This window comes from Choloepus didactylus, chromosome 6 (assembly GCF_015220235.1).
Source record: "Choloepus didactylus isolate mChoDid1 chromosome 6, mChoDid1.pri, whole genome shotgun sequence".
NCBI classification, from domain to species: Eukaryota; Metazoa; Chordata; class Mammalia; order Pilosa; family Megalonychidae; genus Choloepus; species Choloepus didactylus.
The window spans coordinates 22,036,994-22,181,172 of NC_051312.1; the positions used below are offsets into that span (position 1 = coordinate 22,036,994).

General features: G+C 36.1%; 2 protein-coding genes and 4 pseudogenes across 2 annotated transcripts; 2 read left to right on the plus strand and 4 right to left on the minus strand.

Annotated features, from left to right (window-relative positions):
• Positions 1-23,234: 23,234 nt before the first annotated feature.
• LOC119537941 (olfactory receptor 8H1-like) lies at positions 23,235-24,182 on the minus strand. The gene has a single exon (XM_037840580.1). It carries the CDS (start codon positions 24,180-24,182, stop codon positions 23,235-23,237), a length of 948 nt encoding a protein of 315 aa, XP_037696508.1.
• A 30,150-nt stretch (positions 24,183-54,332) lies between these two features.
• LOC119536675 lies at positions 54,333-55,344 on the plus strand (annotated as a pseudogene).
• A 5,905-nt stretch (positions 55,345-61,249) lies between these two features.
• Positions 61,250-62,197, minus strand: LOC119536676 (olfactory receptor 8H1-like). The gene has a single exon (XM_037839500.1). It carries the CDS (start codon positions 62,195-62,197, stop codon positions 61,250-61,252), a length of 948 nt encoding a protein of 315 aa, XP_037695428.1.
• A 5,956-nt stretch (positions 62,198-68,153) lies between these two features.
• LOC119536677 lies at positions 68,154-69,847 on the minus strand (annotated as a pseudogene).
• A 22,879-nt stretch (positions 69,848-92,726) lies between these two features.
• LOC119535763 lies at positions 92,727-93,664 on the minus strand (annotated as a pseudogene).
• Positions 93,665-132,626: 38,962 nt separating this feature from the next.
• On the plus strand, positions 132,627-133,562 carry LOC119536679 (annotated as a pseudogene).
• Positions 133,563-144,179: the final 10,617 nt, after the last annotated feature.

Below are 144,179 nucleotides of genomic sequence, written 5' to 3' on the forward strand. Positions count from 1 at the left end.
TAGCATAGAATATTGGTATTCACTGGATTTATAATCAATAGGATGTTATTTAATATATATTTCTTGTCATATGACAAGCATATACATAACTTAAAGAATAAATACTGAGCTTCTGGTTTAGAACCCATTCATTGCTCAATGCTTCAGTGAAAAAATAATTGATTTTATGACTCACTATATTTTTATTTTAGGTAAATAAAATTTGGTTCATGATATTTCGATTTTATGCATCCTTCACATATAATCAAAAGATGAATTTAATACAAATGTTTCAAAGCGTCTTAGAAATAAGCACTCTGCAATTCAAGAAGTTCATGTAGTTGAATAGGTTATGTCAGAAAATTTTTGTCAATTTTAGTTATTCTTGGTTTTGGAAAGAGGGAGTCACTTTTCAAAATTCACACTGCCATTAGGTGCTAAATTTGTGATTTTAATGCACGGTTAAAGAGATTTTTAATCCTCCAAAATTATTGTCTTTTCTCAGACCTACCAGTGAATTGAATGTTAGAGTTTCAAAATTACTGAAATTTCTCCAGTGTGTTGAGTGTGATGTATTAGGTAATAAATTCCTGTGGTAGACTATGTATTGCTAGATTTTTCAGAATTTTCTCTCATGAATTTATTTCCTTTCACTGTGCTTCTATCTTCCTAATTCTTGTTTTATCCCTAACACCCCTCAGTACATATTTCTGTATATAGTCCAAGGATTGTTGGAAGAAAAAGAAAGACACAGGGAGAAAAATGTGAGGGAGAGAAAGAGAGTGAGGATTTTTTAACAAAAATGTGTTTTTTGTTATGCTCAAACAAAGCATTAATACATAATTATATTATTATAATGTTTGTATTATATATTTAAAATATATTATAAATACTAATATTTATAAATATTATAATATTATTATAATAATTATATTATTAATTGATGCCTTTGTAAATTATTTTATTAACAGCACAAACTAAATTAAAAATTATTACAAGATTTCTTTGTGTATATGTGAGACAATATAAGTTGCCTGAATTTACACAGAAATCAGAATTTAACTTAATTGTATATTTCTAATCTAGAATTCTCAGTCAAATGAGCATATTTTTTCCATAACCACAAAATTATGAGGATACTTAGTTTATGTATTAGAAACATCTTTCTCCTAAATCTCTGAGATCCTTTCTAAGAAAATAAAGATGTGATTTTCTTTGCATTTCAGTAATTTTAAGCTGATTTACACACTCTCTTCTTGATATATGAACATCTCACTACGGCAAAGCCTTAACATTTTTTCATGCCATGAATACAAATCTTTTGCAGTGAATGCAGCCTGGCCCACTGCATGGCACATGTTTTACTCTGTAAATCCTGGGAGGTAAAGGGACCAATGAATTGTGAATGGTTCCAACACTTTGGAATATGACACACTGAAGGAAAAACAAAAGTTTCCACACTGAAATATTGCTCCTAAATATGGTTCCTGGATTTGATTGCATCCAATCTCTAAGGGTTTCAGGTCACATGCCAGTACATCTTCATTTTATTTTGTCATGCACTTTTCTTCACACACTCTGAATGAGGAACAGTCTGATGGCATAGGAAAGAATATCAGAATTAAAATACTACTTGTGGCAAATTTCATGATTTGCTTCTTTTAGCCATAGCTTTTATAAACCATTTTATTAGTGATCATTGATACTATTAATCATAGCTATTTTAGAGACTACATAAACCACTATATTTATTATATGGCAATTATTTCTTATTGACAGAAATATGTCTCAAAAATCCATCCAAGAATTTTGCAAGATTAGTGAGCATATGAATAGAGAAAGACTGAATATTTTCAATAAGTTAAAATTTGAACAAAAGTAATAAAGGTAAAATATGCTGCAAAGCCCAAAATGGGCAGTTCATTGACATGAATTTCAAGAAAGGAAACTGAAAAAGAAAAAAGACATTTCACTGCTTTTGTTTGCAAAAAAAGGCACATCTACCACAGAATCCTTTCTGCTACCTGTTCACCACTATTCCTGTACTAATGGAAACATCACTGACAGGAAAGAGCGCAAAATCATTTGGTTGAAGTGCTTTCCTGTAAAATGAGTACAAATGTGAATCTAATTTACCTCAATTTGAAATCATCTAGAAACATTTTAAAATTATGTAATTTTCACACTTGTTTCTTATTTAAATTTAATACAATCTAGTGAAATGGTTGTGGTTCCACCCAGTTAATAATTATGACCATTAAAGAAAGGCATTTCATGTACATTGTAGCAAATATGGGACTAATTCTCAGATGGATGTTTTCCACTATAACATTTTTGGATTAAAAAACCCCAATACTCATTTGTGTTTCTAAGTTTTAAGATGATGTAATATGAGAACAGGATATAGTAAATTTATCAGAAATGAACTAGAAAATAAATACCTAATATCACAGGTTTTTATTTTAGTTTTCTTTTTTATACTCATTTAGTCAACAAATGAATGATGCAAATTCTTCCTTTATTTAACATAGGGAAATTCATTCACTTGAGCCAAACTTCCTTGTGACTGCATCTCCCATTACTAGGTTATCATTTTCCATTCCAAAAATAAACTTGAGTATATAATTGGGTGGACTGTGGACTTATAAATATAAATTAAAATATCAGGGCTTCCATCAGATTTGTAGCCAAAACAGTGTTCAGTTAAAGAATGTGAGTGGTCACCTTTTTTATATTGATGGGTTTCATGAATAATATTCAGCTAGAAGTTTCCCTGTTTTTCATATTTCTAGCAATCTATCTTTCTACTCTGATAATAAATTTCAGACTGGTTGTATTGGTCATGGGGATTTCATGCTCTACAATTCCATGTACTAATTAATGAGTGTGTTATCATTCTTGGGTGCCAGGTATTCTTCACTTGTCATGCATAAATGTTGGTTAATTTCTTGACGGGGAATAAAGTCATTTCATTTCATGGATGTGCCTTCCAGGTTTCTTTTGGTTACTTTTGGGACTACAGAATGTTTTAGGTTGGCTGCAGTAGCTTATGATGGCTATGTAGAAATCCACACCCACTTTTGTATTCAGTTAACATGTCATCCCAAGTCTATATGCCACTTACCATTATTTCCTATGTTAGCATCATTTTACATGAATAGAAAAATTGCATCATTTATATGCCTATATCTAGGTTCAAACTCATTCATATAAAATATTAATTGAAGAGCTTATTCTGAGATATAATACTTATTGAGTGTATAACTAAAGCCCAAAGAAAGCAAAATGTAGTTCAAAACATAACTTTCAACTGGCTACTATACTCATTTGGACCAAAATCTGAAAAGCAATCCTAAATTTGGGAGTACCTATAATACCAGTATGTTGGTCATTTTCCAAACTCTGTCTTTATCATACATCTTTAAGAAATGGATACGTATTTCTCATCATTCCTCAGTGTTTACATCCAATGAGCAAAGCTGTAAAGAAATCTCCTATTACCTCCACACACCTGCCTGATTTATTCTCCTTTGTTTACTTTTTGTTCTAGCATATGTTTATTTGAAGGGATATTAGGAGTGGAAATTTACTTTTCCTTCAATAAAATTCACTGTTTTCCCAGCATGGATGATTGTCCTGTGAGTCCACCATAATGATCTCATGAAAACAAAGTAATCAAAGAGTTAATCCTCAACTCTGAATTTGAGATCCAGTATAATAATTTTCAGGACCTAAGTTATGCAAAGAGAATCAATCTTTCTCTATTGGAACAAGTGCAAGTTATATAGCAGCATGTGGTTTAACTCTATATTCAAAAGTCCCCTTAAAAAAACAAATTTTCAAAGGCACTACACCAACACTGACTATGCTTTGGATATCAGGTTGCCTTATTTTTTAAAAAAATAGCTATTTGGAACCCAGCATCTTAAATTTTATTTTCTTTATTATGATCTTTTGAGGTGATTTTTCTCTACTAAAGGAATAAACTGCTTCAAAAGTGTTGCAAAAATCCATCTCTTACAAAAAAAAATAGTGTTTGCAGCATTCTAGGATCACTTTATGGCTTCTGCAATTCATGTCAATTTTTCCAGTGGTATAGAATCAATTTTACTGATGGTTGTCCCCTGGTTTATCAGTGTAGGTATTCTTTCAAATTAACAACAACAACAAAAAATTATTTGAGAAAGGAAGAGTTTATCATTAGGACCAAAGATGGTCTCACTTATGCCTATCAATATTTGACCAATAATTTAGTTCATGAATTAGAGAAATTTAATAAACCAAGTATTAGCAGGGGATTGAATCAGTAATCAAAACCATCCCAAAAAGAAAAGTACAGGAACAATGGCTTCAGAGGAGAATTCTATCAAATATTCCAAGAAGAATTAAAACCAACTTAGATTGTATATATGGTAACAGAATAAAATTTTTAGTAAAACCTAGCAGGGGAAATTTCCCCAACTGTTTTGAAATTATGGATATTTTTCAAATTATGAAAAATTACAGTGTATAGAAAAAAACATGTTTAACTTTCACTCATATCAGCCAAAGTAATGTTTTTGTTATCTTGCTTCAGATTTTAAAATTAAAAAAATTATTGCATTAAAAAAAGATAGTGCATATATAAGATGAGATTTGTAAAAAATTATATTAATAAAAATAAATGCTTATCAATGACATCTCTAATTGCAAAAAACAAAGAGGAATTGCAATAAATAAGACAATATTGAGTTCAGAGCATAAACACATCATAATACAGTAATTTATATGGACATTATATGTGATAGGTTAAACTTTAAATATAAATTCAGGATGTAAAAAAATGCACATTTCAATATTTGAATAAATTAATGAAGAGTGATGAATCAGTGAAAGTTCATTAGAATTTTACTCCTACCACAGAGGTTCAACATTATTTTTACCTTTCAGAAATCATTTAAGAAAATGAACAAATATAATTCTACAAAGAAAACCTTAACATAAAGTAAAAGAATAAAAATCCCTTTAAAACAAAAGTATATATATTTCAAATAATCTTTGTTCAAGTTTCAAATAAAAAAAAAACAATACTTGAAAAATGAAGAAGTTATACCTTCTAAAGCATACATTGAACAGAAAAGAAAATTAAAAGTGTAAGTCCAGATTATGTAGAGGAATTTTATAAAGGAAATTTTATCAACTTACCTGACTAAAATTTATGGGATGAAATAAAATTTGTATTTATTGTCAATTGTTAGCTTTTCTCCATAAAAAAATTTAAAACAAAATAGCTAATAATTTAACCAAAAAATTTTTTTCTTTTTAAAGAAATTAACAAACTTATAGAAATCAGGAAAAAGGAAGTGAGTTCTTTAATCATGCAGAAATTGAACAACGAAACAGTAATTACCAAGGCTTCTTGACACACTACTAAATGGAAGGATTTTCAAATAATTAGCAGGTAAACAAAAGAGAGATATCACTACATGTAGATAGGTAACCACATGAATTTACAGAACTTCAGGTCTGAGAGCATTGCCAGATGAGATTGTTGATTTCACTCATCACCCATGAAAACATTCATCTACCAAGGTTAGATGGCATAGGAATTACCAAAGGTTACAGTGATGAGTAGAAACCAAAAGCTGCAAAAGATAAATAGAAAATGACAAAAATTGTGTATAGTTAAGTATATATATATATATATATATATATATATATATATATATATATATGTAAGATTAATCTAGAAGACCATGAACAAAACCATAAAAATGGTGAGGATGTTTCTATTAACTTCAATAATTTAAAATATTTTCCAAATTTTCATCTTTAACTTTTTTCCATAACTTAATTCCATCATAAAATTTTACTTTCTCCTCAGACCAAATATTGAAGTACTCTTTTGCCTGTTTAGCTATTTGTTTGTGAGTAAGATTAAACAAGAGCATTTTTAAGACACCAGTGAAGATTTTCATAGCAAAAGCTATTGTGCATTCAAAATTTTGCAAGAATGTAACTGTTCTGATGATAGAAGTCAAAATTCATTAGAGGGCATTAAATACTCTCTGTTCATCCTCTGATATATTTTTTTTTAAATTCAATTTTATTGAGATATATTCACATACCATACAATCATCTACAGTGTAAAATCAATTGTTCACAATATCATAGGATAGTTGTGCATTCATCACCACAATCAATTTTTGAACAATAACCCATGACTTTAGAATTATTATTAATCCAGTACATTTGAGAAAAAATATATTTAAAGTTTCAGTGTCTTACTAAGAGATATACTGCTCAAAAGTTGGAGATGTAGAATCTAAACTCTGAATTGTCAAGTCTAAAGCAGCATTATTTCTGACTGTGCAATATTCCTTCTCTAAAGAATAAAAACTCCTTCTGAAAGAACACTCCATAATAAAATTCTTTGAAATTAGAACAATAATGGAGATTTATATATTAACCTTTGAAGGATAACACCAAAATTTTTCCCAGTACTTTCCCCCAAAACCACATATATTTAAACCAAAGTTTTAACCCATATTTCATGTTTATCAATTACTATGTAAATTTCTAAAAATATATTCTTGGAAATGTTCCACAGCATATGTGCTCAAGTAGCAGATGGTTCAACAAATATTCACACTAATCATATGATGTGAGTGTATTTAGAAAGAGACTGAGTAAATACTCATATAAGAAAGAAAGAAAAGATGAATTTAAATATTCCTCACCCCTGTTATTTCAATTGCCTGGAGCCCTCTCTCTTCTGCATGACTCTAATGAGAGCATTTTTTGCTTCTTTGTTCCTAAGACTATAAATGAGTAGATTCAGCATGGAAACCACCAAAGCATAAACACAGAGACCACTTGATCTTTTCCCAAGGAGTAGGACTTCTTTGGTTTTAAATAAGTAAAAGTCAAAATGCCATAATAGATGGTGACTCCCAGGAGGTGAGAGGCACAAGGAAAGAAGGCTTCTCACTTTGAAGTGGAATTAATGTTCAGAATAGTAGACAGAATGGACCTATAGGACACAGAAATTATGATAAGAGAACCCATTATATTTAAGACAGCTACAATGAATCATGATTTCAGGGTTATGAGTGCCAGTGCAAGACAGAACAGGGCTAAAATTTGGGTTGTCACAGAAGAAGTGATAGATTACATTGGATTTTCAGAAATGAAAACTGTTCATGTAAATAAAACTAATGATTTGGTAAAGCCAATTACAGAGGACACAGTGATGAGGGCATGGCAGAGTTTTGTGGACATAACAACTTGGTAGTTCATGCGGATAGCTACATAGCAGTCATAGGCCATTGAGAAGAGAAGGAAAAATTCAGTGACAGCCAGGAAGAAAAAAAGACATCTGGGTGAAGCAGCCCACAAATGAAATTTACTTGTTGGAAGTCAGTAAATTCTTTAAGGTTTTAGGTGTAATGACCATTGAGTAACAGAGGTCAAGGAATGACAGTTGACTGAGTAAAAAATACACAAGGGTGTGAAGCTGGAGATCCAGGCAAACTATCAGTATCATCCCTGCATTCCCCAGACTGGTAAACATGTAAATCAGTAGAAACAGCATAGGACCAGCCAGGTATCTTCAGAGTCTGTCAATCCCATAAGGACGAAGTCAGGCACATTTGTGGAATTCCTACTTCCCATAGCATTCACTGTTGTAAACTGTTAAGAAATCAAAGATGATACTTAGTATAAATGACTTCAAAATTGTATTTTTTAATGAATGATCTGGCATTTTCAAAATTAGTTCAGTAATTCTAGAAATTCATAATAAATAATTGTTTGTAAAATACAACTGAATGAAATCTGTCTGACCTCCAAGTATAAATTACATACAAATCATTTGATATTATCTATCAAATAATAGCTCAGCTATACTTCATAAGTGAGATGAACTTGAAGCTTATAAATACTGCCTAGCATTTACCATTTATCCAGATGAAAATATTATACTCAAATATTTCTATTGTAAAAATTTTTTAGATAAAAAAGGGCACAGAAAGTTAACTAATCCAGATTCATAATTATTAAGTGTTGTTGGCTCTGTGATTCTACCAAGATTATTTGTATACAGATATCATGTCCATAACATTATATTCTTACTTACAATTAATTTCAGAGACATAAAAAAAGTACTTGTTACATAACACAAATGACAGATTAGAAATTAAAACCTCAAGCTACTTTACTGGGGAGTATTAATGTTATTGAACATATTTTCCTATCAATTTTTGAAGATATGCCGTTTAATTTTCCTTTTAAATTTTGAAGATATGCCATTTAATTGATGAGTCTGATTCCATTACTTCTATATTTCCATTTCTACAAATCCTGTCATTAAGGCTTACATGATATGCATATGTATATGCATATTTTTTCTATAAATATCCCAATTTTCTATTAGGTAAACTAAAACACTCTCACTTTAAAAATAATACTTACCATGAGACAAATTTGAAGAAACATTTCCAGTGTTATCTGTCTAGAAATAGGTCAACCTCAAATCTTCTCACAAATAAAATATATAAACTATTTAAGAAGCCTGAAATTTCAATGACATAATATTTGTAAAGGTTTGTGATATCTTATTTTTAAGTTTTTGTGCATGTATTTCTGATTTATTTTGAGGTAAAATATATCAACCTTTTTTTTTTTTTCAGGACTTGGTCAAATAGAAAGCTCACCTGGAAATTTTGTTTCACAAGTATGCAGGAAGCTACTATGAACAGATGCAAAGGAGAGAATCCCTTGTCTTTCATGCTGATAATGCCATGGCACTTCTTATACTGAATATTTTTATAATGCTATATTTGGTCATCTCTGGGACCAATTTCCAAGGTGACTTACCTGGCATTATTCCAATGATAAAAATGTTCAAGAACTAATGCATGTCTGTTAGGTTTGTAACAGAGTTGCCTTCCCCATAGGAACCCAAAATGTGGAGCATTATGTTTTGTTATTTATTTTCTGAGGCTTTAATTTATGACTGGTAAGGGAGAAGTTATTTCTAGAGATATATCTAATTAATCCATTCCACCAGGGATGGAATAGCACATTTTACATGATGAAATTTTTTTTTATATTTAAATTTTAACACTATCATGGGAGTACACATTGTTTATTGCACACAAAAATAGAACACAAGAAAATTCAAGAGGAAAATGAAATTTATTCAAAAGTGTCATAAATCTTTAGATGTATTCTCTTCCAATTATTTTCCCTTGTGCATATAATGCTTATTTTTTGTATATTTATGTATTTACATAATTTTTTTCATACCATATTTTCAACAGAATTCTGATTTTATTATTAAATATTTATAATACACTCTGATCTACGTTATATGAGACTTTTGTAAAGCACACCATTTCATATCTTCTTTGTACTTAAAGAAACATGCAGAAAGAAAGTAAAAATCAATGCTAAGTTGAATAAGCATTTCAAAACTACCTTAATGGCTAAAATATCACTTCCTCCCTGTATAACAAGGTGAAATGTCTTGTGAATCTTACCTTAATGAATGATAATCAAATCAACTTTTCTGTAGCTTTGTAAGCAACTTGTACAAGGAAAACTATTTACACTACAGAATTTTAGGAGAAAATTTGACAGTATGGATCAAGGTGTTAAAATATTATATAATATAATTGATGAATTTTAGAATTACAGTACTTTGCTTCATCAAAAATTCAGTAACACTGAGAATTATTTCCTTGGAGATCAAAAAGTCACCATCAAGTTATTTCACAATAGTTGGTCTCAGGGCTTAAGCCAAAGTAGACACCGATGGAGATTTTCTTTGTCAATTACATCCCAATAAGCCATGTGTACTCCTTGCAAAATAACTTTGTGGGAGTTTTCTGTTGCAGCATAGAAATAAAATTTTGGTGCCAATTCTTTTCTGGAAAGTTTGGTAAAATTCCCCTGTGAAGCCATCTGGCCCTGGGCATTTATTGTAGGTAGATTTTTGATAACTAATTGGATCTCATTGCCTGTGATTGGTTTGTTAAGGTCTTTTATTTCTTCTTGAGTCAGTCTACATTATTCATGTGTTTCCAGGAAATTGTCTATTTCCTTTAAATTTTCTAGCTTGTTGGCATACAGTTCTTCATAGTATCCCCTTATGATATTTTTTATTTATTTCTTCAGGATCTGTAGCAATTATCCCTTCTCATGTCTGATTCCATTAATTGGGTCTTCTCTCTTTTTGTCTTCATCAGTATAGCTAAGGGTCTATCAGTCTTGTTGATCTTCTCAAAGAACAAACTTTTGGTTTTATTTATTCTCAATATTTCTTTGATTTTGTTATCTAGCTCATTTATTTCTGCTGTAATCTTTGTTATTTCTTTTCATATATTTGCTTTAGAGTAAGTTTGCTGACCATTCTCTATCCTTTTCAGTTGTTAATTTAGGTCTTTAGTTTTAGCTCTTTCTTGCTTTTTGATATATGCATTTAGAGCTATAAATTTCCCTCTCAGCACTGCCTTCACTGCATCCCACAGGTTTTGGTATATTGTGTTCTCATTTTCATTCATTTCTAAATATTTACCAATTTCTCTTGCAATTTCTTCTTTGACCCACTGGTTGTTTAGGAGTGTGTTATTAATTGCAAGTTCAAATAATGTTAGTAAAAGTTGACAAAAGGATAGTTCTCAAAACTAAATTTATGAGTAGTCTTTTTTGCTGAATCTTTTTTGGTGGAATTCCATGATATATCTAGTAGTAAAATAATTTGGAGTAGGATCAGGATTAAGAAACAGAAAGGAAACATGACTCCATTGTCCTACATTTCAAGAAAATTAGAACTTCTTCCCTGACAATTATTTAGTGCCATTATTTAGAAAAATATTCCGTCATTTGATTCTGCAAAATTTTGTTTTATGTTTTGAAGCTGTTGAGGATTTTTATAATTTTCTGAAAAATTAGCTCCACTCTTATTTTATAATATCCTTCATGTCTTTGGAATACAGAAGTCTACTTTTTCTAATATACTAATTTTTACAGAAGTATTTATACACTTATATTTACAGTTATATATTTGTACAACATTTTCTCATTCACCTATTTCTTACATGTTGGAAAGAATGCTGTATCTAAAAAAGAATAAGTGCTTGCATGATTGTGGAGGAGAAAAGAATTTTTTCATGATCTTGCAAGAACAGGCACAAAACCAAAAATGTGGCAGGTGCACTAAAGAATACAACACAGAAATATTTATATCCTAAGCCTAACACACTAGTCCGTCCCCTGTTTCTTCATTGGCTGGATACTCCAGAGAGTACAGCCTATCTGAGAGAGCTAACTAGCCTGCCTTTGGGATTTTAAATTGTACAGCTTATTAAGAGAGCTAACTAGTCCACCTTTGGGAAGGAGCTAGCATCAACTCTGGGCTTACATCAGGGGCCCTCTGCTTCCCTTTAACTGCAGAGCCTGTTTGAGCCAGTATTGTCTAGCTTCCATTTTCCCTACTCCATGTTGCCTTTATGTGAAAGCTAAACTTAACCCTTTCTTACATTACAGACATCATATAATTGGGTCTTATGTTTTAAAAGATTCAATTTTTGTGACTTTTAATTGGAGTGTTTAGTCCACTTACATTGAAAATCAATATTTAGGTATCATTTTCTATTTATTTCATATATTTTTGAAATTCTGAATCTTATCTCCTGGCTTCCTTTTGGTTAATAAAATACTTAATATTAAATTTTATTCTTTATGTTGGAATTTTAACCATATCTAATTCCATTATATTGCTAGGATTTGTCTAAGGGTTAAAATTCACCTACTTAAAATTCTTTAGTGAACAATATTATTATGATTACTTCTAGGCAATCAAAACGGCATCTTAACACACTCCAGGATCTGTATCCCCGCAGAATCTTTTATGACTAGCAAAACTGGCAGTGCCACATTTTTCAAAACTTCAGGAATCAGATAAGTATTCCAGTGACTGGATGCGTGTTGAATCAAAGAATTCAACTTGAAACTGGTAGCAAAGGCTGGAGTATTTCCCACCCACCCCTCCCCTGTGCTCTCATTGTGGGTCACTGGCTGTTTTATAGTGTGCAGAGTAACCTTATGGTGTACAGTGGGGTGCATGTAGGCTGGAATCTATCCAGTGACAGCTTGAAACCCAGACCCAATACACTCAGCTCTCTCTACCTCTCCCAATATTTGCCTTGCAGAGAGAAACAGCTTGCAGACAGTAAAAGAAGTGTAATAATCAACAAAAAAGCCTGAAGCAAAGGATCCCTGGTTTTATGACTTACAATAGGGCACCCTGAAGGGATGTAAACTTTTATCATAACAGTAGAAGAGGCTTCCACTTCCCTTACAAAGGGGGATTTCTAAAGCCAGGACACAGGTTCACTATAAGGCAAAGGTTCAAAAAGAAGGAGAGGTCCCCACACTTTTGTTTCAGGATGATCATGTTGATCAAAGAGGTAAATTTTGAAGAAGAAAACCAGCCAACACAGAGACAATTTTCAAAGACAGTGAACTTTTTTTTTACACTGGTTTGTATGGTTTTTTTTCACTTGACACTCTAGGATATATTTGTCATATCACTACCTGAATGCAAACTTGAGAAAGATAAACCAGGGATTAAATCCCAAAGTTAAAATATTAAAATACACAGTGTGCAAAACTTTATAAGACAAAGACACAACAAATTTCAAACCATCAAAAAGAACAACATAAAGCTTAAGAAATCATCAAAAAGGAAGACCAGATGTCGGATAGATAGAAGAAAGAAGCAGTGAACTTGAAGAAAAGAAAATTGAAATGGTCAGGCTGAATACCAGAAAGACAGAAGATGAAAATAGTTAACAGAGCCTAAGACATGTGGGACACCTTAAAAATACAAATATAGGCATGGCAAGTGTCCTAGAAGATGGAAAAGAGAAAGAAACAAAATGAATATTCAAGGAAATATTAGAAAACTTCCCAAATTCTGTGAAAAATATGAATACACATTCATAAATCCCAATCAACACCAAAGAAGATAAACCTTAACAGAAATATGCACAGACATTACATAGTAAAGCTGTAGAATGCAAGGAAAAGAAAGAATTCTGAAAGCTGCAATAGAAAACAAACACACATAAAATTCTATAAAATTAAGTGCCAATTTCTCACCAGAAACCATGATGGCAACAAGGCAGTGAGATAAAATATTTTAGTGTAAAAGAAAACTATTTTAATTAGCAATTTTATATCCAGTGAGACTATTAAAAATGAGAGAGAGATTAAGACTTCTCCAGATGAACAAAGCAGAAGAAATTGTCACCACTAGAATTGCTGTACAGCCAGGGTAAATGGTGTTTCTCAGAGTAAAGTGGCATGATGCTAGACAGGGGATTGAAGCAGTATAAAGGAAGAAATTTTCTGGTAAAGGTAATGATATTGGTAATTATAAACCCAGTATTATTATTTTATTTTTATATGTAACACCTGTTCTTATTTGTATAGATCCTATGCCAGTTTGGATATATTATGTTCCCCACAAAAGCCTTGTTCTTTAATGCAATATTGTGAGGGTAGACTTCCTGGTCTTTTGGTTAGGGTGGAAACTTTTGATTTAGTGTTTCCATGGAGATGTGACTCACTCAGCTGTGGGTGAGAACTCTGATTAATTTATTTCCATGGAGATGTGGCTCTTCCCATTCAGAGTAGGTCTTCATTAGTTCACTTGCTTACTTAAGAGATTTCAAGAGCTGGCATAGACGCTGCTGCTTGTAGGCATTAGAGATGCAGACAGAAGGATGTTTTGAGATGAAGTCTAGAGTTTGTACAGAGACACTAAGAGAGGACCCCCAGATGCTTACAAAGAAATGCCCTTGAAAAAAGAAGCAAGGACACACAGGAGCTAAGAGAAAGGCCTGAATACATTTTGGAGGCAGCTATTTTGAAATGAAACTGGGGAGTAAAGGACCAGCAGATGCCAGCCACAAGACTTTCCAGCTGCCAGAGGTGTTCCGATCCCATCAGGCCAGAATCTCTTGTTGATGCCTTAGTTTGGGCACTTTTATAGCCTTATGACTATAAATTTGTAACCAAATAAACCCCCTTTATAGAAGCTAATCCATTCCTGACATCATGCATAACAGTAGCATTAGAAAACCAGAACAGATTCAAAAAAAGCAAATGCTTTAAGGTAACAACAAATCAATGGGTTAGGACATATAATGTGCAAGGATATAATAGGAAATAAGTAAAACACAGTGATGGGGAGATAGAGGAGTAAAGGATCAATGTTTTCCATGTGTTAGTGAAGTTATATTTTTATCAAATGAAACAAGATTTTTATAGATTTAGAATGTGGTATTTTATCATATGGTAAACATAAAGAAAATATCTGAAAAAATATATAGAAGAAAATGAAAAGGGACTCAAAAATGGTACACTACAAAAAATATGAAATAGACATTGTGAAGTGTTGAAAAAAAGGGTTAACACTTACAAAGTCCAAAGAGTAAAAGTAGAAGAAGAAAGTCCTGCAGTATCAGTAGCTCCTTTAAATATATATAAACTCCACTCTCCAATCAAAATGCAGAGATTGGACAAAACTTAAAAACATGACTGACTATATGGCATTAGAAGGCACTAACCTTAAATGCAGAGACACAAGGAGATTGTGAAATGATGGTGTTCCAGTTTGCTAATGATGCCATTATGCAAAATTTCATAAATGGATTGGTTTTTATGAAGGGGATTTATTAAGTTACAAATTTACAGTTCTAAGTCCATAAAAGTTTCTAAACTAAGTCATCAACAAGAGGATACCTTCACTGAAGAATGGCTGATGGCATCTGGAACACCTCTGCCAGCTAGGAAGGCATGTGGCTAGTGTTTGCTTTGCTCTTGGGTTGTGTTTCAGAATGGCTTTCTCCAAAATGTCTCTCTCAGCTGCTCTTAGCTTCTCTGAAGCAAACTCTGGGCTAGAATCTCAAAGTGTCAGCAAGTGTCTCTATCAGCTGCTCTGAGCTCCGTGTGTCTGTGAGCTCTTATAGGACTGTAGTGATTTAATTAAGACACACATCTCCATGGAAATAGTTTAATCAAATATTTCCACTCTAATCAACAGATTAATCAGCCTGCCCCCACAAGACCGCATTAAAGAATATAGCTTTTTGGGAGACAAAATATATCCAAACTGGCACAGATGGAAAATACATATATCATGCAAATTTTAACCCAAAGAGAGCTGAGGAAGCTATACAAATAATAGATAAAATAGAAGTCAAATCCAAAACTGTTTAAAGCGACAAAGGAGAATATTATATATCGATGAAGGAGTCAGTTCATAAAGAAGACATAGCAATTATAAATACATATGCACTGAACAATCAGTCCCACAATAGTATAGCAAATATTGACAAATTTGAAAGCAGACAGAGATGGATTTATGTTAATGGTAAGAGTCTCTGGAGCACCACACTAAATAAAGGATAGAGCATATAGATAGAAGATTGACAAGGAAATAGAAGACCTGAATGATACTACAACAAAATAGAACTAGCAGTCATATGTAGAATCCTTCACTAAACAAGGAGACAGTACATATTTTTCTCTATTGCACATAGGTCAATTTCTGATATAGTACGTCAAATAGGCCACAACACAAGCCTTCATAAATCTAAAAGATTGAAATCAGATAATAAATCTTCTCTGACCCTAGTGGAATGATGCTAGAAATAAATAACCTAAGGATAACCAGAAAATTCACTAATGTGAAAATTTTAAAAATTACACTTTTAACCAATTTCTGCCAGCCTCAAAAGTGTGTCAATAAATTCACATTGTTTACTCCAACTCACTGATGGTATTTTCTTTAGCAGCCAGGAAACTAATACAAACTTATAGAAAGAAACATTAGAAATTCAAAAGGCAATTAGGAAATATACTTATGTAAATGATGAAAAAAATGTATCAAAATTGTTCAAGAAAAGTGTTACCATTCCAGGGTTCCCACATGCCTGGGGGACTGCAGAGATTTAGCTGCCCTGTGGTTAAGAGAGTGCTGTGACCCCAGTGTTCAGAGGGGATGAGCATTCCCCAGGGAATGGGGAGAGTCTGGAAACCACCCTACTGTTCTAAAGGGTTGACCCTGTGCCCTGGTGATTATGGATAGTCCTGCTGCCACCAGATGCTTGAGGAAGACGAACCCTGGATTTGGGGAGTCACCTCAATGCTTGATGAGGGTGGAGCTTACAGTCCACCAATCACTCTAATGCTTGGAGATGTTCGAGTCTATACCCCAGTGTTTGGAGAGAGGAGGGCCACTGTGTAAGACCTTGAAAAGGGTGGGGCTCCCACTCTGTCAACCCCAGAGGACAGAAGAGCATTGTACAGATGACTCTCAGAACTTGAAATCTAATGGTATTTGCCCTGCAGGATTTTAGAACTGTTTGGGACTGATGGCTCCCATTTTGTTTCCAGATTTTTCCTATCGGAATGGGAATGTTCAGTCTGTAATTCTTCCTCTTTTGTATATTGGAAGCAGATAACTTGCTCTAAGTTTCACAGGGCCATAGCCAGACAAGAATTTGTCCCACAACAGCACACACCTATAACTGATTTTGATGAAACTTGGTACATATTATTGCTACTGAAAGGATTTCAAGCTTTTGTGATATTTTGATGGAATGACTTCATTTTGCATATGGAAAGAACATGTCTTTTTGGGCCTCAGAGTGTGGAATGTGATGGTTTGAAGCTCTCTGTACCCCAGAAAAGATCATGTTCTTAAACTTTTGGGAGTGGACCCATCATAGGTAGGATTTCTTGTATGCCTGAGAACTTGCAGAGGGTGGGCATTTTAAGTTGAGATGTGACCTACCTCATTTAGGCTGGGTCTTAATTCTCTTACTGGAGTCCTTTATAGGATAAAAGACAGAGAAGGCACAGAAAAAGTACCCAGAGAAGCTGAGAGACAACGACATATGGAAGCTCAGAAAGGAAGCCTCTGAAGTCCAGAGCTAGATGCAACAAAACCCGGAGAAAGGAGAGACCAGCAGACCTTGCCATGTGCCTGGCCATGAGACAGAGGAGTTGAGGATCACTGGAAGCTGGTGTTCAGTGAGAAGGTATTGTCCTGTTGATGTCTACATTTGGTTATTTTGTTGACCTCAGAACTGTAAGTTGTAAATTAATAAAGCCCCATTGTAAAAAGCAGTCTATTTCTGGGATATTGCATTTCATCAGTTTTAGCAAACTAAAACAGAGGAGGAGGGAGAAGAAAGATGATTGTAAAAGTAATGGGATGAGATGATTCTACAATGAGTTTGAGGTTCTATTACATTTTCAAGGATAATAGTAGAAGCTTTGATAGGTATTTTACTGGCAGGTGTGGAATTATATACAAAAGAGATATATGAAGCCAGAACAATGACTATAAGTTTTAAAATTTCCTTCAACAGTGTAATTGTAGAGTCAAAAAGAATTACATTTTTTAATATTATGATTTAGGATGTAGAAATCTGCAAAGAATGTTTCTTCAGACCTGATGGTTTTTAAAAAGCCAATAATCTTAAAAACCATAACTTTTCATGAGCCCACTTAAAAGGAAAGGTTGGAAACTTCTAAGAAATAAAATACCAAGGAGGTACATGCCCCTCAAAGAAGAGGTGATGGGACAAATGAACTGTATCAATTTTTCAGAAGATGGGAGACAGATGTGGCTACTGTGTGAGCAGATTTGAGAGAATACAAAAAAATTATAGAACTGTGAAAGCCAAGTATGGGCTACAGTGTCAACAGGGAAAAGCCCTGAGCTCTAGAATCAAGGGTTTTGCATTCACTCTCAATATTGTCTCTGCAGGTCTCTTCCCAATGCTCATGAGAGAAACTGGCCAAGTTGCAAGGAATTCAGACAAGGTCACTATGCATCCCACAAAATACCAAATATCCTCCTTTTCCATTCTTAATACATGAGGAATTGCTGTTACTTTACCACTTATAACTTTATACTTATTTTAGTCTGTCAAACAACAGAAAATATACTTTGAGGTACCCAGTCATGGAATTTGTTCTGCTCTCTGACAGCATCCAATTGAATAACAAGCCTTGGCTTCCTTATACACTCTTGCTAATTATCCATCCAGAGCCTAAATCCTATAATAGGTCATTTCCAAAATGCTTTGACTTAGAAACTGCACATTTTCCCATAGCTTGTGTTCGTCCTCACTGCAATGAGAAATAAAATCACATCTAGACTATTTGGTCTCAGAGCTGAACATCAATGATAAGTAGTAAATTACGAAGGCAGTCAGAAGATACTATGTATCACATACAGAAGAAAAGCCATGAGAATTAAACTAGACATGTATACATTAGAAAATGATCCATGCCAGAAAAAATGGAGAGACATGTTTAAAATGTTGAAAAATAATAACCACTTTTGCAGTATTCAATACTCACTGAAATAGCATTCAAAAATAAAAACAAAATAAAGACTTTTTCAGTTTAATTAATAAACATACACACAGAGAGAAATAATTTATAGCCAGCAGACTTATGCTTCAAAAATTTTCCAGGCAGGAGCAGTTTGATAACAAAAGGAAACTTGGGTGTACTCAAATAAATAATTTTAAAAGGTAAATCTGAAGGTAAATATATCAAATATTGGATTTTTAAAAATTTAATTGCTTTAATAATAACTGATTAAGGGAAAATTTCAGTGATGCATTACAGGGCTTGAATCACTTATAAAATTAAAATTTATGACAAAAATAGTGCAAAGAATGGGAAAGATAAATTGGATCTCTACTACTTGAAGGCAAATATTCCCTAGAACAATCATTGTGAAAATAAAAAGGACGGAATTGCCAAATAAGGCATGAATGAAGAGATAACAATACAGTTAACCACAATATTGAAAAGATAGTAATAAAATGTTATGAACATCCTTTTGCTGTTAAATTTCATAATTTAGATGAAATGTACCCTTCATTTCTATTAAAGATGTTCAAACCAGAAAAATGGGTAACCTGAGCAGCCCTGTATCTATTCATGAAATTGAATTTTTTCTTAAAACTCTTCCACATGACTAAAATGTGGGAATTCCTTTCACAACTTGAACACTGAATGTGGACAGAGTGCTATGTGAAGCCTCTTTAACCATGCAGAAAAGAACAAGCACTTGGGAGACAGTAGAGCAACAACATAGACGAAACTTGGGTCCCAGGATTACCTCATAGGCAAGAGTTGCCATAAACTCTATTCTGCAAAAGTCTGCACTGTTACATCCAAGGATAATACTTTCCCCTTTGTTGAGACACAGCGATTTTGAATCTCTCTCTCACACAGGGCAGCCTGTACTACACAGTTCTCTTTGCAGCCCAAACCCATCACCTAATAAATCTTTCCTTCCTTTACAAATTCTTCCTTTCTGTAAATAGGATGATACATTTATGTTTGGAAAGACTTGGCTGGTATTTCCAAAGTCACATGTCTTCTTTCAGCATGTTAATGAATGTCTGCCAGCAACGTAAACCTCTCAATGACCACATTGTTTTTATTTTTTAAAAATTTAGTAAATAATTCTATTTTTTTTCTCTAATAAAAGTAGTATAGTTTTGTAGAAGGGCAGGCATATCATACAGTGGCGATGAAATACATGGCTCTAAAGTCAGTCTGTATGGGTACAAATGTGAGCTTGCCCTTGATGCTGTTTCCTGACCATGAACACATTCTATAATCTCTCTGTGTCCCAGTTTCATTATCAGTAAAATTCAGCCAAGCCATCCAAATACATTTACTGAGGCACTCTTCAAGTGTAGGGGATAGAGCATTGAAAAACACATGTGCTCACAGAGCTTTCATTGCAGAGGAAAACCGAGAAGAAACAAAAGACACAAACAAAATAAATAGAACATTAGATGGGTTAACAGCGATGAAAAACAAATGCAGCAAGGACAAGGGATGGGGGCAGGTGTGATTTTAAATAGTGGTAAGGCATGGTCTTATGAGGAAGAGAATGAGAAAAAATCTATGCAGTTATCTGGGGGAAGGAAATTTCAGGAACAAGGAAAAAATGAAAAAAATCCAAGAAGCATCAGGAGTAATGGGTATAAGGATGTGTGAGGAGGCCTGTGTGGCCACTCCAAAGAGAGAGTGACAGACTCAGTGACAAAGGATGAGTTGTTAGGAGTAAGGGAGGGGGCAAGAACATTATGGATATAGTGGCTCTTGTAAAAATATTGAATTTTACTCTTAGTTTTATGGGAAATCTTGTAGGTTATTTGAACAAAATGACATGATCCAACTTACTTTATTATTAGTATCACTCTGGTTCTTAAATTAAGATTAAGCTCAGAGGGAACAAGGCAGAAAACAGAGAAACAAATTAGGAGGCTTCATCCAGCAATTTAAAGACTGAGATGGTAGGTTATTTGGGCAAGAGTGGTGGCAGAGGTGGTGTTATAAAATAGTCATGCTCCAAATTTATTCTGTACAGAGAATCAATATGATAAGCTGATGGACTGAATGTGAGACGTGTGACAAAGACATAATTCCAGAATTACTCTTAAGTCTTTGCCCAGACAAGAAGGAAGATGGCTTTCCATTATGTGATATTAAATTGTAGATATTGCAAGTACCTATCTGAGAGTTATCTTGTGAAGATAGCCAGTTTAATTACAGACTTCAAGCATGTTGAATACAGTCTGTCACTCAGTAGGTGGTCAGTAAATATAATTGATTTTTTCTGCCATTAATGTAGAAAATCAGACATTTGCTAACCAAAACTACTGCTCATAATTTGCCATATGGTATTCAAATCTTATTTTCTTCATTATTTAAATAGTTGGACTTTTGAAGTACATAGAATTGTTAGCACCATGAACAAAAGGATTTTGAATATGGTAAAAAGGGAAAAATTTAGGTTGTATATATATTACTAGAATAAAAAAGAAAGAGTGTACAATTCAATCATTGAATCCTAATGTAAACTATGGAGTATAATTAACAGCATAATTAAAATAATGTTACCACATTAATCACCACACAAATGCAAGATATTAATGAGAGGTGTATTTATTGGAGTTCTGCAGTTCATGTATGATTTTTCTCTAAACCATCTCTAAACCAAGCAAGCATATTTGAGGTTTTCTGAGCAAAAAAAAAAAAAAAGAAAACTTCAGACCACATTTTACATAAAATATGATCTACGTACTGATATAAATATGGATAAGAGGGAAAATGAGAATAATCTAGTGTTTTTATATTGCCCAAAGGTTATATTACATATATTTAGCAAAAATATAATTTCTCACTGGACTATACTATAAGAGGTTTGGGTATTCTCAATTTAATTAAAAAGTAAGCATTTACTGCATCTATTACTGTCTATAAAATTATAGAACCTGGTGACCATCATTGTCACTATCAATAGGATACACTTTCTAAATCAGTGAAGTTTACATAAATGAAAGAAAGGTCAGCAAAGTTCATAAAAAGACCAGAAAATATAGGGCCTAAAACATAAGAAGAGATACAATGCATATACAAGATGAGTGATCAATTTAAAAATTATATTATTAAAAAATAAATGCTTTTCAAAGACATCTCTCATTGTAAAAATGCAAAGAGGAATTGCAAAAAATAAAGATTCTGAACAATAGATTTCAAATTAAAATGCCATAATTAAATCATTTATTTATTATACTGGCTAAGTTAAAATTTTCACATAAATTTAGAGTATGAAGTAAAATAATGACTATTTTAATAATTTGAATCAATTAATGAATAGTGGTTAACCAATGAAGTCATTAAATAATTTTATGCCTAAAACAGGTTGAACTTTATTATAATCAAATACTTGGAAAATGGGGAAAACATTTCATTATATGAACTTTGAATAGCAGAGAAATTTAAAACTGTAATCCCTTATTTGTTGAGGATTTTAAAAGGAAATTTTAGCAACTTACCTGTAGAAATTTATGAGACATCACAAAATGAAGATTCATCATGAATTCTTACCTTTATAATCTTTACTAAAAAATTAAACAAATAAGCCAAACCTTTAAGTTGAAAATATATTTATTTTTAAATAACAAACAAACCTGTAAAAATCAGGAGCAAAACACCAATTTTAATCATACTGAATTTAAACAAAGAAATAATAATAACACAGCACAGAATGGTAGCATTTTCAAATGGTTAGCAGTTAGACATATGTGAGATATTACTGCTTGCAGAATTTAACCTGATGAATTTACAAAATCTCAGGTATTAAACATTGCAGGATGAGAATCTCAATCTCACCCATGCACCAAGAAAACATTTGTCTCCCAACTTTAAATGACAAAGCAATTACTAAGTGATACCCTGATAAGTGTAAAATGGAAAATGCAAAAAAAAATAGAAAGATAAAAATTTGGAATATATATGTAATATAAACATACACATACCTACATAGTAGTCTAAAAGACCATGAAAAAACTATCAAAAATGGTGTTGGGATGTTTCTACTTTCTTTAATATTTGAAAATATTTACAAATTTTTTCTACAATTGAATTCCACCACAATATTTTACTTTTCTACTTTGCTCTGACACCAAATGTTTGAAGTGCTGTTTTCCCTTTTTAGCAGTTTGTTTATCAATAAGATTAACCAAAAGTTACAAATCAAATGTCAGTGCAAGTGAATATTTTCATAACAAAACACACCATGTAATCAAAATTTTGCAAGACTATAATTAGCCTGATGAAATAACTCTATGGATTTGGAAATATTGTTTTTCTTTTATAGTTAAGGAAACTGATGCTTAAACTTTCAGAGACTGACCAAGGGAAAGTCTGCCTAAGAGCTGGCAGATCCATACATGTACAGCTGGATTGTCCAGTCCAAAGCAGCACTCTTTACAATGGTGCTGTTTCTTTTCTACAGAATAAATGGAATGAGTTTCAAACCTGATCTCCATAATGAAATTCTCCAAAATTGAAACATGCATGAGGATTTCTATGATACAGTTTGAAAGATGACACCACATTTTTTTCATAATAGTTGCCCTTAAAAACACATATATTTAGACCACAGGTATGGTATATATTTCATGGCTTCCAATTATTATGAAAATTTCTAAACATGTTCTTGGGAATATTCTAGATCATGTGTGGTGATGTAGTGGATGGCTCAACAGAAATGCAAATTAATTGAAGGGTGTTAATATTTTTAGAGAAAGATCAAGTAAATACCCAATGAGAAAGAAAGAAAAGAAAACCTTGAATATTCAGCATCACTCTCATTTCAATTTCCTGGAGCCCTCTTTCTTGTGCATGACTCTAATGAGAGCATTTTTCACTTCTTTGTTCCTAAGGCTATAAATGAGTGGATTCAGCATGGGGATCACTATAGTATAAAACACAGAGGCCACCTGATCCTTTCCAAAGGAGTAAGACTTAGTTGGTTTTAAATAAGTAAAAATTGTTGTGCCATAAAAGATGGTGACTCCCAGGAGGTGGGAGGCACAAGTAGAGAAGGCTTTGCACTTTCCTGTAGTGGAATTAATTTTCAGGATAGTGGACAGAATGGATACATAGGACAAAGAGACTGTGATAAGAGACACCATTATTGTGGAACCAGCAAGAATGAATATCATGATTTCAATGTCACGAATGTCAGTGCAAGACAGGGCTAAAATTGGGGCTGTGTCACAGAAAAAGTGGTGGATTACATTAGATTTGCAGAAAAGCAAACTGTTCATGCAAAGAACATTGACCAAGGAGTCAGTAAATCCAATCATGTAGGACCCCATGATGAGGCCACAGCAGAGCCTCTTGGACATAACAACAGGGTAATGAAGAGGGTTGCAGATAGCTACATAGCGGTCATAGGCCATTGAAGAGAGAAGGAAACACTCAGTGGCAGCCAAGAAGACAAAAAAATACAACTGAGTGAAGCAGCCCAAGAATGAAATATAACTGGTGGAAGTCAGTAAGTTCTCTAAGGTTTTAGGTGTGATGACTGTTGAATAACAGAGGTCAAGAAATGACAGGTGACTGAGGAAAAAATACATGGGGGTGTGAAGCTGGGGATCCAGGTGAATTATCAGTATCATCCCTGCATTCCCCAGCACAGTAATCATATATATGAGGAGAAATACCATAAAGAGGACCTGCTGGATCTCTTCAGATTCTGTCAATCCTTTAAGGATGAAGTCAGACACATTTGTGTTATTCCTGCTTTCCATAGCATTCAACTGTTATGAACTGTTGAGAAATCAAAGGTGATACTTGGCATGACTTCAAAAAGTTTTTATGTTTACATGAATGAGCCTGCATTTTAAAAATTTATAATAAAGAATAGTTTGCACAATGTGACTTAAAAATTCTTACTTTGATTGCCAAATGTAAATTGAGTATAAAACACTATTTACATTTTATACAGTAGAATCTCATATATATTGAATTACTAGATGAAATTAGAGTGTTATAAATTCTTCCCTTTATTAACACAATTCTCCAGATGAAAATGTCATTTCATACCTATTACTATTGTTTCCATTTTTTAGATGAGGAAAAGGGCACAGAAAGTTAAATAAACTTATCCAGGGTCATAACAATTAAGTGTTGGCTCTATGATTCTACAGAAATTGATTGAATTCAGAAAGCTTGTTCATCACATTATACCCTATTTACAATTAGTTTCAGAAAAAAGTAAACATATTTAATGTAAGTATGTAGTGAATATGAAAGTTTCAATGTATCATTTTCTGTTCTTTTGTATCCAATATTACGTAATGCCAATGACTGGTAAGAAATTAAATCCTAGGCCACTTTACTGATTGCATTAATATTACATACCTAATATTAATATTAATTTTCAAAAGATAACAATACATTTTTAACTTGATTATTTAAAATCAAATTTCTTCCAAATATTATATTTTCAATATATGTACATTGCTGGTACATTCTGATTCCACAAATTCTATATTGCCATTTCAACAAATCCTGGCATTATTTAGGTAAAACCTAAATTATTTGTCTATGGATATGGATATTCTTCTAATAGCCTCATTTTATTTGATCAAATCAAAAACCTTCTAACTTAGAGAATAATAACATACTTACCCTGAGTCAAAGGTAAAAGACTTCAAGTATGACATGTCTAAAAATGTGACATCAAGTTTTTTCCCACATATACAATATGTAAATCATTGAAGGAACTGCAAATTTCTATGACATAACATTTGTTTTCTTGGCGATAAGTAATTTTTAAATTTTTGTACAGGCATTTTTGTTTAAATCTGAGGTAAAATATATCAACCCCCAAATTTTGTTCAGATCCTGGTCAAATGGAAAGAGCCCTTGAAATTATGTCTCACAAACATACCAAGGACCCTCTGCGAACCAAAGCAGAGCAGAGTATTCCTGCCTTTCCCCCTGCTAATGCCAAGGCATCTCTTATACTGAGGATTGCTATGCCCCATGCAGCCATTTCTGGGACCAATTTCCAAAGAGATTATGTGGCATATTTCCAGAGAGTAATGCATCAATATTATGTTTGAATCAAAGAGTTTCTTCTGTCTTAGAAGACACATAATTTGACAATGATTTTTTGGTATTCTTTTGAGGTCTTGTAATATTTGACTGTGTAATAAAGAAGGTAGTTTTTTAGAGAAATACTTAATTATCCTGTGGCTGAAAGCCCAGCTCATTAACCACCAGGGATGAAATGGCACATTTTTCATCATGAAATATATTTATGTTTAAAAGTGTGACCATATCATGGGGTAAACTTTTGTTCATTACACATTTGTTCATAATACAGCAAAATTCAAAGAAGAAAATGAAAATTCTTCATAATTGTAAATCTTGACATGCTTTTTCTTGCAATTATTTTCCTTTATGCATAGCTAATTATTTATATGTATACTTATGGGTTCACATAATTTTTATCATGCTATATTTTCAGTAACATCTAGATTTTTCACTAAATATTCATAATGCTCCTTGACCTCAGTTATATTAGACTTTTTTAAAACTCATAATTTCATGTATTTTGCATTGGCTGGTGCAGCATAACAGTTCTTTAGGAGTATGAACCAGCTGATGAATGGGGATTTTTGAGGTATCACAAGGAAAATATTGTGTAATTTCTCCATTCGGCTTTGGCAGTTTCAACCAGTTCATTGACACAGCAGATTTATTGCTGTATTCATCCAAAAAAAAAATGTTTCTGCAACTTATTTTTTAGTGTTCTTTGCTAATATTTTATTATAATAAACAAGGAAGAAAAGAAGAAAGTAAAAATGATTGCTGAGATGTGAAAGAATTTGTAATTAATGGCAAAAAAATCGCTTCCTCTCTATATAAAATCAGCTCAAATGATTTCTTGTGAATCTTGCAAATATTAATGTATTGATATAAATTTTCATGTAGATTTGGAAGTAACTTTTACATGTAAAACTGTTTATACTCCAAAATTTCAGGAGGGAATTTGTTGGTATGGATTGAGGTCTCATAAAATAATGTATTTTATAATTGAGATAAGATTATATTTGAACTTTCAGGAGTATAATTCTTCTCTTCATCAAAAATTTAGTGATACTGTGCCACACTTAATTGGAGATGAAAAAGTTAGCATAATTTATTTCACAATTGGTGACCTTGGAATTTAAGCCAAATGAGAGACTAATGGAGATTTTACTTTTCAATGTCATACGAATAGGGACAGCTTATAACTTGCAAAATCACTAGGAGTGAGCTTTTTACTTGCTTTTTTTTTTTACCCAACATTGTAGCCAATTTTCATAGTCACTGAGTGAAATTTTGAGTAATGTAATAAAGGTTGAAGAGAGAATAATTTATAAAACTAATTTTATAACTAATCTATTTATCTGAATCTTTGTTGCTGGGATTTCAATAGATTATATTTACTAGTAACATGTTTTTTGCAGAATATTGGGAGTGAGAAACAGAAAGGAACTGACTTCCTTTTCTTAGATTTCAATGCAGTTAACTCTTTATCCCTGAAACTTATTCAATACCATTATTTATTTAAAAATCTATTGCTGTCTTTAATATTGTCAAAGTTTACTTTATGTGTTTTGAAGCTCTGTTAAGAATTTTTATATTTTACTGAAAAATTGTCTTTATAGTTATATTATACTTTTATATGTTCTCCTCATTTTTATATTTTATTGACTCAAATTATTCAAACTATGGGAACTCTTTGGTAAAAATAGAGACAATAAAATTTTCACAATAACTTTACATAAAGCACTGCACAACATTCATCAATACACACAGAATAATACAGGAATGCTCAGAATCCTCAGTGAGGAAATTAACTGTATGAATCTTCATAGTTCTTCATTTTAGAACAAAACTATGTTTATAAATATTTAAAATATTTCCTAGGTTCTTGCCACATATTAACATTTGTATTTCAGCATCTTGACACCAGTATACAAATGTGGAACTTTTATAACTTTATGTCTCCAGAATACAGAGGTCTACTTCTTCTAATACAGCTATATTTTCACAATAGCTTAGTATTTTTATATATTTGTATTCACAGGGTATATATTTATTTAATCAAACTAACCAGTTTCTTATAAACACCATATAGCTGAGTTTACATTTAATTGAATAAATTACTCTGTCTTTTAATTGTAGTGGCTCATGTATTTACTTTTAAAATAATTGTTGATGTGTGATTTTCAATTTATGTCATCCATTTTTGGACTTCTGATCTCTTTCCTGGCTTCCTTTGGGTTAATAAAATATTTATTATTAAATTTTATTCCCTTTATTGTATTGTTTCCACCATACCTCATTTTGTTGTATTTCCAGTGATTTCTCTAGGGGATAAAATTTGCATCCTTAAATTATTTCAGTTCATTTTAAATTATTTTGTAGCCTCCAGTCATTCAAGAAGGCAACATAGTCACTCCAAGTTTCTATTTGCCCACAGAATCTTTGCAAAACTAACCAAACCTGACAGAGCCGCTTCCTTAAACTCCAGAAAACAGTTAAAGGCTAACTGTAACTTGGAAAGTGCTGAATAAAGAAAATACAACTTGAAACTGGTAGGAGAAGCTTGCTTCTTGCCCACCCACTCTAAGGCACTGTTAGGAGCAGACTTACACTCTCATTGTTGGTCCCTGGCTCTGTTCTCGTGGAAGAAGCATATTCTCTAGGTACATCTGGGGTTCATGTATGTTGGTTCCCATCCATCCAGAAGCAATCTGCAAGACTGATCTAAAACATTCATCTCTGAATAGCTTTCCCAGAATTTTCACTGCACACTGAAGAAGCTCTTGGACAGCTGAAGTAAAGTAAGAAACAATCATGAAGGAGGCTTGGAGTAAAGGATCCCTGGTTTTAAGAAACACAATACAGGACTTTAGAACTTGGAGGACATTCATTTGCCAATCAACAGGGGAATTTCTAAGACCATAAGCACCTCCACGGGACAAAACACAGGCTCAGAAAAGAAGCAGAGGATCCTACACTTTTGCCTATGCCTGATGTTCTTGACCTTGCACATCCTATTTGACTTGGGCTAATGTGCTTGACTGGAGGGCTAAACTCTGAAGGACAGCATGGTACAAAAGAACCAAATTTTGAAGACAGTTGAAGTATGATTTGCAGTGATTTGTCTGTTTTTGTTAGCTCCTATCACTCAAAGAGACATATGTCATACCACTATCTGGATATAAACCTATGAAACAGCTCAGGGACTAAATCCCATATTTCAAACAAAAAATATTATTATTTACAGTGTGCAACAAAAGTTTTTTGTTTTTTTGTTTTTTGTTTTTTGTTTTTAAGAAAAACAAAGAAAAGGAAATAATGACCCATCCAAAGGAAAAGGATAAAAGTCAGAAACTATCAATGAAGGAAACAGACTTTTGACATACTGGTCAAAGACATAAATTGGAAAAAAAATCCTCAATATGCTCTTGGAGGAAAAGGAAAATAAAGAAGGAATTAAAATATATCATAAAACATTGAATGAACAATAAGAGAACCTCAATAAAGATATAAAAGTGTAAAAGAAACCAAACAAAAAAACCAAAGTTGAATTACACCCTAAGAAATAAGAAATACTTTAGTGGGTTTCAAGGGTAGATTGAAGCTGGCAGAATAAAGAATCAGTGAACTATAAGATAAGACAGATGAAATGATTCAATCTCAGGAGAAGAAGTAAAAACACTGAAAAGAAATGAATAAAGTCTAAGCTATGTTACTGTGGTACACCATCAAGCATACTAATATATATCCAATGGGTGTCTCAGAAGAGAGAGTGGGTAAGAAGGAATATTCAAAGATATAATGGCAGAAAACCTCCCAAATTTACTAAAGACATGAAAGCACACATTAAAAAAACCCAATAACCCCAGAAATACAAACTTAAAGATTGTGTCCAAATATATTGTAGTCAAACTGTCAAATAAGAGGACAAGGAGAGAACTCTGAAACCTGCAAGAAAGAAAAACATGTTATGTAAAATGAAGTGCAGATTTCTCATCAGAAAAAATTGAGGGAAAAAGTCACTGGGAGAATATAGTTTACATGCTGAAAGAAAACAAAATAAACTGTCTTTAAAATGAGGGAGAAATTAGGACATACATCAGAAAAAGAAAAGCTGAGGGTCTTTGCCACCACTAGACCTACCCTAATGATGAATGAAAATGAAAATCTTTTCCTTGTCTTAGTTGCCATTTGTATATCTTCTTGGTGAAGTGCCTGTTCAAGTTTTTGTACATTTTTAATTGTTTTCCTTTCCTTTTATCTTCATATTATTAAGTTTTGAGAGCTATTTTTAAATTAAGGGTACATATTCTTTGTCAGCTAGCTGTTTGGCAAGTATTTTCTCCAGTTCTATGACTTGTTTACTCATTCCCTCCACAGTGTCTTTCACAGAGCAGATTTTAATATGTTGAAGTAGAATGTATCCAGTTTTCTTCTATGGCTCATGCATATTGTGTCTTATTTAAAAAATGGGACTAAACCATGGTCATATAGATGTTCTCCTATGTTTCCTTTAGAATTTTTGTGGTATTTGGCTTCACATTAATGTCTCAAGTCTATTTTGAGAGAAGTTTTATGTATGTTGCAAATGATGAGTTAATGTCTCCTTTTTCTGTTAAATGGCTATTCAATTTTTCAGCACCTTTTTTTTTTTTTTTTTTTTTGAAAGACTATACTTCCTCCATGGATATTCCTTGGCATATTTTTCAAAAATCTATTGACCATATGTACATTTCTGAAGCCTTAATTGGTTCCACTGATCTAGGAATTTATCTAATGGTGAAAAGATAAATCAGATTATATGAGTTCTCTAATTTTATTCTTTTTCAAATTTGTGTTGACTACTTTAGTTCTTTGGTTTGTATCTAAATTGTAGAATCAGTTTCCCAATTTCTCAAAATAAATTAAATTTTAATGGATGCTCCCTTGAAGCTATAGATTCATTTCAGATAATATTTATTTAATATATTGCTCCCACTTGGGCTGCCTATCACCATCATATTTCTCCATTCCTTTTTTCATCTTAATTCATATTCAATGGCCAATATTCCATATCTAAGTTAGAATTATGGGTTTGGGATCCAGCATCCATATGTTTCTCAAAAATTTTCCAAGAGTTCCTTATTAACATTACAAGTACTTGTCTGACCTCTAATATTCTAATGTTCTACCATACAGAATATTACAGTTATAGGTGTACTGCCCCACCTCTCCTGTTAATATATTTTATTCATAAGTTTAAAAGATTCATATCTTATCTACTTTTTAAAAAATTCTTAATGAGCTTAAACTCTCTCACAGTACTTAGAAATGTATCACTTGACTATTTAAATAAGAGCACAGTAATATTTGTAAATAATTATGAATTGTGTCACAGGATATGTTTTCATATTATTTAATTACAAACATGTTTATGGGAATTTTGAGAGAATTAAACAGGTTATATTCTTAGGAAGAAAAAACTGGATTTCAGGATTTGAAGTTACTAACCTAGTGGCACATAGCTAATAAGTTTAGAGCTAGATCTATGCATTGTATGATTTTATTTCTTTTCCAATCCTATTACATATGGATTTCCACTGAGAGTTCTTTTTTACCAGACATAAAAGTGTATTCATGTAATCATTTTTATCAAGCAGCTCATTGTCCCAGAAACACTCACTTGTTTGCCATGGGAAGAAAAGAATAACATCTTGTTGCTCTCCTGTCCCAGAAGAGAGTGTGCTTTTTCTTTCTCTTTGGGGCATCCTCTGTGGACTTCAAGAAAAGTTTGATAAACTGGTGTAAGAATCCAAACACACAGTATTCTTAGTGTGCCTTAATTAAGTGAGCAATACAGCCCCACAGGTAAAAAGAATTTTTTTTAATCACTTACACAATATTTTAGAAACTATATGCCTGAATTTCAAACTAGAGTATATGCTTTAATATTTAAATTAGAGATTGGGTGTTCTACTTAGAGTTATATTAAAAATTGAACAACATGCCTTTCACTGAACATAGCAGGGAACATAGGAAGGTCTGTCAACATATTTAGTTCAACAGATGTAAATTAGAAATTTGCTTTAATATTATTGATGAAAAACAATAGTCAGAAATAGGGACCCTAGAAGAAAAAGGACTACATTTTTACATCAGTTAAAATTTTAACATGAGAGATTTTTAACTTTCCACTGCCCATGGGGTATATGTCAACTCAAGATCATAATATATTTTTTGGATGGAGTAATATAAACACATTTTTAGCTACATTATTAGTTAATTGGTATAGAGGACATGTTAGGTTTTTGTTTGATTGTTTTAATTTCATGGTCAATTTTAGCTTGATGGCTACAACAAATATTTCCAACACGTGATATATTATTTTGTATTGTTTCTTTAGGGTAACATTCCAGAATGTTGGCAGGTCACAAAAGTATAGCAATATGGTCTTGTGGAAGTAGCTTAGATTGTCGAGTCAGAGAAATCTTGTCTTGAATGCTAGTTCTTCTGGTAACTGTGTGACTTTGGTCAAGTTGTGTTTCCAACTGGGTATAAGTTTTCTCATCTATCAGCCCAAACTGAAATATTTAATTTGCATGTTTCTGTGTAGATTATGTAAGTGATGTACAAAGAAATTCCTTACTTCTATTAGGTACTTAACATGCTTAATATGCTGTTGCTGCTATCAGAGCTTTCCTTCATCATAAACAGTGTTTGTTTAACTGTTCTCATGGTTGCCTGCTATTTTGTTTCCTTACTATATGATTGGAGGAAACAATGTTATTTGAGTCTTATACATTTATTATACTTTTTTCCTAATTCAGGATCTTATATATTTTTCTCTTGGTAGCCTCTGCCTCTTCTTAAGGTGAAACCAGCTACTTATAAACACAATCATTTTAATAGTACTGAAATATTTGTTAACAGATCTACCCCCTGAAGAGCAAATTGGATAAAATGGCTACAACCCAAACATACTTTTTTAATGTTTTCAGATCCTTATACTGATAAAGTTAATTTCTGTAGTGAGACTGGATTATTATAAAATATACTTTCATTTGTAAAACAGCATTTTGCTCTACAAACTAGATCAGAAATACTAAGAGATGCCACATTATTTTATTGTCAGGAATATAAAATTATTTTTCTGAGATATCCAAAAACAGAATGTGGTAACAGACATGAATTTGTTTCATTCCTAATAGCATAGAATATTGGTATTCATTGTGTGTAATCTCATAGAATGATATTTCATTCACTATATATTTAATATCAGATGACAAACAAGTTTATATTTTTTATTTCAAATTTTTAATTTGAAATAATTTCACAGTGACATGGCAATTGCAAAAATAATACAAACTTGATGCAGAGAACTCCAACATACACCCTTCACTCAATAACCATATACAGCAATTTTAACATTTTCCCTCATTTGCCATGTCATCCTATCTATTCCTATATTCATCATTTGCTAAACATTTGAAAGTAGGGTTGTATACTTCATGCTCCTCAAACACAGTATTTCCATGTAAATTTCCTAAAAACAAGGCTATTTATATGTCTAATCACCTTTAAGTACAGTTGATTAAGTCCAAGAAATTTAATATTACTATAAAGCTTACTGTATATGTTCTAGTTTTTTCATATGTTCCATTAATATACTTTGGAGTATATTTCTTTTCATTGTTAGATCCCATCTATGCTCATGTATTGCATTTAATTTTCATTGACTCTTTAGATACTCTTCTTTTTTTAATTGTGGAAACATATATAAAATATACACTTTCCCCTGTCAACCACTCCCAAGCATATATGTCATTGCAAATAATCATATTCACAATTTGTGGCACCCTCACCACCACCCAATACCAGAATTTTCCCATCACCTTAAAAAGGAATCATAAACCTATCATGCATTATCCCCCATTATTCTTCTATCCCCACCCCTGGTAACTGGTACTCTACTTCTTGTCCTTTTGAGTTTGTTTAGTCTAGCTATTTTATGTAAGTAGAATCACATCTCACTTATTTCTTCATGTCTGGCTTATCGCATTGAACATGATGTCTTCAAAGTTCTTCAGTGTAGCTGCATATATCAGAACTTCATTCCTTTATTAAGATTGAATAATATTCCACTGTATATATTTTTCACATTTAATTTATCCATTCACCTACTGATGGACATTTAGGATGCTCCCAACTTTTGGCTATTGTCTTCATAATACTGCTATGAACACTGCAACTCAAATATCTGTTCAAGTCCCTGCTTTTAATTATTTGGGTTACATATCTAGAAGTGAGATTGCCAGGTTAAATGGTAGTTCTAACTTTAACTTTTGAAAAAAATTAAGGAAGTTGTGGGTTTACAGAACAATCATGCATAAAATACAGGACTCCTATACACCACCCCACTACCAACAGTTGCATTGGTGTGGAAAATTTGTTATAATAGATGATAACACTTTATTTAATTTTAACATTTTTGAACAGTAGTTATATTTATTACAATTAATGAAAGATTTTTAAAATGGTACCATAACTATTGTCAATAGTTTAAATAGGGGTATTTTTCCCCATATTCCCAACCTATTATTATTTTTTCTCACGCAAATATTTATTTTGTTACTCATTTACCCATACACTGGATACAGGGAGTGTCATTTATATGGTTTTTACAATCATAGTCACATGATAAAAGCTATATAATTATACAATTATTATCAAAGATCAAGGCTACTGGATTACAGTTCAACAATTTCAGGTATTTCCTTCTGCTATTCAGATACACTAGAAACTAAAAAGAAATATTTATATAATGAGCCAGTAGTTATATTCATTTGTTAAATAAATCCTAATTTCTCAGTTATACCTCCTCCCTTTCATTTAATCATTCTCTCAATCTTCAGGGATATGTGGGCAATGACTCTTTTAGCTTTTTGTGCTGGAAAAGGGTGTCAACCTAAGGGGGTAGAGGAATGAAACTGGTTGATGATCTTGGAGAGACTGGCACCTCTCTGGGTGTCAGGGCTTATCTGGCATAGGAATTTTCTGGAAGCTTAAGTTTCTGAAAAAATAAACTTGCTAGATAAAACATTTATAGAGTCTTAGAGACCGGGTTTTCTTTAGGGTTTTTAGGAACACTGTTTTTGGGGCTTGGCATACTGTGGCAATTTGCAATATCTGGCTGAAGTTTGAATAAGAGCAACCTTTAGAATGACCTCTCAACTCTACTTGAAATCTCTCAGCCACTGAAACTTTATTTTGTTTCATTTTTTTCCCATTTTTGGTCAAGAAAACATACTCAAAACATGATGCCAGGGCCAGGTACATCCCTGAGAGTCATGTCCCACATTGCTAGGGAGACTTAAACCCCTGGGAATCATGTTCTACATAGTGGGAGGGTAGTGAGATAATTTGCAGAGTTGGCTTAAAGAGAGAGACTACATTTGAGCAACAGAAGAGGTTCTCTGTGGGTGATTCTTTGGCAAAAATATAAACAGGCTCAGCTTTACCATTGGAGAAATGTTTCATATGGGCAAGCCTCAAGATCAAGGACTTGGCTTATTTAATTGGGGGTCCCTAATACTTGAGAGAATATCAGGAATTCCCCTGATGGATAGGTTTAATAGTTTCACATGTTTTCTCCAGTCCCTCAAGGAGACTTTGAAAATACTTTTCTTTTTTTTTTATTTTCTGCTCCAAACACTCAGGAATGTATCAGAATATTACATTAACCTGTACAGAGTAACAAGATCTTATTCCCTATTCCAGGTTCCACACAATTAGGCTTATTAAATATACTGATAAAAGAGGTTAAATTAGATATTGTGCTACAGAAAATTTAAATTTTGGACAAAATAAACATCTCTTCCTTTGGTATCACACAGAAATTGGAGTTTTAAAATACAGACAATATCATCCTTTACCCTGTATTCTGATTTACCTTAGTCCTAATGAGATCCGCATCATTCATATCTCTAATTGAAATCTGATCTCTTTTTAAGCTTTTGTACCAGTTGCTTTTTGGAGTAATGCTGACTTTCAGAGCTGCAGGACTCTAACTCTGAAACTCAGATGTCACACAGATACCTAAAGTTCCAGGGAACTACCAGGTTATACACAAAGAACTCAGCATCTCATAATTTATAAATGATAGCTATAACTCAGTAATAGATGTGATTGCTTTAAGGGCTTACAATCTAGGAACATTTACAATGAAACTTATTGAACACTCTGTACCACTTAATCATCAACTGCCCTTTCCCTGCACACTTTCTGTCTCCTGATAATCTATGCTTTTGAATTCAACTCTGAGTTTGCTCATTATAATTGGTTTACATTAGTGAGACCATAAAATATTTGTCCTTTTGCTTCTAGCTTATTGCACACAACATAATGTTCTCAAGAGTCACTCATCTAGTTTCATGCCTCATTACTATAGTCCATTATATATTGTCTTTGTTACACTTAATGAAAGAATATTATAATGTAAATGTTAACTATAGACCCTAGTTTGGATTAATTGTATATTTTTCCATGAACCATCCCATTTTAACACATTACAATATTGACATTCATTTGTTCTCCCTCATGTAAAAACTTTTTTTATATTTTTTTCATTTAATCACCATTATTGCATACTCTACATTTTGCTAGCTAAACTTTTTATCCTCTGTATTTCTGACTGGTGTCATAACTGCCCCAAGACTTCCTCTTTCAACCATACTCACATTCAGCTTAGTTCATTTTACTTACAATATTGTGCTACTATCACACATTACTGTGCTATCCACTTCTGAATCTTTACAATCAACCTTGTTAAGCCTATACTCCTTCAGAATCAAATGACCAATCTCTACCTTCTTTCTAGGTCCTGATAGCCTGTGTTCTCAACTTCAGCTCTCCGAATTTGCTCATTACAGTTAGTTCATATTAGTGAGACAATACAGTAATTGTCTTTTTGTTACTGGCTTGTTTTTCTCAACATAATGTCCTCAATGTTCATCCATGTTGTTGCAGGCATCATGTCATTATTCCATCTTACAGCAGTATAATATTGCATCATATGTATATACCACAGTTTACTTATCCTTTCATCAGTTGATGGATATTTGGGCTGTTTCCATCTATTGGCAAATGTGAATAATGGAACTGTAAAAGTCAATGTGCAAAATGTCTGTTCACCTCTCTGCTTTCAGTTATTCTGAGTATATACCTAGTAATGGGATTGTTGGATTATATGACAGTTTTATACATAGCTTCCTGAGGAACTGCTAAACTGCCTGCTGCACCATTCTACATTCCCACCAACAGTGAATAAGTATTCCTATTTCTCCACATCCTCTCCAGCAATTTGTAGATTTCTGTTGTTTGTTTGTTTTGTTTTCTTTTGTTTTTTTTTTTGTTGTTGTTTTGAAAATGGACATTCTACTAGGAGCGTGATGATATATCCTTGTGGTTTTTATTTGATTTCCTCTAATAGCTAGAGAAGTTGAGCATCTTTTCATTTGCTTTTGATTTATTTGAATTTCCTCTCTGGAAAGGTGTCTATACATGTCTTTTGCCCATTTTTTAAATAGGTTGTGTGTCTTCTTGTTGTTGAGCTGTAGGATATCTTTATATATTCTGGGTATTGTACCCTTATCTGATATGTGGTTTCCAAGTACTGTCTCCCATTGAGTTGGCTCCCTTTTTACTTTCCTGACCAAGTACTTTAATGTGCAAAAGTATTCAGTTTTGTGGAGATCCCATTTATCTATTTCTTCTTTCATTGCTTGTGCTTTGGGTGTAAAGTCTAGAAAACCACCTTCTACCACATAATCTCTAATATATTTCCCTATATTGTCTTCTAAAAGTTTTATGTTCTTAAATCTAATGTTTATGTCTTTGATCCATTTTGAGTTAATTTTTATACAAGGTGTGAGTTTGGGATGCTTTTCATTATTTTGGATGTGTAACCAGTTCTCAAAGAAACATTTGATGAAGAGGTGGCTCTGTCCCAGTTGAGTAGGTTTGGCGGTTTTCTCAAAAATCAATTGTCCATAGATGAGAGTAGATGAGAGGGTCTATTTCTGAACACTCAAGTTGATTCCATTGGTCAGTATATATATCTTTATTCCAGTACCATGCTGTTTTGACAAATGTAGCTTTGTAATATGCCTTAAAGTCAGGTGGCATGAGACCTCCCATTTAATTTTTCTTTCTCAAGATATATTTAGTTATTAATGATACCCTTCCAAATAAATGTTATTATTATTGTTTTTTCCATTTCTGCAAAGTAATTTATTGGGAATTTAATTATATTTTGTTGAATCTATACATCACTTTGCATAGAATTGGCATCTTAACTATATTCAGTCTTCTGATCCATGAATACAGTATTTCTTATATTTAGGTCTTCTTTGATTTCTTTTTTCACCATTTTGTAGTTTTCTGTGTATAAGTCTTTCATGTCCTTGGTTAAATTTATTCCTAAATATTTGATTCTTTGGTTTGCTGCTGCAAATGGTTTTTTTCCTTAATTTCCCCCTCAGATTACTCATTATTAATGTATAGAGAAACTACTGATTTTTGCATGTTGATCTTATATCCTGCCACTTTGCTGTACTCATTTATTAGCTTTAGAAGCTTTGTTGTAGATTTTAGGGGAGTTTCTACATAAAAGATCATGTCATTTGAAAATAGTGAATTTTTTTTTTCCTTTCTCATTTGGATGCCTTTTATTTCTTTTCCTTGTCTAATTGCTCTAGCTAAAAATTCTAGCACAATGTTGAACTACAATGGTGACAGTGGGCATCCTTGTCTTGTTCCTGACCATAGAGGGAAAGCTTTTAATATTTCCCCATTAAGTATGATGTTAGCTGTGGACTTTTCATATATGACCTTTATCATGTTGAGAAAGTTTCCTTGTAGTTCCATCCCTTGAAATCTTTTCATCAAGAAAGAATGCTGTTAAAGGGGTGTAAATCTGCCTTGCAATGCAGGATATGACTGCCAGGGATGAGCCTGGACCCAGCATCATGGGATTGAGAAAATCTTGTTGACCTAAAGGGGGAAGCAAAATAAAATAAAGTTTCAGTGACTGAGAGATTTCAAAAGAAATTGAGAAATCACTCTGGAGGACATTCTTATGCACTATAAAGATATCCTTTTTTAGATTTTAGTGTATTGGTATAGCTGGAAATAAACATCTGAAACTATCAAACTGCAACCCAGTAGCCGTGATTCTTGAAGACAATTGTATAACTATTTAACTTACATGATGTGACTGTGTGATAGGGAAAACCTTGTGGCTCACACTGCCTTTATCCAGTGTATGAATGGATGAGTAGAAAAAATGAGGAAAAAAGCTAAACAAAATTAGGGTGGGATGATGGGATGATTTGGGTGTTCATTTTTACTTTTATCTTTTTATTCTTATTTTTATTCTTTCTGGTGTAAGCAAAATGTGCAAAAATAGATTGGTGTGATGAATGCACAACTATATGATGGTACTGTGAACAGTTAATTGTACACCATGGATGATTGTATGGTATGTGAATTATATCAATGAAACTGAATTTAAAAAGAAAAAGAGAGGATGCTGAATTTTCTCAAATATGTTTTATGCATCAATTAAGATGATCATGTGGTTTTTCCCCTTTGATTTTTTCATGTGGTGTACTAAATTGATTTTCTTGTGTTGAACCATCCTTGGATACGTGGCATAAAACTTACTTTTTGTGATGTATAATTCCTTCAGTGTGCTTCTGGATTTGATTTGCAAGTAGTTTGTTGAGGATTTCTGCATCTATATTCATTTAAGAGATCGAACTGTAATTTTCTTTTATTGTAGTATCTTTGTCTGACATTGGTATTAGGGTGATGGTGGCTTCATAGAGTGAATTACGCAGCTTTCCTTCCCCTTCAATTTCTTTGAAGTGTTTGATAATGATTTTTACTAATTCTTTCTTGGATGGATGGTAGAATTCATGGGTTGCCATCTGGTCCTCAAATTTTCTTTCTGGGGAGGTTTTTGATGACTGATTCAATCTCTATCCTTGTGATTGGTTTGTTAAGATCTTCTATTTCTTCTGAAGTCAATGTTGGTTGTTCATGCTTTTCTAGGAAGTTGTCTATTTTGTCTTAATTCTCTAGTTTGTTAGCATATAGTTGCTCAGAGTCTTCTCTCATTATCTCCTCTATACTCAGGGCCAGTAATTATGTCTCCCCTCCCATTTCTGATTTATTTACATTCTTTCTCTTTTTTCCTTTGTCTTCTTACCTAGGCATTCATCAATTTTGTTGATTTTCTCAAAGAACGAACTTCTGGTTTTCTTGATTCTCTCTTGTTTTCATCTTCTCAATTTCACTTATTTATGCTCTAATTTTTGTTATTTCTTTCCTTCTGTTTGCTTTGGCTTTATTTTGCTCTTCTTTCTCTAGTTCCCCCAGGAGTGCAGTAAAGTCCTCAATTTTGCTCTTTCCTCTTTGTTAATACAGGCATTTAGGACAAAAAATTTCCTTCTCAGCACTGCCTTTTCTACATCCCATAAGTTTTGATATGTTTGTTCTCATTTTCATTTGCCTCAAGATATTAATGATTTCTCTTGTAATTTCTTCTTTGGCCCACTGATTGTTTAAGAGGGTGTTGCTTAGCCTCCATATATTTTTGAATTTTCCAGCCCTCCACATGTTATTATTTTCCAACTTCATTCCATTATGATCCAAGAAAGTGTTTTGTATAGTATCAGTATTTTTTAATTTAGTGAGACCTGCTTTGTGACCCAACATGTGGTCTATCCTGGAGAACAGTCCATGAGGACTTGGGAGAAATGTGTATCCAGCTGTTGCAGGCTGCTACTTTCTATAAATGTCTGTTAAGTCTAGTTCATTTATCATAGTATTCAAGATCTCTGTTTCCATATTGATCTTCATTCTAGATTCTCTGTCAATTGATGAGAGTGGTTTATTGAAGTCTACAACTATTATTATAGAGGTTTCTACTTCTCCCTTCAGTTCAGACAGTATTTGCCTCATGTAGTTTGGGGCACTCTGGACTGGTTCATAAATATTTATGATTATTTTTTCCTTGATCAATTGTCCCTTTCATTAATACATTGTGTCCTTTGTCTTTTTTTTTATTTGTTTTATATTTGAAGTCTACCTTGTCTGATATTATTATAACTACCCCCACCCTTTTTTGGGTGTTTTTTGCATGAAATATCTTTTTTCCAACCCTTCACTTTCATCATATATTTGTCCTTGAGTCTAAAGTGAGTCTCTTGTAGACAATCTATAGATGGATCTTGTTTTTTATACATTCTTCAAGTCTATGTCTTATGATTGGGGAGTTTAATCCATTAACTTATAATGTTATTACTCTAAAGACAGTATTTTCTTCCACTATTTTGTCCTTTGAATTTTAGCTCTCACATCTTATGTTTTTCTCTCTTTTACCCTTTTAGTTACCCTTACTGTTAACCTTCATTTCTACACTCTTCTCCAAACCTCTCTCTCTTGTCTTTTCCTATCTGCCTGTAGCCCTCCCTTTACAGAAGTAAAACAGGTTCCTTGTTCATGAACACTCTCAGTGTCTGTTTATGTGTGAATATTTTCAACTCTCCCTCAAGAAGAGAGTTTTGGAAGAAGAGTTTTGCTGGACATAGAATTCTTGGTTGGCTGTCTTTCAGTATCTTAAATATATCATACCACTACATTCTTGCCTTCCTGGCTTCTGCTGAGAAATCCACACTTAGTCTTATGAAGTTTTCCTCATATGTGACGAATCACATTTCTCATGCTGCTTTCAGAATTCTCTCTTTGTCTTTGGCAATTGACAATCTTACTACTAAGTGTCTTGGAGTAGGTCTATTTTGATCTATTCTGTTTAGGGTATGCTGTGCTTCTGGGACCTGTAATTTTCTGTCTTTCATAAGAATTGGGAAATGTTCATGAATATTTCCTCAATTATCCTTTCTGCTCCTTTTCCTTTCTCCTTTCCTTCTGGGACACCCATAATATGTATATTCCTGCCTTTCATCTTGCATTCTATTCCCTGAGGCCCAGCTCATAATTTAACATTCTCTTCCCTGTCCTTTTCTTTGTAGGATTTCAGATGTTTTTTCCTGTATTTCACTAATCCTTCCTTCTGCTACTTCAATTCTACTATTGGATTTCTCCATTGTGTTTTTCATCTCTTCTTGTGCCTTTCATTACCATAAGTACTGCCATTTGTTTTTGCAAGTCTTTGAGGTCTTCTTTATGGTCACCCAGTTTCTTCTATATATCCTTTACTCCTTTGCCATATTTTCTAGCAATTGTTGATTTGATTTAGAAGACTTGTTTGAGCATCTCTAATTAGTGATTTCAACTCTTGTATCTTATTTGAAGTGTTAAATTTTTGCTTTGCCTGGGCAATATCTTCATGCTTTCTAATATAATTCTTGAAATTTTTGATGGTGCCTGATTATTTTGGAGGTTTTTTTCTGTCTTTTCCTTAGGGTTTTCTGTTGACTGGCTTTGTTCTCTAATTATTCTTTGACACTTTATTCAACTTATTCTCAATCTCTATTATAACTTCTGTTTAACTGATCAGGATTTTTCAGTTCTTCCTTTTCTGATTCCTGCCCTGTATATATGGAAGTTTTTGAGATTGCCGTTTTTGTGTGTGCAGTTGTTTCACTCCCATGAAAAAGCTCTCTCATCCCTCTTTCTCCTCAGGGAAGTTGATCAGCAGTTTGTTTTGTTTTGAAACACTCAATTTGTTACCTCTTGTAAATTTTACCTGGAAGTTCTGTACTGGGAAGAAGGTCTCCCCAGATAGGATCAACTCCAGTCAGATTCTCTCAGACTAGACAGACCCAGGACTCATTAAGGGAGTAATCAGTATCAAGGTCCCCTGGGAATGAGACCCAACAGTGTGCCAGTCTTTCTGTGAATCCTCTTAATTCTATGGTTTTCCTGTTCTTTCCATCAGATGAAGCTTGCCAGCTCACTGCTCTGCCTAGCCATAAAGTGGCACTGTGCCTTTAAATCTCAGCAGACCCTGTCCCTGCTAGGGACATGATTGAGACAAAAGCTGAGGCTGAAAGTGGGCTTAAACTGTTCTGATTTCCAGCTCCTGGGGTCTGAATTCTCTAAGTGCCAGTCACTGCCTGTTCTGGAACTTGCCCTCCCTCTTTTTTGGACATGGAGAGGAGCTTTCTTCAGCCCCCTGCTCCCTGTATGCTGGAAAAGTTACAGGACTCACAAGAAAATCCCCTCCCTTCCTGTTGGGGACATGTATGAGACAGTATGGGTTCAATTTTTTGTAGGTTGAAATTGTTGTGTATTTGAGACAGAGGCTGGGCTCTCCTTTTTCTAGCTTGAAACTCCTGCTGATATCCCAAAACTTGGTGTCCAAATTCTATGAATCAGAGCATCCACTTGAGCTGGGCCCTGACACGTCTTTTTCCTGGGGAAGGTAAGCCCTTTATAGAACTATACTCTTCACCTGATTAGTTACTTTTCTCTCAGTCATTCCTTAATTCCACTCAGAGAGAAAGTTTGTTCCCAGACCCAGTCCCCTGCCCCCTGGATTTGCCAATCAAGAACTGGAGTTGGTAACTGGCTCTATGTGCCCCTTTTCTTGGTGCACAGCTCTTTTCCAGTATTCTGAGCTCAGCCAACTTGAGAAAACTCTGGTTTTTTTTTGTTTGTTTTTTGTTTGTTTTTGTTTGTCTTTTTTTCTTTTCTTGTCAGCCCTGCCTCCTCCACACTGAGAGTGGTGCTAATATAGATCTCTGGGTTTCTTGTTTGAGTTGTAGACTTATCTGCCCTCTGAGCTTACATTCAGCTGTCCAAATATTTAAATCAAATCCACATTTGGAAGTTGGATAACTTCTCCTTCTCCTTGCTCCTAGTAGAGAGATCTTCTGTTTCCACTGGGGAGAGACCTGAATCAGCCTGCTGTGCCAGTAGGGGAGGGGAATCAGCCTCCATAGTGTGGAAGAGTTTTCTTACAGGTCTGTGCAGTGTTTCATCAATCTTGGCCATTTCACTCATTCCAGGCTGGTGCACAATGTGTGCCTGGTCACAGAAGTCTCACAAAAAGTTGTTCCACACAGGGTTCCTGGCTATTTACTGGCTGCACTTGAAGACAAGCTAAATTCCACACCTCTCTGCACTGCCATCTTGCCCCACTTCTATGAAAATGCATCATTTAAAGAGGAAATATTTAGCTTCTGGTTTGAGTCCCATTCATTGCTCAATGCTTTGATGAATAAAACTGAGGTATAATTCTTTTTATATATCTAAAAATTAAATCAGAAATTATATTTCAATTACTTGCATCCTACATATATATTGTGTAAACAAAAATTTAAAACAATTGTGACATTTTAATGTATCTCATAAATAAGTGCTCTGCAATGGCACCATGTTCCTGAAGTTGAATATGATATGCCTGAAAATTTGGGGCTATCTTAGTTTATTCTTTGGTTTGGGAGTATGAAGTTACTTTTCAAAGCTCATCTGTCATTTAGGGATAAACTTAAGATTTAAAACAGATTTAGAGGTTGTTAATCTTCCAAAATTGTTGTTTCAGACAAGCTTATGAAGCATAGAATTGTAATATTGCTGAAATTTCCATGGTGTATATTAGTCAAGATGTATTATAATGTATTCCTTTAGTAGAATACCTTTTAATAACATTTTTTGAAATTTCCTTGCATATTTTTACTTTCTTTCTCTGTGCTTCTTCCTATCTTCTGAATTCCAATTTTGTCTCTGACCATCTCAATCAAATATTTCTGAATGCATTCCATGGACTCTTGTAAAAGAGAACGATGAAGAGGTGAATGACAGTGGACAGAATGACAGAGAAAATGTGATGGTAGAGAGAAAGACAATGTAGAATGTTTCCTAAGAGAAATATATTTATTGTTGTGACCAAAATATATTAATACATATTTAAATTATTAATTAATACCATTATAGCCAGCCAAAGGAAATTAAAAATTATTAGAAAATTTGTTAGCATGTGCTCTCAGGAGACATGAATTGTCTGAATTTATTCAGAAATTTGAATTTAGCTTAATTGTCTATTTTTATTCTAGAATTTTCTGAGGTTCAAATAGAGCATTTTTTTTTTGTAAGCACACATTTATGAAACAATTTATTTTATGAATTAAAAATCTTTCACCTCGAACTGGGAAAGTAAAGACATTTTCCTTAATTCTCAATCCAGTAATTTTAAGCTGATTTGGTTCTTCTCTCTTTGACGTATGAACATCTCAATATGACAAAACCTTAGCTATTTCACAGGGATAAATCCTTTTTGTCACTGAATGCAAAACAGCCTAATGCATGGCTTATGCTCTGCTCCTTAAAAGTGAAGAAAATACAACTGCCAACTAATTAAAAATAAACACTTTGGTCTATGACATGGTGAAGAAAACAAAAAGTTACTCCTAAATGCAGTAGATCCTGAATTTAATGGTGTTCAAACATTAGGGCTTTCATTTTACATACAGATGCCACATTAACATTTTTTTGGTTTGTTTGTTTTAGTCGTGAACTATTCTTACTTCACATTTCACTAAATGAGAAATAGTCTGATGGCATGGAGAAAAATAACAGAAATCAAACTCTAAATTGTGGCAAATATCGTCATTTAATTCTTTTGGAAATAGCTTTTATAAGTTATTTTATTAGTGAACTTTAGGTGATTTTTAATTCATAGTTATTTTAGAGTCTACTTAAGAAAGTATAATGTATTAATGAAATGAGCATGATTTCTTCTTGATAGAAATATTTCTCAAAATCCAGCAGACTTTGCAGGGATAGTGAGCATATAAACAGAGACAAAACAGTAATGTCATTAATTTAAAATCTGAACAAAAATAATAGCATTACAACAAGGCGCAAAGGCCAAAAATAAGCAATTTATTGATAGATTTCAAGAAATGAAACTAAGAAATACGTATTGTGTTATTTTTGATGGCACACAAGTTGCATCTACCTCCTGAAACCTTCTGCTGCTCTTTTGTCACTGCTCCTGCAGGACTAATGGAATGGGATCCTTTTCAGGAAAGAGCAGAAAATTCTTTAGTATGAAAAGAAAGCCCCGAAAGACAAGATGAAGTGTAAGTTTCACTTATCCATTATTTAATTCATCTGGAAACATATTAAAATTAAAAAATTTTCACATTGTTTCTCATTCATATTTAGTAAAATCTTGTAAATGTGGTTGCTCCCATTTTATGATTATGACTATTAAAGAAAGGCATTTCATGCAAATTATTGTGGAAAGCCGCCTCCCGAATCGGGCCTAGCGTATGCGCTGCAGCCTGCTCTAGAGTTACCCCCGCCCATCGAGTGAGCCAAGATGGCGCCTGCATCCTGTTTCCGCATAGTGACGCATGTATCCGCCACCCGCTCCTACCAATCGAAATCCTGTATACGCGATACTAGCCTAGAAGCTTATTGGTTGTTAATTGTGTATAAAAGGTCTTACCCGGACGGGGTAGGGTGAGACAGCCCACAAGGAGCCGTGCCTGACGGCCACATCGAGGCTGCTCTCCCACGAGGCGCCGTGCCCCGTGTGGGAACCAGTAACACAGAATGTTCATCTAGCTGTAGTAAAGGGCTTGCTTTCACAACTGCCGTGTGGTTCGAGTCGTGATTCATGACCAGGTTAGTTCGCGCAGTCTGCATCTCTCTCTCTCCTTCCCTGTTTCCCCTCGCCGGCCGGGAACCGGGGACCGAGCGGGGCAGCGCCGGACAAGTGGTGGCCCGTACGGGGCAGCTCCTCCTCCTGCCTCGCTCTCGACGGTCCCTCTGTGAGGAGAGCAGCGCTGCGCGTCGAGCTTACGGCGGACTTCCCGCGCCTGATCAACGCGAGAAGGTGAGTGCGTCTTATTACATGATAATTAGGGCCCGTGGGTTTTCAGGTGACCCCGGGGGACTCGGAAGAGCTCTCCGAGTGACTGAAGTATAGTGCCGACTGCAATCATGGGGCAGTCCGGAAGTTCACCTCTCTTAGCTCCCTTAAAGAACCTTTTGAAACAACGGGGTATCTCGGTCAGGAAAAGCTCCCTTCAGTGTTTTCTTGATGATGTTGATACTTTTGCCCCTTGGTTTGCCTGCACCGGCAGCCTTAGCCTACCCTCTTGGATGAAGCTCGGTCGCGACATAGACCGAGCGCGCCAGACGGGCGTGTGTATGGACCCGATTCTAGTACCCATATGGGAGACCGTCCGTGCGGTCCTTGAACTAGAATCGGCTACCGGCCTAAGCCCGTCCTCTGTCTTGCAAGAAGCACGGTGCGCGCTCCAAGAAACCCAGTCAGTTTCGTCAGCGGACGGCTCCTGTAAGGGCAAACCGCCGGAGTCCAGTGACTCTGACTCAGAGTCAGATAGCGATACTGACGAGAAGGCGGAAGCATCCCCGCTAATTGAGTGGGAGGAGCCTCCCGCCACACCCGTGCGGCCTTCCGCCCCGCCAATGTCTACCGCTGCACCCCCAGGGACACCCCAGCTCCCAACTGACGCCTTGGGCGGTCCCACCAAAGGACCTCGCCGAGAGCTCCCTCTAGTGGCCATGCCCAGTAAATGTAATTATCCTTTGCTGCCAGACCCGGAAACCCCGATGGGTCGGTCAGGGGAGGGGCAACCTTTGCCGTACCCCCCGCCCGAGTATACAGGCCCTCAGGACCCTTTGCCATTAGGTAGTGGTGGGAGACATTTCTGGAGATGGAACCCTTTCACAACATTTAGACCTTTTGGCATGCTGGGTGGCTACCAGCCACTTGAGCCGCAGCCAGTCTCAGAAATGTACCCGGTTATTATCAATCCCCAAGGTGGCAATCGGCACGAATCATATGATTACAAACTATTGAGGGAATTGAGGCAGGCCGTCCATCAGTATGGCCCCAATGCCCCTTATACCTTGAACATGATCGAGAACCTCTCTGCTCTAAATCATACACCCGCAGATATTTTTCAGCTAGCCCGTGCTTGCTTGCCGTCAGGCCGATTCATAGATTGGAAAGCATGGTTTGAGGAGTTAGCTGAAGAGCAGGCCGCAAGGAATGCGGCGGGGAGACGTGGCGGGTGGAATGCTGACATGCTGTTGGGGAGAGGCGCCCATGCCCAGAACCAAACGGGTTTCCCACAAGAGGTCTATGCCCAGATCTTCCGCTGTTTTGTGGGTGCCTGGAAAAAGCTAACAGGTGAGGGAGAGGCTCAGGCCTCACTCAGCAATATACACCAAGGCCCCACAGAACCATTTGCGGATTTTGTAGCCAGGATGCAAACCGCAGCTGAGAGAATCTTCTCAGATCCAGGAGTAGCAGAGACTGTGGTTAAGCAAATGATTTTTGAGCAGTGCAACAAGGAGTGCAAAGTTATCCTGGCACAAAACAGAGCAAAAAATTTGACAGAGTGGGTCAGGCTCTGTAGAGATGCTGGCAGCCCTTTAACTAATGCAGGTCTAGCTGCCATGCTAGCCAGCTCCCTTCAGGTGGCTACAAAAAGCCCGAGAACCTTAGGGGCAAAGTCTAACGGGTGCTATGGCTGTGGCCAATCAGGGCACTTTAAGAGAGATTGTCCCAATAGACGTCAACCCCCTGCCACTCAACGGTTTGGCGAACCAGGTGCAGCAACCAGGCCGTGTGGCCGTTGCCACAAAGGCCCCCACCGCGCAGAAGACTGTAAATCGGTTTTCGATGCGCAGGGTAGACGCCTCTCTGGCCGCCCCGAGCAGATTCCAAAAAACGGGAAGAGGGGGTCCGCCCTTTCGACGGACCCCCTTGCATGCCATTCGACAACACAAGATCCGATCAAATTCGTGCGTCCCCCGGCTCAGCAGGACTGGACCTCTGTGCCACCTCCAGACTCGTACTAACCCCCTCCATGGGTGTCCAGTTAGTAGGGACCTCCTTCAAGGGGCCCTTACCGGCTGGTACTGTAGGGCTCATATTGGGAAGAGCATCCACGGCCCTGAAAGGATTAACAGTTATACCAGGACTTGTAGATTCAGATTTCACAGGCCGTGCCCAAGTTATGGTTCAATCTCAGCGGGGCACCTTAGTCATTGCAGAAGGTGATAAGCTGGCGCAGCTCCTGCTCTTACCCAGCTTACATGCAGTCTTTCCAAGCAGAATCAGACAGAGAGGGGAAAAAGGGTTCGGATCCAGTGGAGCGATTTTTGAGGGACTCCATATGTCCCTGGAGTCTCGACCTATGCTAACCATTAAGGTGCAAGGCAGATCTTTCTTGGGCCTGCTCAATACAGGGGCCGATCGGTCTATCATAAGACAACAAGAATGGCCCCCCACCTGGCCAACGAGCAGGGCGGAAGAGCCCATTAGAGGAATAGGCCAAATTTCAGCGCCCATGCTCAGTGCAGCTGCCCTTCATTGGGCCGATGAAGAAGGACACCAAGGCAGTTTCCAGCCTTATGTATTAGCCCTGCCTGTGTCTTTGTGGGGAAGAGACATTCTGACCCAAATGGACGTTACTTTAATTAGCGGCTACTCCCCAACCTCTAAGCGACTGCTAAAAGAAATGGGGTATACCCCCGGCAAGGGTTTAGGAGCTTCACTGCACGGACGTGCGGAGCCTATACAAGCTGCCCCCAAGTCTGACAGACGAGGCTTGGGTTTTTCATAGGGGCCACTGAGGAGAGATTCCCACCCACACCTATAAAACTAAAATGGAAAACCGAGGCTCCGGTGTGGGTGCCTCAGTGGCCCTTGCCACAGGAAAAACTTGCAGCGTTGCACGCCCTAGTATCAGAACAACTAGAAAAGGGCCATATCGCCCCTTCCACGTCACCGTGGAACACCCCTATATTCGTAATAAAAAAGAAATCTGGTAAATGGAGACTGCTACATGATCTAAGAGCTATTAACGATTGCATGGAGCCTTTAGGGCCCGTTCAGATGGGACTGCCCCTCCTCTCGGCATTACCGGAGCACTGGTCGATTTTCATCATAGATCTGAAAGATTGCTTCTTTTCTATTCCGCTCCACCCTGAAGACACCCCTAAGTTTGCCTTTACTGTGCCCTCTAGTAATCAAGAGGAGCCCTGTCAACGCTTTGAATGGACAGTCCTGCCCCAAGGCATGGCTAATAGTCCTACCATGTGCCAGCTGTATGTCGCTGCGAAGCTAGCTAGCACTCGGCAGCAGTTCCCTCAAGTGAAAATCATCCATTATATGGATGACATTCTCTTAGCCCATAGAGACACAGATCTTCTTAAAACAGTTTTGTCACATTTAGTCCTTAGTCTTAGAGAAGCTAACCTAGAGATTGCCCCTGAAAAAATCCAAATGACTGACATTACCACTTTCCTGGGGGCGAAAGTCGCACCCACTCATGTTTCCCCCCAAAAGGTGTCTCTCAGGCTAGACAATATACACACTCTCAATGATCTACAAAAACTCATGGGGGATATCAATTGGATCCGTCCATACCTAAAAATACCCAATGTCAAACTAACACCTTTGTTCGACCTGTTGAAGGGGGATTCTAATATAAACTCACCTCGAAGCTTCACTCCAGAGGCAAGGCGAGCACTATGCCAGGTGGAACAGGCGCTCAGTGGCGCTGCATTGAAGAGAATAGACCCTGATGAGCCTTTTGAAGCCTGCGTGCTGCCGACAGAATTACAGCCCACTGCGGTACTGTGGCAGCGGGGGCCGCTGCTCTGGGTCCACCCTGGAGTTTCCCCCAAAAAAGTCCTAGAGCACTATCCTACAGCGGTTGCAGACTTGGCCCTAGAATGCATTAAAAGGGCTGTGCAGCATTTCGGTCAGCAGCCCAAAAATCTCAGGGTGCCTTATTCTTCCCAGCAGCTTGAGATACTCACCGGATGCATAGATCAATGGGCCATTCTCCGGTGTACATTTCTTGGTCCCATTAACAATCAGTTCCCTAAGGCTCCTCTCTTGCAGTTTGTCACCCGGCACCCAGTGATTTTTCCCAAAGTAACCTCTCCTAGGCCACTAGCAGGCGCCCCCACCGTATACACGGACGGCTCCAGCTCTGGAACAGGGGCGTATTGTGTGGAGGGGGACACTCCTAAAACAGTGCTCTTCCAACCACAAAAGCCTCAATGGGTAGAACTGCAGGTTATCATTGCAGTCCTGGAAAGCCTTTCCGAGCCCTTAAATGTCGTCTCGGATTCTGCTTATGTTGTGAACTCTGTACAAATTTTAGAAACGGTGGGCATTGTTAAACATTCCTCTACAGTAAGGACGTTCTTTGCCAAACTACAGGAGGTTATATGGACCAGGCAACACCCTTTTTACATAACCCATATTAGAGCCCACACAGGTTTGCCTGGCCCTATGGCCCAGGGGAACCATAGCGCAGATGTAGCCACTCGACAGCTGCACATCTTTCCGACGCTGGTACCGTATCAACAAGCCCGAGAATTCCATGCCAAGTTTCACATCAATGCAGGTACCCTAGCTAAGCGGTTCAGCATACCACGTGCAGCTGCTCGAGATATTGTCCGAGCCTGCAACAATTGTGCAGAGCAGAGAGCAGTCCCCTCGGTTGGGGTCAACCCTAGGGGTCTCACCCCAGGGGATACTTGGCAGATGGATGTCACTCATCATTCAGAGTATGGTAAGATCAAGTACTTACATGTGTCGGTGGACACATGCTCCCAAGTTTTATTTGCCTCTGCTGAACCAGGAGAAAGAGTCTCCCACGTCATTGCACACTGCCTTGCTGCATGGGCAGCTTGGGGTAAGCCAAAGACGTTAAAGACGGATAACGGGCCTGCCTACACTAGTAAATCCTTCCAAAAATTTTGTGACAACATGGATGTCCAATTAAAACATGGCATCCCCTATAACCCTCAGGGGCAAGGAATCATTGAAAGAGCGCACAGATCTCTCAAAGACTTGCTTAAAAAACAGAAAGAGGGTATAGGCCACGGCCTGTCCCCAAAAGCTCGACTGTCTGTAGCCTTGCTCACATATAATTTTTTAAACGAAAATTCACAAGGAATGACACCTGCCCTGCAACACACCACCCCGAGTCCTCCGCATAGAGGTCTAGTCCGTTGGAAGGATGTCCTGTCGGGGCAGTGGAAAGGCCCTGACCCGGTGCTCAGCTGGGCCAGAGGCTCTGTTTGTGTTTTTCCCCAGGAACCAGGACGTCAACCAGTGTGGGTTCCGGAAAGACTGGTGAGAACCGTGACATCACCTGAAGAAGCCAAGGAACAGCTGTCAGAAACGCCAACGAATATACAACCTGAACCATTAGACCAAGCCTCCGACCCTGCTGATGATGGCGACGACCGACAAGACGATAATAGTAGGACTGACCACCCCGCGGTTGCCCAAAAAGAGGATCGGTAACTCTGTTCTTTGCTCTCCTATAGCAATCCTTCTAATCTGCCTTTTTCTTTTTAGTGGAACTATATTTCCTCCACAAGCTTCAACGAGTCCTTCCCCCTCACCAATGACACACTGATCCTCTCTTTTGCTAACCTCTCTGTCAAGGTTGTCAACACCACAGTTGCGGCGAATGCTACTTGTGAAACTGGTAATGGCGAGTTAAGTAAGGGAGTCTTGCTTGAATTTCTTAACGTTACAGGGAAGAGCCGCCAGTCTTGTGAAGGGATCTTGAGTAAAAAGGAGACTCAAAGGTGCCTTTTCCTTCCAGGGCTTGCTCCTACAGTCTGCAACCGTTCCAAAGACCCGGATGCCTCGCCGCCCCGCTATCCTAGTGTATCGCCCAAGTTATGTCTGGCTCCCCGTCAAGGCAACCGACTGGGTTGGCCCTGTTTCTCAAGTTGTTTCACTTAACAATATCCCCTTCTCTAAGTCTAGGCGTCCAAGAGGCATAAAAGAATGGCTATCGAATGCTGCCAGTGTAGCTTCCTCTTTGTTTGTCCCAACGATCGGGCAGGCTGTGCTACAAGCATGGACAGATCGGCAGCTCGCCATAACGATGGAAACGGTAAATGGCTTGGTCAACCTTACCCGAGACGTGCTACGCCGCCACAATCAGATGCTGAACTTAAATTTCCAGGCCATTCAGAAACTCCAAGCGGAGATAGATGAACTTGGACTGGAAATAGATGGACTCTGGAGAGTGCTTCAGCAAACATGTGACACCCGGTGGCTTACGGTTAAACTCTGTGTCACTCCTGTCAGGGCCAACGTGACCGGAAGCATTTCCAGAGTCTCTGATTGGCTGAAAAGGTCATATTTTCCTGAATTTGTTAATCTCTCCCAACAGGTGGAATCTAGTTTAGACACAATTGGGGGGATCAAGTTAAAACCCGTTAAAGTCGATCTCTCCGGGTTAGGCGAGGTTCTACAGAAACTATTGCACAGTGTTTCTTCCTGGTTCTCTTGGCCCAATTTAACTAATTGGATCCTCATTGCAGTGGGATTATTGGTGGGATTAGTCGTTGTTAAATGTTTGCTAGAACGCCTGTTTCAAGCGCAGCAGCAATTGCGTGTTACCACTATGATGGCTATGACTCCCACCTCTGTTACCCCCGATAGTGACCGATTTATTAACCATACCCCTTCCTGGTCGCCTCAGGTGGGGCGCTTTGGAGCAAAATTTGTAGCGAATCGCATGGCTGTTTCTCGGGTGTAAAAGGCGACACCAGTAGTCATAATTTTGTCTCAGGTGGGTCTCTAGGGCAGAGTCCTAGTTGTGGCCAGACTGGACCCTAGCCATTGCACAGAGACACCTAGTGACACCCCCGACTCTGGTTACTGCTGTTCCTGCCCCCGTCGTTGTTCCCCAGTTGCCAGGCAAAGCACTGCAGGGAGAGTCACGTTGCTTCCAGCTTACGGACTCTCCGGTCTCCATATGACGTGAGCATTCTGGTTGGTGCTAGAGGCTCCGCCGCTGGATGGCTGAGGCCTAGTCCAGACTCCCCAAAGCACCAAAGAGGTTGTGAACCATTTGGGTTCACGGGAGCACGCTCATCACTGGAGACACTGGGTCAAAAATAAATAAGAAAGGGGGAGATGTGGAAAGCCGCCTCCCGAATCGGGCCTAGCGTATGCGCTGCAGCCTGCTCTAGAGTTACCCCCGCCCATCGAGTGAGCCAAGATGGCGCCTGCATCCTGTTTCCGCATAGTGACGCATGTATCCGCCACCCGCTCCTACCAATCGAAATCCTGTATACGCGATACTAGCCTAGAAGCTTATTGGTTGTTAATTGTGTATAAAAGGTCTTACCCGGACGGGGTAGGGTGAGACAGCCCACAAGGAGCCGTGCCTGACGGCCACATCGAGGCTGCTCTCCCACGAGGCGCCGTGCCCCGTGTGGGAACCAGTAACACAGAATGTTCATCTAGCTGTAGTAAAGGGCTTGCTTTCACAACTGCCGTGTGGTTCGAGTCGTGATTCATGACCAGGTTAGTTCGCGCAGTCTGCATCTCTCTCTCTCCTTCCCTGTTTCCCCTCGCCGGCCGGGAACCGGGGACCGAGCGGGGCAGCGCCGGACAAATTATGGCAAATTTAAATCTAGTATTCATGTGTTTACTTTTCATTAGAACATATCTGGATGTAAAAATCACAACATTCATTAGTCTGTGAATTTTAATATGATGAAACATGCAAACAGGTAGAAAATTTAACATAATATTAACTAGAAAATAAAATACATAAATTGGCAGGGTTTTTGTTGTTGTTGTTGTTGTCTGTTTATTTTAAATGACTCATTTAACTAAAATGGAAGGGGCATTTCTTCATTTATTTATACTGAAAAAGGCATTCACCTTGGCCCAAATTCATTACCATTCCCCATATCTTCACTGCCTAGGGTATTATTAATTCCTTCCTAGATCCAAACACAGCAATATAACTGGACAGACTCTATTTTATTGATATTGCCTAGATCACCTACAAATGTGTATTGGAATGTATGGGTTGCCATCATATTTGGAGCCATATAATATTCCTTTGGAGAATGTGACTGAAATAACCACGTTTATATTGATGAGCTTCACAGAAAATATTGAGCTGAAGGTCTCCCTGTTTTTATTATGTTTAGCAATCTACCTCTTTACTCTGATAGGAAATTTGGGAATGGTTATAATGGTCATTGGAGACTCCTGACTCCACAATCCCATGTGCTATTTTCTGAGTGTATTTTCAATCTTGGGTGCTTGCTATTCCTTAGATGTCACCCCCAAAATGTAGGTCAGTTTATTGGCAGTGAATAAAGCCATTTCATTTCTGGGATGCGCAACAAAGATTATTCTTCTTGTTACTTTTGGGACTACTGAATGTTTTCTTTTGGCTACAATGGCTTATAATCACTGCATAGAAATCTACAACCCACCAATGTATTCAGTTAACATGTCACCCAGAGTCTGTGTGCCACTCATCATTGCTTCCTGAGTTGGTGGCATCTTGCATGCTACTATACACACTGTAGCCACTTTCAGCCTATCCTTCTATGCATCCAATGAAGTTAGACATGTCATTTGAGACATCCCTCCACTCCTCACTATTTCTTGTTCTGACAATCACATCAACCAGCTTCTACTCTTCTACTTTGTTGGATCTATTGAGATAATTACAATACTGATAGTCCTGACCTCCTATGGCTTCATTCTATTGGCCATTCTGAAGATGCATTCTGCCAAAGGGAGGTGAAAAGTCTTTTCCACTTGTGGCTCCCACCTAACTGCAGTGTCAATTTATGGTGGGACAATCTTCTTCATGTATATGGGGCCAAGTTCCAGCTACATGTTGGACCATGAAATGATAGTGTCTCTATTTTATACTATAGTGATTCCCATGCTTAATACTGTTATATATTATTTGCTTTAAAGATGTTAAAGAGGCAATGAAAAATTTGATTGATGGAGATTGTTTCAAAAGTAAACAGAATTTTTTCATTGAGCAAAATAGAAAAGAATGTTGAAGGTAATTCCATATCTTTGTGGTCAGAAACCTGGGGTGAAAATGTCTTATTTTAGTTAATACTATTTACATATTTTAGATTATTTCCAAATAAAGCATTAATCAGTCCTCCAATGTAGAATTTTAGAAATGTAGATAAATTGTGTCAGCTATATGCCTATGGTTATGTTTAAATTGATCCATATTGAATATTCCTTGATAAACTTAGTAATATTAGTCTTTATTTAATTTGATTTACATTAGCTTTAGTGACAGGTCTTGCTGTCAGGATTTCACGACTTGATATAGCCTCACATTGTTTGTGGTAACTCCTCAGCTTTCACTATGAAGTGAATTGTTCTTCCTGAATCCTGTGAAGAAACTCTTAAATGTTATTTTTTTACCCCATGTGCACTCACACTCTCAGATCCATCCTCTGGAGATGTCTTTTGCAATATTTGGATCAACACTACAGATTTTTATTCCATTATTTCTTTTCCAGGGTCCAGTCACAGCAGTTGATAGCATCCATTCAGAATCTCCCCAAAATATATTGAGGTGATATTATAATATGTATTGAGTGTATAGTTAAGGTTCTGGAAACAAACAAATAAATATGTATTTATTTTAGCTTTATTTGGCTTTTTTTTTTTTTTTTTTTTTGGTTCTGAGATTTGTTTACTTGAAGAGATACTACAAGTGGAAATTTACTTTTATTTCAATGAAATTCATTGTTTTACTAGCAGGGATGTTTGTACTGTGACTCCACCAAATCAATCTAATGAGAAAAAAATTATAAAATAGTTAATTCCGAAGTATGAAGTTGAAATACAATCCAATAGTTATCAGGATCTCAATCTGTAATCAGTTATGTGAGGGGAATTCATACATCTCTACTGGAATCACCACATCTTTGGCAGCAGAGTGTGGTTTAAATAGATACTAAAAATTCCTCTAAAATACAACAATAAAATTTTCAGAGACACAGCACTGGCTATAATGTGGATAACAGGTTGTCTTATAAAGAAATTTATAAGTCACAGGATTTTAAATTTATTTCACTGAAAATGACCTTTTGAGATATATTTTTTCTGGAATAGTGGGCAAAACTACTTCAAAAGTGTTTCCAAATGTCCAACTTTTTCAATAATTAAATTATTTGCAACATTTTAGGGTCATTTGTAAGGCATCTACCACTATAATAAGTGTTTCAAAATTGTTAAGGTAAACTTTCAGCCAACTTGGCAGCTAGGTTTATCAATTTCTTTCAAATCATCAAAAATAATCTTTTTATGGGGAAGAGATGAGCATTAGGAGAAAAGATGCACTCATTTATGACTAAAAATATCTGGCCAACAACTCATTCAACAATAAGGAAAAAATGCAAATCATGTTAACATGCTTAAAATTCCATTACCCTCCCACACCCTTTTTTCCCTAAAAGTAGAATACAATTGGTGAGAAATAGCACTCTCCGATTATTTTCTCTCTCAAAGGTAAATATAAATAATGGCATATTTAACTCTAAAGTTAATAACTTTTCACTCTCCATATCTCAATTTAATTATCTTTCACTCAGGTATGAATTTGTTGATTTCCCTGACCTCATGAAACCTCTCTTTTGCATCATATAGCACTGGCATGATTTAATATTTTTTGTTCTGAATATTTGGTTACTATCTAGCTCTACCACCACACTGACCCTGTAATTTGCATAAAGACAAGAATTGTGTCTATTTATCCACACAGTTGTATCCTCAGGGCATAATATACTAACTGGAACATATATTTTACTCATAAAACATTTTTTTGAATGAATGGAAATTCAAGGAATAAGTAATAATAGCAATTATTAGCATTTGTATGCAGCTTTTTATTTGATCATCTTATATAAGTGAATTACAACATGAAGCCTCATGACAACTTTAAAAGGAGATTTTATAATCATCTATAATCATAGTTCAAAAAACAGAGGAGCATAAACTCTAAGGAGTAAGTCCACATAGCCTTTATGAGTGATTCACACCTAAATATCAAGGCTACAGAGTCCTTGCTTTTAAGTACTTCACTATTCAGGCCTGCATTATTAGGCCTCCAGAAAATTCTGTAAGAAGTGGCAAAGGTCTACATGTTTCCTATGGTAGAAAAACAGTGAGAAACAGGAAAGTATAGAAAACAATTTGGAAAATTGGTTTCCACTGGATTTGAGAAATCATTCCATTGGATGGCATGTGTAGCATTTGCAGTTTATGAGCCTGGGTGATCAATAATTTGAAGACATTAAAGGAAGTAGAAGTAGAATTAGCAGTAATACAAGAAGAAGGAGAAGAAAGAAGAAAAGAAGCAGAAGGAAGAGGAAGAGGTGTAGGAGAAAGAGAAGGGGAAGAAGGAGGATGGAGAGGAGGGGGAGGTGGTGTGGAGAATAAGGATGAGGAGGTGAGGATGGGAGAGGAGAAGATTTTAAAAATAAATTAATGATATAAGTTATACCTACAAAGATTCTAAGTTCCACTACATTTTCAAGGTGTGGAACTACAATCCCAGATAGATATTGTACTGACAAGGTGTAGTGATCCAGAAGGGAAGTATTTGAAGACAAGGCAGTGAATAATATTTAAAATGAAATATGGAACTTCCAATTCTACTTAGGATGTAGATCTGAAAGAACCTTTCATCAACCCTAGCAATTTTAAAGAACCATTAATATATTTAAAAAAACATAACTTTTCATGAGCCCACCAGAAAGATAAGGTTGGAAACATCCAAGAAATCAGAATACCAAAGGAAGACAAGCCCCTCAAAGAGGAGATGAGCAAATGTACTGTTTCTCCTTTGTCAGAGGATGAGAGAAAGATATAGCCACTGTACAAGCACATAGAAAGAATACATATAAATTATAAAGAATTGCTAATGCCAAGTATGGGCTAGAATATCAGTTGGGAAAAGCAAGCCCTAGAACTGAGGGGTTTGCATTCATTCTCAATATCTCCACTGCAGTCTTCCCTAAGTGCTTGTGAAAAAACACAAGGTTGGCTGGGAGTCCTTCAGACAAGGTCACTGCAAACAGAAATTCCAAATATCCTCCTCTTCCTCTCTTACTAAATGAGGAACTGCTACTATTTTACCAACAACAGCTTTATTTTTATTTTAGTGTTCCCTAAAGACAGATAGAATTTTTTGAGATGCTCACAGAATTGCTCCTGCTTTCTTACAACATTCAATTGAATGGTAAAATTTTGCTTCTTTATACTGTCTCAATAGTTACCCACCCAGAGCCTAAACCCTATAATAGATTCTTTCAAAAAACCCCTTATTAGAAACCACATATTTCTCCATAGCATGTGTTCTGTCTCACTGCAATGAGAAATAAAACCAAATTGTTCATCCACAGGTATTGCAGGTAGTCTATGGCTAAAGAATGTTGATAATTACTAGGTTAAGAGATCCAGTGCAGAGGACAAAAACAGGTATGGATACATAAGAAATTTCATTATAAAGATGGAATCTATTAGGTGGTGTCCAAAGAAATGGTAGAAATAGAAATTTTAGAGCACACACATAAAATATAAGAAACAAAGAATTCCAGTGACAAGATTATCAGTAGAGACAATATAGCTTACCAAAGAATTAGTGAACTTGAAGATAAGCAAACAGGAAATAACCAAATAGAAAGATAATAAAGAAGAACAGGCATGGGAATAATGCCCAGGTGCTGTGGGACAATATCAAACATTTAATATACATGTAGTTAGAATTCTACAAAAAGAATATAGAAAGAGTGCATCAGAAAGAACATTACAGGAAACAATGGTCAAAACATTTCTAAACATAAGGAAAGACATCAAATCACAGGCCCACAAATGTCAGAAGAAACTGGAAAAGATTACTACAAATAGAAAATCAATCAAAAAGCAATATGCATAATCATTTCTCTCACTGCTAACAAACAAACATAAGTAGAAGTTTATGGAGCAATTAGGGGAAAATGCATATCACATGCAGAAGAAAAACCATGAGAAGTTATCAGACTTTCTCCTCAAACTGATACAAGCTGGAAAATGATAAAGAGATATGTTTAAACTACTGAAAGATAATACCTGTCATTGCAGAATCCAACACCCACTGAAATATCTTTCAAACATAAAAACTGTTTCAGGAAAACTAACACACCCACACAAACCCACCCAGAGAAATAATTTATAATCTGCAGATGTGTGCTTCTAAAATTTTTCCAGGCAAAAGGATTAAGAAGATATCAGTTGAAACATTGTATTGTTTAAAATAAATGATAACAATAAAAATGTAAAATTGAAAGAAAATACATCAGGTAATGGAATTTTAAAAATTTATTTGCTCTAAAAATACTTGACTGAAGGAAAATTAGGTTGGTGCATTGTGGGGTTTGAGCCATATATAAAAGTAAAGTTTATGACAAAAATAGTGCAAAGACAGCATAGTTAATAAAAAAAGATCAGAAAGATAGAAAGAGAATGTAAATATAAGAAAAGATAAATGCATTTACAAGATGAGAAATAACTGAAAAGGCATATAATTAAAAAATAAATGCTTATGAAGGACAAATTTAATTGTAAATCAAAACAGAAGGAATAGAAATAAAAATATATAAATATATTTCATAGCAAAAGCATCATACTAACATAATTTTATTTGGTATTGATATATTATAAGGCACAGTTAGAATAAATTTAGAAAATATAAATATAATGCAGTTTTGAAATATTTTAATTAAATAGTTTTTAATTAGCAGAATATTATTAAACATTTTACTCCTGCAATAGAGGTTGAACTTTACACATTAAAAAACATTTAGGAAAAATAAGCAGATGCAATTTACAAAGAAAATCTTAATATAAATTTCAAAAAAACCAAATGTTGTAATCATATTGCTTGAAAGCAAACAATATGTCTAATTGCAATTACAAAAGTTTAAATAAACAAAATATCAAGTACTTGGAAACTGAAAAAGCACTGTCTTAAATAACCTTTGAATAGCAGTGACAAAATTGGATTTTCTTTTTTCATAGAGGATATTTTCTGTAAAAATGAACCTTTAGCACTCTATTTTACTAAAATTTGACATGATAGAAAATAATAATTTCTTGAAAATTCTCAACTTTACACCTTTTCTCTGTTAAAAATTTTAAAATAAATAAGCTAAGCATTAACTCAAGAATTCATTTATTGTTAAGGAACTTTAAAAACATTATGAAATCAAGATAAAGGGAATTATTTTATGAAATATACAGAATTTCAGCAAAGTATTTTATGCACCTTAAAGACACATCAAAGAAAGGTAGGTTTTTCAGATAGTTAGCAATTAGACACCAAAGAGATATTATTGCATGCAGATTTTTAATCTGGCAAATTTACAAAATTTCAGGTCCTAAAGTTTTGCAAGAGAATATTTTGCCAGTTTACCAAGTACACAGTGATCTCACAGGTTTAAATGACAAAGGAATTAGCAAAGGTTATTTGGAATGTGTGATTACAAAGCAAACACTCTTAACCATTGTTATATGTCACCAATATATAGTAAATGGATTGGGTTAGGGAACTATTACTATGTCAAAACTGAGCCATTTTCTATAATAAAAGTCTCTAACATTGGAACATGAATTGGGATTTATGTACCACATTTTAAAAGAGGACATAATGTTTCATTTTATTGCACATTAGTTGCTCATATAAAACACAAATATTTAAGCAACAGGTTTAACACAAATTGCATGATTTCCAATTTCAAAGTGATTTCAAAAAGCATTTTCCTGGAGATATTCAAGAACATTTTTGGTCTTGAGTATGGCTCAAGAGAAATACAAACTAAAAGATACATGTATAGAGAGAATCCAAGAAAATACATAAATATAACAGGTAAAGAAGATGGGGTAAAATGTTCAGCCCCACTGTCATTTAAGTTGCCTAGAGCCCTCTCTCTTCTGCATGAACCTAATGAGAGCATTTTTCACTTCTCTGTTCCTAAGACTATAAATTAATGGATTCAGCATGAGGACCACCATAGTATAAAACACAGAGGCCACTTGATCCCTTCCCAAGGAGTAGGACAGCTTTGGTTTTAAATAAGTAAAAGTTGCAGAGCTGTAAAAGATGGTGACTCCAAGGAGGTGGGAGGCACAAGTAGAGAAGGCTTTGTGCTTTCCTGAAGTGGAAATAGTTTTCAGGATAGTAGACAGAATGGACCCATAAGACACAGAGATTGTAATGAGAGATACCATTGCAGTTATGCTGCCAAGAATGACTATCATGATTTCAGTGTCATGAGTGTCAGTGCAGGACAGGGCTAAAATTGGGGTTATGTCACAGAAGAAGTGATAGATTACATTGGAGCTGCAGAAATGCCAACTGTTCATGTAAACAATATTGACTGATGATTCAGTAAAGGCAATCAAATAGGACCCAGTGATGAGGATGCAGCAGAGTGTCACGGACATAATGACTGGGTAGTGTAAAGGATTGCAGATAGCTACATAATGGTCATAAGCCATTGAAGAGAGAAGGAAAAAATCAGTGAAACCCAGGAAGACAGAAAAATACATCTGGGTGAAGCAGCTCATGAATGAAACATACTTTTTGGAAGTCAGTAAGTTCTCTAAGGTTTTAGGTGTGATAACTGTTGAGTAGCTAAGGTCAAGGAATGACAAGTGACTGAGGAAAAAATACATGGGGGTGTGAAGCTGAGGATCCAGGCAAATTATCAGTATCATCCCTGCATTCTCCAAAACCGTAATCAGGTATATGAGAAGAAATAACATAAAGAAGACCCGCTGGATCTCTTCAGAGTCTGTCAATCGCATAAGGATGAAATCAGGCACATTTGTGTTATTCCTACTGCCCATAACATTCAACCTTTGTAAACTGTTGAGAAATCAGAGCTGATGCTTAGCATGAATGACTTGAAAAAGGCTTTTATTTATACGGATGATCTGGAATTTTAAAAAATGTATTTAGTACTTCTACAAATTGATAACAAAGAGTAATTTGCAAAATATGACTGAAAAAATCTTAGTGTTGGCAAATACAAACTATGTATAAATCACCATTTGAATATTGTATAATAGACGTTCACATATGTTGAATAATTGGAATGACAAGTTTATAAATGCTTCCCTTCATTAACACATTTAACCCACCTGAAAATATAACATAAGTGCTACTATTATCTACATTTTTGAATGAGAAAAGGCCAGAAAATGTTTAAGTAACTTATCCAGAGCCAGAGCTATTAAATGTTGACACTATCATTCTACAGAAATAGGTGGATTCCAGAGAGCATACTCATGACACTATATAACTGTAGTTAATTTCAGCAAAACTTAGAAAAATATTAGATATGTAATAGCCAATGAAAGAAAAAGTAAATGAGTCATTTACTTTTATTTTGAATACTATATTATTTAATACAAATAACAAATAACAAATAAATCTAAATATCAACCTTAGAGAATTTTAAGATCTCACATAATTTTAATTTCTGGAAGATAGGTTGTTTTACCAAATTGACCATTACAAATCAAATTTCTTCTAAAATTATCCTTCCAATTTATGTACATTGCTTCTGGGCTCAGATTTCATTGATTCCATATTTCCATTTCCACAAGTCCTGGCACTACTTCAGTGAGGCCTAAATGAGATGTGTATGTATATGCATATTCTTCAATTAAGGCACCCATTTATTTAGATTTGAATTAAAAACCCTTCACTTTTGAGAATGATACTTACCATGAGCAAAAGTTGTTAAAAAAGTTTATTCCAATAACATCTGTCTAGAAATTTGTCAACCTAATTTTTTTTCACACAGATAAAATATATGAACTATATAAATAGCCTGGAATTCCTGAGACAATATATTTAATCCCTTTGAAAGAAATTAATTTAATTTTCCATGCACACATTTTTGTTTTAACCTAAGGTAAAAGTAAATGTACCTGAAATTTGCATTCAGGTTCTGGTTTAATGGAAAGTTCACCCAGAAATTATGTCTCACCAGTTAGCTACTGTGAACAAAGCAGAGTGAAGTATCCTTTGCCTTTCACTCTGACAATACCATAGCCTCTTTAATATTGAGGACTGCTGATGCAAACTTTGGTGATCCTTGGGGACCAACTGCCAAGGATGGATGCCAGGCATACTCCCAAGGATAAAGTTCAAGGACTAATGCATCCACGTTAGGTTTGTACCAGAGAGTTCCTTTCTCCATAGACATCTCATAATTTTGAGCATGATTGTTTGGCATTCCTTGTGATGCTCTAAGTTTTTGACTGGGTAACAAATAAGGTATTTCTGGAGAAATACTTAATTACTGTGTGACAGAAAGGCAAGATCAGAACCACCAGGGATGGAATAGCACATTTTTCAAAATGAAACATTTTTATAATTCAACTATGACATTATTACAGGAGTAAACATTGTTCATTATACAACAATTACAATACAGCAAAATTCAAAGAAGAAAATAAAAATCATTCATAATTTAAATGATCCAGTTTCATCTCCTAGCTCACTACATCTTTTTCTGATGTTTTTGTCTCTGTCTTTATTTTCTCTCCTCTCATAGATTATTCTTCCTGTTTTCTTTTGGGGGGAGTGATTATTAAAGAATAGATCTATGTTTCTATTTTTTTCTTTTCTTATATAAATGTATTCAATTTTTGGCTTTCTAATTAATTAATGTTATTTTAGTTTCATCATTTTTGTTTCCTCTACCTTTTTAGATTGAATTCATTGCTCTTTCTGTAGCATACTCATATAACTAATTATGTTACTTATTTTTATTACTTGTACAAGAATAGAGAAATTTAATGCTCCCATAATTCAGGTAAGCACCATTTTATTTTGTCTTGTATTTAGTGTCATGCATGACTTATATTGCTATTCATTACATAAATAGTCTAGAATCAAATTTTTATCTCCTATTTGACCAAGGATAACTTAAGATTGTGTTTTTAGCTTTATTTATTTTTAATTTTCAAGTTGAACAGCATTTCAGTTTTTAGATTTTGAATATTGATTTTAAATTAAATTGCATTGTTGTCAAAAATGAGACTTTTTTTAAACATTGGAAATTTATTGGAATACATGGATTAATTGTAATAAAATTATATAACAACACATAGATGCTGAGAAAATAAGGTTTGAATGTTGATATGCAATTTTAGTCTTCTCAATTTTATTATTCAGATATTAAAATTATCAAATGTGGTTTGCTTGTTGGATTAGTCACACACTAGATGAGTTATAGCCAAACATTCCACTGCATTTTATTCACTTATTCAGAAAATATTTTATTGTACACCTGCAATATACCAGTCATGTATAAGTCCACAGGGCTTATATTCTAGCTGAGGGAAACAGAAAAATATACAGAGGTAAATGATATGCCATGTCTGAATGTGAAAAGTATTATTAGAAAAAGAAATATAATGTAAGAAGGATAGTAGATGAGAAGTGCTGGGGCAAGGGCATAAGTGAAGAGGTCTAACAAGAGTGACCTAGAGTGACATTTTTACCCTATGGGTGGGGGAGGTAAATGATGAAATACATTTATGTCAATAGCTATAAATGCTTTGGAGAAAAAAATAAGTGAAGGGTGTGCATGAGACAGTTGGGTTTGCTCTCTTAAAAATGCTTTTAAATATGGCAATAGTGAGAATAGACTAACACACAGCAGGGAATATTGTACATGGTTTAATAATCATGAGTATTTGTTCCTCTCTGGAAAATAGAATAATGATTTCTATTTAGTAAATTCCTACTTTCTTTCAGACTTTTAAAAATTATTATTTCTAATCAAGATACAATTTTGTTTAGTTAAATATTCTGATTCACATTACTCATGTTACAGGTGGCCCAGAATAATTAAAGAAATTGTTCAAATTCACTGCAGGAAGTGATAGAATAGTAATTACAAAATAATGTTTTCTGATGTAAAAACTTGTGCCCTAAGCAAAAGTAAATTCATTCCATGGGACTTCTCAGTATTTCAAACTAAGCAGTAAAAATAATGATAATAGAATGCAGCCATATTCATGAAGTATAGTTGAAAAGACTAGAAATATCCAGCCTGAAAAATATTGAACTCATTGTTATTATAGAGAAAATGAACATTTAAGTACTGTAAGCATGCACAGTGAGAAGATATGAATTTGAAGACTTCAAAAGACATATCTAAGATTAATCTATGAAAGCTATAAGAAAAGCAATATTTATTGCTTAAATTGAGAAAAAATTGTGATGATTTAGTTGGTAAAAATTAGAAGTACTGATTTTGGAGAGGAAGGTACACAACTATTAATCAGGGCAATTTAGAGTGTATTATTCTATATCAAGTTAGGATTTTGTGGGATGGCTATATAATCCTTACATACCAATGAAACTGGGAGTCAGAATGTTTCCTCATGTCACCTCTGACCAAGTACAACTGAAAATTTCCCTCAAAGCTGGGATCAATGTAATCATTACAAACTCATGCACAGAACCAAACCTGATATAATAGAACATGAATTCATTGTGTTGGTCCCTCAGTTTCTTAACTAACAAATGTGACCATGATGAAAATGCAGCCATGGCTGGTCCTGACAGTGCCAGCAATTTCTTTTCCTGATCAATGGACCAATTTCCAAATCATAAACCCAAGTCAATACAAATGAAATTTTAAAATATATGTAATTAAGCAAGATAAATATCTGCTAAGTCCTGATTTCTCCAAGTGTTAGTGTTGAACAATAACCGATTTTATGTATGGAGTTAGGGATTTAGAGCTAGAGTTGTCTATTCTAAGATTATTTTTCCTGATATTTCACATGTCAGTCAGTGGAGTAGCATCAGAGATTTCATTGATGAAGTCTTCATTTATTTCCTACTAAAGATATCAGTCATCTAAGAATATCTGGAAACTGTTTAACTCAAATTTCTTTCACTGTAAGAATATTTTTAATATATTTCTATCTCTCTATGTATCTATCTGTCTATCTATCTTTTGTCTACCTATAACAAATATGATATATATTAACAGTTTTTCAATATTTCATCCTACAAATGTGCCCTCCCATTTGCCTTACAATTCTGGGAGAGAGATCATTTTTCCCCATTGAAACACCCTGTTCCTGTTTATAGTATAATATTGCAACTATTTGTTAAGGTAAATTGAAGGTAGGTACTAAAAAAAAAATCATTTTTTCATAAAATAGCCTCCAGACACACACACATAGTGAAATGTGTTAGTTTAACTCCTTTCTGGGTCTATAGCCCCTTCTTTAATGAGACATATATTGCAATAGAAATTCTAAATAGTTCAATTTATATTTCTAAGCCTGAATTATCTTCCCCATATAATATTCCTTGTCTTTCATAATCTAGAATATAAGATTTTGAAAGTGCTTGAAAATTGTGAGGCATTATATAAAATTAAATTTTTGGATTATTAATATGATTTTATTTTACTATATAATTCTGAATTAAAATGTTCAACCACATGCATTTACATGAATGTCTCATGTACATAAATATTACATATATGCAGACTCATGGAACCAAATTTCAAATAATACATTGTATGTTTTGCAGAACTTGTGAAGCGTTGTATAAAAGTTTTGTATTGTTCTTACTACTGTGTCATTCTGAAATTTAAATTTTCATATAAATTTCTTTACATTAATGTGTAGTATAATTAAAATTTCAATTCACTACTTTCATTTTCATTTATAGAGACATCGGTACCATTAAATTATATAATTTTGAAATGAAAAAATAAAGGTTTTACCTACATTAACACCATGTAAACATAGGAATTAATATTTATAGAGCATTCAGTTGTCTCAAAATTGTGCTACTTAACTCAGCTGTCAATTTTAATATAATTTTGTTTGTGAATAAGGATATTCTTTGCAATACTTTTTCTGTACATAGGATGATTTATAGCAATTTAAAAAGAAGAGATATCTTTTGGAAACATCAGGATTTCTGAACCTGATTGGCTTCACATACAGGTCACGGGTTTTCCTACCTAGAATAAATCTTTGAGGAAGTTTTTGTTTAGTCTTTAAAAAGGATACTGGAAGATCCTTTAAGGAAAGGAATAAACTAGTCTGGTTATTAATGAATCCCTAATTATTCTTGAGTCATTCTAGATAGGTGTTAGAACTTTCTAAATGTGAAGTAAAATTCTTCAGAATAAGCTTTCTCTGAGTGTTAGCAACCCTTGTATATGAAGTGATAATGAAAGTGTGGAATTCTATCCTGTTCAATTTCATTTATAATCTTGGAAACTGATGGCAGGATTGGGAGAATTGTTTAGCCCAACTACTGTGAGTGGAAAGGGAATCTAGAACCATATATTTTTCTCTGAATTATTTTGAATGTTTACATTTATTTTGAAGACTTTCAAGCTATAATTCACCATAGGACCATGTATCTGTCAATTTTCTGGATAACTCATTTTTGGCTTGAAAGTATTTTATTTATTTTCATGCTCAGTGGGGAGACAGAGTTAACACATACATTTAAAATTTATTTTTATATATGTATGTGTGTCTCTATCTACGTATGTGTGTATTTATTTATTTCTTCTCATATAGAAGAATTTAACAGTTTTGGATTTTCTAAAGATAACTATCCTTAGTTTTCAGTCCAGTTTTAGGTTAGTTTCTATGATAACCAGCCATGAGTCCTCTTTCTAGGCCTCTTTTTCCCTCTGTAAGTTCGAGGTATTCAATTAAATAAACTTTAACTTTCCTTCAGGTTCAAAACTTTACTAAATCCATGTAGCTATCATTAAGCAGAGCACTAACTTGTATACTATTTTGTAATATATATGATTTGAAATTTAATGAGTAAATATTTCATATTTATGGCCCTTTTCACAGCACATTTTATTTCCTTGTTCCTTAAGCTATAAATCAATGTGCTTAACATGAGAATCACCAGTTTATAAAGCACAGACACCAACTGTTCTGCTTGGCTAAAGCTGCCATTGTGAAAAATACCAGAAATGAATTGGCTTTTATAAAGGGGAATTATTAGCTTACAAATTTACATTTCTAAGGCCATAAATGTGCCCAAATTAAGGCATCAATAAGACATTACCTTCACTGAAAAGGACGACGGCATCCAGAACACCTCTGTCATCTGGGAAGGCAGGTGGCTGCTGTCTGCTGGTCCTTTTCTCTCTAGTTGCATTTCAGAATGGCTTTCTCCAACTTATCTCTGGTCTTCTATCTCTTTTAGCTTCTCTCAGCTCTCTGCTTGGTTCTCCTGGGGTGTTTCTCTCTAGACAACTGGGAGTCCTCTCTTAGCTTCTCTGGGGCAAACACTGGGCTTCATCTCTTAGCTTAGCATCTCCAAACATCCTTCTGTCTGCACCTCCCAGTCTCTCCAAGCATCTGGGTCTGTGTCAGCTCTTAGTTTCTCTCCAAAATTTCTCTCTTAAAGGACTTCAGTGAACTAATTAAGATCCACCCTGAATGGGCAGGGTCATACCTCCATGGAAATGATCTAATCAAAAGGTCTCACCTATAGCTGGATGGGTCACATCTCTATGGGAACAACCTAATCAAAAGGTTCCACTGTAATCAAAAGACTAATATCTGTTCTCACATGATTGCATGAAAGAATGTGACTTTTGAGGAGGACAGAATAGATTCAAACCAGCACACTACCTTTTCTTGTTATAAGGAATATTGGGAAGATACTTGTATGTAAATAAAGCTTATAGAATTATAGAATAAAGTCATGATCTCCAGATGTGAGACACAGGTGGAGAAAATTTTACATCCGTCTGCTGCTGAGCAGATTCTCAGGATAAAAGAAGTAATAAAAATGTAGGAAATGATCACAGTCAAGAAAGTCACCTTAGAAAATGACTAGAAAAGATTAAATGCAACAATTCATTCATAGATATGTTAGAACATGACAGATGCAGCAGGGGTGGGAAAGGTCACAGAAGAAGTGACTGATGACATTTGGCCCACAGAGTTTCAACAGACCAACTGTGTGTGTCAACAAGTTAACTAACTCTCCTATACATGAGCCAATGGCCTACACAACACACAGCATTTTAGTTATTGCCACTGTATAAATAGAGGGTTTACAATGTCCCATAGCAGTCATAAGCCATTTCTGGCAGTAAAAAGTCTTCAATGGTAAGGAGTTGCACTCACACACACACACACACACACACACACACACACATTGCACAATGCGTACAGAGAATGAGATTGTTTCCTTTCAACAAAGAAGTTCAGCAATGTTTTCTGTGCAAAGACTGATGAATAGTAGCCACCTACAAATGACAGACAACTAAGGAAATGGTACATAGGTATGTGGAGTTTGGGAGTTACCTGGATTGGAAAGAGCATTCCCAGATTCCCCAAAAATGAAATGGCATAAATCAGCAGCAACTAGGCAAAGAGGAGTAACTTGAGCTCAGCACCATCTGTCAGTCCCAACAGGATAAACCCAGTGACCCAGTGAAATGTCCATTGGCCATTCATTTATTTGTTTTTCTTGGTATCTGCTAAGGAAAAGAAGATTGAATTAAAAGAGAATAACAGTGTCACAATATAAAGACTATTTTAAATCTCTAATTAGCTTTGTGACTTTAGTTAATAACTTCCCCTCTCTGGTTGTCTTATCTATAAAATTTAAAATATTTAACAAGAAATTCTCTAATACCTTCAATTACATTCATTTGCCTATCTCATAAGCAATAAAACCATGCATAAAAAAGCATTAGTCTTAATAACTTCAGAATGCATCAAATGTTGGTCTTAATGTGAACAAAAATAAAATGAATTCCATTCCAAAGAAATGTGAAGAGAAAGAAAAAATTCAGTTTATATGTGCATAAAAGCTGAAACTGGAAATGTAATCTGTGGACTCCATTGAAGCTCCCTTTTAATCATGTTATTTTAGATTTAAAAGTAGCTAATATCAAATACATATAATAAGAATAAATGGTGCTAATGAGTTTAAACCTGAGACATTCCTTTTATACCCTCATGTTTAATTCATACTCATTTTTCTTAATTGGAAGTGACTACAGACAAGGTCCTAGCATATATAACCTCTGGTGGTATCCTTAGAAAAGATCCAGGGGCATTGAATTCTGAGAAGAGTGCCCACTGGGGATGGGGAGCAAGGGCACTCTGAGCTGGGCTATGAAACATGCTGAACAGAAACTTATGTTTTATCTTTGATGTCCAATCAAAATATCTTACTTAGACTTAAAATAGAAACCCTTCTATTTTCTCTGAGAGAATAGTAAAGCAAACCTATAGAATAAAGGAAACATAAAATGTACAGATACTTCCTTGCAATACTTCCTATTTTTAAAGTTATGAGAGACAATGTTTTCCAAAACAGTGCTCATCTGTTTAATTATTTCTGCATCTTGCCTGATAGCAAATAATGAGTAAAATATTTTTCATTGGTTAGTCACTGCCCGATATAAGGAGAAAACTCCAGAAACTGGCCTCTGGGCCACAAACCTCTATGAATGATCTCTTGAATACCACTTTTTTTGTTTTTAACAAACGGGACTGGGCTGTGTAGGGAAAGACAGGAACAAAGCTTGGCTCATAGCCTTTGCCATGAATAGCAAACAATTGCCTCGGGGCCACTGAGAGCAAAAGCCAGCTAAATCCTGTGCAGAAAGATGGGGCTCTGCAAGTGTGAGTGTCCTCAGGGATGGCGAGAGCCCCTAAGCCTTGCCCTAGGTGCAGGAAAGCTGGACATTGGGCCCGAGAGTGTGTTGAGCCTCAAAGGGGAAACAAAACCCTCCTGAGCAAGACTGAGGGTGACCTTTGCTATGTTAAGTAAAACAACTGATTTCTTAATCAACACTAGAGCCATTCTGTCCTGAGCTGCCCCTCTAGGCGCACCTTCACTTGAAATTGCCTAGTTATGGGAATTAATGGTAAAACCTTCACTGCCTCTCTCTTTTATAAACTTGGAGACATTCTGATGTCCCATTAGTTTTTCATTGTCCCTGAATGCCTTGTGTCCTCCTTCTAGGGAAAATTTTCTTCACCCCATGGGGACCTCCATAAGACTAGTAAATCCAGCTAGTGTTTACCCCTTGTTTACCCTGAGGCCCCAACTAAATCAAGGACTCTTGGTGTCCCAAAGAAGATGCTTAAGCAAATGGAACCCTCTCTATGGGATGAGGGCATCCCAGGGTGAGCCTGCTGAGTAGCAGCCCTAGATCTTAAAATGCATGCTATGTCCCTCTTCACCGTAACTCTCAATAGTTAATTGCTTTTGAATGGCAGCAATTTAACAATAACATTCCCACCCTGCTCACCTTAATCAGTGCTGATATAAAGGTTTCAAAATAATCCCATACCTTTAAAAATGCCCTAGTAGCGGGCTTTATTGACCTCCATCTGCCTGGAAGCTCAGTCTTGCAGGTGTTGACTTTGTGGACTAGCATGTTCCTAGCGTAGAGATGGATTTTGTTTGCTGTGGTCATTTTTTACTGAAGTTGCAAAAAGTTTTGAAAAGTGAATTTTGGTCATTGCTGACAAGCTATAAAAGGATCTCTATTTTTAATTCTCCATTTCATTGTCTCCACTTTAATCTGTTATTTCCTTCCTTCTGCTAGTTTTGGATTTAGTTTGCTCTTCATTTACTGAAGGTGTAAGAGTAGGTCTCCAATTTGAGTACTTTCTTCTTTTTTTAATGTAAGCATTTATAGCTGTAAGTTTCTCTCTCAACATTGCCCATATGGCATATCATAACATTTGGTGTTCTGTGCTTTCTTTTTCTTTTGATCCCAGGTATTTTATAATTTCCCTTAGGATTTCTTCTTTGACAAAATTTTTTTTAAAGAATGTGTTATTTAATTTCCACATATTTGTGAGTTTCCAGTTGTCCCTCTGTTATTGCTTTCTAGCTTCATTCCACTTTGATCAGAAAAGGTATAATGTAATATTTAAACATTTAAAAATCATTGTCTTTTTGTGACCTAATATATGGTTTTCCTGGAGAATGACCCATGTGCATTAGAGAAGAATGTGTATTCTGCTGTTGATGGTTTCTTACATTTTTTTCTATGTCTGTAAACTGCTTATGCTTGCAGGGCAGTTTCTGGAATGCTGAGCCACAGGTGAGAGTACTAGTTCAGTATTTCAAGCTACCATCTGATAGACTAGCACTAACATATAGGCACACCGGTATGTTGAGAAGGATCACTCTGCTCCCTCTGGAACAGGTCCAGGGTCTCCCAATGAGAGCACAAATTGACTCCATACTATATCAGGGAGGAGATGGAGGAAGTGTCAGCAAAGATGTCATTAGCATATTCTACAAATTTTAAGCTGTATATTCTTGATTCAGCACTTGCCCTTCTGCTGCAACCATCTAATGTTTTCTGTGTTTAGGAGATGGCTCTGCAGTTTTTGCCCATTGTTCAAAGATTTTGTGTGGGTACAGAAACCTGGAATTCCCTATGTCAACATGCCAATATCTTCGTTAACCAGAAATCCAACTGCTGTTTTATTCATACATTTTTTTTTTATTTTAGTCTTTTGAAAATATGATTTATAATAGCTGCTTAGAAATCTTTTTCTGCTAAGTCCAATATGTGGCCCCCTAAAGGCAGTTTCTGTTGACTATTTTGCTGGATTGCTTTTCCTAATAGTATGTTTCTTTGCAGGTCTTTTAAATGTTTGTTGAAAAGTTCACATTATAGAAAATATACTGTAAGGACTCTGGATTCTGATAATACAGCCTTATTAAATACTTTTCCCAAAGTGAGTGTTCAAATTAACACTTCCATCAGTGTTTTATGAGAGTTCCAATTGCTCTATATCTTCACCAACACTTGATTTTCTCCACCTTTTTAAATTTTAGCCTTTTTGGTAAGAGTGTGATATCTTCTTGTGCATTTCCCAGATTACTAACGGAGTTAACAAACTTTGCATTCTTTTTACTTTTATTTTGATAGGAGGCATTTTGTTGTCCATTTTGTCAGACACCTATTTAAGTGTTTTGCCCATTCTTCTATCACATTGTCTGTCATGATTTTAATCATATGTAGGCTATTCTTTATACATTTTTGTTATGAGCTTTCTGTCAGTTATATATGCAATAAAACCATTTCCTCTGACTCTGTGCCTTTTCTTTTCATTCCTTAAATTAATTTTTAGTATTAATGTAATTCATTGAATCATTTTTCTCCTTAATGGCCAGCTCTTTTTCAACTTAAGACATTTTTGGCATATTAATTTAATATGCCAAAAATAGTCTCATTTATATTTTAGTTTGTATTGTTCTACTTATACTTGGAATTTATTTTTACAGATAGTACTGTATGTGATAAGCATCAAGACATATGCTATTTATAAATATGAAATTGCCCAAGCACCATTAGTGATGTAGGGCAATGCCTTTTGACTACTTAGTTGTGTTTCTTTCTACTTTGATATTGCTTTGATTATTCTTGTTTCTTTGCAAGGTCCCCTCCCTGAAAATGCTGGCAGGTTTTAGATGAGATAGCATTGACTATACAAATAATTTAAGTTCAACTGACATCTTTGCCATATTGAGGCCTCCCATCTATGAATGTTCATGTTTCATTTTGATCTTTGATATTTTTAGTCTTCGGAAATTCTACCTTATTTCAAAAATTTAATTATGATGTTCTTGGTATTTTGATGATATTTAATTGTGTATTAAAATTTTATATTCAATTTTTGTTGTTATTCAGAAATACAATTGTCTAATGACCTTCCCATTTTCATTTATTTATCCTGAACTTTGGATTTATATATATATCTCATATACAAATAGTGACAATTTTGTTTTCTCACTTCAAATATAATGCATTTTAATTCTTTTTATGCACTTATTGCCTTCTTTAGGACTTTTGGTACAAAGTTGAATAGAAGTGCTAATAGGAGGCATCCTGGTTTCATTTCTAGTCTCAGGTGGAAATTTTCAAAAACTCACATAATTGCTTTATATACTGTGTCAATATTTAAGATGCCTTCAGCTATTATTGTTTTCAGAGATTTTTTATCTTGTATGTGTTAGTTTATGCTGTGAAAATCTAGTTCCTCTTAGTTCATGTGTTTTTGCAATAAATATTGCTATTATATTGATTTATTTTCAAATATTAACTATTCTTATGTTTCTGGAGAATATCCCCATTAGCCATAAATATCCTTTCTATATATTGCTGTCTACAGACTTTTGCCCTGCATAACTGGGCATAACATCAGTAATCCTCATCCATGTTCTTGTGTACATCAGCTTTTTTATTTTTAATGCTGTGCAGTCTTCTCTTATATGAATATACCAAAATTTATTTATTCATTATTCTAACAGTGAACAATTTTGTTGATTCAAGTTTATGGACAAAATGCTAGGGACATTTTGTTCAGGTATTTTGATAAATTTATGCACTTATATCTAGGTGGAAGTCCTGGGTAATAATTTAGGCATATATTTAGCTTACCACAGAACAGTTCTCCAAGGTGGTTGTAATATTTTCCCAAAACTTTAGCCAATGTATGAGCATTGATTTTTAATATTTTTATATGCTTATTGGCTCTTTTGAATATCTTCCATTGGAAACTACCTCTTCTAATTTTCTGAATTTTTAGTCATTACAATATTCTTTTAGTTATTGAATGTAGTGGTTCTGGATATGAGTCTTTTGTCAAATGTACACAATATGAATTTTTTTCCATTGTCTTTATACTTTTTTAGTGGTATATTTTCAGGGACAGAAGTCCTCAATTTTAACAAAATTACTCTTAACAAAAGCTAATTATTCCCATTTCTTTTACATTTAGTATTTGTGTGTCCTCATGAACATACCCAAGCTCATGAAGACCTTGAAGTGCCTTATGTTTATTCTAGAAATATCATTCTTTTATCTTTAACATTTAGGTTTATGATCCATCTTAAATCAAACTTTTGTATGGTGTGAGTTGGAAGACAAGCTTCATTTGTTTTTTTCCATATGCATATCCAATAGCTCAAACATCATTTATTAAAGAAAACATCTTTCTGCTCTGAATGTCAGTGCATCCACTGTAGAAGAAGTGATTGCGTATAGGCAGATCTACTACTAGTCTTTTGTCCAATTGAAGTCCAACTGAAAAAACAGCAGTGCAATTTATCTTGATAGATCTTCCCCTTTTTCATCTTTTTATACCTTATCTTTGCATCTCTGTTTTTAATCAACATTCAAATAATAAACCCAAAAACCTAGAGCAGAGACACATAAGGGCACCAAATCATATCTATCAAACATCTCCCATTTTCAAAAAATTAGTCTGCCACCTATTTTCCTTTGCTTTTTAACAAGATAAAATACTAATCCAGTCAATATTTATGATTAAATATTATGAATTAATTCATTGATGTTTATTTTCATTCATTTAATTAATGCAAACATGAGCACACTGAAATTATCTAACAGGATATTTAATGAAAGTAAAATTTATTAAAATGTTTTTTTCCCAAAATTATTTGATAATGTCAATTGCTGATTCACTCCCACTTTTTAGAAGATGTCAAAGATGCAATAATCTATTTTACTAAAATCCAGAGAAGGAAAATATCCTCTATTTACACTTTTCACACTTCTGTGGATATTATTGGAACATGTTTATAGATATAAATTGCCATAATCTCTTATTCATGCCTTATATTTCTTGTACTGCTTTGTGCAAAAGCTATTTTGTATAAGAAGATTCATCTTTTCCTCTAGTCCCCTCCTGAGTTTTATTCTATGTATGTATATATTTTTCATGTTATCTACATTCCTCATGCCCTTTTCAATATCTCACTCACTAAAGAAGATAGAACATGTTTGTTTATCCATTCAATGAACATGCCCACAGGCAAGGCACTATGTTAGGTACAGAACTCCCAAGAGAATATATGAGCTGTGCCATATATTGAGTCAAGTGGAACTTGATGTTTATTGCAGTTAGAATATTGGTAAGCCTGGAGTGCAACTTTTAAGGTGTTGCTAAATCAAACCCAAACCTTTATTTTGTGAGTATTGGCTCATTTCTCACACACTGAGGTTATAAATTATATCTTCTCTATATTTTAGATATGTGGCACTGGAAAACAGAATGAAGCCAAGTCCAACTATTTCCAACAAAAGTAGACAATTTCTTTTTTTGGAAATAGCCTAGTTTTTTTTTGTTTGTTTGTTTGTTTTTTTTTTTTTTGTTGTTGTTGTTGTTGTTAATTAAATCAGATTGAAAATAGGTAATCAAAAGTTTGTATCTCTTGGAAATAAGCTCAACTCAAAAAAAAAAAAACAGTTTAGAAGGGAAGGAAAATTTCTGACTTGTGTATGTGTCTTAATGGAAACTGCTTTCTTCTTCTGGGATGCTGCTTAGTGCCATGGGAACCTCACTGGGACATGATAGGACAAGGAGGATCTGAATACCAGGATGGGTCTACTTGTTTTATATTTTTCCTAACTACAAACAAGCCAAAATGGAGCCAAGACACCAGAGTTAGTACAATCTTTCCAAATAATTTTAGAATAATAGAGGGAAAAAATAGAGTACCTGTCATTTAAACTGGCTTAAGGTTTCAAACTGGGGACATATGTACTGATGGATATGTCTCAACATCAGAGCACAAGAAAATGATAATCAAGTGGAAGAGGAGAGTAAGAAAAGAGGAAACCAAGTGCACAGGGAGAAGGGAACAAGTTCTAAATGTTGAAGCAATGTGGCATATCTTCTTTTCAAGTGCATAACATGCTTTGATTGGAGCCCTGAGGAATAAATTAATGTCCAAAATATAAGAAGCCCTTTTTAAGATCTAAATGTATTATAGGAAAGATATATATTAACAAGAGATCACAGTACCAATCAATATAAAGTGCTAACAAGTTCTTTTTGGTATCAACAATGTAAACATGTTTTCTAATTTCAGGAAAACAAGTCATAGTGGGAGGGAATGAGGATAAAATGCTCTATAAGGTCCCTGTTCGTACTAACGACTAACATGCATTGAATGCTATCATTTTTACTTATTAGCAACCCATGATATTAAATGTAATTAGTATCAATATTAGACCTAAGGAAACCTCGGCAGTGAGTAGTACATAGGTTGTTCTTATACTGTTCTTGTATTTCACCCAATTTCTGTCATATACTTGCCACCAGCATATGTCAAGCTTGTGCCTCACCAAAGAAAGTCCAAAGACATTAGGCACACTAGCCAGACATTCTGGCTTCTGGGTGCTATCAATCATTTCCTTGTATACATGACTAACAAATGAAGGTAAAGTGTTTTTAAGAAATGGTAGTTCAGGAAAATCTTATCTCATTTTCTTTAATTGTCATGTTGTCACTTCTTAGATTTACTGAATTCCTGTAGATTTTTGCATTATAATCAAAGGATAGTATTTTTCCAACTGACGTAAAAACTTCATGAGAGTACAGACAGCAGTAATATTTTTAGTGACTATCTTTGACTGCTGAACTCATCAAGACATATCAAAATAAGGATGTTTTAAAAAAATGAAATTTCATCTCAGTAATTTATTTGTGACCTTATGGTTCCAAAGTAATATGATAGAAATACAATCATCAGTAATAGAAAAACAGGTTGGCAATAAGAATGTTTGTGAGGGAAATCAGAACATTAAAAGCATTTTCATTATAGTGAAATAGGGACTCAGTCAAATGCCTGTCAAAAGAGTTAATGATTATCAAGATTATGGTCCCTCGATCAGGTGTGACCATAATTGTTAACCCAAAAGGGTCACCCTCTGAGCCTCTGCCAATTTACAAATTCTGGTCAAATCTATTTATTCAGCCATTAGGGCTGACATAAAATGGTATATATTGAAGAGGTTCCTGGGCAATAGTTATTGCATAGCTTTCCCTAATAGTTACCATTTTCATTCTTGTCGTAGGATACATCTATGAAGAGTATGAGATCCAGATTTTGCAAGATGTTGTCTCTTAGGTCCATCCTAGGGGTAGAAATTTCATAACAAGAAACCATGTGCTTCACCTTCCCCCAGGTGAGGAGGAAGCATGGCTGGATTGTTGGATAATAATATGGAAAAGTCAATAAAACAATTTCATATGAGGTCAGTCTACCGGAAGAAAAATGTTGGGTATTTGTATTAAGAAGAAGAGTTTTACTGCATAGGGGATCATTAGATGTAGTTCAATTTATGGTCTGGAGCAGCAGCCTAAGACAAGGTAGATAGGCCTTGGCAACTGGGTCAAGGTTTAGATTGTAATAAGTGGTACATCTCTGCTTGTTCCCTTGCTTCTGAGTTAGGACTCCCACTGCATTGCCATATCTTTCATGTTCATGTAGGAAGAAATTCATACAATTTGGAAGTCACAGAGAAGTGGCTATGATAAACCTGTCTTTAGTTTGATAAATGCCTTTTTTGTATCATCAGTCTAAGGAAGGGGTTCTGGAATACTAGTTTTAGGAAGATCATGGAGTAGGGTTGCTATAGCTGAAAAATTAGCTATGCATTACTGACAATAGCCAACTAACTCTAAGATTCCTCTGAAATGCTTCTATGTAATTGGACTGGGAAAGCTTAGAATGTTGTGAGCTTATCAGAAGCTAATCTTTGTCCCTCCTGAGATACAGCATACCTGAACAATATACAGTCCTTTGACAAAATTATAGTTTATCCTTGGATGCTTTATGTCTTTTTTTTTGGCCAATGTCTCTAGTAAATAAAGGGAATTTTCCTCTCAAGCCTTCTTAGTTGTATAACAAATTAGTAGGTTATGGGAGAGATCCACAATGGCAGATTAGGAGAGACAGGGAAAAATTCTGCTCCATGAAAAACACCAGGTAAAGGACAGAAAGTTCTCCAAAATAGTGGCTTCAAGGTTCCAATGGCTGTGCAGGGTCTTCTACACACATAGTGACTGTGTCCTTGGAGAAATCTAGAAACTGTGTTTGGAGATGTGTGAGTGTTCAGCCTGGACAGCCACTGGGGAAGCAGCAGCCAGAGTCAAAGTTGAGCAAGATGGGGAGAAAGCAAAAGACTATTCAGTGATATGTGTGTTCAGACTGGAAAGCCACCAGGAAACCAGTAGCTGGAGATGCAGTCAAGCACAGTGGGGAGAAACTGAGAGACTTGTTCAGAGGCAGGTGGGTGTTTGACCCAGAAGATGCTGGGAAACTAGCAGTCAGAGCTGCAGTTGAGTGCAGTGGGGAGTACCTTCCATAACCCAGGCTCCTGCCTCAGTATCTGGCATGGGTGATAACCATTTGTAGACCCGCAGCTAAGAGATCCTTTACGAGGGATTGGCCATTGCAGCAGTTGGATGATCATGAAAGGGGGTAGTTTTCTATGTCCTGAGCAGCCATCTTTGTAGCTGGCTGGGAAACACCCCTTCCCAGCACCACAGCTGACAACTTCCTTGAGGGAGATCAAGATTCAGCTGGCTTGTGACAGTACACACTCTTCCTCCATGGAAGCCCAGAGTGTGCACAGCCTAGAGGCAAGGGTGCCACACAGAAAAGCCAGGAGCCCTCCACCAATCCCAAGGACTTGTGGGCCCATAGCAGAGAGGGACTGTGGGGAATCTGAGCTGAAGGTTTAGCTGTGTTATGAAGCCCCAGAGTATTCCACCCCCAGCCCGGGGAATGGCTGTGGGTACTGTCTTAGAGCAACCTTCCTGTCAAACAGCACAGGGCCTGCCCCCCCCCCCATTGCCAGGGCTGATGATCCCCAATGCACACAGAAATGTGGTGCACTGATTGGATTTCCACATAGTTTGGGCCCCCAATCAGCATAAAGACAAAGCTGGGGAGAACTGGTTTGAGAGTAAGTGGTGACTCAGGAGTGGCACCTACTGGTAGGTCAGGGAAAGCACACTCCACCAACCTGTAGCTCTATCAAATTATAGATAATTATTTAAATAAGTCTGCATATCCTAAAAGAACCCTATCATGATAAGCAAATGTCAAGAGGTCAAAAACAACAGAAAATTAGAAAATCACAAAGCATATGAAGAAACCAGAAGATATAGATAACTGAAGTGCTCATAATAGAGGAGACACAGAACTTGGAGCAGTTACTCAAAGAAGTAATCACAAACACCAATATCATGGCTCAGGATATAATGGACATTAAGAAGACCCTAGAAGAGCATAAAGAAGCACTTGAAAGAGTAATAAAAAATTAGCAGATCTTATGGAGATAAAAGATACTATTGATCAAGTTAAAAAGATTCTTGAGACATGTAACACCAGATTTGAAGAAGTAGAGAACAAATAAGCAAACTTGAAGATAGTGTACTGGAAAGTAAAAGAAAATTTGAAATGTATCTCAGGAAAATTATGGACAACATGAAGTGTACAAATATAAGAATCATTGGTGTTCCAGAATGGGAAGAGAAGGGTAAAGGACTAGGAAGAATATACAAAGAAATTGTTGGGGAAAACTTCCTATCCCTGCCAAATGACATAGATATGCAAATCAAAGATGTCCAATGAACTCCAAATAGAATAAATCCAAATAAAACCACTGTGAGACATATTCTGATCAGATTGTCAAATGCTGAGGAGAAGCAGATAGTTCTGGAAGCAGCAAGAGAGGTGCAATTCACCACATAAAAGGGAAACAACATAAAACTAAGTAGTGACTACTCAATGGGCACCATGGTGGCAAGAAGGAAGTGGAATGACATATATAAAATTCTGAAAGAGAAAAAATGCCAGCCAAGAATTCTTTATCAAGCAACACTCTCCTTCAAAATTGAGGGAAAGCTAAAATCTTCACAGACAAATGCTGAATTTGCTAACAAGAGACCTGCCCTTCAAGAAATACTAAAGGGAGCTCTACTGGCTGAGAAAAAAGGAGAGAGAGGACTCGAGAAGGGCACAGAACTGAAGAGCTTTAGTAAGGGTACCTTAAAGGAAATAAAGGTGGGGGGGTACATCTGACAAGTAAAACTGAAGGATAAGATGGTTGATTCAAGAACTGCCTTCACAGTAATAACATTGAATGTGAATGGATTAAACTCCCCAGTTAAAAGATATAAATTGGCAGAATGGATTTAAAAATACAGACCATCAATATACTGCTTACAGGAGACTCATCTTAGACCCAGTGATGCAACGAAATTGAAAGGTAAAGGATGGAAAAAAAATATTCCATGTAAGCTATAGCCAAAAGAAAGAAAGGGTTGCAATATTAATTTCAGATAAAATGGACTTTAAATGCAAAAATGTCATAAGAGACAAAGAAAGACATTATATACTAATAAAAGAGACAACACACCAAGAAGAAATAACAATCATAAATGTTTATGCACCCAACTAAGGTGCTCCAAAGTACATAAGACAAACATTGACAAAACTGAAGGAAGCGATTGATATTTCTACAATAATTTTGGGAGACTTCAATACATCACTCTTTTTACAGATAGATCAACCAGACAGAGGACCAATAAGGAAATTGAGAATGTAAACAATGTGATAAATGAATTAGACATAACAGACATATACAGAGAATTACATCCAAATCACCAGGATATATATTCCTTTCTAGTGCTCATGGAACATTCTCCAGGATAGATCATATGTTAGGGCATAAAACAAGCCTTAATAAATTTAACAAGATTGAAGTTATTCAAAGCACATTCTTGGATCACAGTGGAATACAACTAGAATTCAATAACCATCAAAGATCTGGAACATTCACAAATATCTGGAGGTTACACAACACACTTCTAAATAATCAGTGGGTCAAAAAAGAAATTGCAAGAGAAATTGCTAAATATCTAGAAATGAATGAAAATGAGAACACAGCATATCAAAACTTATGGGATGCAGTGAAGGCAGTTTTGAGGGAGAAATTTATAGTGATAAATGCATATATTAAAAATAGGAAAGAGCTAAAATCATAGAACTAATGTAAGAACTGAAGAAGCTAGAAAATGAACAGCAAACTAATCCCAAAGCAAGTAGAACAATTAAAGCAGAAAAAAATGATAGAACACAAAAACAATAGAATAAATAAAACCAAAAGTTGGTTCTTTGAGAAGGCTGACAAAATAAAAAAGAGAGAGGATTGAAATAAGCAACATAATTACTGTGAATCCAAAATAAAGTATATAAAAAAAATCATAGTAGGATAATATGAACAACTGTATGCCAGAAAACTAGGTAATTTAGAGGAAATAGATAATTTCCTGGAAACACATGAACAACTTAGATTGACCAGAGAAGAAATAGAAGACCTTAACAAACCAATCACAAGCAAAGAGATCCAGTCAGTCATCAAAAAGCTTCCCACAAAAAAACGCCCAGGGCCAGATGGCTTCACAGGGGAATTCTACCAAACTTTCCAAAAAGAACTGACACCAATCTTAAACTCTTTCAAAACACTGAAGAAAATGCAACACTACCTAACTTATTTCATGAAGCTAACATCACTCTAATACCAAAACCAGGTAAAGGATCATCTTTACCTACAGGCCGATATCCCTAATGAATATAGAGGCAAAAATTCTCAATAAAATACTTGCAATTCAAATCCAAAGACACGTTAAAAAGTCATACACCATGACCAAGTGGGGTTCATTCCAGGCATGCAAGGATGGTTCAACATAAGAAAATCAATCAGTGCAATAAAACACATTAACAAATCAAAAGGGAAAAACCAAATGATCATCTCAATAGATGCTGAGAAAGCATTCAACAAAACCCAGCATCCTTTTTTAACAAAAAATACTGCAAAGGGTAGGAATTGAAGGAAACTTCCTCAATATAATAAAGAGTATATATGAAAAACCCACAATCAGCATAGAACTCAATGGCAAGAGAATGATAGCCTTCCCTCTAAGATCAGAAATGAGACAAGGATGCCCACTGTCACCACTACTATTCAACATTGTGCTAGAAGTTCCAGCCAGAGGACTCTGGCAAGAAAAACAAATAAAAAAACTTCAAAATTGGAATGGAAGAAGTAAAACTCTCATTATTTGCAGATGATATGATCTTTTATTTGGAAAACCCTGAGACACTGAGTCATTGATGTCACAGATACTAGAGCTAATAAACAAATTTTGCAAAATGGCAAGATATAAGATTGAGGCATAAAAGTCAATAATGTTTCTATACACAAGAAATGACCTAACTGAAGAGTCACCCAAGAAAAATATTTTATTCTCAATAGCAACTAAAAAAATCAAGTACCTAGGAATAAACTTAACCAAGGATGTAAAAGACCTCTACATAGAAAATTTTACAACTTTATTAGAAGTAATAGAAGGGGACATAAAGAAATGGAAAAATATGCCATGTTCCTGGCTAGAAAAGCTAAACATTAAGTTGTCAATCCTACCCCAACTGATCTACAGATTCAATGCAATTCCAATTAAAATTCCAACAATCTAATTTCCAGAATTGGAAAAGCTAGTTATCAAATTTATTTGGAAGGAAAAGATGCCTTGAATTGCTGAAAACATTCTCAAAAAGCAAAACAAAGTGGGAAGACTTACACTTCCTAACTTTGAAGCTTACTATAAAGCCACAGTAGTGAAAACAGCATGGTATTGGCAGAAAGACAGACATACTGATCAATGGGATTGAATTTAGAATTCAGAAATAGACCCCCAGATCTATGGTCAACTGATCTTTGATAAGGGCCCAAATCCACTGAACTGGGACATAGTCTCTTCAACAAATGGGGCTGGGGGAACTGGATATACACATCAAAAAAAAAAAAAAAAAGAAAATGAAACAGGTCCTGTGTCTCACACCCTACACAAAAATTAACTTAGAGTGGATCAAAGACCTCAATATAAGAGCCAGTACCATAAAACTCCTAGAAGGTAATGTAGGGAAACATCTTGAAGACCTTGTATTAGAAAGTCGCTTGTTAGACCTTACACCCAAAGCATAAGCAATGAAAGAAAAAATAGATAAATGGTAATTCCTCAAAATTAAAAGCCTCAAAGGAATTTGTCAAAAAGTTGAAAACACAGTCAAATCAATGGGAAAAAAAAAATATTTAGAAACCATGGATCTGATAAGAGATTGATATCTTGCATATATAAAGAAATCTTACAACACAATGACAATAGTACAAACAGCCCAATTATAAAATGGACAAAAGATATGAAAAGATATTTCTCAGAAGAGGAAATACAAATGGCTAAAAAACACATGAAAAAATGTTCATTTTCACTAGCTATTAGGGAGATGCAAATCTAGACCATAATGAGATATCATCTTACACCAACCATAGAATGGCTGCCATTAAACAAACAGGAAATTACAAATGCTGGAGAGGATGTGGAGAAATTTGAACTCTTATTCATTGCTTGTGGGACTTTATAATTGTACAGACACTCTGGAGGACAGTTTGGCAGTTCCTCAGAAAACTTTATATCGAGTTAACCTATGATCCAGCAATTTCACTTCTTGTATGGGCCCAAAACATCTGAAAGCAGTGACATGAACAGATATTTGCACACTGATGTTCCTAGTGGCATTGTTCAGAATTGCCAAGATATGGAAACAATCCAAATGCCCTTCAACAGATGAGTGAATACACAAATATGGAATATGCACATAATGGAATACTACATGACATTAAGAAGGAAAGAGGTCATGAAAAATATGACAACATGGATGAACCTTGAAGACATAATGCTGAGTGAAATAAGTCAGACACAAAAGGAGAGATATCATATAACAGTAATATGTACAGATGTGATAATGATGGTGATCTTAATGGTATGGGAATGGTCAGGAGTGACTATGGTACATTAGTGGGATTCATCCTTAGGAATTTGCTCCATAGCTGCTCATTGAATTGTGCCTTGAAGGTCTTCACCTTTTTCTATATACCTTGTATATTAGTTAGGGTTCTCTAGGGACAGTTCTGTGAAAGAATGAATGAATGAACGAACGAACACATGAAGGCAGTCTCCCTGTCAAAACAGGTAGGGGGTTCTGGGGCAAAGGGCCCCAGTGGAGGGCCTGGCCTTGAAGGATGGACTCCTTCAGAGTTAGAGGGCAGGAGGGACTGGCAGATGGTGGACTTACACAACCGGGATCCCGGTGGGGAAAGGGGGACTGACATCAGAGGACCTTGGGAGCAAGGGGAGAGATGATTCACGAGGGTTGCCAGGAAACAGCCCAGCTGTAGAATATTAATTTGCAATTGGATCAACCAGCCACTTTCAGGAACTTTTCTACAGGTGTTTGCAGGAGAGGGGGGGCAGGAGCTGAGAAGGTGTTCTCTGCTGGGGCTGAGCACCAACCTGGCGGGTTCCATAGCAGGCCAGGGCCAGCAGTTTGGGTGCATCCCACACAACTGAGATGACAACTTGGGGTCCAGACTGGGGAGGGTGAAAAGTGAGACCAAGAGAAGTAGGTGGGCTGTGAGGACCAGAACAGGTGAAGGGCTGAAGGGCACTACGAAAGTAGATTCTGCAGGAGTTGGTCTTGCAGCTGTGGGTGTGCACAAGTCCAAATTCTGTAGAGCAGTCAGCAAACTGTCAATTCCAAGGAAGATGCCCGTTGAACTCCTCAGGAAATGAACTGGTATCTTTGACGAACGTATTCGATGAACTCCTCAGGAAACGAACCGGCAACTTCAACGAACTCCTCAGGAAATGCTTCACTGGGCAGCAGAAGAAGAAGTGAAGGTCCTCTATCTATCTGTCTCACTTGTAAGTCTTCAACTGATTAATTGGAGTAAATCCAGCCAATTGCATTCTCTCATTGTGGAAGGCACTCCCTTTGGTGAGTCATCAGTCACAGCTGCAGTCAATTGATGATTTAATAAACCAGCCTATTGGTTTATTAACCAGTCCTCACAGCAATTGTTAGGCCAGTGTTTGCTTGACCAGACAGCTGGACACTATCACCTGGCCAAGTTGACACATGAACCTAACCATCATACCTTGTATTGCATAATAAGGAAAGAACTGAATTGTGGAACTGTAAACCATAACAATTTTTGAAATTACCTGTATAACTTCTTGTTAAGCTGTACATCGAGAGATGACAACTTTCTGTATGTATGTTATATTTTACAGTAATGGAAGTAGCTAAAGTTGGGAACTGTGAGCATGAAATTCTTTGAGTTTTGCTAATTACTTGTAAAATCATACATTGGATGTTATCACTGTTATGTATATATGTTAAAGTTCACAATAAAAACAAACAAACAAAAAATGAGTAGGTCATGCACATATTGCATGAATGTAGACCCTATGGGAAATTTAAGCCGTAGAGATCCATTATTGAGAACTGGAGATATATGAGAGGGAGCGTCAATAAATCCTTGTGGCATGACTCTCTCTCTGCCTCCTCTTCCATATATATATATATATATATATATATATATATATATATATATATATATATATATATATATATATATGCAGAGAGAGAGAGAGAGAGAGAGAGAGAGAGAGATTTTATTTTCCCAGGCTACAGGCAAATAGGTTCTGACTTCAGAATCAAAAGGCCACTTAAGAATGCTGAAATAAATCTATTACAGTAAAATAGGTGGAATGCAAGGGGATAGAAAAAAGATAGTATTTGTATAAGGTACTACAAGTCTTGGGGTTACTGTTTTCTTTATCGCTCTTAAATCTTGGATAAACTGATACCCATGACCTCCCAGTTTCTTAACTGTCAGTAGGCAACTGTTAACATGGGCTAGTGCACAGCACAAGGACTCCTCTTTTGATGAAACTCTACTGTTGGTCTTAATCCTTCTTTAGCTTCTGATTTTAGGGGATATTGAGGAAGCTTTGGTAAAGCTTTAGTCATATCTATCTGGATCTTCATAGGCTTTGCTCCAATGGTTTACACACATCAGTTGAATCTTTTGTCCATAAGGCCTCTGGCACTAATCACAACATTTTGGGGAAGACTTGTGTTGAAAAATTCCCAACATCACAGCAGTAATCAAAGTCAGCTATTAACTAGTTGTGAATCGCAGAGACTGCTGGAATTTCAAGGAATATTCACTGGGGCTTGCATACTACTATGCAACATAATTTGCTTAACAAATCCCTATCTAAGAGATTAATTGGTGTACTTTCACAGAGAAGAAATGGATGGTCATTTTGTAAGTTACCTTCAGTGGTTGAGACAAAGGACTCATCTGTGGGTTGTTGGTAAATTCTACTTCATTAACAGTTTGGTCACTGTTATGTGACAGGAACAGACTTCCTGGTCATTCTGAGCAGGAGGTGCTGGAAATGTAATAGGATTAATAGGTGAGAGTGTGGCCTCTCTATCAGTTAGATACTCTGTTTCACCCCTTTAGTTGTAATTTGAGTTCCCCCTTTTTCATCTTCAGAGGGGAAGAGGCCACATTCTCCCTTGGACCACCTGCAGGATCGGTGTGTTGGGAAATCTGAGTGACATTGTCCCTTTTTCTTCTAAAGGGCAGGGCATTCTTTTTTCCAATAACACCTTTGTTTGCAATGCCTATATATGTCTTTATTAAAATTATTGGTTGGATGGGGAAGAGAAATATTTAGTTTTTGATTTGCAGGACTGTGAATTTAGTTGAGTCTCATTTTTGTTCCAGCACCCTTTCACAATTTCTGTAAAGTGTTCAGAAGGGGGCATATTTCCCACTCAATCTTTTTTTTTTCCTGAAAATACACATTAAAAGATACATAGCCTGCTTCTCAATAATTATAGCTGTTTCAGACAGATTATTTGCATAACCTCAAAATGGGATGAGTTACAAGAACACACCTGATTTTACTTTGATATTCTTGAATTTTCCTCCGAGAAATATTGGTCTATAAAGTTATTTGTGTGTGTGTGTGTGTGTTTGTGGGCATGTGTGTGTGTGATTGGGGTATGGATTGGGGAACGGTATCAGGTCATTTACCTTTTGTTTGTTCAAGAAGGAAATATGAAACAAAAATGGTGATTTATGAAACAAAATCTTATCACTACTCATATATAGAATAAAAAGACACGCTATTTATGGTAAAATCATTATGGTACACAATGACTATATCTGTATAACACGGAAATGGCATGCATGCATACTTAAGTGGAACTAATAATGATGTCTTAGTAACAAATCTTGGCATGTCTCCTCCACCATACCTAACAGTTTCTGTGGCTGAGTAAGATAAAGTATGGATTATCAATCATTATTCAACCCAACCTCTATCTTTAAGCCTCCATTATGGCAAATGCCTATCTAATGATAATGTTTCAAGAAAATATTTTTATTTACTTTGAAGGAAAACATAATTATGGATGTATTTCTTGGAGGATATAGATTTACCTCAAGTATGACCTACAAATTTTTTCTGTGATGCCACTATAAAAATAGGTCTTTTCTACCTCATGACATAAAATTCATTTGACCTTCCCCTCCAATACTCAATGTAAGGATGTAAGGACAATAAAGATGTAGAATTGTCACATAAGCATTATTTCTTACCTTAATTTGAAGTGTTCATTAAAATACAGACATTATTTTGGAGAAAACCTCATTTTTTATATTTTAAATTTGTATATTGCATTACTTTCTTGCGACTGAAATGTAGTATAACTTCTCAGGTAGGATTCTCTCTCACAATAGACAGAAACAGAAAAATAAATCTCATTCAATGTATCCTACATGTATAATTTCTTCTGAACCATGCCCCATTTCATAAAACATATTATTTGGTTTTAATTTTATGTGTCTTTTTAATTAAAATGTGTAAATTTTATGTGCTTATGCATATTATCAAATTAGATCATAAAAATGAAAAGAGAAATAATGTAGAACAAAATAAATAAGATCACATCTGAGATTTTCTTACCAAATTATTATTCTGACTTATTTTCAGGTACCAGGCTCAAAATTCTGGATTTAATTTGCCTTATGGACAAAGAAAAAGTTTTGGGCTTGTTCAGTGATTCTCAACCAGGGGTGACATGTTTCTCCCAGTGGGCATTTGGTAATAATTGAATAAATCTTTGGTCATCACAAAATAAATGGCAAGTTACTGTCATCTAGTGGGTAGAGTCAAGGGATGCTGCTAAACATCCTGTAATAAAAGGAAAGATGCTTAGGCCATTTTGGATCTCACAACTTTATTGGGCAATTTATGACTCAAACAGCATCCCATTCAGAAAGTAGAAGGAAGCTCCATCAAGGGGGTGGAAGGGAGAAGCTCATATAGGGTGCATGTGAGAAGCAAGTGAAGACGTGATTGGCCAACATTAAGTTTCCCTTTTATTTAGGGGTCTTATAATGTGAGGAACAGTTGGTTGCTTAGGAATGAGGAAGTTAGCTGGTGAGCTGGGCATTTACAAGAAACAGAAACTAGCTTAGGTTTTTGGTCTTGCTAAGAAGGTCTTAGCATTGGCACCTCCATATTGGGCCTACTAGATTTTATTTATCACCTACAATGCACAGAATAGCCCTCAAAAAAGAGTGACCTTGCTCCAAAGGTCAATAGCACTACTTTTGAGAAACCTGGTGTTTCAGTTTGCTAAAGGTGATGAAATGCAATATACCAGAAATGCACCAGCTTTTAACAATGGGGTTTTATTAGCTTATGAGTTTACAGATCTGAGGCTGTCCAAATTATGACATCAACAGAAAAATACCTTCTCTGAAGAAAGGCTGCTGGCATTTGGGACACCTCTATCATATGTGAAGACACAAGGTGATGCTTGCTGGTTCTTCTCTCCCAGTTTCATTGCTTTCAGCTTCTGGATTTTGTGGCTTCCTTTCTAAACACCTCTGGGGCTTTTTCCATGAGCTTCTCTTAATTTTATCTCTTAGCTTCTAAAGGAAGTTAAATAAAGAACTACAAAAAAAGAATTAAGACCCTATTGAATGAGGTGGCTCACATATCAATTGAAATAGCCTAACTAAATGTCCCACCTACAATAGGTCTGCACCTACAGGAATGGATTAAAAGAAAATGTCCTTTTCTAAGGTGCATAATAGCTTCAAACAACCACACCTCATTTAGATTAATTGTTAAAAATTGTAATAATTATAAATCCATTAGACTTTAATTACCTTAGGCTAACTTATTTCAGAAAGTGAAAAATAAGACTTACTTTTGATAGTTCCCTATTACAAATGCTGGTATGCTGATTTTACAATTTGATGAACCTTAACACACTGAGTGAACAACCATAGAGACCATGTTCTTAACAGATGTTCTGGTTTGTTAATGCTGCCATTCTGCAAAACACCAGAAATGGATTGGCTTTTATAAAGGGGGTATTTTGGTTACAAAGTTACAGTCTTAAGGCTATAAAGTGTTTAAGGTAAGGCATCAACAATAGGGTACCTTCACTGGAAAATGCCATTAGCATCCAGATAACTTCTGTTAGCTGGGAAGGCACGTGGCTGGCATCTGCTTGATCCCAGGTTGTGTTTCAAAATGGCATTCTCCAAAATGTTAGCATCAACTTTCAATGGTCATCTTAAAATTGTCTCTCTAAGCTGCAGCACCAAGCTCCTGTTTGAGCTTTTATAGGGCTCCAGTGATTTAATTAAGACCCATGCTGAATGAGAGGGGCCACACCTCCATGGAAACTGTCTAATCAAAGTTATTACCCACAGATGGGTGGGTCACAACTCAATGAAAACAACCTAATCCAAAGATTCCAATGTAATCAACACTAATATGTCTGCCCCCACAATATTGCATTAAAGAACATGGAGTTTTGGGGGACAAAATACATCCAAACTGGCACAACAGGAGAGTACAGTTGAATTGTAGAAACAGTTCAATAAACCTACAAATTTCATTTTTAAGGTACAGATAAATGGCATTTTTCAACTCACCTGTACTTTGACACAGTTTTCATAGGAGGGCACATAATTTAACATGACAATGAGTCACTAAGTTGAATTTTTAATTTTGACAACATCCCAGAATGTTTAGATTGTTCTACATATACTTAAAAATGTGTATTTTCTTTTAGAGGATTAAACATTAATGTCAACTTAAAAACAAATAGTAATATAATAGTGGTAAAGTAGCAAACAATTATATGCTGTTACTATGTGTCAGGCAATGTTAAAAGAACTTTACATACATTCTAGGTGATCAAAATACTTCACTTTGTTAAATCCTCAAATTATACTTTTACTAATAAAATTTCATAATTTCATTCAAATAGTCCTCAAAACAACCTTATTCAGTTGGCAGTACCTTATTGTCTCCATTTACAGAAGACACTAAGGCACTCAATATATAGCATTTAATTTTCATAGCAAATTTATTTGTCTAAATTTTCATGTTAAATTAACAATGGGGTATATTCAGTATAACAAATCCAGTCATTTATATTTTCATAATTACTGCAAAATTCACAATATTATACATTCAGATGTAAAAAATTTACTGCTTCAACTTTGTAAAGATAGAACAATAAGTAAACTGAGACTGTAGGATCAAAATCAATGACAGAAAACATCTGCTAGCCTCATGATACGTGATCACTGAGAAAAACTGCTGACACTCCAATTGGTTCGCATTTTCAATTTATGGAATAAATTATCAGAGAATTTTTTTTACCTCTTTTTTAAGACAGACTCTCAAAGAAAATGTTAGTAACATATATATGAAAATAGTAATTTATGGAGTTTATAATCTTGATGATATTTATAGTCTTATTTGATTTTCACATATACCCATTGTGAATGGGAGTCAGGATCTCTTCCAGCAAATCAGTCCTCCACAAAGAGATATAATATGGCAGGCCTTCACTCTGACATAATATTAAAGATGCTATTGCCAAATACCTTCTCTTTGATTTCCTGAAAGCCAATGAATTCTTCCCACCACCATTAACACCACTACCCATCATTGGTAATATCAGCTTTCCCTGTTGATAAATATTCTATAAATAGAGAACACAAACACAGAGAGCTAGATCTAACCATCCATCTATACATTTATCCATCTATCCACCAACCCACACATTCATCCATATGCTTAACATATATTAATGTGAACATGCAATTTACCGTGTTCTTTACACATGTTGGAAAATAAACCAATAATGCATGTTCCATGCTGCCAAAGATATTATAATCTGGGTGAGTTAAAAGACAAGTCAACGTGTACCTTCAATGCAACATGATAATGAATATAATGAGTGCAAAGTATTTCAGGAACTCTAACTGATGAGCAATGATGTTTTCTTTCTGTAATTCAGGAATGTTTACAGAATAGAAAAATTGGGGAGAGAATGTTCCTGGAAGAGGGGGGCAGGACATTTTACAAATTTGATGATGAAAAGGTCTCTTTATTTCTGGAAAATGGTGATAAATTTAAATAGATGAAGCATAACATGTTTGGGGTAGTTGTGCATGATGAGATTGGAATGGAAAAGTAGGCCTTGTATGTTTGAAATGATTTAAATTGTCATTCATTTGAAAATCCAAATTCTTTCTAATAGTTTTTCAAGAGCATTTTTAACATCCTTGTTTCTGAAGCTGTAGATTATTGGGTTAAACATGGGAAACACAACTGTATAAAGCAATGCAACCACTTTATCAGTGTTTGGAGAATAACTAGTCATGGAACGTAAGTACATAAAAAAGAGGGTTCCACAGAATAAGGTGACTGCTATGAGATGGGAAGCACAGGTGGAGAATGTTTTGCTTCTGCCTCCTGGGACTTGATACTCAAAACAGTGATGAGGATACAGAAATATGTTATAAATAAGAAAATGAAAGTGGTGGTCTGAATGAAGCCACACAAGACAAAGAGCAGAAGTTCATTAATATAGGTATCTGCACATGATAAAGCCAGGATAGGTGGGATATCACAGAAAAAATGATTGACAAGATTGGAGCCACAAAATGGCAGCCTGAATGTGAGATAGACATGCACCAGTGAAGTCATACTTCCACTGAAGTATGCCAACACAATGGAGCAGATGCAGACTCTCCTCGACATAAGCGTAGAATAGAGCAATGGGTTGCAAATGGCAGCATAACGGTCATATGCCATTGCTGCCAGGATAAGGCACTCAGCATCAGCAAAACAAGCAAAGAAAAACATTTGTAGTGCACAGCCAGAGGGAGAAATACTCTTCTTGGATGCTAAGAAATTCATCAGCATTTTAGGAGTGATTGCTGTAGAATAGCTGATGTCTAAGAAAGACAAGTTGCTAAGAAAATAATACATGGGGGTATGAAGGCTTGAATTGATGTTAACTAAGATCATTAAGCTCATATTTCCCACCATAGTTAATGTGTACACTATAAGAAATACCAGGAATAGTGTGACTCTGAGAGGTAGATACTCTGTGAATCCAACAAATATAAACTCAGTTGGCATGGTATAATTGCTCTCCAACATCTTGATTTTCTTGCTTTTCTCATCATAGATAGAGGGTATTAGATGATGTGATTTGGCTTGCATGATCAATGAACCAGGAATGCCTTTATTCTTCTTTCTTAGAGAGAAAATAGAAGGTTAATAAAATCATAGATATGGAATTTTCTGTGACATACTTTTTGGTTTGTTTTTGTATTTTTCTTTAAAGTAAGCAATTAGAAACTACCATTTACATTATTCAGATGGTGATATTTCATGACTCAATAACTCTTTAGAAGCTGTGGGCATTAGGAAATCCCACTAGCACCTTTCAGTCTGAAAGGGAATGAATGAAGTTCAGAGAGTGAGACCTGGTAGAATTAAAAAAATTGGCAGAATCTTTAGAGGAAAAGTCAGTTTTTCCAAACTTGAAGCCACATCCTTCTATGCAAAGGAAAGCAGAGTTGATAAAAATTCTGAGAAAAGAATGCCCTTTGATAAAGAAAATAATCTTCAGTACAAAATCTGTGACTTTGGGAAGTTGTTTAACATAATAGTTAAAAGTGTTGTTGTTATACAAGAGATGATGGGGTTGATTCAGATCTTGGCTTTGGAATTCACTAGTGGTGTAACCTTTGTAAAATTTCTTAACTCTATGATGACGAGAGGATTAAATGAATAAATACTTGTGTGATGGTTAGGTTCATGTATCAACTTGGCTAGATTATAATGCCCAGTTGTCTGGTCAAGAAAACACTGGCGGCTGAGAGATTCCAAATGGAGTCGAGAGGTCACTCTGGTGGACATTCTTATGCACTATATAGATAACAGCTCTTAGGCTTTAATGTATTGGAATAGCTAGAAGTAAATACCTGAAACTACCAAACTCCAACCAAGCAGTCTGGACTCCTGAAGACAATTATATAATAATGTAGATTACAGGCGGTGACAGTGTGATTGTGAAGACCTTGTGGATCACACCCCCTTTATCTAGTGTATGGATGAGTGGAGGAATGGGGATAAAAACTAAAGGACAAATGGGGTGGGATGGGGGGATGATTTGGGTGTTCTTTTTTCACTTTTATTTTTTATTCTTGTTCTGGTTTTTTTCTGATGTAAGGAAAATGTTCAGAGATAGATTGTGGTGATGAACGCATAACTATGTTATCATACTGTGGACAGTGGATTGTATATCATGGATGATTGTATGGTGTGTGAATGTATTTCAATAAAATTGAATTTAATAAAAAAAAAAAACAATGAATGAGTGTGAAACAAAGGAAATGAACAATGGGGAGAGGAGGGAAATGAAATGTTTTGGATGTTCTTTTTTATTCTAATTTTTATTTTATTTTTTGGAGTAATGAAAATGTTCAAAGATTGATTGTGGTGATCAAAGCACAACTATGAACAACTGATTGTCCACTTTGAAGGACTGTATGTTATGTGAATATATCTCAATAAAATTACATTTAAAAATGGAAAAAAAAAAAGAAAACACTGGCCTATTACTCTGAGGACATTTCATGGACTTAAATCATCATTGATTGCATCTATGGCTGATTACATCTGCAGTTGGCTAAGGGGACTGTCTTCTACAATGAGAGATGTTTAACCTAATTAGTTGAAGGCATTTAAGTGGGCAGTGATGACTTTAGTCAGTAGACTGGAAAATTCACTGAAGTCCTTCATCGGAGTGCCCGATTCAGCCTGCCCTAAAGAATTTGGACTTGTGCATCCCCACAGTTGCATGAGACACTTTTATAAAATCTCATACTATTTACAGACATCTCCTGTTGTTTCTGCTTTCCTAGAGAACCCTGACTAACACAATTTGTAAATCATTTATGTAAATGCCACATAATAAGCACACATATGAATATTTGCTAAATACATTAAAATCAATAGATTGACCCTTTTGTTTCTATTTCTCTTGTTGCCTAGATAGCTTGAAATGTCCAGACAGTTGTGTCAAAATTTATATTGTCTTTGGCATCTGAACACTTTCTTGAACATGATCTGTGCTTTCTTGTAAGATAAGTCATCATGTCTCTCTGTGTGTATATTATACTTTTTACTCATACCCTCTAATTGCTCCTTTCCTTTCCCAAAATTTGCATCTCTTTCTTATCCTTAGGATATAACAATTTTTGGGGTGAGGTCCTAGAAACATTAGAGTTTTAAATGACAGCCGTATCTCTGCACTTACTTATACAGTTCTAAACTGGAACTAAATGGAAAACAACTATATGGAAGGAAGGATAAATCATCAAGAAAATAAAAGGTTTGATGCATATAAACTACAATGGGAGTGGAATATTCAGCAGAAAGAGAATTGAAATGTTACAAATGGCTAAAATGAGTAATGTTGTACTAGTAACTAAAACAAGTAAAGAATTGTGATCAATTTTCTCTGCTATGCTTTGGAAACTCAGAAACTTCCCTCTGCCAGCAAAATAACTGTAAGTTTCTAGATGCATTGAGAATAGAAGTCAGCCTTCTTTGTAAGCTAGGACTTTAAAAAGGAAGAACAAATAACTTAGGGAAAATATGGAAGGTGGCCACTTGAAATTATAGTGGAAGAATCCAAAATCTTGAAGTACCAGAGAAAAATGTGTCTATGTTGTGCAAATGTCATTTCTAATATTTAAGCAACATTTACATTTTCACTCCTGAATTTTCTTTTTCTTTTTTCTTCTTCTTCCATTTTTTTCTGAACCAGGTATACTGCACTCCATGATTAAACAATCAGTTCTGAGGAAGAGATCAGATGAAAGAAAAGGCCACGGTGATGTATAATTTTGAACAGAAAGGTAATAAAGGAAATATCCAGAAATTAATTAACTGATAACATAACCATACATGGTTTCAAAATTTCTATATATGAAATTAAAAGATAAATGATAAACTTGAAAATATTTTAATATAGATGATGGACTTACAGCCTTGATATAGAATGATGTTAGTAATCAGTAACCAAAGCTATATTCTAGTAGAAAAGTTGTAACAAGACCTGAAAAGTTGATTGACAAACTTAACATACTGGAAAAGAAACAAATAGAATAAGTGAAACTTTAGTAATGAACAAAACATAGAAATTAAATAATTGATGATTTTCAGCTTTAAAATTTGTAAAATATAAAAATATAAAATGTTGGATGGAGTACAACTAGATCCAAAGTTGATGAAGAACTATTTCATTTACCTACTCAAAACATTAAAGTATGTGTATCATCTTATTATTTTCTTATAGTAAATTCAAAAAAAGTCAATTTCCATGGCAAAGACATGTCCAAGGATGGCAGAAATGAGTAGATAATTTGTTAATGAATATGTTATAGCTATGTAGTCTTTACAATATGTTTGAAAACATTGAGTGACATGAGCACTTCTGTATAATATATTAATAAGAAAAGTAAAAATAACTATGAAAAATTACATGCCATAATTTCTCTTTATATACCCAAACCACCTTAGAAAAAGCTTAGAAGGATATAAAGCAAGAATTCTCTTTTAAAAGAAATCTCTTAAAAATGAGAGAGAGAGAGAGAGAGAGAGAGAGAGAGAGAGAGAGAGAGAGAGAGAAAGAGAGAGAGAGAAGATAAGTAATTTATGTCTCAGGAATATTTTTTGCTTTCTAAAAAATCATTTTACCTATTAACCAATTTTGTACTTCAAAATTAGTTTGAAAAATTGAAGATTCCTAGACACCAGTGCTTAAAGAATTTCCAGAAAATGAGTTATATTAGAAACAGAGAACTTTAATTGGGACTGCTTGATCCATTTATCAAAAATTTTAAGATAGAGATTTATTTTTTCCTTTACAGTTCAAAAACTCTGGACATAGGGGGTGATTTGTTCATGGCATATGGCTTGAATACAGCAAATTGATAAAAAATCATTGCTCTTTTGATACCAAATCATACCTGAAAGTTTTCTGTTGTCTTTAATACTTTACATTTTGTTGTTGTTGTTACTGAAGATGAAATGATAAGAAGTGGCTTTCATATTTGTTACATAAAGAAATTTAACATTTGATTCCTTACCTTAGGCAACACTTTTAGTTTTCATAAAGCCTCTGAGTTTTCTGCCCCAAAATGAGCTCAAGGAATGTTATCCCTGCAGTGGGACACTAAGCCATGCCTCTTCCATCAGGAATAGGCTTATGTTCATAAACTCTTCTCTCCTATATGAAGGCTTCCAACTGTGGCTTTTATTCTTCCACATAATGAATCTGTCATTTACCCTTGCCGTTATAATCCTCCTCCAAGATGTTCATGGCTGAACATTCCATGAGGTATTTGGTCTCAGAAGTGAAGTTTGAATTTGACAAGGTATTTTAGAAGCTGGGAGAGGTATCAGGAATGAACATTGGTAGAGTTTCAGCTTCTGTACCCTCTAATCATGGAATAAGGTTAAATTCCAAATTGTAACACATTCACTGATGTTTTTGAGCTATTCCCTTGTACATCCTGAGGGCAGAGTTTAATAAGATCAACATTAAAGGTAGACAGACACCATATAATGCAGAACAATCTTAAAACAACTCTCAGAGAATGGTTTATACTAACCAAGGAGGGAAAGAATTGCCTTTCCTTGGAAGTCCAAATAATACAAAATGCTACTTATTGGGGTTAGAGGAAAGATTCTTATAGAAAGAACCAGTATAAAAAGTTTCCTTTAAGTCATTTTCATCAAACCTATAACTAAAGATTTATCATTAAAGAATAAATAAGTATTCCAATTACACTGAATTTGCAAGATCCTCTGTTATTGGCTGCCAAGGAGTACATCTAGTGAGATATCAGTATCAGCTCTCATCATTTTTTATTATAAGGAAACACACTACACTGAGATTTCTGTCTCATCACATTTACCCACTTACATGGCTTGGATTTGGTATCACAAGCACAGGAAAGAGCATAGCTTGGAAGAATAGGAAGAAAGTATTAAGAGTTTGGGGTTCTGGCATCTAATTCTGCCTTACTGCTCCAAATCATTTCCTCTTTATGTCATCATCTCATTTATAAAGTGCGGAATTGTACCTACTCTGTTTATTATGTAAGATTGTCCTCTGAGATTAATGAAACTGTACACATTTTAAATCTCCATAACTGGAACTTTCATATTTGTTTAGCATTTTTTTATATTTATTTAGATATTATTTATACAAATTATTAAAATCAGACATGTTTATTAAAACATTTTTTATTTCCTCACTGGAAACAACAAAAAATGAACAAATAAAAATTAATAGCTCTACAAAATTTTGCCAAACAGAAATAAAAAATCAACATCACTGTCACCATCACTATCACAACTACCACCAACTCTACCATCAAAACAACATAACAACAAAAAAGGTGAATTCTAACTTTTCTATTCCTTGAATAGTTTTCATTTGCATTTTTGCATCAAGTACAACTCTGGAATACTATGATAAAATACTTAGCTATCTTATTGATGATGAAGATGATGATGATGACAAAAATAAATAATGTCTAAAAGTAATGGAGAGAGAGCCAAGCAATTTGCTAAGCACTTAACATACAGTGCTCTGTTTAATCCTCATAATTTTCCTATAGACATTATTATTTCCATTTTTGTACAGACAAAAAAACTGGAGCACAGAGAATGTAATTAAGGTGCCCAATTTGATATAGACAGACTCCAGTTCCCACTGTCTAATCAAAATACTGTTAGGCTTATGAAATTGAAATATTTTCTTTTGTTGGGATTTTATGATAGGTTATTAAGTTGTACATGTTAGTGCAGAAAGGACCCTCAGCAATTATCTAATATCTCCTCTTATTTTTCAGAATGTACCTAAGTCACATTGACAAAATCAGTCACTGACCTGTCCATAACTCATTTTAATGAATGTGTATCTTATATTCATAAAGAGTTCATAAATTCATTTAGATCAAGTCCATTTTTCCTCCTTAAGTTCCCAGGGCACCTTGAAGATTGTTTATGGGGATTCAGTAGTCAAATGCTAAATGAGAGAACCACTTCATTTCTCTTGAAGGATTCACCTCATGCCACTCTGAACTCAGATTAATCTCCTAAAACAAGTTTGGTCCCACTGGCTCACACGGAAATCTCACCTAACAATGCTGATATTTTTAAAAGGTGTCTAAGAATAAATTTTTATTTGATACTGTGAATGAGGTATGTAGAGGAGAGAGAAATTAGTGCTGCCCACACTCAATTTATTCACTCTTCTTTTCAAATGGCATTGTGCTGTGGTAGTGAAGCACACAGGAATTTGAGTTAGGCACACTTGAATTTCACCTCAATTCTGACATCTATTCTTTTACAAGCCATTGAACTTTTCTATGTTTCAATTTCCTTTTCTGTTTGAATAGTGTAATGATGTATCATGAAGTTCAAATAAGGATTAAACTAAATTATCATAGCACAGTTTACAGGGCTTTTATTGTAGATGCATCAAGATGTTTACATTATCATTATTATTAACCCATTATTTTTTTTTTAATAATTCAATATCTTGCTTTGAAAAGCCTAAGTTCTCTGAGTTGATATTTATAAGAAAAAACACAAAACAATCAACCACATTGTGTGTGAGTTTGTGTTATGTACTTGTAGAAACTGAAGTTCAGTCTACTGATGCATGGAATTAATTAGACCACTGGATTCCTCAAAATTCTAAAATAGGCATAGTCGGCTTCCCTCTCATGGCAATAAGGTGCTCAAATGGGTAGTATTTTTTGGAAAATGCCATGGGTAAGGTCAACTCAAATCTATGTTATCACCACCCTCACCCTCTTCCCACCACCCACAAACATGCACAAACATTGAGGTTCAACACAGTTTCAACCCACAGGTCAGCAAAGATACACTGACTCTAAAAGCAATCCATTATCACTGGCACATTTACAACAGCTTGTTGAAACTTTAGGGAATCATTCACCTACCTTAGTACCATCTAGAATTTTGAATTGTAAAATTTTGTTTGTTGAAGATGCTGACAGTCTTTCCCTCCAGGTTTTACAGATAGGTCTTTAAGGGATGCATATTTATCTTCTAGTCTGTTACCAATGAGATATTGTCCCAGGATAAATCCCTATCCCAAGAGGATTTTGAATAGGCAATTGCTTTCTTTCCAGTGATGAGGTTGATTTCTTTTAAATAAAAAGATGAAGCAAGGTTACACAATTGACTATGATGAAACCAGTTAAAACATATGCACCCATTATTGGAAGGTCTCCCATTAAAAAAAGAAGAAAACACTTAATTCCCCTAACTGATAGTGAAAGATTGATTTCTTCCTCAACTTCTGAGATTTGGGTCAGTTCCCACTAACAATTCAGATACTTAAAGGAACTTTGTGGCATTTAGTTCTATGAGGGAATGAATGCTCAGGTACAGGCTCAGGACAATTGAGATGAATCCTAACCACCATAAATGCTGTTTATTTCTCAATTATTTCAGAGACTGGAAAGAAATAAGACTTGAATAATATGATGGAGTAGTAGCTTATAGCTCAGGCAACCTGGGTTTGAAACTTAGTTTTGCCATTTCACACCTGTGAGAAATTGAGCTACTTATTTAGTCTTTTTTTTTTTTAATTTTTAAATTGTGAATAATAGCTCCCCACTTAATCAGAATTTTTTGAGGATTAAGTGGGACAATGCATTAAGTGTGCAGCACCTTTCTGAGTGGATAGTATTCATTTCATGAATGTTAGCTTTTGATGGCACTTATAGCAATCTTTACAGCAGTATTTCTTAATACTTTAAATAATTCTGGATTAACTTTCTGTAGATTATTTACACTGGCACAGTTCTATACATTATAATTCCTGAGGTAGACAGAATGGAGTATGGATAAATAGGGGATATAAAAAGCACTGCAACAATCAACATCTCCTATATTTGGTGGGAAAATTGAAATGAATTTTGTAGCTACCAGTGGTAGCTTGTTATCTAGAAGGCAGAAAATCAGTGAATTTAGAATTAACAAAAACCCCATTTCTTCAACCAAAATAACAATGTGGTGAGGAATTAACAAAATTAAAAGCTGCAAAAATTGTAGAGTGAGGGGAGGAAGCACCGTCAAATTTCCTTCTATTTTTTTTTCCTTTTTCATTTAAGGAAACTAAATATTTGGCCAAAAAAAGAAAAACTAAAGATTTGCCTAGTTGTGCTTCTGAAATATCTGATTGTAAAAGCATTTTTTTCTTTCTACATGTTATATGTACATTATTAAAATACAAAGATCAGCCTTAATTATAAAGGTAGTATCATGTTTTATAAACAGAAAGATTGACTGAAAGAAGAAAAATAACAAAAGGAGCTTTGTTCACTTTAAGCAGAATATGAATTTGCTGAAAGGATATTGGAGAGCTCCTAGAATTGACAAAGAAACTCGAAAACTAGGTTGAGGAAAATGGAGGAATTAAAGGAAACAGGACAGAGTAGACATCTTCCCATAGAAAGTCTGCTTCATATATGGCAAGTTTTCTGTAATTTTTTTTTATTACTCTATAGCTCTCAGGTTTAAAAAAAATCCATCTATATTTTAAAACTGTATTTTGTACACATTAAATTGCTTTATGTTTGAACATTATAAGTGTGATGTCATTAGTTTGTCTTCTTATATTTCTTGTATTTTTCTTCAATATTATGTTACTCCAATTTTTCACTGTTTATGCATGTTCCTGCATTTTTAAATTTCACTATTTTGTGGTATTTTACTTTATGAATATGTAACAATTACCTTTCCTAATACCTTCTCATGTGGCAAAAGCTGCTATGAATATGACTTTATGTGTTATTTGGTACATATGCCCAAGAGTTTGTTTGGGTCCATCTCTAGATGTGGCATTGATTGTATGTAAGGTACACATATATTCAACTTTAAAATATAGCAACATTTTTCTAAATTTTTTGTTTCTATTTACAATCTCAACAGCATTGCATAATACCTCAGAATCCATATCCTTGCTAAGACTTTTAATAATGAGAAGTTTAACATTTTTCCTAACCTAGTGAGAATGAAAAATATTTAAATCTTTAACACATCTGGAATAAATTCTTCTATGATGTAGAGATCTTTACTTTTAAAAATATGTAAACAGTGTATTTTCCCCACTGCTGTTTTTAATGGAAAATATAGAAAGGGGGAATATACATTAAAATATAGTTAAAGGGAAATACATCCCATTTGTCTTCCATGACCCCATATAATATAATAAATTAAAAATTTTGTTGATGTCTCTATTCTGTTCTCTGTTAATGATAAATGATTTTCATTGATAAAGTTTCCTTCATACAGTGACCTTGATATATATTTCCTCAAGAACAGCTTGGCTCTTTTTGTTCTGATTTATTCCACACCCCCAAAATTACAATCAACTTGTGACTTTCATTTAGAAAACTTTTGAAATTCTGTTTGGAATTACATTGCATTTACAGATCAATTTTTAAAATTTATATCTTGAAATTATTGAGAATTTCTCATAAACATGGTATCTCTCTAATTGTTTAAGGCTTTCTTTAAAATCTTGTGTTCATGTTTAGTTTTACCCACATAAGTTTCAGTATCTGTTGCTGTACATATTTTCCTGGGGGAAATTGTATTTTGTAAATGCTATCTTTTAACAAAAATTACATTCTAAATATTTGTATCAAGAGTAAGGAAATGCAAATTATTTTCAAATATTGAAAAAAAAAGTGATCAGATGTCAATTAAAGATATGAACAAAATGGACTTGGTCACGACTAAGATAAATCAGACCAAAGGGTAAAGGATGATATTAGCTATGCTTTAAAAAGTCAACTTCTGTGTGGGAACAAAGGAAAAGATGTTTATTTGATGCAAAATCTATATTTTATATAGCATAATATATAATTTAACTGGTTTGGTCAGTTAATTCAAACACCATAATTAAATGGATCCTTGAATAGGGACTGAAATCTGGTTGGTTTGTGCAAGTTAGTGTGAAGCCCTGGTACATCCCAGAGTAATTTGGGCAGAGAATAAAAAAAATTTGCAAAGCCCCCTTGAGTGACTGGGGAAAAATTGGAAATATTAAACTTCACCTGGGGAATTCCTGATATTCTCCCAAGTATTGGGAACTAAGAATTTATTAGGCCAAGCCCTTGATCTTGGGGCTTGCCATTATGAAGCTTGTTACTAAACAGGAGAAGCTAAGCCTACATATAATTGTGCTTAAGAGTCACCCCCAGAAAACTTCTTTTATTGCTCAGATGTGGCCTCTCTTTCTGAGCCAGTTCAGCAAGTGGACTCACTGCCATCCCCACTACATGGGACATGAATTCCAGGGATGTAAATGTCCCTGACAGTGTGGGACATAACTCCTGGAGATGAGCATGGACCAAGCATTTTGGGATTGAGAAAGCCTTCTTGACCAATAGGGGGAAGAGAAATGAAGCAAAATAAAGTTTCAGTGTCTGAGAGATTTCTAATGAATCAAGAGGTAATTTTGGATGTTATTCTTATGCATTATATAGTTCTCCACTTTTAGTTTTTAGTATATTAGAATAGTTATAAGGAAATAGCTGAAACTGCTGAACTGCAATCCAGTCACCTTGATTCTTGAAGATGATTTTATAACCAAATAGCTTATATGGTGTGACCATGTGATTGTGAAAACTTTGTGGCTCATACTTCCTTTATCCAGTGTATGGAGAGATGAGTAGAAAAATGTGGACAAATTATAAATGAATAATGGGGAGCAGATGGGATATTGAATGCTGTGGGTGTTCTTTTTTACTTTCATTTTTATTCCCATTTTTATGTTTTGGAATAATGAAAATATTCCAAAATTGATTTTGGTGATGAATGCACAAGTATATGATGATACTGTGAACAACTGATTGTACACTTGGATGGTTATATGGTATGTGACCATATCTCAATACAATTGCATTAAAAAAAGGAAATGTAGTGGCTGGGCTGCCATTTGTAAAGATATGTTACATCAACAATAATAAGCATAATATGGTCAATGTAGTGAAACACAGCAAAATTTGGTGCCTTTTTTCATCTCACTAGATCAGCTGTCATCATTCTAAGATTGTGAAGCTACATTAAGTACCCTTGTGGCAAAACCTGGAAATTGCAGTACCTTCCTCCCTACATAAAGGGAAATTGATCTTGACTATCTTATTCTATTGGTATATGGAAAAAAGTTTTAGCTAAGTCTAATACTTAATGGAGCTCTCCTAACTGGGCTGATACATTATCAAGAAGTATTACAATACAATATTAGGCACTCCTGTGTGAATAGAAGGAATAACCTTATTCAATTCTAGATAACTTAGCCATTCTCCAAATATCATCAAGCTCCCCCCCCTCCCCACTGGCCATACAAGAATATTAACTGGGCTCTGTGCTGGTTGCATGATCCCAACTATTCCCAGTTCTTGTAACATCTCAATGATCTCAGCATGCCCATCTAGGACATGATATTGTTTGGTATGGATGACACTACTGGGTGGAGCCAGGTACACTGGGGTCCAATGAGCAGCACCCCTTATAATTGGTTTCACCATTCAGCTATAAAGATGAACTTTGCCAGCAGTAGTAGTAAGACCTAGGTCTTATAACACATCCACCCCTAATATATATTCAGATGAGAGAAATGCATACAATATACAAGTACAGTATTTCAGGTGGTGAGGAGCGCTATTTGTAATGTTAGGGTAGTTTGTAATTGTTAAAGAAGCTGAAAAAGAGATCAGATTTTAATTAGGGGTATGAATAAAATGAACTTTGTTAGGTCTAAGGTAAATCAGACTAAAGGGAAAAGGATGATGTTGACTGTGTTTCAAAACTTTTCAACTTTCATGTAAGGAATTGATGTTTATTTGGTGGAAAACCTATATTTTCTGTAGCACACTATATAACTTAACTTGTATGGTCAGTTTATTCAAACAACATAATTACATGAAACCTTGAACAATGGGTGAGAAGTGGTTGGTTTGTACAGGTTATCATGAAGCCCCGATACATGCCAGAGTAATTTGGGCAGAGAATAAAAATGTATTTGCAAAGCCCCCTTTAGGAACCAGGAAAAAATTGGAAATATTAAACTTCCACACCTTGGGAATTCCTTATATTCTCACAAGCTTTGGGGACAACTTTTGTAGGAGGCCAAGCCCTTGATCTTGGGGCTTGCCCTTATGAAGCTTGTAACTGCATAGGAAAGGCTAAGCCTATGTATAATGATGCCTAAGTGTCACCCCCAGAACTTTTGTTGTTCAGATGTGGCCCCTCTCTCTAAGCCACTCAGCAGGTAAACTCACTGCCCTCCCCTCTACTTGAGGCATGACTCCCAGGACTTTAAATCTCCCTGGAAACATGGGACATGACCTCTGGGGATGAGCCTAGACCTGGCATTGTGGGATTTAGAAAGTCTTCTTGACCAAAAGGGGGAAGATAAATGACTCAAAATAAAGTTTCAGTGACAGAGAGATTTCAAATGTCATTGAGAGGTCATTCTGAAGGTTATTCTTATGCATTTTACAAATAGCCATTATTAGTTATTAGTGTATTTTAATAGCTAGAAGGAAATACCTGAAACTGTTGAACTGCAATCCAGTATCCTTGATTCTTGAAGATGATTTTATAACTATATAGCGTATACAGTGTGACTGTGTGATTGTGAAAACATTGTGGCTCACACTCCCTTTATCCAGTGTATAGACAGATGAGTAGAGAAAAGGGGGACAAAAGGTAAATGAATAATGGGGGCAGGAGTATGAAATGTTTTGGGTATCCTTTTTTACTTTTATTTATATTCTTATTTTTATTTTTATTTCTTGGAGTAATGAAAATGTTCAAAAATTGATTGGGCTGATGAATTCACAACTATATGATGATACTGTGAACAACTGTACACTTTGGATGATTGTATAGTATATGAATATATCTCAATAAAATTGAGTTAAAGTGAATAGAAAAAAAGTGATGTAATTTTCTTCTTTTAAATGCTTGCACTGTATTTACTGAGGAGAATCAATTGTGGTGGGGCTAAGCTATTACAGTAATCCCAGAAATGAGAAGGCACATTGACCTAAGGTGTTAGCATTAGCGATGAAAAGAAGCAGCATGTTTTCCAGTTGCAGCAGCAGAAAGTGATATACCATGGCCACTTTGGGCTTATACCAATTCCCAAGAGCTTTAATTTTGATACCAGAAATTGGCAAACCCTACAAATCAATTTCCCCAACCTATGTCACCCTAATGACAGGATTTTGAGTACATCAGAAATCATGAAATGTTGATAGAATATGGGATGGAAGGAAGGGATAAATCACTGAAAGTTTGGCTTGAGCATGTGATGTATTGTTGTAGAACAAGACTAGGTGAGACTCTTTTGGAGAAAGCTTCAATGGGAAACTTCATCCAAATGCAACAAGAAGACAAGCAGAATAAAGTTTATTATGGTAAACGTAGATGGGAGATTGGTTAATAAGAATATACTCAAATTTGTGTTGGCTATTTCTCATTTTTCAATTAAACAATAAAATAGGGTAATCCATTAATAGCAATATCAGGTGGTATACTATGGGTTCTATAGGTGAGGGGACATCTTTGCAGAGAGAAGATACTATTTAACCTAACTGCATTAAAAAGTTGGAGAACAAGTAGAGCAAATATATTAGGGAAATTTGATAGGACCTTATGTAGAATTAATGACTTCTTTGCTCTTTGTGGTTATTAATTTAAAGTGAGACCCAAGAGGTATATGTTTTCCTTGAGCAGTACTCAGACGATTTAGTGCATGGTCAGAAAAATAAATAGTTCTCATTGACTAAAACTCTACTTGTACCATGAAGGGAATGCAGGAAAAGAGGGGCACAGGTGGTTGTAGGGAGTTATTTTAATGATGAAGCTTGGATTTAAACCCTAGTATGGAGACAAATGTTATCAGCTGGATACATGCCTTTTTGGTTCGTGATCAGGGATAGTTGCAAGGGCTACAAGTGGCCACATAGTAGTCATAGGTTAGCACAGTCAGCAGGAAACATTCAGTGGCTTCCAGAATAAGGAAGAAGCATATTTGGGTGGCATGGCTCAGGAAAGAAATGCTTCAATTCTGAGTCGAAAGGTTTGCTAGAATCCCAGGGATAGTGACTGACACATAACAGATCTACAAATCTGAAAATTTTGTAACAAAAAAATACATGGGGTTCTAAACTTCAGAGTCTACACTTGTAATAATTATAATTTATCCTATAATGATAAATATGTAGAGGAGAGAGAAAATTCCAAATAGGAGACCTTGGAGGTTGGAAGAGCAGAAAATCCCAGGAAAATAAATCCCACCACTGAAGAGAAATTGCCTTCTGCTCTTTGGTCTTTTGATAACATCTGGGAACACAATGATTTCAAGACATAAAAGGTACTTTATCTGCTTGGGTTGTAGTTTTCTTAATTACAATATATGCATACCATGCTTTCAAAAATCACAAACACTTAAGAACTGGTTTTATAAAGACACCTGAACTGGATTTTAACCTGTGGCTAAAATGTCATTCCTTCACTCAAAATCATCCATAAAAAATATATTACTATCTGAAATTATGTCTGCTGAGGGATGGTTATATTTTCTTCTTGTTTGTATTGAGCTATGTAATATGTATTGTTATTTAGCCAATGATCGTGTCGAATTTGTCATACCTTACTGGTGAACTTAGACACATAAATGTGAATTTCCAAAATTTCTCTTTGTTGTTGACTTCTAATTTTATTCCATTTTTGTTGGAAAATCATATTTGGTACAACTTAAGTACCATTAAATTGATTGTGCTTTGATTTATGGTTTAGAACATGATCAGTCCTTGAGAATGCCCCGTGTGTAATTGAGAAGATAATGTATTTTTCTGGTTTTGGTGGTGTGTTCTAGAGATATACCTTAGGTATAGTTAGTTATAATATTATTTATATCTTCCAGTTCATTACAAATTTCTATTTTCATTATTGAAAGTGTTGTATTAAATTCTTTAACTATTATCATTGACTTGTTTATTTTTCCTTTTAATTCTATCAGTTGTTCTTCATATTATTTGGGGCTTGATCATTGTGTGTGTGTGTGTGTGCACACATGCGTGCATATACTGTTTATTATTATAAAATTTTCTCTCTCTAATAACATTTTTTATTACAATATGTAATCTGACATTTATATAGATCCTTCAGCTCTTGTTTCATTACAGTTTGCATGGTACATCTTTCTCCATCATTTTACTTTCAACTTTTGTGTTTTTGAGCCTAAATTGTGTTTTTCCTATACAGATAAAAGATTAGTCTTTTAAAATCAAACCTGATAATATCTGCCTATTGATTGGATTATTTAGTTCATACAAATTTAATATTATTGATATGGTTGAATTTACATTGGCCATTTTGTTTCTGTCTCCTATACATCTCACATTTTTACCTGTATTTTTCTTTACTGTTTTGTTTTATGCAGTATTTTCTAGGGTAACATTTTAATAATATTAATTATATTTTTAAAATGCTTTCTTAATAGTTATTCTACAGATTGTACTTCACATATTTCTTTCCACATTAAAATCTACATTAGATTTATAGTAACTTAATTCCATTAAAATAAAGAAAATTTACTTCTATGTCATGATATTGCCTCCACTATTTTTTCTAATTACTCTTATATTTCATCTATATGTGGTACAAATCCAACAACTCCTTGCTTTAATTATCTTATATGAAATTATGCCTTGAAAGAGGCTGAGAACAGAGTGTAGGGCAAGTATATATTTATAGAATTTGCTATATAAATCTTATTTACTTACCACTTCTGATTCTCTTTATTTCTTCCTATGGATTCCAGATAAAATCTCATGTAACTTCCTTTTACCAATATAGATTTGCTTCCACTTACCTCTTTTGTACTGTTATTGTCAAATATGTTACATTTCTATATAATCCAAGCAAAACAATTATATACATATTTTAAAAATTCCCTTTAAATCTGTTAAGAGAAAAGAAAAAAGAAAAAAAATCAATTATGCCATCTTTTATATTTAACTGCATATTTTTTTTGTGTGTTTTTCTTTCTTCATGAGAATTCAAGTTACTATATGGCATCACTTGTTTTCAGAAAAGCTCTCTTTAGAATTTTATTTTAGGGAGATCAGCTAGCAAAGAAATTCTATTTTTTTTTTGTTTGAGTGTCTTTATTTCACCTCCATTTTTTGAAAGATAGCTTATTTTTGATATATGCTTTTTGGTTGACAGAGCTTTACTTTGATTATGTCTTCACACCGCCTTCTAGACTAAAAGGTTTTTTTTTTTTTTCCTGTTTGCTTTTGTATAATTTTATTTACACACCATACAATCTATTCAAAGTGTACAATTAATGGGTCTCAGTATAAGCACAGAGTTCTACATTCATCACCACAATCAATTTGAGAATATTCTCTGCTCCAGAAAGAAAAATCCCATAAAACTTTTACCCATCCATCATTGACACTTATCATTGGTATAGTAACTTTGTTACAATTGATGAAAGAATATTACAATATTGCTGTTAACTATAGTCCATAGTTTGCCTTAGTTGTATTTTTCTTCCCGTATACCACCCTGTTATTAACACCTTGTAATTGGGACATATATTTGTTCTAGTTCATGCAAGAACGTTCTTATATTTGTACAATTAATCACAGTCATCATCCACAACAGGGTTCTCTATGTTATATGGCTCCATGTTTTATCCTCTAGCTTTCTTTTTAGTGATATACATGACACTAAATGTCCCTTTTCAACCATGATCACACCCATAAATGCAGCACTGTTAATTATAGTTACAGAAATGTGTTATGATCACCTCTACCCCTTTGTAAACATTTACAATAAATCTTATTAAAATTTTGTACAAATTAAGCATCAATTCCCAATTGTCTATCCTCATTCTATTTCCTGGTAACCTATTCTCTAGATTTTAACTCTAAGAGTTTGCTCATTATAATTAGTTCATATTAGTGAGCCTATATAATATTTATTCTTTTGCATCTGACATTTCATTCAATGTAATATCCTCTTGTTGCATGCATCAAGACTTCATTCCTTCTTAAAGCTGAATAATATTCCACATGTATACACTAAATTTTGTTCATCCATTCATTAGTTGATGCACACTTGGGCTGTTGTCATCTTTTGGCAATTGTGAATAATGCTACTATGAACATTGGTGTACAAATACTTGTTCAAGTACATGCTTTGAATTCTTTTGGGTATATACCCAGTAGAAGGATTTCCAGGTCATAAGATAATTCTATAATTAGCTTTCTAGGGAATTGCCAAACTGTCCTTCACTGTCAATGCACCATTCTACATTCTAACCAGCATTAAATAATGTTTCTATTTCTCTGCATCCTATCCAGCACTTGTAGTTTTCTGATTTTTTTGATAGTGGCTATTAAAATAGGTGTGAAATTATATCTCATTGTGGTTTTCATTTACATTTTCCTAATAGTTAGTTACACTGGGTACCTTTTTATGTGATTTTTAGCCATTTGTATTTCTTTTTAGGAAAAATATCCATTCAAGTCTTTTGCAGATTTTTAAACTTGGTTTTGTCTTTGTGTTGTTGAGTTGTAGGAGTTCTTTATATATTCTGGATATTAAACCTTTAAAAGATATGTGGTTTCCAAATATTTTCTCCCATTAAGTAGATTGCTTTTCATTTTCTTGACAAAGTAATTTGAAGGACAGATGTATTTAATTCTGAAAAGATCCCACTTATCTATTTCTTCTTTTGCTGTTTGTGCTTTGGGAATAAAGTATAAGAAACCACCTCTTACCACAGGATCTTAAAGATGCTTTCCAATATTTTCTTCTATAGCCTCCAAGTTTTTTGATGGGAAGACAACTGTTAATATCATTGGTTACTTGTATATGTACATAATGCATTTTGCTGTCTTCAACATTTTCAGTCATTGTGTTTAAACACTTTAACAATGATGTGTCTGGACATGTATCTTATTGTGTTTATCATTTTTGGAGTTTGTTGAACTTCTTGGATGTGTCAAGTAGTGATTTCAACAAATTTACACATTTTCAGCCATTAGTTCATTGCATATTGTTTTCTGCACCTTTTTATCTCTCATCTACTTCTCTTATTTCCATTATGTGCATAATGGTGTGATTAATGTTATCTGATGTTTGTCCAAGGTTTTGTTATTTTTATTCATTTTCTTCTTGCTGTTCTTCAAATTGCATAGTACGTAATGCTCAATCTTCTTATTCATTCATTTTTCTTCTGCTGACTCAAATCTATAGTTAAGCCCCTTTTGTGATTTTTTTTTTTTATTTCAGCTCTTTTACTTCTGAATTCCATTATTTCCATTTGGTACTTTTTAATAATTTCTAACTTTTTACTGATTGCCTCTATTTGATAAGACAGTGTCATCACACCTTCCATTAATTCTTTAGACATCATATGCTTTAGTCCTTGGACTATCTGCACAATGACTGCACTGACATTTTTATCTGCAAAGTTCAACCCCTGGGCCCTTAAAAAGCAGTTCCTATTGCATGTTATATATTTTGATTTCTATGTGTCACACCTTCCTGTTGCTTTGAATGTCTTATAATTATTTTTTTCTTGAAAACTGGACATTTATAAAAATTACTATAGAAACTTTATATCCTTATGCCCTGCCCTTAGGTAATTGATGTTGATATTGGTTTAGTCACTCATTTATTTCAGAGGCTTGACTGAACTGCCTATTGTGGGAAAATGGCCTGAGCTTGAAATGTGTCCTTGACATACTCAAGGGTGCAGACATTGGAACATCAAGTCCTGCCTACATGGAACACCACCCAGGGCAGCAACTGCATTGTTTATGCAAGAAGCATGAAAGTTTTGAATGGCCTGTCCCTGACTTCCCTATCTTGACTTCTCCGGCCTGTTCCTAACTCCCCTATTTCCTGTGATGAAATGAAGCTAATAAATATGATGTGGAAGAAGCAGAGACACTCTTTGCCAACTAGGCTCTGAGTTCCCTGCTCCCATCTTTGCTGCAACTGTTATTCTGTTTCTTATGTTCTGCGTCACCTCCTGACAACAGTCTATGAAGTCTTTTTCCCCTATAAGGTAACCTGAAATGATTCTGCTCAGATGTTTTTTTCTTTATCATTTAGCCTGACTAAGTAGGAGTCACCTCTGGGTCAGCAAAAGTCACAAAAGTTCTGATTAAGCTTACTTATACAATTAGAATTTAAAAATTTACCAATTAAAAAAGATATGTGTGGTCTTGATGCTGCTGGCCAGTACCTTGATTTACTGTTTACTTTCAGCAAGGAACTAGTAGCTTGGATTTCCCCTCTGTAATTGCTCTTAAGAGGGCACAGTCTTCAGCAAGCACAGAGTCTTTCAGACTGCCAGGGATGCATGTGATTTTATATTTAAACATGGCTTCCTTTGTGTTGACCCTGTCTCATGTTTCTTATTGTTCAGCCAGCTGTTATGTTTAAACCCCTAGCATCAGTGAGGCTTACACATTTTGGTGATCAATCTGTGTCTTTCAATTATTCCCAATATCTTGTCCTAATTGTTCCTAAGCGAGTACAGACTTCCCAAACCTCAGGGCTGATTGTGACCCCAGAATGGCCCTTCAAGGCTGTATGCTTTGTTTTCATTTTTAGAATTCTAACCTGTCTTCCATTTGCATATTGAATAATTTTATCATGGAGTTGTGAGTACCCATTTAATTGCTTTCCAGTAAGATAACCATTGTTTTTGGACAATGCACTTAAGGATGGAATTCTCCATACTTTGTAACAAAGTCAGTTCACTCAGGCAGAGCTGAAGAGCTTCCCATTCTTAAGAGTGGCACACCCCACCTACTTCTCCACCTGCGAAGAAATTCTTCACCAGTCACGTGAGCTGGTGGGGGTAGGGACACACTTCTCCCAGTGTAGCACCCTGCTCTATGATTGAGCACTGGTGGGTATTGGGTATTGGATTTGGTCCCTAATCTTCTTGGCTTGCCCTTCTTAGTGTAAACCTCTGTGCTATGAGTGAGAGTGGCAGAAGAGATCAGGACCAAGTATTTTCAGCCTGCCACACCTGAAGTACAGCTTTAACCATATAAGTGGGTGCTGAGTGAAGGAAGGAGGCTCTGTTCATTTCATCCAATTCTTCCTAGAATAAAGCTTCAGCAACTTACAACTGGGAAAGATGAGAATGTGGTGGCCTGCCCTCCAGTGTTTAAACCATAGTCCCAGAATAGGAGTTAGGGGAAGTAGAAGCCATTATCTTCCTGAAAGTGGCTGCCCAACTAGAGTTCCCAGAGTATTTTTCATAAAACAGAGCTAGAGGATAGAAAGAGGGAGTATTTTGGTGCTCAAATACCACTGACTCAATATTTTTATCAACATTTTGTAGAAGTTTTCAAAAATGTTTCTCCACTTTCCATATGCTTTTAGGATAATTTCCAGAGAGATTTTTACATATCATGTTACATATAGGTTGTTCATGGTGCTTCTTATTAAGTGGGGAAGGCTGCCTTCTATTCCCATTTTCTTCAGACCTTTTATCATAAGTAGGTATTGTGTTGGTCAAGTGCTTCTTCTGTATCTGCTTAGAGTATGAGTTCTTTTCCCCTTATGGCATGTCACACTGATTTTCATGTTAAATGGAATTTGTAGAACTGTGATAAATTACAATTTTTCATTTTGTATAAATCCTTTTCATATGTGTTGTGTTACTATAATATTTCCATTGAGTTTTTGTTTATATTCATCAGAGATATTCATCTGCAGTTTTCTATTCTTATCATATCTAGTCTACTTATTTTCAGAATAAACCTGGTCTCATAAAATGAAATATTTTTTAGAGTTCTCAATTGTTTTTTGGAAGAATTTGTGAGGACTGCTTTTACTTCTTTTCAAATAGTTGGAAGAATTCACCATCAAAGCCATGCAGACTTTGGTCTTTTTTTGTGTGGGTATATTTTTAATTACTAATTCAGTTACCTTACTTGTTATAGGCTTGGAAGATATTCAATTTTCTGCACTTCCTTGAGTAATTTCCATGTGTATAGAAAGTTGTCTATTTATCTAAACTGTCTAGTCAGTTGTGGTAAAGCTGTTTATGCCATTCCTTTATAATCATCTTTTATTTTTGTAATACTGGTTGTAATGTGCACAAAAACAGACGTTTTAATATTTGTTTTAAAAATATTGTTTTCAATATTTGCCTTTTAATTTTTTAAAAGGCAAAAATACATATTCTCACTATATTTTATGATTACCTATTTTATTACATTTACCAGAGGTCTATATTTTGAAAGAAAAATGAGTTATTTTCTCATATCACTTCCTTTCAACTTGAAGAATTTTGTTTATTATTCCTCCTGATGTAGGGCTTCTAACAACAAACACAATTGTTGATCTAAGAAGTCTTTATCTTGCATTTATTTTTGAAGGATAGAATTATTGAATATAGAACTCTTATTTGACAGTCTTTTTTTCTTTTTCTTTTTTCTTTTTCAGCAATTTGAATATATTACCCTACTGCATTCTGGCCTCCATAGTTTCTGATGAGGAGTTAGCCATTTTTTTTCTTGTTGCTTTGAAAATTTTTTATTTGTCTTAGGCATCCAACAGTTAAATATAATACATCTGTGTAGAATCCTTTGCTATGTGTAGCCCACATTTTTTATAAAATATGGGAAATTTTCATGATGTTTTTCTTCAAATATATTTTCTGACCCTGTCTGTTTCTTCTTTTATTCTGGGACTCTTAATGCATGTATTTTAGTGAGCTCTAAGGCATTTCACTCTTTTCTTAGACTCTGTTTAATTTTATTGCTAATTCTTATTTCCTTGTCTTTTAAGAGCATGTAATCTCAAGGGACCTGTCTTCAACTTTGCTAATTCTCTCTTCTGCCAGCTCTAACCTGCTGTTGTGTAACTCTAGTGAAATTTTCATTTATTACTGTATTTATTATATCTGGCATTTCTATTTGCCTCTTTTTAAATAATTTCTATATATTTATTGATCTTTTCTGTGTGATGAGTCATTGTAATTATTCTTTCCCAAATTTGTTAACTAGGTTTCCTTTAGTTCTTTGGGAGTTTTTAAAATAGTGACTAAGTCTTTATCTTTTAAGTCCAACAACTGGCATCCTTCAGACACAAGTTTCTATGGGATTTCTTGATTTCATTGTTTATCTGTAGATGTGTCACACTTTCTTGCTTGCCTAAAAATGTTTTAGTTAAAAATGAATATTTTAGATAAAATATAGCAACAGCGCTGAATTTTAATTCCTTCTAAAGTTGGTTGTATTTTTTTTTATATTCATTATTTTTAATTTCTCAAAAATAACTGTTTAAAACAAAAATTGGAACAATATATTGTGTGCTTCTAGAATACATACAAGTAAAACGCATGATAAAAATAGGAGGGATGTGCTATATTTTTTTTTAATCTTCATTTTATTGAGGTATATTCACATACCACGCAGTCATACAAAACAAATCGTACTTTCGATTGTTTACAGTACCATTACATAGTGGTACATTCATCACCCAAATCAATCCCTGACACCTTCATTAGCACACACACACAAAAATAACAAGAATAATAATTAGAGTGAAAAAGAGCAATTGAAGTAAAAAAGAACACTGGGTACCTTTATCTGTTTGTTTCCTTCCCCTATTTTTCTACTCATCCATCCATAAACTAGACAAAGTGGAGTGTGGTCCTTATGGCTTTCCCAATCCCATTGTCACCCCTCATAAGCTACGTTTTTATACAACTGTCTTCGAGATTCATGGGTTCTGGGTTGTAGTTTGATAGTTTCAGGTATCCACCACCAGCTACCCCAATTCTTTAGAACCTAAAAAGGGTTGTCTATAGTGTGCATAAGAGTGCCCACCAGAGTGACCTCTCAGCTCCTTTTGGAATCTCTCTGCCACTGAAGCTTATTTCATTTCCTTTCACATCCCCCTTTTGGTCAAGAAGATGTTCTCCATCCCACGATGCCAGGTCTACATTCCTCCCTGGGAGTCATATTCCACATTGTCAGGGAGATTCACTCCCCTGGGTGTCTGATCCCGCGTAGAGGGGAGGGCAGTGAATTCACCTTTCAAGTTGGCTTAGATAGAGAGACAGGGCCACATCTGAGCAACACAGAGGCATTCGGGAGGAGGCTCTTAGGCACAACCATAGGGAGGCCTAGCCTCTCCTTTGCAGCAACCATCTTCCCAAGGGTAAAACCTGTGGTAGAGGGCTCAACCCATCAAACCACCAGTCCCCTATGTCTGTGGTCATGTTAGCAACCATGGAGGTGGGGTAGGCGAATACCCCTGCATTCTCCACAGGCTCCTCAAGGGGACACTACATCTTTTTTTTTTCCTTGTTTTTCTTTTTTTTTTTTTCTTTAACTTTCCCTTCTTTTTAAATCAACTGTATGAAAAAAAAGTTAAAAAGAAAACAAACATACAATAAAAGAACATTTCAAAGAGACCATAACAAGGGAGTAAGAAAAAGACAACTAACCTAAGATAACTGCTTAACTTCCAGCATGTTCCTACTTTACCCCAAGAAAGTTACCTAATATAGCAACATTTCTGTGAACTTGCTCCTACTATATCCATCAGAAATTAACAGACCATAGTCATTCCTGGGCATCCCCAGAACGTTAAATAGCTTATCTGTTCTTCTTGGATTATTGTTCCCCTTTCCTTAATTGCTCTCTGTTGCTAGTTCCCCTACATTCTACATTATAAACCATTTGTTTTACATTTTTCAAAGTTCACATTAGTGGTAGCATGTAATATTTCTCTTTTTGTGCCTGGCTTATTTCGCTCAGCATTATGTCTTCAAGGTTCATCCATGTTGTCATATGTTTCACCAGATCGTTCCTTCTTACTGCCGCGTAGTATTCCATCGTGTGTATATACCACATTTTATTTATCCACTCATCTGTTGAAGGACATTTGGGTTGTTTCCATCTCTTGGCAATTGTGAATAATGCTGCTATGAACATTGGCGTGCAGATATCTGTTCGTGTCACTGCTTTCCGATCTTCCGGGTATATACCGAGAAGTGCGATCGCTGGATCGAATGGTAACTCTATATCTAGTTTTCTAAGGAACTGCCAGACTGACTTCCAGAGTGGCTGAACCATTATACAGTCCCACCAACAATGAATAAGAGTTCCAATTTCTCCCCATCCCCTCCAGCATTTGTAGTTTCCTGTTTGTTTAATGGCAGCCATTCTAACCGGTGTTAGATGGTATCTCATTGTGGTCTTAATTTGCATCTCTCTAATAGCTAGTGAAGCTGAAAATTTTTTCATGTGTTTCTTGGCCATTTGTATTTCCTCTTCAGAGAACTGTCTTTTCATATCTTTTGCCCATTTTATAATTGGGCCGACTGTACTATTGTCATTGAGTTGTAGGATTTCTTTATATATGCAAGATATCAGTCTTTTGTCAGATATATGGTTTCCAAAAATTTTTTCCCATTGAGTTGGCTGCCTCTTTACCTTTTTGAGAAATTCCTTTCAGGTGCAGAAACTTCTAAGCTTGAGGAGTTCCCATTTATCTATTTTCTCTTTTGTTGCTGGTGCTTTGGGTGTAAAGTCTAGGAAGTGGCCGCCTAATACAAGGTCTTGAAGATGCTTTCCTACATTATCTTCTAGGAGTTTTATGGTACTTTCTTTTATATTGAGATCTTTGGTCCATTTTGACTTAATTTTTGTGTAGGGGGTGAGGTAGGGGTCCTCTTTCATTCTTTTGGATATGGATATCCAACTCTCCCAGCCCCATTTGTTGAAAAGACCATTATGACTCAGTTCAGTGACTTTGGGGGCCTTATCAAAGATCAGTCGGCCATAGATCTGAGGGTCTGTCTCCTAATTCTCAATTCGATTCCATTGATCTATATGTCTATCTTTGTGCCAGTACCATGCTGTTTTGGCAACTGTGGCTTTATAATAAGCTTCAAAGTCAGGGAGTGTAAGTCCTCCCACTTCGTTTTTCTTTTTTAGAGTGTCTTTAGCAATTCGAGGCATCTTCCCTTTCCAAATAAATTTGATAACTAGCTTTTCCAAGTCTGCAAAGTAGGTTGTTGGAATTTTGATTGGGATTGCATTGAATCTGTAGATGAGTTTGGGTAGAATTGACATCTTAATGACATTTAGCCTTCCTATCCATGAACATGGAATATTTTTCCATCTTTTAAGGTCCCCTTCTATTTCTTTTAGTAGAGTTATGTAGTTTTCTTTGTATAGGTCTTTTACATCTTTGGTTAAGTTTATTCCTAGGTACTTGATTTTTTTAGTTGCTATTGAAAATGGTATCTTTTTCTTGAGTGTCTCTTCAGTTTGTTCATTTCTAGCATATAGAAACATTACTGACTTACGTGCATTAGTCTTGTATCCCGCTACTTTGCTAAATTTGTTTATTAGCTCTAGTAGCTGTATCGTCGATTTCTCAGGGTTTTCTAGATATAAGATCATATCGTCTGCAAACAATGACAGTTTTACTTCTTCTTTTCCAATTTGGATGCCTTTTATTTCTTTGTCTTGCCGGATTGCCCTGGCTAGCACTTCCAGCACAATGTTGAATAACAGTGGTGACAGCGGGCATCCTTGTCTTGTTCCTGATCTTAGAGGGAAGGCTTTCAGTCTCTCTCCATTGAGTACTATGCTGGCTGTGGGTTTTTCATATATGCTCTTTATCATGTTGAGGAAGTTTCCTTCAATTCCTACCTTTTGAAGTGTTTTTATCAAAAATGGATGTTGGATTTTGTCAAATGCTTTTTCAGCATCTATTGAGATCATCAATTGATTCTTCCCTTTTGACTTGTTAATGTGTTGTAATACATTGATTGATTTTCTTATGTTGAACCATCCTTGCATGCCTGGAATGAACCCCACTTGGTCATGGTGTATGATTTTTTTAATGTGTCTTTGGATTTGGTTTGCAAGTATTTTGTTGAGGATTTTTGCATCTATATTCATTAGGGAGATTGGCCAGTAGTTTTCCTTTTTTGTAGCATCTTTGCCTGGTTTTGGTATTAGATTGATGTTACCTTCATAAAATGAGTTAGGTAGTGTTCCATTTTCTTCAATGTTTTGAAAGAGTTTGAGTAAGATTGGTGTCAGTTCTTTCTGGAAAGTTTGGTAGAATTCCCCTGTGAAGCCATCTGGCCCTGGGCATTTATTTGTGGGAAGATTTTTGATGACTGATTGGATCTCTTTGCTTGTGATGGGTTGGTTGAGGTCTTCTATTTCTTCTCTGGTCAGTCTAGGTTGTTCATATGTTTCCAGGAAATTGTCCATTTCCTCTACATTATCCAGTTTGTTGCCATACAGTTGTTCATAGTATCCTCTTATAATTTTTTTAATTTCTTCAGGATCTGCAGTTATGTCACCTTTTTCATTCATTATTTTGTTTATATGGGTCTTCTCTCTTTTTGATTTTGTCAGTCTAGCTAGGGGCTTGTCAATCTTGTTGATCTTCTCAAAGAACCAACTTTTGGTGATATTTATCCTCTCTATTGTTTTTTTATTCTCTGTGTCATTTATTTCTGCTTTAATCCTTGTTATTTCTTTTCTTGTACTTGGTTTAGGATTGGTTTGCTGTTCATTTTCTAGCTTCTTCAGTTGATCCATTAGTTCTTTGATTTTGGCTCTTTCTTCCTTTTTAATATATGCATTTAGTGCTATAAATTTCCCCCTTAGCACTGCTTTTGCTGCATCCCATAGGTTTTGGTATGTTGTGTTCTCATTTTCATTCGTCTCTATATATTTAGCAATTTCTCTTGCTATTTCTTCTTTAACCCACTGATTGTTTAGGAGTGTGTTGTTTAACCTCCAGGTATTTGTGAATTTTCTAAGTCTCTGATGGTTATTGACTTCTAATTGTGTTCCATTGTGGTCAGAGAATGTGCTTTGAATAATTTCAATCTTTTTAAATTTATTGAGGCTTGTTTTATGTCCCAGCATATGATCTATTCTGGAGAAAGTTCCATGAGCACTAGAAAAGTATTGTGTATCCTGGTGATTTGGGATGTAATGTCCTGTATATGTCTGTTAAATCTAATTCATTTATCAGATTGTTTAGGTTTTCAATTTCCTTATTGGTCTTCTGTCTGGTTGATCTATCTATAGGAGAGAGTGATGTGTTGAAGTCTCCCACAATTATTGTGGAAACATCAATTGTTTCCTTTAGTTTTGCCAGTGTTTCTCTCATGTATTTTGTGGCACCTTGATTGGGTGCATAGACATTTACGATTGTTATTTCTTCTTGCTGAATTGCCCCTTTTATTAGTATGTAGTGGTCTTCTTTGTCTCTCAAAACATCCCTGCATTTGAAGTCTATTTTATCTGAGATTAATATTGCTACACCTTCTTTCTTTTGGCTGTAGCTTGCATGAAATATTTTTTTCCATCCTTTCACTTTCAGTTTCTTTATGTCCCTGTGTCTAAGATGAGTCTCTTGTATGCAACATATTGATGGTTCATTTTTTTTGATCCATTCTGCGAATCTATATTTTTTAATTGGGGAGTTTAATCCATTTACATTCAATGTTATAACCGTGAAGGCATTTCTTGAATCAGCCATCTTATCCTTTGGTTTATGTTTGTCATATTTTTCCCCTCTGTCTATTAATATCCTTTATTGTACCCATACCGAATCTCTTTAGTACTGAACCTTTCTCCAAGTCTCTCTGTCCTGTCTTTGTTTCTCTGTCTGTAGGGCTCCCTTTAGTATCTCCAGTAGGGCAGGTCTCTTGTTAGCAAATTCTCTCAGCATTTGTTTGTCTGTGAAAAATTTAAGCTCTCCCTCAAATTTGAAGGAGAGCTTTGCTGGATAAAGTATTCTTGGCTGGAAATTTTTCTCACTCAGAATTTTAAATATATCGTGCCACTGCCTGCTCGCCTCCATGGTGGCTGCTGAGTAGTCACTACTTAGTCTTATGCTGTTTCCTTTGTATGTGGTGAATTGCTTTTCTCTTGCTGCTTTCAGAACTTGCTCCTTCTCTTCTGTGCTTGACAGTGTGATCAGTATATGTCTCGGAGTGGGTTTTTTTGGATTTATTCTATTTGGGGTTCGCTGAGCATTTATGATTTGTGTATTTATGTTGTTTAGAAGATTTGGGAAGTTTTCCCCAACAATTTCTTTGAATACTCTTCCTAGACCTTTACCCTTTTCTTCCCCTTCTGGGACACCAATGAGTCTTATATTTGGACGTTTCATATTATCTATCATATCCCTGAGGTCCATTTCGATTTTTTCAATTTTTTTCCCCATTCTTTCTTTTATGCTTTCATTTTCCCTTCTGTCATCTTCGAGGTCACTGATTCGTTGTTCAACTTCCTCTAGTCTTGTACTATGAGTATCCAGAATCTTTTTAATTTGGTCAACAGTTTCTTTAACTTCCATAAGATCATTCATTTTTTTATTTAGTCTTGCAATGTCTTCTTTATGCTCTTCTAGGGTCTTCTTGATTTCCTTTGTCTCCCGTACTATGGTCTCATTGTTCATCTTTAGTTCTTTGAGTAGCTGCTCTAGGTGCTGTGTCTCTTCTGATCTTTTGATTTGGGTGCTTGGGCTTGGGTTATCCATATCGTCTGTTTTTTTCATATGCTTTATAATTTTCTGTTGTTTTTGGCCTCGTGGCATTTGGTGAACTTGATAGGGTTCTTTTAGGATTTGCAGACCAATTGAAGTCCTTATCTCTAATTTATCAGATCTACAGCTTCGTGGAGTACACTTTCTCTAACTAACCAGCAGGTGGCGTCCATGAGCCACCTGTTCTCCACAAGCCAGTTCTCCCCTGCTTAGCCTTTTTGGTGAGTGGGGGAGTGAGTCTTGTGGGGTCCAATTGGTGTACCAAGCTTGCATGTGTAGTTGGTGTTGCCTGCCCTGTATATGGGGTGTGTTTCTGGGCAGTCAGGGAGGGGGTTGGTGGCTCTAACAATCAAATCTCCCTGGTGATCCTAGAGTTTTAAAGCTGCTGCAATAGTCTAATCCTTCAGTTCAGTCCTGCCACAGTTTGTCTCTGCCACTGACCCACAAGTCCTTGGTATTGGCGTATGGCTCCTGAGACTTGCAAGTGGGCCCCTCTTCCAGGCCGTGCACCCCGGGTCCTCTGTTGAGGGATGACTGTGCTATGTCACAGGTGAGTGCCGTCCCCCCAGGGCAGTTCTGGGCTGCTGGGCTGTGTAGGGAGGCTCCCAGTCTGCTGAAATGATGGCTGAATGGGGCTTTGTTAATTCACACTGCTCTACCTTCCCAACTCTGGGACAATCAGCTGAGGTTGCAGGGAAGGCTAATGTCCACGCCCAGTTTTGTGGTGTGTGCCTGTTATTTGAAGCACTTCCATCACACTGGGTTGTCTGGGGCAGTTCTGGGCTATGGGGCTGGCAATGGGCAGGAGTGTTTCCTCTCCACCAGGATGATGGCTGTGAGCGGACACCCCCCTTTTCTTGGGAAGTTGTGGTGTTTAGTGAATTTTCTCAGCCACTGGATTATTGCGTTTTGTCTCAGAGCTCTCCTAGTTCTGCTCTTGACTTGACCTGCCCAAATTGCAAGTCTTTGAAGCTTTCTGTATTGGGCTTCTTAAAGTAATTGTTTTAGAAAAAGAAAAAAGGATTAAAAAAAAAAAAAAAAAAAAAGGGCCCTCCTCAGAGATCTAATGGGTTATTGAAATGCTAAGAGACAAAGCAATCAGGGCCATTAAGGAAAGGTCCACAGGGCAGAGAGGTCAGCTTTTCTTCAGGATTTGCATATGCGCCTCAGGGCTTGAGCTCAGGCCTGAGCTTTGCCCTTCCCCTTTCTATGTTCACCAGAGCTCCAAAAATCCTCCGCTTTTATTTTGGAGTTTTTTGTGTTGTTTTTTTCCTATGCCTGTCTCCTCTCTGCTGGGCTGGCTGCTCTCAGATTCTCTGGTGTCTGGTCTCAGTCTATCTATGGTTTGAGTTTGGATCAGTAGAATGAGTTTCCGATAAGGGCTGCCACTGCAGTTCTCCCTTCTCCTTCCCGGAGCTGACAGCCCCTCCTCCCACGGGACTGAGCCTGGCAGGGAGGGGCATGGGTCCCCTGGCCACAAAAACTTACAGATTTCGCCGATCTCAGCAGTTCCATGTTTTCATGAGTGTTGTATGAAGTATGCCCAAAGTCAGATTGCTATGTGGTGTCCAGTCCCCGCAGTTCCTGGCTTTCTACCTACTTTCCTGGAGGAGTAACTAAAACATACTGCTCACCAGTCTGCCATCTTGCCCCGCCCTCTCTAGTTGGTTGTTTTTACCTGTATGCTTGTTTAGTGACTTGTGCAGACTAACTTTATATAGTCTGATTCCTTTAATATGTGGAGCCACTTATGTCATCTGCCTAGTTTTATAGATTTATTTATTTATTTATTTATTTATTTATTTATTTATGTCTTACTTGCTAAAGATTGCCTTTGGATCAGCATAACTTACTTATCAGCCATTGACTGGCCAGATGTGCTTCAATATCTTGAAGACAGCAAGACTTCTACTCTTGTGATGGACCTGTGTGTGACTTGGAGAAGGCATTCAATGTACACATTCCTGAATTTTATATTCTGAATTCACACAGTCATTCAATCATGGACAAATGACTTTCTGTTGCACTCTCTGGCATCTCCTGAGTGTATATGCAGCCTTATCCTTGTGCAGGGTGTTTCAGATACCAGGGGTGAGGGGGATATTATCAATGTACTATTTAACTTTCTCATTCTTCAGACCTTTTTATTAAATTTCTGTATGATCTCTTCAAAACCTCATAGATACTTAGGCTAGCTGTAATGTGGATATCCCTGATTATTTGCCACTAAATTGCTATTATTGTTTACAATATCTTCAGCCATGGAATTTTCCATGCTTTGCTAAAAATAAGGTAAGCCTCCTCCAACAGTGATAACAGACATGCCAGTCCTCATAGTCTATTCTGCAATAGGTCTTCTCCTCCCTGTAGTTGAGTGGGACATGGGAGTATGCGCAGTCCAAAATGCAACCAATTCCCACTGTCCTTATTGAGGCTGACTTTATTTTCATAAGCAAACACTTCATAATTTTTTGTATGCCCAAATTTTGATCATAATTGTTGACAACTGTGTTCAGTTTTATCATTTGTTCTTCTGCTTATTCAGCCATTCCAGAAGACTGTGCTACTCATTTTGACAAAGGTAAAAGGTTTTAAAGTGAAGAAATTGTGGTAAATTTAATTATGTATCTCCCAAAAAACATGTTCTTAATCTTGTAAATACACACTTGTAAATACTATCTTTTGAAGATGTTACTTTCAGTTCAAGTGTGGTCAACTGAATCAGGATGGGTTCTTCCTACTATTGCAAGCCTTATAAGGACAAAGCCTGGGGATGAGCCAGAGGGCAGAAGTCAATGAACCCAGAAGGAAAAAGAGAAGGCTTCTCCATATGATGCAAGGCAGAGACAAAAGCCAAGGAAACCCAAGGTTTGCCAGCATCCAGAGCCAGGATGTTACAGATCTTGGGAACAAAGCATTGCCTTTGCTGATGCCTTGATTTTGGACTTCTAGCCTCAAAACCATGACTCAATTCCCATTGTTTAAGCCAATCCTTTGTGTGGTATTTGGCAAAACAGCCCAGAAACTAAGACTAAAAGGATTGTATTTTTAAAAAATAGTGCTGAACAATTGAACATCCATATGAAAAACCTTAACCTAAACTCATACTTTATACAAAACTTAACACAAAATGGATTGTAGACCTAAATATATAATGTGAAACTGTCACGGGATAATATCTCTACTGAGGAATCAGATAATGAGAATGCTGATTCTTTCTCTCTTTGCTGCTCTCATATGCCACCCGATGTTTTCTGTTCTGATAGTGAAGAACCAGTTATTCCTTCTGATATAGAAGCATATTTAAGAGAACTTTTACCTAAAAACACTCAAGTACAGTTTCCAAATGATAAAAAGTGAAAAGACCTTACTATAATAACCGGGACAGATGATTCATATCCTTCAAGTCCCATATTCAAAAATTATACTGAAAGATAAGTTAAACAGTTAAAAGAACTGTGAGTATTTTCAAGAAAGCAGAAAGCCCCTCTTAATCTTCTTGGATGTAGATAACATGTAATCACTTAGTCCTGGGTGAAAACAGGATGGGCTGTGGTTGTTACTTTAATCACAAAGAAGTTGTAAATAATGTAGCATGGTTGAATAGAGTCCTAATCAAATGTATATTTATCATTATGATGTAATGGCTAAACTGATCAATAGAATAAAATGAAAAAAATACATTAACAAGTTAGATAAAAGTAATTGTAATTTCTTTTCTAATTTTTATACAAGTAAAAGTAAGCTATATTGCTCTTATAGAAATCATAGCTTAACTAATAAAATAATATCAGTAGAATTTTACAGACATTCAAGGCTAATGAATGCCTAAAGTTATCTCTGATAATGTGGATACCATCCTTTGATCTTGAACAACTGAAGGGTTGAGATGCTTCACTTTGTGATACATTCATGTTCATGAAGCATCAATTAATGTAAAAATAGGATATGATGTAGTTAAAGTTACTCTAAATCAAGTGCTATAATTTCTCTGTAACTGAAACAAGGGGGAGCTCTGTGATCTCATGTCCAGTTGTGTTTGGGGGAGTGGGGGCTCCCAGGCTTGGTAATATAGCAATTATTTTTTTACATTTTAAACTTGTTCCTTTTAGCTTAAGTGTTCCTTTAGTAAAATTGTGTTAAAAGTGAATTCTTGTCTTGAGTGCTCTTCACTTTTAATATATTGTCTATTCCTATACTCTTAATTTAGTGGGCGGTTACTTGAAAGAAGCCCAAACTCATTGAATCACAACGTGAGTAGGTTCAGACCTTTTCTAACAGAGAGCAAAGGTTTGAGGTGTAAAGAGATGAACCCATGACAAAACTTAGGAGAAATCTTTGTGAACTGGGTTTAGGCAATAAGTTATTAAATATGCTACTAAAAGCACAATCCACAAAGGAAACTATTGATAAATTGGGTATATAGAAATTAAAATATTTTCCTCTGACAAAGACATTGTTAAGAGAATACAAATACAAGATAAATATTGGGGGAAATATTTTCACACTACATATCCCACAGTAAATATTTGCAGAATATACAAAATACTTCAAAACACAGCACTTGGAGAAGAAATGACCTAATTAACAAATGGACAAAAAACTTAAAGAATACTTCACTAAAAGTGCTGTACAGAAGGCAAATAGATAATCACATGATAAAATGCTCACCATCATTAGCTATCATTAGCTATCATGAGATCATGCTACATAAGTGTTTTAATAGCTAAGATATTTAAACATCACAAAATGACAGAAATCAAAATTGGAGAATAATAATAGAACCACTCTGTAGTCACAGCTTTGAATGCATGATAATTGTGTAGATCAATGTTTCTAACATATATATCCATCCATCCATGCATTTATCTATATACATGTATGAATTCATTTCTAATCCTATAAACTCAAAATATTCTCCTCTACTGTATTTTGATTGCATGTCCGCATATATGGTGGAGGTAGTATATTATGGAAACAATTATATTGTTTTATAATCTCTAGAACAAGAGGAAAAACAATCTGATATAGATACTTGACCCTCAGCAGGATGCAGTGATTACTTGGAGTTTTAGGTTTTAGCATTCAGGCATGTTCTGTGAAGGGGAAGAATTGTATAAATGCGTAGTTTGATAGTCATAAAGACAATAATGGTGGAAAACCATTAGTTTCCACTGATATTCATTATTCTCTTATTTAATAATGGAGAAAATCTTTGTTGGACACACGGAAGTGCAGCTAGAGTCAACATTTTCTAGACCGTCTTCCAGCTTGGAATTGCTTTGTGACTAAATTTAGATGATGGAATATGATGGGAAGTTCTGAATGATGTTTCCAATTTGTGTAATTAAAAAGGAATAAATAAGTGTTTTCCTTCATCTATTCCTCCCCAGCTCCCCCACCCCACTTTCTGTTGTCTGGGAAATTATGAGGCACATATAAAGGGTGCCATTACTGTTCCAACAATATTGTATCTCTTTCTATTGAATTTTTCATAGCAAAGAAATTTCTGTCTAACTTAAGAGACTTTAGTTTGGCATATTTTATAGAACATTATAGTTTAAACCCTATGCAATTATAAATTTCTGATGTTCTCGATGCTTATATTTCTAAATAATCACACAAAATAGATTATTACCACAATAATTGAACCTTAGTTAACCTTTATTTGATATCTCTAGAATATAATCTAAGTACTTTTTTTAAAATAATTATAAGTACTATGAATAATACATCTATGGGCATAAAATTTGTAAGTAATTTCTTAAATTTTTATGAAACATGGAAATATAAAAACTGTTATAAGAAAACAAAATGAGTTTCTATGGCTAAGAGATGTCAAATGGAGTTGGGAAGTCATTCTCAGAGGTCTACTTTTATGCAAGTCTCAGCCAGATGTCATAAACTGCCACAGTGTGCAAAGCCCCAAGGAACAATGTTCCTGAAAACCTTAAGGACATCTGGACACCATAAACAAACCAGAGAATAAAGAATCAGTTAACTAGCCTGAAGGACAATTGGAGTACCCCAAATATCCACAAAATTGTCCCCCAAATATCCATAAACAACAAACTACTTGTGTAATCTTCCTTTCCTTTAAGAACTTTGCCTGAAAATGCCAAGGAAGTACACAATTTTGGTTGCTACCTGAATATGTGCGCCATGAATTGCAATCTTAAGACACCAAATAATTGTCTTTATTGCCTTGCAGCTTTGTTTATTTCTCTGTTGACAAAATTATTGGTTTATGTTTCTCCCCCACCCCTCTGGTTTCAATTATAGAAATAATCCCAAATAAAAAGAAAAAAGAAAAAAAGGTATGGACATCTCAGGGAAATAAAGGGGAAGGTGAAGCTCTAGACCAATTAATGAAAACAGGAAGTTTAATAGACTAAGTGAATTTCAACTCCTTTTTTTTTTGTTTTGTTTTTATTAGCACACTGTTTGTTTCTTTTTCTCATGTAATTTTATTGAGATATGTTCACACACTATACAATCCATCCAAAGTATACAATCAGTATTTCACAGTATCATCAAAAAGTTGTACATTCATCACTGTGATCATTTTAGGACATTTGCATCACCCCAGAAAAAGAAAAAAAAAAAAAACAAAAAATCCCAAACATCTCATATCCCTACCCCATCTGCCTTATTGACCACTAGTATTGCACTCTACTCAATTTTAAGATTTACAATAAAGGTAGGCTAACTAAGACTGCATAGCATTGTCAGAGATAGATATATAGATCAGTATTAAACACTATCTTTAAGATTCAAATTCTTAGGGAAGAATTTCCAACTGACTCAGTCTTGAACAATTAACTCAGGGAAGAAGTATATCCTTCATATAAAATCCTATGACAGGGTTCCACATTTAGCTCCTAATAGAGGCCATGCAACAGCCAAGGTGGCCTGATGGATCTCCCTTTTCTTATGAAATTCTAACTGTCCTGCAGCTTGTTGTAGGAGAACCAGCAATCCAGCTGGGAGTTCTGGGTATCACCATACTCCCCTGGTGGCCTCCAATCATCCAGGAAGGCTCCTATCCCTCCCTACATGGATGTTTCAGGCCATCCTGGGATTCCCCTGGAGAGTCTCCTTTCCCAGGACTCATCATGCCCATTCAGCTGGCAGTTCCTTGGTATCCTGGCTGGAATGCCAAATGTTCCAACCCAGATTAGCCCAAAAACCAAAAAACACACCTGGCACAGAGGTATCCATGAGTTTAATTAGGGCATTGCAAAGTAGGAGACAATTTTTCCCTGGTGGTGACAGGTCAAGAAAGTGAAGTCAGCATTTTGCCATTCTGCAGAGAGAGAGGATTGCCATGGGGAGGGGGCTTAAAAAGGTTTGTGACAATGAGGTTTTTCAAGAATTGGTTACAACAAGTTTCTGTAAATTTTATTAACCAAATTTTTTAAGGAGGGGTATTGTCTGGTCATGTAGGTGTCTTCATGTATCTCATAATGGAGGAGGGAGCAGGGTCATCTGTCCTCACAATGTCAGTGTTCAGAATTGCCAAAAGATGGAAGCAACTCTTATATCCATCAAGAGATGAATGGGTAAACAAAATGTATATGCATATAATGGAAATTTATTCAGCCCTTAAAAGGATTTAAATCCTGATACATGTTATACACCATTGAAGAACCTGGAAGATATTATATTAAGTAAATTAAGCAGGCACAAAAAGCCAAAAATTGTATGACCTCACTTATTTGAAACAATCAGATTATGCAAAATCTTAAAGTCAGAATACTAGTCAAGTTACCAGTGTCCAGGTATGGTTGGGGGATGGGAAGTTAACAATTAATATGGAGTTTCTGTTTTGAATGATGGAAAACTTTTGGTAAGGGGTATTGTTGATGGTGGCACAACATTGTGAATGCAGTTAACACCACTGAATTGTATAATTGAAGGTGGATAAAATGGAAAATTATAGGTCTAAATATGTTAATAGAATAAAGATTAAAGAAAAAAAAATCAAAATGAAATGAATTTAAAACAAAAAGTATTAAAGGAAAATATGAAAACAATTACTCATCAAATGGAGAATCTCAACAAAGAGAAAGAAATTATATGGAAGTATCAAATGGAAAGCCTGTGTTAAAAATGACATAATAGAAAAAAACTGTAATCATATTTGTACAAAAAAAGTAAATTACAGGTTTATATGGCCCTAAAAGTGAAAAGTAGAACAATAAAAAATAAAATAAAGTTAAAACTAAAAAAAAAGTATAAATAAACAAACAATGATAAAAAAATTAAGAAAGGCATCCAGATTTGAAAAGAAGAAGTAAACGATCATTGTCAGGTGCATGATTCTGCACATAGAAATTTCTAAGAAATACTTATGAAATCAATATACAAATATTAAGTGTGTTTCTATATATTCAAATCAGAATTGAAATTGAGAAATGTACTCCATTTAAAATCTTATCAAAAGAATACAATATATGTAATTTAACAAAGGAAGTCAGAATGACCTAAAGACAATGGAAATTATAAAATATTATTGAAAAACAGAGAAGATTTATATCCACATTTACGGATTAGAATTCCTTTCCTAGACATTTACCCAGGAGAACTTAATAGTTATGCCCATATAAAAACTTTTACTCTACCAATTATAGCAGTTTTTGTCATAGTAGCTCAACATTGGAAAACAACCCAAAGGTTCATCACCAGGTTTCTTAGTTTGCCAAGGCTGGTGTAACAAAAAACACTTTCTAGTTGACTTAAACAACAAGAATGTATAATTTCATAGAATGAAATGCTGGAAGTCCAAAATCAAGGTTTTGGCATGGTCATGAGTTCTCCAAAGTCTGTATAATTCTGGTGATGATTTGCTGGCAATTTAGTATGCAACCCTTGTCCCTGCCACCTTACCATCTGTGTTTACTCTTCTGTGACCAAACTTCCCTGCTTATAAGGACTTACATTATATTGGATTCAGTACCCCCCCATTCAGTATGATCTCACTTTACTTACTAAAATCTTCCAACTCCTGTATACAAATTAGTTCACATTTATAGGCCATTACCTGAAACTTCAATCTCTTTTTCTGTATTACTGTCAAAATCACTATGTAACTTGTACTGAAGTAATGCAAAATCAATATCTTAATTCAATTTGTAATATTATTTCTTAAAGGCTGTATTGCAGTCTAAGCCATGACTACATATTCCCATAGAAATTAATCACCTGACACTGTGTGTATTCTAGAACTGAAATATTTATGTCCTTATTTCATATTAACTTACTCCCCTAGGATGTGCTTCTTCTAGGAAATTTCTTTCTACTGTAGTTGAGAAAGAGTGTCTCACAAGTGAAAGTATGATGAACTCACCAAAAACATCTTCATTCAAAACACATGGGTAAAGCTCCTAGAATCCTGGACTGTTTAAAATACTTTTAATATTTTCATATAAATATTAAAATTAGTTAAAATATCAGACAAGATGTAGAAACAACTAAACAGATGAGCACTGTTGTGAAAAAAAGCATTGCCTGTTCTAAAAATGTCTTCTAGCTTTAAAAATAGGAATTATTGCAAGGAAGTATCTGTTCATTTTACAGATTTGCTTTATTTTATAGGTTTGCTTTACTTTTTCCTCAGAGAAATCATAAGGGCCTGTATTTCCTAAGTCTAAGTAAGATATTTTGATCAGACATGAAAGGCAAAATATAAGTTTCTGTCCACCCTGTTTCCTAGTCCAGCCCAGATTGCCCCCTTTCCCCATCCCCAGTGGGTGCTCATCTCAGAATTGAATGCCCCTGGCTCTTTTCTAAGGATAACAGCAAATGTTATGTCTGCTAGGACCTTGTCTTTAGTCACTTTCAATTTAAAAAAATGAGCATGAATTAAACTTGAGGCCATAAATGGAATATCTCAGGTTTAAATTCATTAGTATAGTTTATTCTTATACCTTATATATTTGATATTAGCTACTTTAAATTTAAAAGGGAGCTTCAATGGTTTTCACAGGTTAAATTTCCAGTTTCAGTTTTTATGCACATATAATCTGAATTTTCTTTTCTTTATATTTCTCTAGAATAAAATTCACTTTAACATTTGATTCACATTAAGACCAGCATTAAAAACATCTTGAAGTTATTAAGACTTCAATGCATTTTTAAGCATGATTGTATTGCCTATAAGATAGGCAAATGAATATGCTTGAAAATATTAGCATATTTCCTGTTACATATTTTAAATTTTATAGATAAGACAACTAGAGTGGGGAAGTTGCTGACTCAAGTCACAAGGCTAGTTAGAGATTTAAAAATCTTTATATTGCAACACTGTTATTCTCTCAACTCAATTCTCTTATCCTTAGCAGATATCAAGAAAAACAAACAAATGAATGTCTGATGGAAATTCTGCTGTGTCACTGAGTTTATCCTGTTAGGACTGACAGATGGTGCTGAGCTAAAGTCACTCCTCTTCGTTTTGTTCTTGCTGATCTATGCCATTTCATTTGTGGGGAATCAGGGAATGCTCTTTCTAATCCAGTTAACTCCCAAACTCTACAGACCTATGTACAATTTCCTTAGCCTTCTCTCATTTGTAGGTGTCTATTATTCATCAGTATTTGCACACAAAATTCTGCTGAACTTCTTTATTGAAAGGAGACTACTGCATTCTTTGCATGCATTTTGCAATAGTAGTGTGTGTAGGTGTGTGTCACTCCTTACTGCTGAGGACTTCTTGCTGGCAGCAATGCTTATGATCCTATGGGGCCATTGTAACCCCTCTATTTATACAGTGGTCATGACTAAAATAGCATGTGTAGTGCAGATCATTGAATCATGAATAGGAGATTTAGTCAACCCATTGACACACACAGCTGGTCTATTGAAACTCTGTGGGTCAATTGTTCTCAGTCACTTCTTCTGCGACCTTTCCCACCCCTGCTGAATCTGTCATCTTCTAACATATCTATGAATGAATTGTTGTTTGTAATCTTTTCTGGTCAATTGCCAAAGTCACGTTTTTGACTGTGATTATCTCATATATTTTTATTATTGCCTTTATCCTGAGAATCTTCTCAGCAGCAGTTGGTCTGCTCTCCATTTCTGTCTCACATCTGGTGGTCATGGCTTTATTCTATGGATGTATAAGCTTTAGTTACATTCAAGAAAGTTCCCAATATTCCTTAAAACAAGAAAAGCTGGTGTCTGTATTTTATACACTGGTGATTCCCATGTTAAACCCATTGATTTAAACCTAAGGAACAAGGAAGTAAAGGATGATGTGAAAAGGGCCATAGATTTGAAATATTTTGTCATTGAATTTCATATCATATGTATTCCAAAATAGTATACAAGTCAGTGCTCTGCCTAGTGATATCTACATGGATTTAGTAAAGTTTTGAGCTTGAAGGAAACTTAAAGTTTATTTAGTTGAATCCCTGTGTTTTACAGAGGAAAAAAGAGGCCTAGAGAAAGGACTAATGGCTGGATGTTGCAGAAACTAACCTAAATCCAGAACTAAGGTTAGTTATTTTCAGACAATCCAAAACATTAAATTTTTTCTGTTTGGTAAGAAATAAATATATACAGATATGTATAGACAGATACATAATATATAAACACAAATTTTAAAAGTGTATCTTAACTCTGTCTCCCCATTAAGCATGAATATAAAATACTTTTAAGGCAAAAGTGAGTTATCCAGATGACTGTCAGATACATGGTCCTTTGATGATGTTGACTTATAGCTTGAGAGTCTTCAAAATAAATGAAAGCATTTAAAATAACTCAGAAAGAAAATTTGGCTCTAGATCCCCTTTCTACTTTTGTGGTTAGTCTAAACCATTCCCCCATTCCTGGCCTCAGTTTCCACAAGTATGAATGAAATTGAACAGGGCAAAATTCCACTTTCATTTTCATTTCATATACAAGGGTTGCTAACACTCAGAGAAAGCTTATTCTGAAGAATTTTACTTCATGTTTAGAAAGTTCTGACACTTATCTAGAATGACTCAAGAATAATTAGAGAGTCAATAACCAGCCTAATTTATTCCTTCCCTTTGAGGATCTTCCAGTACCCTTTCTAAAGAGTAAACAAAAATATCCCCAAAGAGGTATTCTAGGTAGGAGACCCAATGATCTATAAGGGAAGCCAATCAGCTCCCTTTGATTTAAATTATATATATGCACATCATTATAAAATCAGATTCAGAAATCCTGATTGTTCCAAAGATATCTCTTTTTAAATTGCTATAAATTGCCCTATCTGAAGAAAAAGTATTGCAGAGAATATTTTTATTCACAAACAAAATTATATTGAAATTGGCAAGTGACTTAAGTAGCACAACTTGAGACAGCTGACTGCTATTAATTCCTATGTTTGCATGGCATTAATGAAGATTGAACTTTTAATTTTTTCATTTCAAAATTATATGACTGAATGGTTCCAATTCTTTAGAAATGAAAGTGAAAGGTACACATTGAAATTTTAATTATATTACATATTAATGCAAGGGAATATGAAAGTTTAATTTTCAGAATGAAATGATAACACAAAACATTCCCAAATTCTGCAAAACATACAATAAATTATTTGAAATGTGGTTTCATGAGGCTACATATATGTGATATTTATGTACATGAGACATTCATGTAAATACATATGGGTGAACATTTTTAATTCAGAAATAAATAATAAAATAAAATGATAATGATTATACACAAAATTAATTTTATATAGTCCTTCATAATATTTCAAGCACTTTCAATTTCTTATATTCTAGACAATGAAAGACAGGGTATATTATATTGGAAAGATAGTTTAGGCTCAGAAATATAAAATGAACTATTGAGAAATTCAACTGCAATATACATATCATAAAAGAAGGTGCTATTCACCTAGAAGGGAATTAAAATAACAAATTTCATTATGGGTATGTTTCTCAGGGGTATTTTATGAAAAAAAAATGCCTTTTTTTTTTTACTAGTACCTACCTTCAATTCACATTAACAAATAGTTACAATATTTCTCCTAGAATTCTGAGGCAAATTGGAGGGCATATTTGTAGGATGTAATGTTGGAAAATGAGTAATATATCCTATTTGTGATAGACAGATAAAAGATACCTTGATAGCTATATAGCAATAAGATAGATAGATAGATAGATAGAGAGATAGATAGATAGAAATATATTTAAGATTATTTGTATAGTGAATGAAATTTGAGTTAAACAGTTTCCAAATGTTCTTATATGACTAATATCTTTAGTCAGTAGGATATAAATGAGGGCTTGTCAATGAAATACCTGATGCTACTCCATTGATTGCCATGTAAAATATCAGGAAAAATAATCTTAGAATAGCTCCACACCCTAACTCCAAACATAAAATCAGTTATTGTTCAGCATTAACACTTGGTGAAATCAGTACTTAGCAGATACTTATCTTGCTTAACTTGCATATATTTTTAAATTTCATTTTTAAAGCTTTGGAGTTTATGATCTGGAAATTGGTCCAATGGTCAGGAAAATAAATTGCTGGCACTGTCTGAAACAGCAATGGCTGTCTTTTTATCATGGTCATGTTTGTTACTTAAGAGACCCAGGGACCAGCACAATAAGATCCCAGGTTTGGTTCTCTGCATGAGTGCATAGTGATTATATTGATCCCAGCAATTTTCAGTTGTTCTTGGTCAATGTGGCATGTGGACAAATTCTGACTCCCAATTTCATGAGCATCTAAGAATTACATGCCCATATCACCAAATTCTAACCTGACATAGAATACACTCTAAAAATGCTCTGATTAATACTTTTCTATCTTCCCTAACAAAATCAGTACTTTCTAATTTTTACCAATTAAGTAATCACATTTTTTCTCAATTAAGGCAATAAATACTACTCTCCTTATGGCTTTCAAAGATTAGTCTTAGATATTGTCCGGTGCTGCCCCGCTCGGTCCCCGGTTCCCGGCCGGCGAGGGGAAACAGGGAAGGAGAGAGAGAGATGCAGACTGCGCGAACTAACCTGGTCATGAATCACGACTCGAACCACACGGCAGTTGTGAAAGCAAGCCCTTTACTACAGCTAGATGAACATTCTGTGTTACTGGTTCCCACACGGGGCACGGCGCCTCGTGGGAGAGCAGCCTCGATGTGGCCGTCAGGCACGGCTCCTTGTGGGCTGTCTCACCCTACCCCGTCCGGGTAAGACCTTTTATACACAATTAACAACCAATAAGCTTCTAGGCTAGTATCGCGTATACAGGATTTCGATTGGTAGGAGCGGGTGGCGGATACATGCGTCACTATGCGGAAACAGGATGCAGGCGCCATCTTGGCTCACTCGATGGGCGGGGGTAACTCTAGAGCAGGCTGCAGCGCATACGCTAGGCCCGATTCGGGAGGCGGCTTTCCACATCTCCCCCTTTCTTATTTATTTTTGACCCAGTGTCTCCAGTGATGAGCGTGCTCCCGTGAACCCAAATGGTTCACAACCTCTTTGGTGCTTTGGGGAGTCTGGACTAGGCCTCAGCCATCCAGCGGCGGAGCCTCTAGCACCAACCAGAATGCTCACGTCATATGGAGACCGGAGAGTCCGTAAGCTGGAAGCAACGTGACTCTCCCTGCAGTGCTTTGCCTGGCAACTGGGGAACAACGACGGGGGCAGGAACAGCAGTAACCAGAGTCGGGGGTGTCACTAGGTGTCTCTGTGCAATGGCTAGGGTCCAGTCTGGCCACAACTAGGACTCTGCCCTAGAGACCCACCTGAGACAAAATTATGACTACTGGTGTCGCCTTTTACACCCGAGAAACAGCCATGCGATTCGCTACAAATTTTGCTCCAAAGCGCCCCACCTGAGGCGACCAGGAAGGGGTATGGTTAATAAATCGGTCACTATCGGGGGTAACAGAGGTGGGAGTCATAGCCATCATAGTGGTAACACGCAATTGCTGCTGCGCTTGAAACAGGCGTTCTAGCAAACATTTAACAACGACTAATCCCACCAATAATCCCACTGCAATGAGGATCCAATTAGTTAAATTGGGCCAAGAGAACCAGGAAGAAACACTGTGCAATAGTTTCTGTAGAACCTCGCCTAACCCGGAGAGATCGACTTTAACGGGTTTTAACTTGATCCCCCCAATTGTGTCTAAACTAGATTCCACCTGTTGGGAGAGATTAACAAATTCAGGAAAATATGACCTTTTCAGCCAATCAGAGACTCTGGAAATGCTTCCGGTCACGTTGGCCCTGACAGGAGTGACACAGAGTTTAACCGTAAGCCACCGGGTGTCACATGTTTGCTGAAGCACTCTCCAGAGTCCATCTATTTCCAGTCCAAGTTCATCTATCTCCGCTTGGAGTTTCTGAATGGCCTGGAAATTTAAGTTCAGCATCTGATTGTGGCGGCGTAGCACGTCTCGGGTAAGGTTGACCAAGCCATTTACCGTTTCCATCGTTATGGCGAGCTGCCGATCTGTCCATGCTTGTAGCACAGCCTGCCCGATCGTTGGGACAAACAAAGAGGAAGCTACACTGGCAGCATTCGATAGCCATTCTTTTATGCCTCTTGGACGCCTAGACTTAGAGAAGGGGATATTGTTAAGTGAAACAACTTGAGAAACAGGGCCAACCCAGTCGGTTGCCTTGACGGGGAGCCAGACATAACTTGGGCGATACACTAGGATAGCGGGGCGGCGAGGCATCCGGGTCTTTGGAACGGTTGCAGACTGTAGGAGCAAGCCCTGGAAGGAAAAGGCACCTTTGAGTCTCCTTTTTACTCAAGATCCCTTCACAAGACTGGCGGCTCTTCCCTGTAACGTTAAGAAATTCAAGCAAGACTCCCTTACTTAACTCGCCATTACCAGTTTCACAAGTAGCATTCGCCGCAACTGTGGTGTTGACAACCTTGACAGAGAGGTTAGCAAAAGAGAGGATCAGTGTGTCATTGGTGAGGGGGAAGGACTCGTTGAAGCTTGTGGAGGAAATATAGTTCCACTAAAAAGAAAAAGGCAGATTAGAAGGATTGCTATAGGAGAGCAAAGAACAGAGTTACCGATCCTCTTTTTGGGCAACCGCGGGGTGGTCAGTCCTACTATTATCGTCTTGTCGGTCGTCGCCATCATCAGCAGGGTCGGAGGCTTGGTCTAATGGTTCAGGTTGTATATTCGTTGGCGTTTCTGACAGCTGTTCCTTGGCTTCTTCAGGTGATGTCACGGTTCTCACCAGTCTTTCCGGAACCCACACTGGTTGACGTCCTGGTTCCTGGGGAAAAACACAAACAGAGCCTCTGGCCCAGCTGAGCACCGGGTCAGGGCCTTTCCACTGCCCCGACAGGACATCCTTCCAATGGACTAGACCTCTATGCGGAGGACTCGGGGTGGTGTGTTGCAGGGCAGGTGTCATTCCTTGTGAATTTTCGTTTAAAAAATTATATGTGAGCAAGGCTACAGACAGTCGAGCTTTTGGGGACAGGCCGTGGCCTATACCCTCTTTCTGTTTTTTAAGCAAGTCTTTGAGAGATCTGTGCGCTCTTTCAATGATTCCTTGCCCCTGAGGGTTATAGGGGATGCCATGTTTTAATTGGACATCCATGTTGTCACAAAATTTTTGGAAGGATTTACTAGTGTAGGCAGGCCCGTTATCCGTCTTTAACGTCTTTGGCTTACCCCAAGCTGCCCATGCAGCAAGGCAGTGTGCAATGACGTGGGAGACTCTTTCTCCTGGTTCAGCAGAGGCAAATAAAACTTGGGAGCATGTGTCCACCGACACATGTAAGTACTTGATCTTACCATACTCTGAATGATGAGTGACATCCATCTGCCAAGTATCCCCTGGGGTGAGACCCCTAGGGTTGACCCCAACCGAGGGGACTGCTCTCTGCTCTGCACAATTGTTGCAGGCTCGGACAATATCTCGAGCAGCTGCACGTGGTATGCTGAACCGCTTAGCTAGGGTACCTGCATTGATGTGAAACTTGGCATGGAATTCTCGGGCTTGTTGATACGGTACCAGCGTCGGAAAGATGTGCAGCTGTCGAGTGGCTACATCTGCGCTATGGTTCCCCTGGGCCATAGGGCCAGGCAAACCTGTGTGGGCTCTAATATGGGTTATGTAAAAAGGGTGTTGCCTGGTCCATATAACCTCCTGTAGTTTGGCAAAGAACGTCCTTACTGTAGAGGAATGTTTAACAATGCCCACCGTTTCTAAAATTTGTACAGAGTTCACAACATAAGCAGAATCCGAGACGACATTTAAGGGCTCGGAAAGGCTTTCCAGGACTGCAATGATAACCTGCAGTTCTACCCATTGAGGCTTTTGTGGTTGGAAGAGCACTGTTTTAGGAGTGTCCCCCTCCACACAATACGCCCCTGTTCCAGAGCTGGAGACGTCCGTGTATACGGTGGGGGCGCCTGCTAGTGGCCTAGGAGAGGTTACTTTGGGAAAAATCACTGGGTGCCGGGTGACAAACTGCAAGAGAGGAGCCTTAGGGAACTGATTGTTAATGGGACCAAAAAATGTACACCGGAGAATGGCCCATTGATCTATGCATCCGGTGAGTATCTCAAGCTGCTGGGAAGAATAAGGCACCCTGAGATTTTTGGGCTGCTGACCGAAATGCTGCACAGCCCTTTTAATGCATTCTAGGGCCAAGTCTGCAACCGCTGTAGGATAGTGCTCTAGGACTTTTTTGGGGGAAACTCCAGGGTGGACCCAGAGCAGCGGCCCCCGCTGCCACAGTACCGCAGTGGGCTGTAATTCTGTCGGCAGCACGCAGGCTTCAAAAGGCTCATCAGGGTCTATTCTCTTCAATGCAGCGCCACTGAGCGCCTGTTCCACCTGGCATAGTGCTCGCCTTGCCTCTGGAGTGAAGCTTCGAGGTGAGTTTATATTAGAATCCCCCTTCAACAGGTCGAACAAAGGTGTTAGTTTGACATTGGGTATTTTTAGGTATGGACGGATCCAATTGATATCCCCCATGAGTTTTTGTAGATCATTGAGAGTGTGTATATTGTCTAGCCTGAGAGACACCTTTTGGAGGGAAACATGAGTGGGTGCGACTTTCGCCCCCAGGAAAGTGGTAATGTCAGTCATTTGGATTTTTTCAGGGGCAATCTCTAGGTTAGCTTCTCTAAGACTAAGGACTAAATGTGACAAAACTGTTTTAAGAAGATCTGTGTCTCTATGGGCTAAGAGAATGTCATCCATATAATGGATGATTTTCACTTGAGGGAACTGCTGCCGAGTGCTAGCTAGCTTCGCAGCGACATACAGCTGGCACATGGTAGGACTATTAGCCATGCCTTGGGGCAGGACTGTCCATTCAAAGCGTTGACAGGGCTCCTCTTGATTACTAGAGGGCACAGTAAAGGCAAACTTAGGGGTGTCTTCAGGGTGGAGCGGAATAGAAAAGAAGCAATCTTTCAGATCTATGATGAAAATCGACCAGTGCTCCGGTAATGCCGAGAGGAGGGGCAGTCCCATCTGAACGGGCCCTAAAGGCTCCATGCAATCGTTAATAGCTCTTAGATCATGTAGCAGTCTCCATTTACCAGATTTCTTTTTTATTACGAATATAGGGGTGTTCCACGGTGACGTGGAAGGGGCGATATGGCCCTTTTCTAGTTGTTCTGATACTAGGGCGTGCAACGCTGCAAGTTTTTCCTGTGGCAAGGGCCACTGAGGCACCCACACCGGAGCCTCGGTTTTCCATTTTAGTTTTATAGGTGTGGGTGGGAATCTCTCCTCAGTGGCCCCTATGAAAAACCCAGGCCTCGTCTGTCAGACTTGGGGGCAGCTTGTATAGGCTCCGCACGTCCGTGCAGTGAAGCTCCTAAACCCTTGCCGGGGGTATACCCCATTTCTTTTAGCAGTCGCTTAGAGGTTGGGGAGTAGCCGCTAATTAAAGTAACGTCCATTTGGGTCAGAATGTCTCTTCCCCACAAAGACACAGGCAGGGCTAATACATAAGGCTGGAAACTGCCTTGGTGTCCTTCTTCATCGGCCCAATGAAGGGCAGCTGCACTGAGCATGGGCGCTGAAATTTGGCCTATTCCTCTAATGGGCTCTTCCGCCCTGCTCGTTGGCCAGGTGGGGGGCCATTCTTGTTGTCTTATGATAGACCGATCGGCCCCTGTATCGAGCAGGCCCAAGAAAGATCTGCCTTGCACCTTAATGGTTAGCATAGGTCGAGACTCCAGGGACATATGGAGTCCCTCAAAAATCGCTCCACTGGATCCGAACCCTTTTTCCCCTCTCTGTCTGATTCTGCTTGGAAAGACTGCATGTAAGCTGGGTAAGAGCAGGAGCTGCGCCAGCTTATCACCTTCTGCAATGACTAAGGTGCCCCGCTGAGATTGAACCATAACTTGGGCACGGCCTGTGAAATCTGAATCTACAAGTCCTGGTATAACTGTTAATCCTTTCAGGGCCGTGGATGCTCTTCCCAATATGAGCCCTACAGTACCAGCCGGTAAGGGCCCCTTGAAGGAGGTCCCTACTAACTGGACACCCATGGAGGGGGTTAGTACGAGTCTGGAGGTGGCACAGAGGTCCAGTCCTGCTGAGCCGGGGGACGCACGAATTTGATCGGATCCTGTGTTGTCGAATGGCATGCAAGGGGGTCCGTCGAAAGGGCGGACCCCCTCTTCCCGTTTTTTGGAATCTGCTCGGGGCGGCCAGAGAGGCGTCTACCCTGCGCATCGAAAACCGATTTACAGTCTTCTGCGCGGTGGGGGCCTTTGTGGCAACGGCCACACGGCCTGGTTGCTGCACCTGGTTCGCCAAACCTTTGAGTGGCAGGGGGTTGACGTCTATTGGGACAATCTCTCTTAAAGTGCCCTGATTGGCCACAGCCATAGCACCCGTTAGACTTTGCCCCTAAGGTTCTCGGGCTTTTTGTAGCCACCTGTAGGGAGCTGGCTAGCATGGCAGCTAGACCTGCATTAGTTAAAGGGCTGCCAGCATCTCTACAGAGCCTGACCCACTCTGTCAAATTTTTTGCTCTGTTTTGTGCCAGGATAACTTTGCACTCCTTGTTGCACTGCTCAAAAATCATTTGCTTAACCACAGTCTCTGCTACTCCTGGATCTGAGAAGATTCTCTCAGCTGCGGTTTGCATCCTGGCTACAAAATCCGCAAATGGTTCTGTGGGGCCTTGGTGTATATTGCTGAGTGAGGCCTGAGCCTCTCCCTCACCTGTTAGCTTTTTCCAGGCACCCACAAAACAGCGGAAGATCTGGGCATAGACCTCTTGTGGGAAACCCGTTTGGTTCTGGGCATGGGCGCCTCTCCCCAACAGCATGTCAGCATTCCACCCGCCACGTCTCCCCGCCGCATTCCTTGCGGCCTGCTCTTCAGCTAACTCCTCAAACCATGCTTTCCAATCTATGAATCGGCCTGACGGCAAGCAAGCACGGGCTAGCTGAAAAATATCTGCGGGTGTATGATTTAGAGCAGAGAGGTTCTCGATCATGTTCAAGGTATAAGGGGCATTGGGGCCATACTGATGGACGGCCTGCCTCAATTCCCTCAATAGTTTGTAATCATATGATTCGTGCCGATTGCCACCTTGGGGATTGATAATAACCGGGTACATTTCTGAGACTGGCTGCGGCTCAAGTGGCTGGTAGCCACCCAGCATGCCAAAAGGTCTAAATGTTGTGAAAGGGTTCCATCTCCAGAAATGTCTCCCACCACTACCTAATGGCAAAGGGTCCTGAGGGCCTGTATACTCGGGCGGGGGGTACGGCAAAGGTTGCCCCTCCCCTGACCGACCCATCGGGGTTTCCGGGTCTGGCAGCAAAGGATAATTACATTTACTGGGCATGGCCACTAGAGGGAGCTCTCGGCAAGGTCCTTTGGTGGGACCGCCCAAGGCGTCAGTTGGGAGCTGGGGTGTCCCTGGGGGTGCAGCGGTAGACATTGGCGGGGCGGAAGGCCGCACGGGTGTGGCGGGAGGCTCCTCCCACTCAATTAGCGGGGATGCTTCCGCCTTCTCGTCAGTATCGCTATCTGACTCTGAGTCAGAGTCACTGGACTCCGGCGGTTTGCCCTTACAGGAGCCGTCCGCTGACGAAACTGACTGGGTTTCTTGGAGCGCGCACCGTGCTTCTTGCAAGACAGAGGACGGGCTTAGGCCGGTAGCCGATTCTAGTTCAAGGACCGCACGGACGGTCTCCCATATGGGTACTAGAATCGGGTCCATACACACGCCCGTCTGGCGCGCTCGGTCTATGTCGCGACCGAGCTTCATCCAAGAGGGTAGGCTAAGGCTGCCGGTGCAGGCAAACCAAGGGGCAAAAGTATCAACATCATCAAGAAAACGCTGAAGGGAGCTTTTCCTGACCGAGATACCCCGTTGTTTCAAAAGGTTCTTTAAGGGAGCTAAGAGAGGTGAACTTCCGGACTGCCCCATGATTGCAGTCGGCACTATACTTCAGTCACTCGGAGAGCTCTTCCGAGTCCCCCGGGGTCACCTGAAAACCCACGGGCCCTAACTATCATGTAATAAGACGCACTCACCTTCTCGCGTTGATCAGGCGCGGGAAGTCCGCCGTAAGCTCGACGCGCAGCGCTGCTCTCCTCACAGAGGGACCGTCGAGAGCGAGGCAGGAGGAGGAGCTGCCCCGTACGGGCCACCACTTGTCCGGCGCTGCCCCGCTCGGTCCCCGGTTCCCGGCCGGCGAGGGGAAACAGGGAAGGAGAGAGAGAGATGCAGACTGCGCGAACTAACCTGGTCATGAATCACGACTCGAACCACACGGCAGTTGTGAAAGCAAGCCCTTTACTACAGCTAGATGAACATTCTGTGTTACTGGTTCCCACACGGGGCACGGCGCCTCGTGGGAGAGCAGCCTCGATGTGGCCGTCAGGCACGGCTCCTTGTGGGCTGTCTCACCCTACCCCGTCCGGGTAAGACCTTTTATACACAATTAACAACCAATAAGCTTCTAGGCTAGTAT

Coding starts and splice junctions, on each gene's coding strand:
- LOC119537941 (XM_037840580.1), bottom strand. CDS start 24,182: ATGGAAAGCAGGAATAACACAAATGTGTCTGACTTCATCCTTAAAGGA.
- LOC119536676 (XM_037839500.1), bottom strand. CDS start 62,197: ATGGGCAGTAGGAATAACACAAATGTGCCTGATTTCATCCTTATGCGA.